The sequence below is a fragment of the Triticum aestivum genome, chromosome 7D, assembly GCF_018294505.1.
Source record: "Triticum aestivum cultivar Chinese Spring chromosome 7D, IWGSC CS RefSeq v2.1, whole genome shotgun sequence".
In the NCBI taxonomy this organism is placed as follows: Eukaryota; Viridiplantae; Streptophyta; class Magnoliopsida; order Poales; family Poaceae; genus Triticum; species Triticum aestivum.
Window position 1 is genome coordinate 185,343,295 of NC_057814.1, and position 144,179 is coordinate 185,487,473.

General features: G+C 45.8%; 1 long non-coding RNA gene across 1 annotated transcript; it reads left to right on the forward strand.

Moving 5' to 3' along the window:
* Nucleotides 1–132,168: 132,168 nt before the first annotated feature.
* Nucleotides 132,169–135,266, forward strand: LOC123169380 (uncharacterized). The gene is made up of 3 exons (XR_006484779.1): nucleotides 132,169–132,371; nucleotides 133,238–134,645; nucleotides 134,977–135,266. It is a non-coding gene; the product is annotated as an uncharacterized lncRNA (long non-coding RNA).
* The last annotated feature ends 8,913 nt before the right edge of the window (nucleotides 135,267–144,179 follow it).

The following is a 144,179-nucleotide window of genomic DNA, read 5'->3' on the forward strand; positions in this document are numbered from 1 at the left end:
AATCGAAGGGGGGGGGGCTTGGAATCTTAAACCTTGGTTTGCAAAATGAAGCCCTCCTTCTGAAACATCTGAATAAATTTTATAATAAGATGGATGTGCCTTGGGTTCAGTTAGTCTTGGATTCTTACTATTTCCAAAGGATTCCACATGATACTATTCTTTGTGGCTCTTTTTGGTGGAGAGATGTCTGCAAGTTGATGGATAATTTCAGAGCAGTCACTTCGGTTGATGTTCATAGTGGAGATACTGTGCTATTCTGGTCTGATCATTGGCAAATTGGAAACAGTTATGTCCCTCTTCAAGATCGATTTCCTAGGCTCTATTCCTTTTGTCTCCACAAAAACCTCTCATTCAGGGAAGTTTTTCAGGCTAGTTGTTTCCAAGACCTTTTTTACTTGCTCTTTCTGAACAAGCCTTTCAGGATTTACAGCAGCTCTCATCCTTAATGGGGTCTTTCCATATAGACAGTAGCTGTCATGACTCTTGGGGGTGGAGGCATGCCAAGATGTCTGATTATACTACAAAAAAGTTTTATGACTTTGTCTATCAGCCAATGGTAGCAAACCCCATCCTGGGGTGGATCTGGAGGAGTTGCTGTACAATGTCGATCAAGATGTTTGCTTGGCTTGTTATAATGGACAGGGTTAACACTAAGGACATGATCCAGAGGAGGCACTAGAGGATTAATGATGGGCCTGAATGTGTACTTTGTCCAACTGGGATACTGGAGGACAGAAACCACCTCTTTTTCCAGTGCAATTTCAGTGTTCGGGTGTGGATTTATCTGCAAATTATATGAAAAGACAGTGATGACATGGTGGAGATTGCATGCCATGCTAGAAAGGATTTCAACAAACCTTTCTTTGGGGAGGTGGTTTTCACTGCCTGGTGGAATATTTGGAAGGTCAGGAATGACAGAGCTTTCAGGAACATCAAACCATCTTTCAGGGCGTGGAGAAATGGCTTCATTCATGATCTCACTCTGCTCTCTCATAGAATCAAACGAAGTATAGAGAGGCCTTACTTAAGTGGATTGATTCCTACCTCCTTGAGGAGAGTTGGTTAAGTGTAGCATTGTAATTATTAGGTATAGTACATCCCTCCCTTGTATAGCCTTCTTTAGGTTCTTGTTTTATTCTTCTTTTTATTTTTCCACAACTTGAGGAAGCACTGTATTGTTCCAGCTCTTATCATTAATAAAATGCTGTGGGGTCTAAGCCCTGCAGTCTTCAAGGTCAAAAAAACTGGGACAATTGCATTTTTACCCCTAGTTGGTTCCTACCCACGGGTTTTGCCCTTACTTTTCGAGCTTGCTCAGTTTTGCCCTTACTTTTTCCATCAAGGTCCCTCGAATGCCCTTTGACCGTTTGACCAAAACTTTGAAAATTCATAACTAATTAATATGAACTTGGAAAAATGCAAATAAGATATCAAAATGTTCAGATAAACATTACCCTTATGTGCATATCATTTGCATTCAGGACAAAAGCACCCTTTAAACTACCTGAGGTAACTAATATTATTAACATTATTAAAAATAAAAAGGTATAAACAATATTTTTTTCATGAATAAAAATCACATGGAAATGTAGGTGATGTTTTCTGAACATCCTGATATCTTATTTGCATTTTCTGAGTTCGTATCAACTTGTTATGAAGTTTCCAAATAATGGTCAAAGTCGTTAGAACATTCTTAACAAGATGATACGAACTCAGAAAAATGCAAATAAGATATCTGGATGTTCAGAAAACATCACCTACATTTGCATGTAATTTTTATTCATGAAAAACATATTGTTTATACCTTTTTATTTTTAATAATGTTAATAACATTAATTACTTCAGGTAGTTTAAAGGGTGGTTTTGTCTTGAATGCAAATGATATGCACATAAAGGTAATTTTTATCCGAACATTTTGATATCTTATTTTCATTTTTCTGAATTCATATGAATTAGTTATGAATTTTTAAAGTTTTGGTCAAACGGTCAAAGGGCATTCGAGGGACCACGACGGAAAAAGTAAGGGCAAAACTGAGCAAGCTCGAAAAGTAAGGGCAAAACCCGTGGGTAGGAACCAACTAGGGGTACAAATGCAATTGTCCCAAAAAACTAGGCTCGTCATTCGTTACTCTGCTCAAATCCGTGAGCGCGACGCGACGCCCTCGAGGAAAATGGAGTCGGCTGACCCCAGCGCCAAGAAGATGAGGCTCCCGCCAGCGGCGACGACTGTTGTAGATCCCGCACCCGGCAGCGCGGGGAGAAGCAGCGACCCCGCCCCCACTGGATCCGAGGAACCCGTAGAATCTCGGGTGGACCGCATCAGCGATCTCCCGGACGCCGTCCTTGGGGAGATCATCTCGCTTCTCCCCACCAAGGATTCCTGCTGCACCCAAGTCCTCTCAATTCGGTGGCGCCCTCTATGGCGCGCCGTGCCCCTTAATCTCGACTGTCGTCAGCTATCTCTCTTCAATGATTTTGAAATCCCCAGAGCCATCATCTCCTCCCACCAGGGCTCCGTTCAAAGCCTCTGCATCCCGTCATGCTACCTGAGCAAGCATACCATGCCTTGCACGGTGGATGCCTGGCTGAAATCCCCTGAATTCACAGAACTACAGCCGATTGAGTTCTACTATTCCCCTGGAAATCACCTACCAGATATCGAACGCCATCTACCTGTGCCCTCAGCACCGATGTCCATCTCGCGGTTTTCCTCCTCTCTCCACACCGCTACCTTTGCGTTGTGCGACCTACCAGACAATCTGGTACTAAACCTTCGACTCCCATTTCTGAAGAAACTTTCACTTGTGCAGGTTCGTATATCGGAGGCCTCATTGCACAGCATCATCCACTCCAGTTGCCCTGCCCTGGAGTGCTTGGTGCTTGTTTTCACAGTTAGAATCAGTTGTCTCCAAATAAAGTCGCCTAACCTTGTAAGAATTGGAATTTGTTTTGACGGAAGGCAGCTCATCATCCAAGATGCCCCTTCACTTCAAAGGTTGATCATTGATTCTAGTTATTCACCGTTGCAAATAACCGTCCTCTCTGCGCCTAAACTGGAGACCTTGGGTGTAATACATGATCTCTGTGCTCATTTCAATATGGTGTTTGGCTCCACAGTTCTTCAGGTACTTTACATTATCATCTACACTTGTAACCATAAGCTGCATTTTAAATTTCTGCGCATAAGTTATATGTCATCTTGGAGTACACATTTTGTACTAATATTATGTTCTATGCTCAATGAAGAGTTTCTCCATGGATGGCCTATCAATGGTGCTGGATTCTGTCAAGATCTTATATATCCAAATGAATAGTTTTGATCTGAACAAGATTATTGGCTTGCTGCAATGCTTTCCATGTCTTGAGAAGTTGTATATAAAGGTGATAATTTCACGCACATTGGAAGCCCGCATACAGTGTACTAGAATTAACCGTTCAGCTGTTGCTCTTTCGAAACTCTTTTTTTAGACCTTAACTGTTTTCAATCTTCATGTCTATTTAGGCAACAGGACGGGGTAAGAAAGTTATAACCAATCAGTGGATTCGTAAGCATCGGGATTTTCTCACTTCTCATGAGATTCGATTGAAGACAATAACGCTAGAACGATATGTAGCCAACCGTGCAAACACTAGATTTGTCACATTCTTCCTGCTGAATGCGAGGTTACTATTGTCCATCAGGCTTAAGTTTATCAGCAGCATGGTTTTGACGGATGGGTATGTGGAAGAGAAAAAAAGGAGTTTCAGGTGGGCAAAAGAGCTTCTGAACGTGCCGGGCTTCTATTTACAACATATTGTGGTCATAATCTAGTAAATTTTATGACCCAGGATGTTCATTCTATGGACCTGACCGATCCATTTGTCCGTGACTGCCAAAAACAGTGTTGGAGTTAGATGTTGTTGCCGTTTTCAACCTGGTTTTTTTGTAAACCTGATGAACAATTAACCCTCGTGCTTTTGTACAGTTTGTAAGCTAAAGTTAGATGTTCTTGCCCTTTTCAACTCGGCTGTGACTGTCATATTTTCTTTGAAGCAAGGCAAATGGCTTGCCAGTCGTTTAATTTAGAGTGAAATATTGTAACAACTAACGAATCCCAACAAGTTATTTATACTAGTTTTAGCGACGGATCAGGGTAACAACGGGGTTGTGCTGGGGCTGTGGCCCGTCTAGCGAGGGTTTTATTTATGTTTACCACATCATGAGCCCAGTTGTGTTTTTTTCTTGCTGAAAATGGCTAGCCCAGTTCTATTTTTTTTAAGAAATACCCAAACGACGCCTACTTGCTTTATCAGCCCTGCTGGGCTGCAAATCTTTCAAGATGAGGAGAGTTTCATTCGGTTTGCCCAGAAATGGGCTGTACATTTTTAAAACACATCAAACCGGGAATTAGTTTCAATTTTTTTCACTACAAGATTTTAAATTCCATTGATTTTTATGCGTGGACAATTATTTGGATTTTATATTTATATAAATTATTTTTCAAAATAGTTTGAATGTGAACCGATATTTCGGGATTAAAAACTGTTGACCGCACAAATATGCAAAAAATTCGTATACGTTTTAATCGTGGCCACAATATGGGGTGTAATGCTAACAAAAAGAAGATGGGCTCCAAAAAAATTCTTAAGAATTAGCAAATGGGCTGTACATTATTAGAAATAATGCACACGAGAGGAGTGACTACTGGATGTCCATCCAACGGCTGTCGTGCTTCTTCAATCTCTGCTTTTCCTGCTCCAGCCGCTCAAACAAGCGCCGGCGGGACTGCCTGCTCCCTCCTCCCGCGGCCGGCTATGCTGCCGCGCAGGCCTCACCGCCCCACCGTACTCCCATCGCTGGCCTAGCCATCCCTCTACTCACCCACACCTGTTGTTATTCTTCGGGGATGGCAGACGAGTCTTCCCTGGCTCCGTGTCGTTCCCTTCCTAGGCCTCGCCGTCGTCCACCGCCTGGTGCTCTCGGCGCGACCTGGTCAACGTGGTCAATGAACGACATCAATCGGAAGTGGACTGTACGTGGAGAGGCTGACAGCTGGGTCCACGGCCGCACACAAGGAAATGCCTCCTTATTACGTGCAAAATAATGATTCCTCCACCTGACAGCTTGGACCCACGGGAAGGGCTTCTGTATTTTGCGAAAAAACGTTCCCCCGCTGACAGGTCGGACCCACCAGCTATATCTTCGCACGCAAGGAAGTGCCTCCTTATGACGCAAAAAAAAAATGAGTACCCCCTGCTAGCTGGGACCCACCATGGTGGGTGGCTGACTTCTGGGCCTACTAAGTTGACGGGGATAGAGGGCTTTGTCAACTTAGTCAATATGAATGATTCTAGCTCCAGTGACCGTACGATGTCCATCCAACGGCCATAGTGCTTCTTCAACCTCTGGTCTTCTTGCTCCAGCCACCCAAAGCAGCGCCGGTCGTGCCGCCTGCTCCTGCCTCTCGTGGCCGGCTGTGCTGCCGCGGAGGCCTCACCGCCCCCATACTACTCCCACCGCTGGCCAGGCCATCCCTCCACTCACGCACAGCCCTTGTTATTCTGCGGCGACGACAGCCTCACACCGCAGCCGAACCAGTGAACCCTCGTACTCCTCTTCGCGTGGGCATCCACTGCCGCGTATTCCCCGGCTCCGCGTCGTCCCCTTCCTAGGCCTCACCGTCGTCCACCGCCTTGGTGCTCTCGGCGCGGCGTGGTCAATGTGGTCAACGACCGACTTCCATCGGAAGAGTACTATACGTGGAGAGGCTAACAGCTGGGTCCATGGCCACAACCCAGTTTTTTTGTGATTTGCCAAGTAAGTCGCTTTGTCAGGCCTGTTGGGCTGCAAATCTTTCAAGACGAGGAGAGCTTCATTCGGCTGGCCGAAAAAATGGCCTATCAGTAATGAGAAATGGACCGTACATTTTTAAAACGCATCAACGCGGCAATTAGTTTCAAATTTCTTTTTTTCATTTCGAGATTTTAAAATGCATTGATTTTTATGCGTGGACAATTTGTTGGATTTTATACTGATATACATTTATTTTTAAAATCAGTTTGAATGTGACTCGAAATTTCAGGATTAAAAACAGTTCGGACCGCACCGAAATATGCAAAATTTCGTATAATTTTTTAACCGTGGCCACAATATGGGCTGTAATGCTAACAAAAAGAATATGGGCTCCAAAAAAACCCTTAAGAATTAGCAAATGGGCTGTAAATTATTAGAAATAATGGCAGATGGGCTGTATGATGTTTTCCACAGATTTGAGGCTTTCCTAAAAAAAAGGTTGACGCACAAGCAGTGGCTGTTGGATGTCCATCCAACGGCCGTCGTGCTTCTTCAATCTCTGCTCTTCCTGCTCCAGCCGCTCAAACAAGCGCCGGCGGGACTTCCTGCTCCCTCCTCCCTGCGGCCGGCTATGCTGCCGCGGAGGCGTCACGGCCCCATCATACTCCCATCGCTGGCCTAGCCATCCCTCTACTCACCCACACCTCCTGTTATTCTCCGGCGACGGCAGACGAATCAGTAAACCCTCGTACAGTCATACTCCGCTCCGCGTGGGAAACAACTGCCGAGTCTTCCCTGGCTTCGTGTCGTTCCCTTCCTAGGCCTCGCCGTCGTCCACCCCCTGGTGCTCTCGGCGCGGCCTGGTCAACGTGGTCAATGACCGACATGCATCTGAAGTGGACTGTACGTGGAGAGGCTAATAGCTGGGTCCACGGCCGCACGCAAGGAAATGCCTCCTTATTACGCGCAAAATAATGATTCCTCCACCTGACATCTGGGACCACCGAAAGGGCCTCCGTATTTCGCGAAAAAACGTTACCGCCGCTGACAGCTTGGACCCACCAGCTATATCTTCGCACGCAAGGAAGTGCCTCCTTATTACGCACAAAAAATGAATACTCCCCCTGCTAGCTGGCTCCCAGTACAGTGGCAGGCTGACTTGTGGGCCTACAAAGTTGACGGGGACGGAGGGCTTTGTCAACTTAGTCAATATGCACGATTCTAGCTCCAGTGACCGTACGATGTCCATCCAATGGCCGTAGTGGTTCTTCAACCTCTGGTCTTCTTGCTCCAGCCGCCCAAAGCAGCGCCGGTCGTGCCTCGTGCTCCTGCCTCCCGTGGCCGGCTGCGATGCGGCGGAGGCCTCACCGCCCCCTACTACTCCCACCGCTGGCCAGGCCATCCCTCTACTCCCCACACCCCCTGTTATTCTACGGCGATGGCAGCCTCACACCGCAGCGAACCAGTGAACCCTCATACTCCTCTACGCGTGGGCATCCACTCCCGCGTCTTCCCCGGCTCCGCGTCGTCCCCTTCCTAGGCCTCGCCGTCGTCCACCGCCCTGGTGCTCTCGGCGCAGCGTGGTCAATGTGGTCAAGGAACGGCTTCCATCAGACGTGGACTGCACGTGGAGAGGCTGAGAGCTGGGTCCACGGCCGTAGCAAGGAAGTGCCTCCTTATTACGCGCAAAATAATTATTCCTCCACCTGACAGCGGGGACCCACCGGACGGGCCACCGTATTTCACAAAAAAAAACGTTTCCCCCTAACTGCTGGGACCCACCAGCTACATCTTTGCACGCAAGGAAGTGCCTGACAGTCGGGACCCACCTGGTCGAAGCGTACGTAGCGTTGTCATTCTGGTCGCGAACGTGTACGTACATACTGGTTGATGTAGAGGCGCGCACGTGTCATAGTAGAGGTGCGCACGTAGCATGTACACGTACGTACAGCGGCCAGGGTGCAAGAAAGTAAATACGGCCACGTACGTACATACGGGCGGGGTCTCGAACGCCTACTCGCGCGTACGTACGGCCAGGGCTCATGTACATGGCTGGGTTGGAACCGAGAAACAGCGTCGTTGTCGTGTTCATGGGGAGCCAATGGAATGCGTCGTGTTCATTGGGAGGAAATGGAACGCATGGGAGCCAACTGGCTTGGATGGAACAGCCGATGGAAACGAGGCCTGGCGTACCGCAGAACGGAGGAAACGGCCTTGTGTTCGACCGGCCACGTTCGAAACGGGATCCTGTTCATTGGGAGGGGTCTGGCGTACCGCAAAACAGAGGAAACGGACCTCCTACGGTCGAAACGGGGGTCCTGTTGATCGGGAGGGGTGTGGCGTACCGCAAAACGGAGGAAACAGACTTGTGTTGGGGTGCTACGGTCGAAACGGGGGTCCTGTTCATCGGGAGGGGTGTGGTGTACCGCAAAACGGGACTCCACGGGATACTGTTCATCTCCACCGTCGACCCCCTCCAGCCTGCACGGCGTACTGTTCATCCACCGTCGACCTCCTCCAGCCTCCACCTGCGACTGTTCATCCACGGGCTCCTATTCATCCAGCCTCCACCGCGTGCTACTCCACCGGCTACTGTTCAACCAGCCCTCTCCACGGGCTCCTGTTCAACCACCCCTCCACGGGCTACTGTTCATCCTGCCCTCCACCGTCTACTGTTCATCCTGCCCTCCACGGGGTGGTCCTGTTCATCCTGCCCTCCACGGGGTCCTGTTCATCCAGCCCCAACCGGCTCGAACGATCGGGGTACTGTTCATCCAGAGGCAACAACACGGGGTCCTGTTCATCCACCCCCACCGGGAACTATTCATCCAAACCCCCCTGCAACGCTCACTGTTCATCCAGAGGCAGCATCGATCGGCTTCAGTTAGCAGCAGTAGCGAAGGAATCGCTCGATCGGGTTCAGTTAACAGCCATCGATCGATCGCTCGGGTTCAGTAACGCGTAGCCTGCAGTGCAATCGCTCGGGTTCAGTTAGAGCCCAACGCCTCGCTCGGGTTCAGTTAGAGCCCAACCCCTCGCACACACGCGCGTACGTACGAGAGAAACGCGCATCACTCGGCCGCCGACCACCCACCGTGACCAGGGACTCCCCGATATTTTCCGCGCCCTCGCTTCTACTACGGTTTTTTCAGTCATGGATGGCCCAAAGAATGTCATGCAGCTGCGTCTCCGGCCTGCCCAGGACGAAAAGCCCATTTTCTGTCATGATTTTTTGTCATAGAAGTAGGACCCCACCACATCTATGATGATACCGGGTTTTGTCACAATTATTGTCATAGAAGTGTCATAAGTATGACAGAAAAGATTTTCGTTCAGCCCAAAATGTCACGGATGTGTCTTTTTTTTGTAGTGCATGTCATCGTTCTTATTGCATTACTCCGTTTCTTCATGAACTTAACACACTAGATGCATGCTGGATAGTGGTCGATGTGTGGGGTAATAGTAGTAGATGCAGGCAGGGCTCGGTCTACTAATCTTGGACGTGATGCCTATATACATGATCATCGCCTTGGATATCATCATAATTATTTGCTTTTCTATCAATTGCCCAACAATAATTTGTTTACCCACCGTATGCTATTTTCTCGAGAGAAGCCTCTAGTGAAATCTACACCCCCGGGTCTATTTCCTATCATAATGTTTCAGATCTATTAATCCAAAAATCAAAAAATACCTTGCTGCACTTTTTCTTTCTTTATTTTATTTTGTGTTTTTGTTAGATCTATTTATCCAATCTCATACAATTTAATCTATCTCAATACCGAGGAGGGATTGACAACCCCTCTTACGCGTTGGTTGCAAGTTTTTGTTATTTGTGTGAAGGTACTGCTTTCATAGTTTGGTGGATCCTCCTACCGGATTGATACATTGGTTTCATAACTGAGGGAAATACTTACCATTGCTGTGCTGCATCATCCTCTCCTCTGTAGGGAAATACCAACACAGATACAAGTAATCAGGCACGTGCAGCTCGGCGAGAGAGAGAGAGAGATAGAGAGAGAGAAATGGGGGAAAGAGGGGCCCGACATGCTAGCGTGTTGCAGACACCGAGGTGGCCTCGGGGGACATGATCCCGTCGCCCTAGGTCATCAGATGCCTCAGAATGGGCAAGCTATAGTGCTAGAGTGCACTGTGGCATGCTCTAGAGCACGCGCTTGGCATGCCGTGGCATTTTTTAAGCGTTGCGGGGCGACCACTTGTGTCTATGGGGTCCGGGGGGATGTAAACAATGCATGTGTGGCCTTGGATGCTCCAGAGAGCTCCTGGAGCAAAGCAGGGGTTGAGAGAGAGAGAGAGAAGGGTTGTCCAGAGAAGGAAATGGAGGGTTTCACCCACCAATTACTGAGCCATGGTATTGCAAAAGTTACTGGAGGTAGAGGGTGACTAGGGAGAGCTATGCTTAAAATTTGAGCTCAAGGAGAATCCATTTGGGGCTCCAATTATTGATCACAAAATTGTGGCAAAAAGTGTTTGATGATGGCCCTGGGTAGCTAGAGGTATTAATTGGCTTTGAAACTTAACACGAATTGGTTTGGGGTCAACATAAGCAAGCACAGTAAATTGCAATACATTTGATGAAACTTAGCAGCGTAAAGTTATTCAAACTTGGAAATGAACAAAAAGGCTTTTGAGATGCTTTGATGGATCTACCTTGCTTTGCTTCACATGAAACTTGGCTAGATCATCAAATAGGGCAATATTGACATGATAGGATTTTCTTGGAATTTATGGAGCAAATTTCCTTTGTAAATATTTCAAAACCTTGAAATATCCACGAAAGGTTTTTGGGGATTTTGTATAATATTTTGAACATGACCATGTGTTGAAACTCTTATATATGGACAATATATGTCCATTGAGTCTCCCTAAATTTTCTCAAATTTTTTGAAACATTGAAAAAATTAACCTATTAAAGACCTTCCGGCCTTAAGAAAAAACCTTTAAATAAAATAGCAAAATAACTATTAAAATAATATTTTTTGTGATTTTAGGGAGTCCTATGGCTAATAGGATTCAAATATAATTTTTGAAAGATTTTTCATAGCCCAACTTAGGTACTTGTGGTTCAAGCCTGAAGTCAGGGGTTTTTGGAAAACCTAATTTAGAAAATACTTTTTGGCCAAATAATTTTTGTAAGAAAATACTTTTCGGTCCTATACTTATGGCATGATCATTGGGCAAAGTCTTAGAGCAAGGAGAAGATGTATAAGAGTTGGAGGATTTATTTGATTTACAAGAGCACTTGAAAACAGTAAACATAAATCCAAATCAAAGCAAAGCCAAATCAACACATAAGTTTTTGTTGGATCAAATTTTCATGCTTTATTAACTTAAATGATGTGGTAAAAAATAGGGTGTGACATGATCATTCTTGCCATCCCACACAGTTTTCTGTATAGCCTCGTCTGTGATAGGTGTAACGATCACAGACGCTCTGCCTCTGTTAACCGTTTGCGTTATTCAAGTATATCACGCACGATTCGATGAAGAAAAGTGTATGACATTGGGCTATCCATCGCACATGCTTTTACTGCTAGAAATGTTTATAAAGTTCCATGACCCATTTAGCAGGTTTATTAGTTTACTATTAATAATTCCCGTATTAAGCAAATTCACATTTCATATCGAACAACTATTTGCCTCTTTCATATCAGGCACACAAATATATTTTAACATCATAGTATGATAGCTATGTGAAAAAAACTGTCGGTGGGAACGACACCTACGGAATCACTGGGATCCCTTCTACGGTTGGCGGGCGCGAGGTTGTGCAAAGAGCAGGTCTGGCGGTCAACACAAGTATCGTTTACCCACGTTCGGGCCGCAAGGATGCGTAATACCCTAGTCCTGCTTTGGTGTATATATCTGAGTGTTCTTAAGCTCTCAAACTATCTACGGTGTGTGCGTAGTCCAAAAGACCCGACTCCCCCTCCTGTACGCCTTGGGCCTCCTTTTATAGACAAAAGGGGTCGCCACAGTGGCACACAGGAGGTGGAAAGGTATACAGTGTACAAGCTTATCGCCTGTCTTTACAGGACAAGGCGCATTAAATGCGCTCCTTAGGTGTCCTGTTACTTTATCGGGGGAGGTAACGAGGCCCGTCCCGTCCGTCGCCGCTCCATCTTACTTCGACCGCGTCCGGGTCAACGAGGCATGCAGCGCTATGTAGGCTGGCAGGCTGCTGAGATGGCATGGTGGTAGGGTCTTCACGAAGATCTGCATGCCACCACGCAGGTGCTTGCTGAGTTGGCCTGGAAGCCGCACGTCACCACGCAGGTGCCTGCTCGGTTGGTTGGGCTGGCAGCTGTATGGGAATGGCGGTGGAGGCTTGGTAGACGTGGGTCTGGCTGTGGCCTCACAGGCGTCCCCGACAAGGGTCTTGCTGGGGCCCCGGCAAGGGTCTTGCCGCGGCATCGCAATCGTCCCCGGCAAGGATCTTGCCGGGGGTCTTGTGGATTTCCTCGGCAAGGATCTTGCCGAGGATCATCATCTTCTGGTCCTCATCTGATCTTGTGTGTTTATGATCTTCACAAAGATCTGCATGCCACCATGGAGGTGCCTCCCGAGCCTTGGTTCCAACGTGGTTGATGGTGTTGGGAACCTTGGGCTCAAGGGTGGTGCGCTCCGCTGGTGTTGGGCAAGTTGCCCCGGCAAGGGTCTTGCCGAGGGAGTCCACCTTGCCCTCTTTTTTCTTTGTGTCTCTGGTCTTGGCGTTGCTTTGTCCGTCTTGTGCCTTTGGCTTCTCTCCTCTTCCCTTCTTAGTGTGGCCGTGAGCGCAGCTCTGACTGCCCGTGCGCAAGTAAAGGGGTAAAAAAGGAGAGCCCCTACTTTTGTACACCGACAGGAGCCCCCGGGCCTGGGCCACACATAAACGCGACGCATTGTTGGGCCGGGCCCAGAACGGTGCGCGGGCAGGCGGGGCGGATTTTTACCGCAATAACTCCCTCGCCCGCTTGCGCTTCCCCACGACCCGTGTTGAATGCACGACGTGGAGGGCCATGCGTGGGGTGGCTGCTGCCTCATGCGTCACATCATGGTAAAGAGGTGGCTCGTGCCTTCCCCATAAAGATAGGAAAACGCAGGGGCGCGACCCATTTACTGAGTGGACTCGGGTCATGGCCTTCGAGGCGCCCGTGCCCTACGATCACGGGGTGGAAAACGGTCGCTTCACTTGTCCCCTCGATTTCTATTTGCTCGCCACTTGTCCCCCATTCCTTGAATATGGTAGGCGGTGGGTGCGGGCCTTGAATGACAAGGTGGGAAACCGGGCCGCTGCTGATTGGAGCAGCAGGACAGCCTTGATTCCCTGCGCTCCTGATGGCCAGATTGGTTGAGTGGGGCGGCAGAACCCCGACCCCGCCCCTTTATAAGAAGGGGAAGGGGGGGAGGATGGCACCCCTCAATCTTTCACCATCCGCCTCCTTCCACCTTGGCCTCTTTCTCTCTTCTGCTATGGCGAGAGGGAGCGCTGGTGCTTCGACGGTGGCGATGAGGGTCTCCGCTCAACAGCGTGCCCCTCCTTCCCAGGATCTCATGGCGGCGGAGCCAGCCGCGAGGGGAAGGGGAAGGGGAGAGGCCGAGGTCACCGTGGCGCTCGGGGAAGAGGAGGACGGGGCGGCGTGTCAGCCTCGCCTCCGCCGGCGGTCCCTCCCTCAATGGAGGGCCATGTCGGGGACCAGCCTCGCGAGTTCTTCATCAGGCTACACCGGCCAACGTGCCATCGTCTTCGTCTCCCTACTCCATTCGCTCGGGAGATGGAGCTCGACCCACCGTAGACTCTGAGACTGCATATGAGGGGCTGCGGGAATGGCGGCACGCAGGTTGATGTCGATTTTCCCGCCCCTCACGTCATGTATCTTCGTCACGGATGGAAGACCTTCGATCGTATCCATAGCCTAACGGCGGGGCTCATTCTCTATTTCAAATTAATGGAGAACGGCCTGCTCTCCATCAAGGTCTTTGGAGACTTTGGAACTTGCCTAAAGTGCTACGTGGAGAGCTCCTCCGATGACGAAGATTCTTCCTCAAGCGGGAGTGATGAGGAGGACAGCGATAGCGATGACGAGGGTAGCGGGCGGGAGGATGATGGGTCCGACTATGCGTCGGGCACACCGTTCCTGGGCGACGCCGGCAGCACCACCACCTGCATCGCCAGCTCCTTGAACTTCTTGGGGTCGTCGCCTTGGGTGGCTGGCGTTGGAGGGACGGGGAAGACAAACAAGGCGGGTGGCGGGCCGTCAAATCGGAGTACGTGGGCGCCGATGCCTTCGTCACGTATTGCCGGCCCGCTGCCTCACCTTTCGGCTCTTCTCCCGGCACCATCATCACCAGCCCTCTTCTGGACAGCCGCCGGGATGTTCTTTTGGTGTATTCTGCTGCTCGTACCTCGCCTAGGCGCTCCTTTTGCCCTTCTGCCATCTTGTTCTGTTCTCTGAGGAGAGGGACAAGAAAGGGATTACGGGCATCTTATCTCTTTTTAGTTTTTATGCCTACGGGCCTCTGTAAGATTTAAATCTCGTAACCCCCTTGCTCGTGTATGCATTCATACGAATTGTACTTGTTTGCAACGTATTAATGAAAAGAAGAGTGTTTGCTGGGTTTATTTTGTGCGTGGGTGGGGGCCACACCAAGGAATGAGTCCTCGTTATCTTAAGATAAACATTGTAACCCGGCAACAGTCCTTGCCGTCCTCCTGCCCTATAGCCCGGCTACACTCGCGCCCTTGGCGGAGGTAGGGCCTGAGCAGGATTAGGCCCTTCGCCCGTCCCCTTCCCATCACATTACAACCAAGTCCCGGCTCAAAGTAAGATTTTCGGACACGGGACAGAGGGAGCAAGATGGTATGAGAGCGAGCAAAGTCTCGTACGTCCAAGTTTCATACAGAGGCACAGAGTGGGGGAGTAAGACTTATCTGATGTCGCAGCCCCCGGCAACCTTGGCTTGCTGTGGTCGGATCCTTAGACCTGCAGCCCCCGACAACCTTGGTTTGTCGGGGTCCGGGCGTCGGCCTATTCTCTTCCTTCCAAAGTAGCCCAGCAGATATGTCCACGCCCCCTGTGAGCCAAAAGGGACGGGAAGGAACAGAGAGATGCATACTCGACCTCTATGCTAAGGGTTAGTCGCCGCCAAGCACTATCAACCCTAACACGGAGAAAGACTCAACCTAGCTTGCATGCTAAAACTTAGGGCGCTCACGCTTCATTTATTTATGCTCAGGGTCTGTGCCTGGCTTTGTACGAAGGGTTACATGCCTTGCCGGCAAGGCTTGTACAAAAGGTGGTCTGCCGGGGGGCCCGACAACCGCGCCTTATGGGTAAAACTTGCAAAGATGCTCGATGTTCTAGGAGTTGTTCACCGGAATAGCATCTTCGGTCTCCAGGCGGACTGCGCCGGGCCTGGTGACTCGTATTACCCGATAAGGGCCTTCCCACTTTGGCGTCAACTTGTTGGAATTCTTGGCCGATTGAACGCGCCGAAGAACAAGGTCTCCTTCCTCAAAGCTTCGGGCATGAACCTTGCGGCTATGGTAGCGGCGCAAGGCTTGCTGGTAGCGCGCTGCTCGCATAGCCGCCCGAAGACGATCTTCCTCGAGGAGCGTTGCGTCATCTTGCCGCAATTGCTCTTACTCAAGCTCGTCATAAGCGAGCACTCGAGGTGACCTGTATGTGAGTTCCGTGGGGAGAATTGCTTCTGCCCCGTATACCAGGGCAAAGGGTGTCTGGCCGGTGGCTCAATTCGGCGTTGTTCTGATCGACCAAAGAACCGCCGGCAACTCATCAATCCAGCGGCTTCCACTCTTGTGCAGCCTGTCAAAAGTCTTTGTCCTCAGTCCTTGCAGTACTTTAGCATTTGCCCTCTCCGCCTGGCCGTTGCTCCGTGTGTGTGCCACGGAAGCAAAACAGACCTTGCTGCCAAGGTCTTGGATGTATTACATGAAGGTGCGGCTTGTGAACTGCGTTTCGTTGTCGGTGATGACTCTGTTCGGCACACCGAAACGGTAGACTAGCCCCTTGAAGAACTTGACGCCGACTGTGCTCTCACCTTCCTCACCGCTTCCACCTCCAGCCACTTTGTGAACTTGTCGATTGCAACGTACAAGTACTCAAAGCCCCCGACAGCGCGGGGGAAGGGGCCCATTATGTCAAGCCCCCAGACCGAAAATGACCAGGAGAGAGCGATGGTTTGAAGGGCTTTAGCCGGTTGATGAAGCTTCTTCGAATGGAACTGACACGCTTCACACTTGATTACTAGTGCCGTTGCATCCTGGAGGGCTGTGGGCCAAAAGGAACCTTGCCGGAATGCCTTGCCAGCAAGGGCCCTCGACCCTATGTGGGAGCCACATATGCCTCCGTGTATCTCTGCCAACAGCTCCAGTCCTTCCTCCTGGGGAATGCACTCCAATTTCACACTGCTCGGCCTTTTTCTGTACAGAACGTTGTCGATGAACTGATACAGGGCAGACTGATGGGCTACTTTCTCCGCTTCTTCCTGCTCCTCAGGGAGTTCCCCTGTTTGGAGGAATCGGACGATATGATGTGCCCATGCCGGAGCATGGGGCTCGACGGCAAGGGCCAAAGGCATTTCCTCTGCCATGGGGGCGGCTGTCTCTACGGCCAGGGCTTGACGCCCTGCCGGAGTCTGTTGCCCCATGGCAGGCATAGTGTCCATGGCAACATCCTTGCCAGCGGCTCCCGGGAGCTTGGCGGGAAAGTACTTGCCGGGGCCTGATTTCCTCCGCTTGTTCTGCCCTGTCGATGGTTCAACGGATGGTTGAGTTAACCGAAGCACAAAAGTACCTGGTTCCACAGGCAATTTGAAGGCAGCGCGTTTCGACAGTTAGTCGGCGATGCCGTTCTCCAGTCGGGGAACATGCTCCGCTTGTATACCGTCAAAACGCTCTTCCAGCTTTCTCACTTAATCTACGCATGCCTCCATCAATGGGCTTTGATAATCTTTGTTAACTTGGTTGACGACAAGCTGTGAATCACCCCTGACGATGATCATCTTGATTCCGAGGTCTGCCGCGATCCTGAGACCGGCAAGCAACCCCTCGTATTCAGTAGTGTTGTCCGTCGACATCTCCCTGGGAAAGTGTATCTGGACTACATACTTGTGGTGCTCTCCGGTGGGTGCGACGAGCAGGACGCCAGCACCGGCGCCTTGCAGCGAGAAAGCCTCGTCAAAGTACATAATCCAGTCGCGACTTGTTTCCTTGCCGGGGAGAGTGGTCTCCTGAATCTCTTCGTCGGGCGTTGAGGTCCATTCCGCAATGAACTCCGCCAAGACTCTACTCTGAATTGTCAAAGTGCTTCGAAACTTTAAACCAAAGCTTGACAGTTCCAAAGCCCATTCCACAATCCTCCCGGTTGCGTCTGGGTTATGCAATATCCGCAGCAACGGGAGGCGGGTGATGACGGTGATTTCGTGCGCTTGGAAGTAATGACGCAACTTCCTCGAGGCCATAAGGAGGCCGAAGAGCAATTTCTGCACACCGGAGTACTTTGACCTAGCCCCCTGCAAGAGGGAGCTGACAAAGTAAACCGGGTGCTGCATCATCCTCTTCTTCTGCACTTCATTTGGTTGTGTCGCTTCTGCTTCGCCAGCGCCGGACTCCGCCGGGGGCCTTGCCTTATCGGCACCAGGCCCTGCCGGGGGGAGTTCTAGTTCGCCATCCGCCAGCCCTGCCATTGCCACTGCCTCTTCATCAACCTCCCTCTACGCCACTAGCGCGGCGCTGACCACTTGGTTCGTTGCCGCTAGATATAGCAGCAACGGTTCTTGTGGTTTAGGCGCAACTAGTATTGGCGTAGAGGAGAGGTACTTCTTCAAATCCTGCAGGCTCGGCCTCTGGGGTCCATTCCATTGGGCCCGTCTTCTTCAAGATTTTGAAAAAGGGAAGGGCACGCTCGGCAGACTTGGAGATGAACCTGCTCATGGCGGCAACGCAGCCAGTGAGGCGACGCACATCCTTGATCCGCCTAGGCGCCTCAATTTGCTCAATGGCCTTGCTCTTATCTGGGTTCGCCTCAATCCCACGCTGTGACACAAAGAATCCGAGAAGTTTGCCGGACGAAACATCGAAGACACACTTCTCAGGGTTCAGCTTGAGGTTGATCTTGCGCAAATTTGCAAATGTCTCTTCTAAATCTTGTACGAGTGTTGCCCTGTCCTTGGTTTTGACCACTATGTCATCCATATAAGCTTCCAGATTTCTATGCAGCTGAGGCTCAAAACCAATTTGGACTGCTCTTGCAAACGTTGAGCCAGCACTCTTCAACCCGAAAGGCATCCGTAAGAAACAATACGTACCACATGGGGTAATGAATGCTGTCTTCTCTTCATCTTCTTTCGTCATGAAAATCTGGTGGTATCCCGAGTAAGCGTCGAGGAATGATAACAAGTCAGACCCGGCCGTGGAGTCAACAATCTGGTCGATATGCGGTAACAGGAAAGGGTCCTTTGGACAAGCCTTATTGATGTCTGTGTAATCAATACACAGTCTCCACTTCCCATTTTCCTTGCGCACCACCACCGGATTGGCCAACCACGTCGGATGGAGTACCCCTCTTACCAAGCCTGCTGCTTCCAACTTCCTGATTTCCTCTGTGATGAACTCTTGCCGTTCTAGAGCTTGCTTCCTGACTTTCTGCTTGACGGGTCGCAAGATGGTGCTCAATCACCTCCCTGGGAATGCCGGGGATGTCGGATGCTTGCCACGCAAACACATCGACATTTGCCCGCAGGAAAGTGACGAGCGCGCCTTCCTATTTACTTTCGAGGGTGGAGCTTATGGTGAAAGCCCCTCCCGTGCCATCCTCCTTGATGGACACCTTCTTGGTCTCTGGTGGTGCAGCTCTGGATTTCTTGCTCTTGTCGGTGGAGCTCTCTAGCACGTCCTCAATGGGAGCACTACACTCCGAAGAGGTGCGCTTGCCGGAGTGGGTGCGAGAGGTCTTGCCGGTCTTCTTTCCCCTGGGGCTTCAGCGGCAGGAGCAAGTGCCTTGGCGGCAGTTGCTGCGACTGCCTCCCGGTAGAGTTGGTCAGCGCAGATCAGCGCATCCTTCTTGTCAGAGGGGACGGTGATGATTGTCATCGGCCCAGGCATCTTCAGCGTGTTGTAGGCGTAATGTGAGGCCGCCATGAACTTGGCTAGTGCTGGGCGGCCGAGGATCCCATTGTAGGGTAAGGGGATCTCGGCTAAATAAAAAACAAACCTCTCCGTCCTATAGTTCAACTCGCCTCCAAACGTCACGGGCAGTGTGACTTTTCCCTTCGGCTGGCTCCTTTCCGGGTTGACCCCTTGAAACGTGCCCGTCTCTTTGAGGTCCCCATCAGGAATCTGCAGCCTTTTGATCACAACAGGCGAGATCAAGTTCAGACCGGCCCCGCCATCAACTAGCATTTTTGTCACCTTGAGGTTGTGTATCGTTGGTGAAACCAACAATGGCAAACACCCGACCGCGGTTGTGTGATCAGGGTGGTCCTCGGTGTAAAAATGATAGGCGTGCTGGACCACTTCAGTGGCCTTTGAGCATCGAACGATGGCTCCGCTGCTGTGATCTCACGCGCCCACTGCTTGAGCTAGCGGTGAGAGGTGTTCAGCGAGGCGCCACCGTCGATGCACATGGCCTCCGTAGCTTTCTGGAACTCATGCTCGCCGGACTCGTCGTCCTCGTCATGATCGTCTTCTTGCTTCTTGTCGTGGCCCTGAGCGGGCCTCTCTTATTGGTTATCCTTGCCGCGGCGGCCTCCTTGGCCGCCACGCTTCTTACCAGATCCCTCGGCACCATCCTGACCCTTCTCCTTGTCCCGCCTCTCATACTCACCTTTTGGTTCTCAGCAAGCAGCTCAACTTGCCGGCAATTCTGGATGTCGTGGCCCTTTGTGCGGTGGATCTTGCAGTATTGCTTGTCGGAGCCTCCTGGCTTGTCGGTAGCCGCCAAGGCCCGGCAAGCGGCGCACCCGGCAATTTCCTTGCCGGGGTCGTCTGCCTTGGACTTCTTGGCGGCGCCGGTGTTCTCGGATTCCTCGACGGCAAGAACGGTCTTGCCCTTGCGCTTCCTGTTGTGGCGCTGGCCCTTCTTCATCGGGGCGGCTGTGTCTTCGTTTATGGAGTCGGTTTCTGCGCCGGCGTCCTCGCTGGGATACTTCCTCCCCTCTTCAGCTCGTGCGCACCTATCGGCCAGAACATAAAGTTCAACCACATCTTTGACCTTGTTCATCGCCAGCTCTTCGCGCATCTTGCGGTTGCGCACATTCTGATGGAATGCGTTGATCACGGCGGCATGATGAACATCTGGGATGTTATACTGCACCCGACTGAACCTCTGTATGTACTTGCATAGGTTTTCACCTTCCTTCTAGGGATGATATGCAAGTCGCTTGCCTGACCATGAGCTTGGTGGCCTCCAGTGAAGGCGCCAACGAACTCATGACACAAATCTGACCAAGAAGAAATGGAATCCACCGGCAAGTGCATCAACCATGACATGACATTGGGTTTAAGTGCCAATGGGAAGTAATTGGCAAGCACCTTGTCGTCGCGAGCGCCAGCAGCCTACATCGCGATAGTGTAGATGCTGAGGAACTCCGACGGGTGGGTCTTGCCATTGTACTTCTCGCCAACGTCGGGCTTGAACGTGCGGTGGGAGGGCCACTAGAACTGCCGCAGCTCACGGATAAAGGCTGGGCAACCCACCTCGTAAGGTAAGCCGCCAGAGCCTCCCGGTGTTGGGTAGTCCATAGTGGGCCCCGCCCGCCTATCTGACTGGTGGCGTGCGTCGCGCCGGCGCTCGATGGTGGTTCGAGCGTCTCCATGGGCTCGCTCTCGAAGAACTTGACGCTGATCGCGGTGGGTCCGTGGGTCGGACGACGCTATGGAAATGTTATCACAAGCGTCATCACAATGGACCGACACCCGCGGTGGCTGGCGTGGGGGAGGAGAGTGCACCATGGCCGCAGCACCTCCGGTCCTTCCACCACTGGCATGCGGTGGCTCGACGGAGCGCCGGTCTGAGGGCCCCGCTGGCCGCGGCTCATCTTTGTTGGCAACGCCAACGAGGCTCCAGATGGTGGCTCTCCACTCGTCGAGCTTTTCCGCAGTAGGAGGAAAGTCGAGGAGCAACTGCGCGCGCCAAAGCTTCTGCTGGCGTGGGTGGTGGCGAAAGCTGCGTGGACCGCGACGCGCTCCGACTTCTAACCACACTAGAAGGAGCTCTATCACGGCCTTGCGGCTGCACGCCATTTTTGCCAGCGCCTCGGCGTGCATGCTGGCCTTCTACGTCCCGCGAATGAGGCGCGGGACTCTTCCCACGGTGGCGCCCGGGGTCACCAGCGTGGTGACGCTGCTCGTCGCGCACAACCTGGGAAGAGTGCTTCATGGGCGCCGGCTTAGGCGTCTTGGAAGTCTCCGTGCCACCCATTGGTGGCACGACGTCGCCCCTGGAGGGCCCCGCGCCACCCGCGGGGGCCCCAGCCCGTCTTTGGATCTGGCGGCTTGCGGCCCGTAGTCTCGTTCATGAACGACGCCGCTCGCCAGGCTTTGACTGCCAGAGCGATGTGGGTGTTTGCGGGCCGCGCCTCGGCTTCTGTCGTGGAATTGTCACGGCAGATGTCCTTGAGCTAGGACTTAGTCGTGGAGCCATCGCAACTAGGAAGCTTGAAGGGGTTATGCGGGACAAGGAACACGAGGGTTATACTGGTTCAGCCCCTTACGGTGAAGGTAAAAGCTTATGTCCAGTTCGAGGTGGTATTGATTAGGGTTACGATCGCCAGGGAGCTAAACAGCTATGCCCGGTTCTCGATGAGGTTGTCCTCCCTAAGCCGCTGCCGGGTCCTCCCTTTATATAGGGAGGCTGACGCCCAGCAGCCCTTAGAGTCCCGGCCGGCTCATAAGAGCGTCCGGCTCGGACTCTAAACAATACTTGCCTTACACTACAAGTCTACTATAACAATGATGATAACTACGGGCTTTAAGCCATATCCGGGTCTCAGCCCATCTCTGGCCCATTATCTTGAAACTTGGCTCCGGGCTTCTGGCAACGACCCTACGAGTAACCCGGCCCCTCCTGGCGGGTGACTCTAAGGTCTATATCCTCAACATTAGGCCCCAGATTGATTTGAGCCGGCTCGTGTCAATCTTCAGCTCTGCAGACAGAAAAAATCTCCGGCTTACTATTCATGTGAAGGCCATAACCCGGAGTGACGTCATCCTCTGGACTCCGGATAATCCGCCGTGACGTCATCCTCCATTAAGTCCGTTTTTTACTCCGCCAGATCCGCAACGGATCTTCGCTTTTACTGTCGTTCCGAAAATCGAGGCGCCGTGAGGGGGAGATAACCACGCCGTGGCCTCCTTGAATCCTGCGCCCACTTATGACTCTACCTTATAAATAGGCCGGCCCAGCACTTTCTTCTCACACTCTCCCTCTTCCTCCTCGCGCCGTCGCTCCTCTGCTCGAGCTCTGCCACTGCCGCCGCCGTCGCGCCCCTGGTCTTCATCAACCCGGCCGCTGCATCACCCTGATTCGGACCAGACTCACGGCGGCGACCTCCGCTCCTTCCAACTCCGGTGAGTCTCCTCTGCCTTGCTAGAACAGATCTGTGGTAGGGTTCTTTCAGTTCTTCGTGTTCATCACCATTGCCCACAGACCCGGTAGTTCTCGTTGCCACTGTAGTTAGTTGATCTTTAACCTTGCGTAGAACCACTGCGGTAGACGTTTGGAACCCATTTCATCTGCAAGAAATCCTCTTTTTACTGCATAAGAACTGTGTTCAACCTCAAGAACTTCTCCTGCCTCCGCTTTTTTGGTCTAGAAATTTTTCTCTGCTTCAACTATTTTGATCCAAAAAAGTTACGATAGTCTGTGAAACCTGTTTTACCACACTTAGTAAAAACTGCAAGCATTGAATCTCGGCGGCTTACATGTCCGGCTTAAAGAAAACATGCGCCGTAGAACTTTCCGATTTAAGGAGAACCATGCTCCGTAGACTCTTCCGGCTTAACTGTAGTAACCCATAGATGACTAACTTATTCTGAACGCTCCTATGGCGTAGAGAACCCACCATATCTGAATACATATCATTAGTCCCCTTCATAAGCCGCCATCTTAGTTTGAACAATAGACCCCCGGCTTATAATTGACTCGGATACTTTTCTCTTTATTATAGACCACCAACCTTCACCATGCCTCCCAAGGCTCCTATCACTTGCAACTGGATGAGATCCAACGTCACTGACGAGACCCTGGCCAACTTTGTTATGTCCGGATATCTGCCCAAGAAGGAAATGATGTCCTACCGTGCCCCTAACCCGTCAGAAGAAAGACCGCAGCCGAGGGACGGGGAGGTAGTGATCTTTGCGGACCATATGAGCCGGGGCTTCGCACCGCCCGGCTCAAAATTCTTCCGGGACGTGCTCAACTTCTTTGACCTCCGGCCTCAGGATATAGGACCCAATTCCATATCCAACATCTGCAACTTCCAAGTTTTTTGTGAAGTATATCTTGGAGAAGAGCCGAGTCTGCTGCTCTTCAGAGAGCTGTTTTATTTGAACCGCCAAAATGAGTGCGCCAACAGGCCAAGTCTAGAGTTAGGCGGCATCTCCATCCAGCGACGTAGGGACTGTCTGTTCCCTTACGCAGAGCCGCCAAGTCACCCCAAGGACTGGAATATGACTTGGTTCTACTGCCAAGACACATCCCCGGCTGACGAGAGCCCGCTGCCCGGCTTTCGCCCAACCCGCCTAGAGCCGACTCATCCGTTATCCGACAAGCTGACTGCCGCAGAACGCCAGCCTCTGCTTCCAACGATCAACAAGATCAAAGCTCTGCTAGGCAACGGTCTGAATGGAATAGACCTGGTCCGGGTCTGGATCACATGGCGGGTGATCCCATTGAGCCGCCGCCCCGGCTTAATGTGTGAGTACACCGGACGAAAGGATGACCCGCAGAGGCACAGCCGCAATGATCTTCCAGAAGACATTGCTGAAGAAGAGACCAAGGCTCTATTAAACGAGAGCTTGGCCGACTATGGAAGGACCGGGCTAGCCCCGTTCTGCAAGACCAATCCAGCCCCTGCGGTAAGCCGCTGACTTTAACCTTTCCACTTCTTTTACATGTCACCTTGCTCTGAACCGTTTTAAGAATTTATTACTGTACTTCTCAGGCTGATGACAAGTTCTGGCGGGTCAAGTATGACCATGAGGCGGCCAAGAAGGCGAGGAAGGCGAAGAAAGCCGCCAAGAAAGCCGCCCCTCGTAAAAAGGGAAGCAGACCCACTGCTTCAGAGCTGCTGCAATTAAGCGACAGCTCCGAGTCTGAGGTAACCCTTAAACCTTTAAACTCTTGCCATACTTGTTGTTTATTGCTGTCCGCCTTATCAACATTTTGCTTATTGACAGGATGACACCGGCGCCAGTAACCCGGTGATTGAAGAGGTAACATCATTTTCCTCCGACTCGGAGCCTTTACCACAGCTGAAAGTCCGAAAAGTAACCCGGAAAGTAAGCTTTTCTCATCCATTAGCTCATCAAGACCCTCAATTTCTTCTGAAGCAGCAGGTTCATGAAAGCCGGCGTCACACCCGGGCCCGCAAAGACACCGATCTCTCCGCCGGGTTACCCGACGCAACAAGGAAGCGTCGCACTGAGGTTTTTTCTCATCTGTACCCTTTTCATCCGTTGGCGGGTGTCATCCGTCAGCCACTCAACTCTTCTGACTCCAATTATCAGGAGACCTCCCCCTCTTCGGGTGACTCCATGCAGTCAAGTCTGCCGGCCTTCAAAACTGCACCCGGGTAATAATAATCTCCTTACGTTATTTGTCCGCACGTACTCTTTGTATACCTAACACTTCTGCCTTTTCAGTGCCCAGGCAAAGCTCACCAAAAGAGCAAAGAAGACCAGGTCAGCCGGAGTGCCAGACTTGCCTGAGCCGGAGACGACAGCTCAAGAGCCGCCAGCCGCCTCCGCCGTCGAATCCACCATTCCCATGGACACGGCGCCTGAAGCCCCTGCCCCGACCACCAAGACAACGATCGAAGCATCAACTAACCCGGAGGCCTCCGGCTCAGCCCCACCAACTAACGACCCGGACGTGGTAATTACCCGGACGGAGTATGTTGAGCCGGGGAGGCCAACCGCGCTGGCCAAATGCTCCGCGAAGGGGGAGTTGCTGCAACCCCACTGGGTGAACCTGGATCTCTCCAGCTACACCGAGTTAAGCATTGGGGAGCTCGTCTCAGGCTACATCAGCCAAGTTCACAAGAGCCGGGACGCCGAGATCGCCATGGTCAACCAGATCCAACAAAAATCTGAGGTAACCTTCTGCTGTCTTCTTACTTTCTGCATAGTGATCCTTGTCATGCTAGCCCCCAAGTCTAGAACTTATACTTGAATATGTTGTAGACTTAGATTCCGGCTTACTTAACTGAACCGGCAGTACATAGATAGAGACGTTCAATATGCATTAGCCCCCAAGTGCCAAGTGTCTTTGCTTGGAAAGTGCTTGGGACTTATATAATGACTGTTAATAACCCGGAAATATATGCAGGCTGCTGGCAAGAAATTTGAGTCGGACCTGGCGGACCTCAAGAGCCGGCTAAAGACACAAGAGATGGAGAGCCGGAAGGCGAACGCCAAGTTTGTCTCCAGCATCGCCGCTCAGGAGAAACTGAAGACTGAATTCGATGCTGAGCGGAAAGCCTGGGCTGAGGAAAAAACCGCACTGGTGACCCGGGCAGAACAGGCGGAGAAGGCCCTCACTGAGAAGACCGCTGAGCTCTCCGGCCTAAAGCGCCAGGTTTCCCAAATGGTGGCTGCTATCTTTGGTAAGTCGCCTCACCGGCTTTCATCAAGTCTGTGCATGTTATGATTCATCCTTGTCACCGGCTTGTCTGACCTTTATGAAACAGGTCCCAGGAGTGCCAACCTCAACCAGAGCGTGGTCACCAAGCTAAAGGCCGTGTACACCCTGGTGGAACAACTCTACACCGGGTCACAGCGCGCCTTAGCTGTGGTGGCCCTCTCCAACGAGGTGCCAACCCATCTGGCTGAAGTCCTGCGCCGGCTCGCAGTTCTGCCACAGCGGATCCAGGAGCTACGCCGGGCCTCCGCAAGATCCGGAGCAATTGCCGCACTGAGCCGGGCGAAAGCATTCCTGCCGGAGCTAGACCCGGCAGACATCGCCCTGGGTTACCCCAGCCTGAAGGAAGACGGCTCCGCCTTCGACCAGAAGGACTTCGCGGCATGTGTGAAGGCTGTACGCCCGGTGGCCACCATCATCGGGAACGACACCGACTTAACCAAGTATCAGCCGGGGTACAACAAGGAGAATCAGAGGATTCCAACCCCTCGCTACGAAGCCCTTAGTCTGATTCCTCCGGCTCGCCAACACACCTTCGCCCCCGAGATTGACCCGGCCGGGTTAATTGACAAAGAAGCCCAGGTCGAAGCTCTCAGCGGCATCAACTGGAAGTCGTCAACCTTCGAGGTCTTGGGATCAGCCGGAGCAGAAGACGAGCCGGGGACTTCGACTCAGCAGGCGTCATAAAGCGGCTGGCGGCTCACCGAGCAACGCTCCACCCTTGAAACTTTGAAGAATTTTTGTAATAGAATAAGTACAACAATTTATCTCTGCCGTGCCATCGTGCACGTAATGAATGCTGAAACCCCGTGAAGTTATTCTTTTAATGCTCCTCCGGGTCATGATTATCCCTTTGTCCTGCTCATCCTTAAAAAGTACCTTCAAGTATCTGCATAGAAAGGCAAATCACAAGTCTCAAGGCGGCTTACCGCCCTGAAAAGCAGGTGTTTGAAATGGATAACCCGGAATACGAACCGAAAAGACTGGTCGTTAACTATACTCTGAACATAGCTGCGATAACACACTTAACAGCCTGTAAGCATACTCCCGGTTTAAATAACCCGGGTAGCTCGGTCGGTACCTTAGCTCAACTTTACCTGTCTTGATAACCTCCATGATGTTCAACTAACAAGACAAACCAAAATCAAGCCGGCACGTGAGACCCGGCAGTACATACCTTGACATGATCAGAGCAGACCTGTGATAAAAACTTGGGGCTTCCGGTTCGAATACGACCAGAAACCCGGTCCAAAGGGGTTAAGCTAAGATTCGGATGCGATCATATAGCCCCCAGTGGGTGTGGCGATGCCAATCAAAAGGGTATCGACAGCTATGCTCTCTTTGGTTCGAATACGACCCATGTTTGAACAGGAAGCCCCCAAGTGATTCTGAAAATTGTTTAAAGACGCTGATTCGAATACGATCCACATCGGTTCTCAGAGGGGTTATACTATGATTCAAATATGACCAAAGGCAACCTCCCAATGAGCTCGGCACTTTGCCAATCAAAATGGGTATCGATAGCTATGTTCTCTTTGGTTCGAATACGACCCATGTTTGAACAGGAAGCCCCCAAGTGACTTTATTGCTTACGGCTAGACTCGAATACGATCATAAGCCGGATCCTCCTTTCAAATTAGTATGTAAAAAATGACACACATATTTGGAGGAGAAAAAAGGACAGAGGTCCCGCTTTATTGCTTATCATAATATATACATGTCTGCGATAAATATGTACACCACGAGAGCCGGTAGCTCAAGTGTAGTAAGGCCGAAGCTGAGCTATGTTCCACGGCCGACGGGTCTCCTCCTCAGACTTACGCGAATCTTTATGTTCCCGAATATCAATGAGGTAATATGACCCGTTGTGCAAGTTCTTACTGACCACAAAGGGCCCTTCCCAGGGTGGGGATAACTTGTGTGCATCTGTTTGATCCTGGATGAGCCGGAGCACAAGGTCGCCTTCCTGGAAGACCCGGGACTTGACCCGGCGGCTGTGATAACGGCGCAGGTCTTGTTGGTAAATTGCTGAATGGGCTGCTGCCACATCACGCTTTTCGTCCAACAAGTCCAGAGCATCTTGACGCGCCTGTTCATTATCCGTCTCAACATAAGCCGCCACACGAGGCGAATCGTGACGGATGTCGCTGGGGAGGACTGCTTCTGCGCCATAAACCATGAAGAAAGGCGTGAAGCCAGTAGACCTGTTAGGAGTAGTGTTGATGCTCCATAAGACGGAAGGCAACTCCTCCACCCAACAACCCGGTGTCCGTTGCAAAGGGACCAAAAGCCGGGGTTTGATGCCCCTCAGAATCTCCTGGTTAGCTCTCTCAGCTTGACCATTGGATTGGGGGTGAGCCACTGAGGAAACATCAAGTCGGATATGCTCCCGTTGACAAAATTCTTCCATAGTGCCCTTGGATAAATTGGTGCCATTGTCAGTTATGATACTGTGCGGAAAGCCGAAGCGGAAAATCACCTTTTTCATAAATTGAACCATCGTGGCTGCATCGCACTTGCTAACTGGCTCAGCCTCCACCCACTTTGTGAATTTGTCAACTGCCACCAAGAGGTGGGTCTTCTTATCCTTGGACCGTTTGAAAGGCCCAACCATATCAAGCCCCCAGACTACAAAGGGCCAAGTGATTGGGATCATCCTCAACTCCTGAGCCGGCACATGAGCCCGTCGTGAGAACCTTTGGCAACCATCACATTTACTGACCAAGTCCTCTGCATCAGCGTGAGCCGTCAGCCAATAAAAACCATGACGGAAAGCCTTGGCTACAAGAGATTTTGAACCGGCATGATGGCCACAATCCCCTTCATGGATCTCGCGCAAGATCTCTTGACCTTCCTCAGGGGAGATACAACGCTGAAACGCCCCTGAAACACTGCGATGATGCAACTCGCCATCAATGACAACCATTGACTTAGCCCGCCGGGTCACTTGCCTGTCCAGAGTTTCATCCTCAGGCAACTCTCCCCGGGTTATATAAGCCAGATATGGCATTGTCCAGTCTGGTATGACATGAACAGCCGCCACCAGTCGTGCCTCCGGGTCAGGGATAGCCAAGTCCTCTTCTGTAGGCAACTTGACCGAAGGGTTATACAGGACATCCAGGAAAGTGTTAGGCGGCACCGGCTTTCGCTGAGAGCCTAGCCGGCTTAACGCATCAGCCGCCTCGTTCCTCCTGCGATCAATATGCTCCACTTGGTATCCCTGGAAGTGCCCAGCAATGGCATCAACCTCGCAGCGATAAGCCGCCATTAGAGGATCCTTAGAATCCCAGGTGCCCGACACTTGTTGAGCCACCAAATCTGAGTCCCCAAAGCATCTTACCCGGCTTAAGCTCATCTCCTTAGCCACCCGAAGACCGTGGAGCAAAGCTTCGTATTCAGCCGCATTGTTAGTGCAAGGAAACATCAACCGTAGCACATAATGGAACTTGTCACCTTTTGGGGAAGCCAATACAACACCAGCCCCCGAGCCCTCCAACTGTCTGGACCCGTCGAAGTGGATAGTCCAATAAGTGTTATCCGGCTTTTGTTCAGGCACTTGAGACTCCGTCCAATCATTGATGAAATCCACCAAAGCCTGAGATTTAACAGCAGTGCGTGGCACATATTTGAGGCCATGAGGTCCAAGTTCTATAGCCCACTTAGCAATTCTTCCTGTAGCCTCTCTGTTCTGGATAATATCGCCAAGGGGGCAGAACTGACCACAGTGATGGGATGACCCTAAAAATAATGTTTGAGTTTCCGGCTTGCCATGAACACACCGTATACGAGCTTCTGCCAATGCGGGTACCGCTGCTTGGACTCAATGAGCACCTCGCTGACATAATAAACCGGCCGCTGAACCGGATGCTCCTTACCCGCCTCCTTGCGCTCCACAACAATAGCCACGCTGACAGCTCGTGCATTTGCCGCTACATATAGTAGCAAGGGCTCCTTATCAATCGGAGCAGCAAGGATGGGGGGCTCTGCCAGTTGCTTTTTCAAATCCTCAAAATCAGTATTAGCTGCATCATTCCAGACAAAGTTGTCAGTTTTCTTCATCAACTGATATAAGGGCATAGCCTTCTCACCCAAACGGCTTATAAACCGGCTTAAAGCAGCGATGCGACCCGCCAAACGCTGAACATCATTTACACACGCCGGCTTAGCCAGGGAAGTGATGGCCTTGATCTTCTCCGGGTTAGCCTCAATGCCTCTGTCAGAAACCAAGAAGCCCAATAGTTTGCCTTCAGGAACACCAAAGACACACTTGGCCGGATTAAGCATCATTTTATAGACCCGGAGATTATCGAATGTTTCCCTTAAGTCATCTATCAGGGTTTCCTCCTTGATGGATTTAACCACAATATCATCCACGTAGGCGTGAACATTGCGCCCGATCTGTTTGTGAAGACAATTCTGCACACAACGCTGGTAAGTCGCCTGTGCACACTTGAGTCCAAAAGGCATAGACACATAGCAGAAGGCTCCAAAGGGAGTGATGAACGCCGTCTTCTCCTGGTCCTTAACTGCCATCTTAATCTGATGATACCCGGAATAGGCATCCAAAAAACTTAAGCGTGCACAACCTGCCGTAGCATCAATGATTTGATCAATACGGGGGAGAGCAAAAGGATCAGCCGGACACGCCTTGTTCAAGTCCGTGTAGTCCACACACATCCGCCAGGTGCCGTTCTTCTTGAGTACGAGCACCGGGTTAGCCAACCACTCCGGGTGAAAAACCTCAACAATGAACCCGGCCGCCAAGAGCCGGGCCACTTCTTCACCGATAGCTTTCCGCCTCTCTTCGTTAAACCGTCGAAGGAACTGTCTGACCGGCTTAAATTTTGGATCAATATTGAGAGTGTGCTCAGCGAGTTCTCTAGGTACACCTGGCATGTCAGAAGGTTTCCACGCGAAGATGTCCCTATTCTCACGGATGAACTCGATGAGCGCGCTTTCCTATTTCGGGTCCAGATTTGCACTGATGCTAAACTGCTGAGACGAGTCACCTGGAACAAAATCAACAAGCTTAGTCTCATCAGCTGATTTAAATTTCATTGCTGGTTCATTCTCTGTGGTTGGCTTTTTCAGAGAGGTCATATCTGTTGGGTCAACATTGTCTTTATAAAATTTCAACTCTTCTGTGGCACAAACAGACTCTGCATAAGCCGCGTCACCTTCCTCACACTCCAGAGCCACTTTCCGGCTACCGTGAACCGTAATGGTCCCATTGTGACCCGGCATCTTGAGCTGTAAGTACACATAACACGGCCGTGCCATGAACTTGGCGTAAGCCGGCCGTCCAAATATAGCGTGATATGGACTTCTTATCTTGACCACCTCAAAGGTCAACTTCTCCACCCTGTAGTTGTTCTCATCCCCGAAAGCCACTTCCAGCTCAATCTTGCCAACTGGATAAGCCGATTTACCAGGTACCACACCATGGAAGATAGTATTTGACTGGCTGAGGTTCTTATCGACTAGCCCCATACGACGGAAAGTCTCATAATAGAGGATGTTGATGCTGCTGCCTCCATCCATGAGTACTTTTGTGAACTTATAACCTCCCACCTGAGGAGCCACCACTAAGGCCAGGTGGCCCGGGTTATCCACCCGGGGGGGTGATCCTCCCTACTCCACACTATGGGCTGCTCAGACCACCGTAAGTAGCGTGGAACCGCCGGCTCCACAGCATTAACAGCCCTCTTGTGAAGCTTCTCGTCTCGTTTGCACAAACTAGTTGTGAACACGTGATACTGTCCACCGCTAAGCTGCTTCGGGTTGGTCTGATAACCCCCCTGCTGCTGTTGATGACCCTGACCAGACTGTTGATTAAAGCCCCCTTGACCGTTCTGAGGACCAGAATTTGAACCGCCGCCCGGGCCATGAAAGCCGCCGGCGCCTGAGCCGCCACCCGGCCCACTGTAGTTTTTGAAGGCCTTCATGATAGCACAATCCTTCCACAGATGAGTCGCTGGCTTCTCTCTAGAGCCGTGTCTCGGACAGGGTTCGTTCAACAGCTGCTCCAAAGAAGGTCCTGACCCGCCGCCTCGGGGAGGGGGCCTCCCCTTGCGTCGCTGGTTATTACCTTGAGAGTTGGTGTTGGCTACAAACTCTAGGCTGCCGTCGGCCTTACGCTTGCCTCCTCCTTGGTTCCCCGGGTTAAACTGGGGACCCTTGCCGTTGCCATTCTTCTTTCCCTTCCCTGCCCTTTCATCGTCTGAAGGGGGATCCTTGGTACCATCGGAATCGGCGTACTTGACAAGAGCCGCCATTAGGGTACCCATGTCGGTGCAGTCGCGCTTGAGCCGCCCAAGCTTCATCTTGAGAGGCACAAAGCGACAGTTTTGTTCCAACATTAAGACTGCAGAGCCGGCATCCATCTTATCTGATGAATGTATGATCTCCTTGACCCGGCGAACCCAATGGGTCGTGGACTCACCCTCCTGCTGCTTACAGTTAGTCAAATCCACAATTGACATAGACTGCCTGCAGGTATCTTTGAAGTTTTGAATGAACCGGGCTTTCAGCTCGGCCCAAGACCCAATGGAGTTCGGTGGTAACCCTTTCAACCACGTGCGGGCAGTTCCGTCTAACATCATGGTAAAATATTTGGCCATGGCCGCCTCACTGACCTCCAGCAATTCCATGGCCATCTCATAACTCTCAATCCAGGCTGCCGGCTGTAAGTCCGCTGTATAGTTAGGCACCTTCCTAGGGCCCTTGAAGTCCTTAGGCAGACGTTCATTACGGATGGCTGGTACCAAACAAGGGACACCCCCGGTCCTAGTAGAAATTCCCACATCAACGAACGTCGTTGGATATGCCGGGGGGGGGGGGTCTGGTAGGCCGTTAATTGAGGCGCCTGCTCCGCCTCTCGGCGCGCTTGGTCTGTTGCGTAGAAGGCTCCATTATGAGCCGGGCCATGGCCAGGGGGCGGGTCATGGCGTCGGACGTTACTTGAGCCGGTCGCTGAGACCATGTGCCGGTTGTAACTCGGGCTCTGGCCTGGTCGAGGGGTTGAGTGGATCCTGTCCCGGCTGTAGGAGTATGCCTCTTGCTGCGCTAGTGCTGTCTGAAGCAGCTCCCTGACCCGGCGGGTTTCAATAGCCGTTGGGGAGTCGCCGTCAACTGGGAGAGCCGCCAGCCGTGCTGCCGCAACGACCATGTTCTCCAGCGGGTTATTATAATGACCCGGGGGTATTGGCACATACTGAGGCGGGGCAGGAGGCACCTGGGGAGGCCCCATCACTCGTGACTGAATAAGGGGTCCAACCCCGGGTGCTGTGACCCCTGGCGGGTTACTGGATCCTGCACCCGGTGTGTTGAAGAGATTGCGTGGATCGTAGACCGGCGGGAGTCGAGACTGGGCCTTCTGATGCCTCCTTCTCATGACCTCATTGGCCGCGTTCTGATCCATCGTGAGTTGGAAGGACTGCGCCTGAATCAGCTGAGTCCGGGCGTCGAGAGCCGCCCGCTCCACAGCCAGCCTGATCCCTTCCGCTGCAAGATCCTCTTTAGCTTTTATAAGATCCAATTTCAACTGTGCCACCTCCGCATCATGCTGGGCTTGAGCCGCCGGGTCAACCGTGGCGGTTAACAGGGCCGTCATCTTGTCCGTGAGATCCATCAGCACCTGAGCCGGGGAAGGCACCGGGTTTCCTGCTCCAGCAGCAGGGTTCTGAACAGGCTGCGCACCAGCCATAAAAACTCCAACCTGACTTGGCGGCTCGAATAGGTCCGGAATACTGTCACCGTCGGAATAACCTATGAGCCTGCCATCTTGAAGTTGGTACAATGAGTTTGACTCATCAGTGGCCGATTCGCCGTCAGAGCCGGCGGCCGCCTCATCATCGGACCCGGATGGATCAGCGGGCCCTTCATGGATGCATCCCACAAAGGCACGCCTTAAGGCAGGCCGGGCCCGGGCGGGTCGTGCGCGCTGAGCCGTTTCGATGAGATCGGCGCAGAGATCCGGCTCGGGGCCCGGCTCACCGATCTTGCCAATGAAGACATGAATTCCGCCAAAGGGGACCCGGTACCCGTACTCAATTGAGCCGGCGCCGGGGCCGCAGTCCTTGTCGTCGATGTAGAGCTTGCCGCGACGACTCTCGGTCATCCGGCCTACGGCGTATCCCTTGAGCCCTTCGAAGCTGCCCTTCAAGAACTCAAATCCACCGTGCGGAAGCCCCACGGTGGGCGCCAACTGTCGTGGAATTGTCACGGCATATGTCCTTGAGCTAGGACTTAGTCGTGGAGCCATCGCAACTAGGAAGCTTGAAGGGGTTATGCGGGACAAGGAACACGAGGGTTATACTGGTTCAGCCCCTTACGGTGAAGGTAAAAGCTTACGTCCAGTTCGAGGTGGTATTGATTAGGGTTACGATCGCCAGGGAGCTAAACAGCTATGCCCGATTCTCGATGAGGTTGTCCTCCCTAAGCCGCTGCCGGGTCCTCCCTTTATATAGGGAGGCTGACGCCCAGCAGCCCTTAGAGTCCCGGCCGGCTCATAAGAGCGTCCGGCTCGGACTCTAAACAATACTTGCCTTACACTACAAGTCTACTATAACAATGATGATAACTACGGGCTTTAAGCCATATCCGGGTCTCAGCCCATCTCTGGCCCATTATCTTGAAACTTGGCTCCGGGCTTCTGGCAACGACCCTACGAGTAACCGGGCCCCTCCTGGCGGGTGACTCTAAGGTCTATATCCTCAACAGCTTCCGTCCGCGACCGCCCGACCACTCGCCCGCACTGGTACGGGCCGTTCGGCTCCCGATGAACCGATCGCTGTGATCGTCTTCTTCTTGGGGTCATGGCAATGAAGAACTGCTAAACTAACTGCTAGACCAGATTCTCACAACTGCCACTGATACGTCTCCATCGTATCTACTTTTCCAAACACTTTTGCCCTTGTTTTGGACTCTAACTTGCATGATTTCAATGGAACTAACCCGGACTGACGCTGTTTTCTACAGAATTGCCATGGTGTTATTTATGTGCAGAAACAAAAGTTCTTGGAATGACCTGAAACTCCACGGAGATTATTTTTGGAAATAATAAAAAATACTGGCGAAAGAATCAAGGCCAGGGGGCCCACACCCTTGCCACGAGGGTGGGGGGCGCGCCCCCTGCCTCGTGGCCCCCCTGGAGCTCCACCGACCTCAACACCAACTCCATATATTCGTGTTCGGGGAGAAAAAATTTAGAGAGAAAGATTCATCACGTTTTACGATACGGAGCCGCCGCCAAGCCCTAAACTCTCTCGGGAGGGCTGATCTGGAGTCCGTTCGGGGCTCCGGAGAGGGGAATCCGTCGCCGTCGTCATCATCAACCATCCTCCATCACCAATTTCATGATGCTCACCGCCGTGCGTGAGTAATTCCATCGTAGGCTTGCTGGACGGTGATGGGTTGGATGAGATTTATCATGTAATCGAGTTAGTTTTGTTAGGGTTTGATCCCTAGTATCCGCTATGTTCTGAGATTGATGTCGCTATGACTTTGCTATGCTTAATGCTTGTCACTAGGGCCCGAGTGCCATGATTTCAGATCTTAACCTATTATGTTTTCATGAATATATGTGAGTTCTTGATCCTATCTTGCAAGTCTATAGTCACCTACTATGTGTTATGATCCGGCAACCCCGAAGTGACAATAATCGGGACCACTCCCGGTGATGACCATAGTTTGAGGAGTTCATGTATTCACTATGTGTTAATGCTTTGGTCCGATACTCTATTAAAAGGAGGCCTTAATATCCCTTAGTTTCTGCTAGGACCCCGCTGCCACGGGAGGGTAGGACAAAAGATGTCATGCAAGTTCTTTTCCATAAGCACGTATGACTATATTCGGAATACATGCCTACATTACATTGATGAATTGGAGTTAGTTCTGTGTCACCCTATGTTATGATTGTTACATGATGAACCGCATCCGGCATAATTCTCCATCACCGATCCAATGCCTACGAGCTTTTCACATATTGTTCTTCGCTTATTTACTTTTCCGTTGCTACTGTTACAATCACTACAAAACCCCAAAATATTACTTTTGCTACCGTTACCGTTACTTTCATACTACTTTGCTACTAAATACTTTGCTGCAGATACTAAGTTATCCAGGTGTGGTTGAATTGACAACTCAACTGCTAATACTTGAGAATATTCTTTGGCTCCACTTGTGTCGAATCAATAAATTTGGGTTGAATACTCTACCCTCGAAAACTATTGCGATCCCCTATACTTGTGGGTTATCAAGACTATTTTCTGGCGCCGTTGCCAGGGAGCATAGCTCTATTCGTTGAGTCACTTGGGATTGATATCTGCTGGTCACTATGAGGAACTTGAAAGACGAGAAAACAAAAATTTATCCCTCAACTACGAGGGGAGGTAAGGAACTGCCATCTAGCTCTGCACTTGATTCACCTTCTGTTTTGAGTAAGCTTGCGACACCTAAACCTGCTTCTGCTATTAATTCTGATATGTCGCATGTTATTGATGATGCCACTTCCGCTATGCATGATACTTATGATGAAACTACTTCTATGCTTGATACTACTGTGCCACTTGGTGAATTTCTTGATGAACAACTTGCCAGGGCTAGAGAGAATGAAATTACTGAAACTGATAATATTGATGAAAGTGATGATGAAGACTCTTCCAATAAATATGAATTACCTGTTGTGCCCGAGGGCTATGTTATGGATGAAGAAACTGCTAGAGACTTTCTTGCTTGCAATGATAGAAGTGATCTTGAGAAATTATTAGCTAAGCTGAAACAAAAAACTTTGAATGCTAGAATGAAATATGATCCTGCTTATGCTACTTCACCTATCTTTGTTACTGATAAGGATTATGAATTCTCTGTTGATCCTGATATAATTACTTTGGTTGAGTCTGATCCCTTCTATGCCTATGAATCTGAAACTGTTGTGGCACATCTTACTAAATTAAATGATATAGCCACCCTGTTCACTAATGATGAGAAAACTCGCTACTATTATATCCTTAAAATATTTCCGTTCTCATTAAAGGGTGATGCTAAGATATGGTTTAATTCTCTTGATCCTGGTTGTGTGCGTAGTCCCAGGATATGATTTATTACTTCTCTGCTAAATATTTCCCTGCTCATAAGAAACAAGCTGCTTTAAGGGATATATATAATTTTGTGCAAATTGAAGAAGAGAGTCTCCCACAAGCTTGGGGGAGGCTTCTCCAATTACTTAATGCTTTGCCTGATCATCCTGTTAAGAAAAATGAAATACTTGATATCTTTTATAATGGACTAACCGATGCTTCCAGAGACCAACTGGATAGTTGTGCTGGTTCTGTTTTCAGGGAAACAACACCAGATGAAGCTGAAATTCTATTGAATAAGATGTTAACCAATGAAAATAATCTGACACTTCCTGAACTAACTCCTAAGCCAACTCTGAAGAAAAGGGGTGTTCTATTTCTCAGTCCTGAAGATATGCAAGAGGCAAAGAAATCTATGAAAGAAAAGGGTATTAACGCTGAAGATGTTAAGAATTTACGTCCTATTGAAGAAATACATGGTCTTAATTTACTGCCTGTTGAAGAAATACATGGTTTTAATCCATCACCTATTGAAGAAACACATGGTCTTGATAACCCGACACAGGTAGTAAAGGTAAATTCTCTCTATAGATTTGATGAAGGTGATATTCCTCGTTATAAGTCTACTAGCCAATGCTTAGATGAGTTCGATAATTTTATTGTCAAACAAGAAAACTTCAATGCTTATGTTGGTAGACAATTAAAACAAAATGCTTATATGATTGAACACTTGGGTGATTATATGTCTAGAGTTAAAGGTGAACTTAAACTCATTAGTAAACATGCTTCCATGGTTACCACTCAAGTAGAACAAGTACTTAAGGCTCAAAATGATTTGCTCAATGAATTGCAGAGTAAGAATAATGACTATGCTGTTAGAGTGGCTACTAGAACTGGTAAAATGACTCAGGAACCTTTGTATCCTGAAGGCCATGAGCAGGACTCTCAGAGAAATAATGTAGATGCACCTAGTCCTTCTAAAAAGAAGAAAAAGAAAAATGATAGGACTTTGCATGCTTCTAGTCAACCTATTGCTGAAACACATGAGAATCCCAATGATATTTCTATCTCTGATGCTGAAACACAATCTGGTAATGAACATGAACCTAGTGATAATGGTAATGATGATGTTCATATTGATGCTCAACCTAGCAATGATAATGATGTAGAAATTGAACCTGTTGTTGATCTTGAAAACCCACAATCAAAGAATCAACATTATGATAAGAGAGACTTTGTTGCTAGGAAACATGGTAAAGAAAGAGAACCATGGGTTTAGAAACCCATGCCTTTTCCTCCCAAACCATCCAAGAAAAAGGATGATGAGGATTTTGAGCGCTTTGCTGAAATGATTAGACCTATCGTTTTGCGTATGCGATTAACTGATATGCTCAAAATAAATCCTTATGCTAAGTACATGAAATAAATTGTTACAAATAAAAGAAAGATACCGGAAGCTGAAATTTCCACCATGCTTGCTAATTATACTTTTAAGGGTGGAATACCAAAGAAACTTGGAGATCCAGGAGTACCTACTATACCATGCTCCATTAAAAGAAATTATGTTAGAACTGCTTTATGTGATCTTGGAGCCGGTGTTAGTGTTATGCCTCTCTCTTTATATCATAGACTTGATTTGAATAAGTTGACACCTACTGAAATATCTTTGCAAATGGCTGATAAATCAACTGCTATACCTGTCGGTATTTGTGAGGATGTGCCTGTTGTGGTTGCAAATGTTACCATTTTAACGGACTTTGTTATTCTTGATATTCCCGAGGACGATAGTATGTCTATTGTTCTTGGAAGACCTTTTTTGAATACTGCAGGGGCTGTTATTGATTGCAACAAAGGCAATGTCACTTTTCATGTTAATGGTAATGAGCATACGGTACACTTTCCGAGGAAACAACCTCAAGTCCACAATATCAATTCTATTGGAAAAATTCCATCGATTATTTTTGGAGGTTTTGAATTTCCTCTACCTACTGTCAAGAAGAAATATGATATTCTTATTATTGGGGATGTGCATATCCCCATTGAGGTAACATAGTGTTATTCGAAATTTCTCCGGTTCCATGTTAGTCGGAATGAGTTTGTAAGACTTGATCAACCTTGTTAGTGGATTCCTTTTGATGAGCATGAGATGGATGAAGTTAGAAAGCACAACCTTCTGTACCCTTCTTTTACTTTCTGTTATTTAGTTGAAATAAAGTAAAATTAGTATTTTTTGTCTGTTTTTTTGATTTATCCGTGCAATATAAAAATACCCCGAAAATAAAAGTTCTCCAAATGCCCTGCCAATTTAATATGATTTTTATGGAATATTTGAGAATATCTGGCACTGAGAACACATCAGGGGGAGCAAGCACCTGGGCACGAGGGTCCAGGGCGCGCCCACCCCCTGGGCGCGCCCCCTGCCTTGTGGGTCCGCGGTGGCTCCCCTCCACTTATTCCTGCACCCACACACTTCTTCCTCCCAAAAAATCACCATTCAGCTCAAGCACGAGTTCTAGCTCATTTTGCTACGATTTTCGATCTCCTTTCTCAAAGCACCTCTCACAAAACTGCTTTGGGGGATTGTTCCTTGGTATGTGACTCCTCCATTGGTCCAATTAGGTTTTGTTCTAGTGCTTCATTCATTGCAAATTTGTGCTGCCTAGGTGACCATGTTCTTGAGCTTGCATGTCAAATTTATTTGGTTCCAAGTAGTTCTAATGCATGATATAGGCTCTGGGCACTTGTAGGAGTAGTTGCTATCAATTTTGTTGAGTTTGGTTTACTTTTATTTGAAGTTACTAAAAATTTCAGAAATTTTGCAGAAGAAATATGTTTTGGAAAATGTACCAAGGTGGTCCTTCAAGGAAGCAAGGATCCAGGCTTGCACTGCGTGATGCTGATGATGAACCACCAAGGGACGCTCCCGTGCGGCCTTGTGAATGGCCTTCAGAGGACTTCATGGATCAAGCAGGAATTAAGGAAGAATTTAACGCATATTTGCCTAACGCTGATCTTGTGAGCTTCGAGACAGATAAGTGCCACCAGTACCACTATCTCACTAGTTCCTTTGTGAGGAGGTTTGAATTTTCATTTTCACGCAATTCTCAAACTGTCCCGTTTGATCTTTATGAAAATTCTTATACTATGGACTTAGAGGATTTTACCACTCCTTGCAAACTTCCACAATGGGGTAGTACTTGTGAACCTCGCAAATCTAAATTTAGAGATTTTCTTACTAGTATAACTATGGGGGAATCTAGAGACATGGCAGAAGCTACCATAGGGAGCATTCATTTTCCTGCTATACACTATTTTGCTCTCTTCATAGGTAGGTGCATAAATGGTAAGGATGAAGCATGTCACATGTGTGTCCCTGACCTCAGTGTTCTTAGGAGTGCTGTGCTAGGAGATAAACATTATAATTTGGGAGCCATTGTTGCACGTAGGTTGCATCATAATAGATTTAATGGAGATTTCTTTGGTGGAATTTATGCAACCCGTATACCTAATTTTCTTGGTGTAACCATACGTGAGGATGATATTGAGTTGCCTCCTGCTTATTTGGATTATGAGGCTATGGTTCGTCATCATTTTGTTGAGAGGAACGATCAGTTCCTCCAGTACCGACTAATCTTTGACAGATGATGCACCTATCAAGTCGCTCTCCCTGCTTCTACTTTCTTTGACTTTCAGGCAAAAGGGAGATATTTTATAACCAGAGAGGAGGCGGAAGAGTATAAGAGGAGGGCTGAGATAGCCCGCCTCCAAGCTGCAGCCCACGATGCAATGACTGTTGCATCTCAGTACGACCCGAACTATAACTTTGTATATCCGCCAGGCCATCCGTGGCAATAGACCAACTTAGGCCAAAAGCCTAAGCTTGGGGGAGTACGTATTTCCCACCGACATTACATTTATGATTACACACTCATTGCTAGTTGTCGGTGCTCATACTTTTTCACTGTACTATCCATGCTAGTTTATTTCCCTTTTCTTGCTTTCTTCTTGTGTGTTTGAAAAACATTAAGAAAACCAAAAAAATAGTATTAGCTTTTAGCTAGTTTACTTTCTTGCTGTTGTAGTAATAATTAAAAAAGAAAGCCCAAAACGATTTCTCGTTCTTCTTTTGCTTGTTGGGAGCTTTCCCGTGTAAATAGTTTTATTTCTTTTCTTTTCTTTGGGTGTCGATAGGAGAAGACCATGATTAAATTGTTGAAGTGGCTCTTATATGCATTATTGTTGATTTAACCAAGAGCCCATATTACCTTGTCTTCTCCTGTTTATTGAATGCTCGCAGATTCCAGCTTAGTCCAATGCACGTGCACTATTATTATTATTCACATCGTTCGGCCGTGCAAGTGAAAGGCAATTATGACGATATATGATGGACTGGTTGAGATGAGAGAAGCTGGTATGAACTCGACCTCTCTTGTTTTTGTAAATATGATTAGTTCATCATTCCTGATTCAGCCTATTATGAATAAACATGTTTGCAATGACAGTTAGAGATTATAGTTACTTATGCCATGCTTAATTAGCTAGGAGCTTATAATGGTTTACCTTGCGTGCCAACATGCTATTAAAATGGTTGTGATGTGGTATGATGGGGTGGTATCCTCCTTTGAATGATTCAAGTGACTTGACTTGGCACATGTTCACGCATGTAGTTGAAACAAAATCAACATAGCCTTCATGATATTTATGTTCATGGTGGATTATATCCTACTCATGGTTGCACTCAATGTTTATTAATTTTAATGCATGTTCATGAGTCTGTAGTCGCTCTCTAGTTGGTCGCTTCCCAGTCTTTTGCTAGCCTTCACTTGTACTAAGCGGGAATACTGCTTGTGCATCCAATCCCTTAAACCCCAAAGTTATGCCATACGAGTCCACTATACCTTCCTATATGCGGTATCTACCTGCCGTTCCAAGTAAATTTGTATGTGGCAAACTCTAAACCTTCAAATGAAATTCTGTTTTGTATGCTCGAATAGCTCATGTACAACTAGGGCTGTCCGTATCTTCCATGTTAGGCGGGTTATTCTCAAGAGGAGTGGACTCCGCTCCTCACTCACGAGAAAATGGCTGGTCACCAGGATGCCCAGTCCCATGCTTTATGCAAATCAAATTAAAATAATTGCAAACAAAACTCCCCCGGGACTGTTGTTAGTTGGGGGCACTCGTTGTTTCGAGCAAGCCATGGATTGATGCTTGTTGGTGGAGGGGGAGTATAAACTTTACCATTCTGTTTGGGAACCGCCTATAATGTGTGTAGCATGGAAGATATCACCATCTCTTGGTTGTTGTGTTGACAATGAAAGTATGCCGCTCAAAATATTATTTATCTCTATTTTAAAAAAACGAGCTCGGGCACCTCTACAAATCCCTGCTTCCCTCTGTGAAGGGCATATCTATTTACTTTTATGTTGAGTCATCACCCTCTTATTAAAAAGCACCAGCTGGAGAGCACCGCTGTCATTTGCATCCACTACTATTAATTTATATTGGGTATGACTATGACTGGATCTCTTTTACCATGAATTACAATGTCTAGTCAGTCCTTGATCTTTAAAGGTGCTCTGCATTTATGTTTTGCGGTCTCAGAAAGGGCTAGCGAGATACCATCTTGTTATATCATATCATGATTGTTTTGACAAAGTGTTGTCATCCGAGATTTATTATTATTGGTCGCTAGTTGATTATGCCATTGACATGAGTAAACATGAGACCTAAGAGTTATTGTGAATGTGGTTAGTCATAATCTTTGCTGAAAACTTGAATGCTGGCTTTACATATTTACAACAACAAGATCAAAAAGAGTTTGTAAAAGTTTTTCTTTATCACTTTCAGTTTATCAACTGAATAGCTTGAGGACAAGCAAAGGTTTAAGCTTGGGGGAGTTGATATGTCTCCGTCGTATCTACTTTTCCAAACAATTTTGCCCTTGTTTTGGACTCTAACTTGCAGGATTTGAATGGAACTAACCCGGACTGACGCTCTTTTCAGCAGAATTGCCATGGTGTTATATATGTGCAGAAACAAAATTTCTCGGAATGACCTGAAACTCCACGGAGATTATTTTTGGAAATAATAAAAAAATACTGGCGAAAGAATCAAGGCCAGGGGGCCCACACCCTTGCCACGAGGGTGGGGGCGCGCCCGGGAGCTCCACCAACCTCAACTCCAACTCCATATATTTGTGTTCGGGGAGAAAAAAATCAGAGAGAAAGATTCATCGCGTTTTACGATACGGAGCCGCCGCCAAGCCCTAAACTCTCTCGGGAGGGCTTATCTGGAGTCCGTTCGAGGCTCCGGAGAGGGGAATCCGTCGCCGTCGTCATCATCAACCATCCTCCACCACCAATTTCATGATGCTCACCGCCGTGTGTGAGTAATTCCATCGTAGGCTTGCTGGACGGTGATGGGTTGGATGAGATTTATCATGTAATCGAGTTAGTTTTGTTAGGGTTTGATCCCTAGTATCCACTATGTTCTGAGATTGATGTTGCTATGACTTTGCTATGCTTAATGCTTGTCACTAGGGCCCAAGTGCCATGATTTCAGAGCTAAACCTATTATGTTTTCATGAATATATGTGAGTTCTTGATCCTATCTTGCAAGTCTATAGTCACCTACTATGTGTTATGATCCGGCAACCCCGAAGTGACAATAATCGGGACCACTCCCGGTGATGACCATAGTTTGAGGAGTTCATGTATTCACTATGTGTTAATGCTTTGGTCCGGTACTCTATTAAAAGGAGGCCTTAATATCCCTTAGTTTCCGCTAGGACCCCGCTGCCACGGGAGGGTAGGACAAAAGATGTCATGCAAGTTCTTTTCCATAAGCACGTATGACTATATTTGGAATACATGCCTACATTACATTGATGACTTGGAGCTAGTTCTGTGTCACCCTATGTTATGATTGTTACATGATGAACCGCATCTGGCATAATTCTCCATCACCGATCCAATGCCTACGAGCTTTTCACATATTGTTCTTCGCTTATTTACTTTTCCGTTGCTACTGTTACAATCACTACAAAACCCAAAAATATTACTTTTGCTACCGTTACTATTACTTCCATACTACTTTGCTACTAAATACTTTGCTGCAGATACTAAGTTATCAAGGTGTGGTTGAATTGACAACTCAACTGCTAATACTTGAGAATATTCTTTGGCTCCCCTTGTGTCGAATCAATAAATTTGGGTTGAATACTCTACGCTCGAAAATTGTTGCGACCCCCTATACTTGTGGGTTATCAGCCACCCCTACCTGGCGCGCCAAAGATGTCGGTGGGAACGACACCTATGGAATCACTGGGATCCCTTCTACGGTTGGCGGGCGCGAGGTTGTGCAAAGAGCAGGTCTAGCGGTCAGCACAAGGATCGTTTACCCAGGTTCGGGCCGCAAGGATGCGTAATACCCTAGTCCTGCTATGGTGTATATATCTGAGTGTTCTTGAGCTCTCGAACTAACTAAGGTGCGTGCATAGTCCAAAAGATCCGACTCCCCCTCCTATACGCCTCGGGCCTCCTTTTATAGACAAAAGGGGTCGCCACAGTGGCACACAGGAGGTGGAAAGGCATACAGTGTACAAGCTTATCGCCCGTCATTACGGGACAAGGCGCATTAAATGCGCTCCTTAGGTGTCCTGTTACTTTATCGGGGGTGGTAACGAGGCCCGTCCCGTCCGTCGCCGCTCCATCTTGCTTCGACACGCGTCCGGGCCAACGAGGCATGCAGCGCCATGTAGGCTGGCAGGCTGCTGAGATGGCGTAGTGGTAGGGTCTTCACGAAGATCTGCATGCCACCACGCAGGTGCTTGCTGAGTTGGCCTGGAAGCCGCACGTCGCCACGCAGGTGCCTGCACAGTTGGTTGGGCTGGCAACTGTATGGGAACGGCCGTGGAGGCTTGGCAGATGTGGGCCTGGCTGTGGCCTCGCAAGCGTCCCCGGCAAGGGTCTTTCCGCGGCATCGCGATCGTCCCCGGCAGGGATCTTGCCGGGGGTATCGTGGATTTCCTCGGCAAGGATCTTGCCGAGGATCGTCGTCTTCTGGTCCTCATCTGATCTTGTGTGTTTATGATCTTCACAAAGATCTACATGTGTAACATCCCAAATTTTCAATTTGGAATGTTATACACAGGTCATTCATGCATATCATATTTTATTGCATTTCGTTTTGCGATCCTCGAAATCCTAAGCAACTCAAGGACCCTCGGAGAGAGTTGGGGATTTCACCGTTTTCATGTTTGAATTTTATCAAATATCGAAACGAGGGTCATTTGTTTTATTATTTTTCTCTCCAAAAACATTTCAAATTAAAATATATGAGAGGAGATAATATGACTTCTCAAAATAATTGAAATATTGGAGGAAAAATATTAAAAACAAATAAATATATTTCTTTGGATTTTATTGCTATTTTATTTGCATAGGAAAAATACGCGTTTTTCAAAATTGCATTTTAGGCCCAAATAAATGTTCACCTTGTCCGGCATATTTCTAGAGGACGGGGAACATTTATTTCGGGATTTTTGGATTCCGTTTAGTATTCTTTTTCTGCGCGTTAGAATTATTAAAAAAATCAAACCGACCTAGCCGGGCCGTACCCGACTAGGACTCGCCCGGCCTGGGGCTTCAAAGCCCGTGCGCCCGAGCCCCGCAGCCCACTAGCACCGCCCCGCCGAAACCCTAGCAGAGCTGCGCCGCCGCCGCCTCGTAGCTGCCGCCGCCGTGCCGAGCCGTTGCCCAGAGAGTGTGATTGCTACTCTGTTATAAATCCTTCGAGTACTGTGTGTGTCAGCATTACCGATCCAGGGATGACACTGAAGCACAAAGACTTGACCGTTTGAGGTCGGGTCGCTACAAGATGGTATCAGAGCACACGCTAAATGTAGGACATGACCACTAAGAAAAGCCATAGGTCAGTCTTCTCTACTCATGTCTGACTCCTCTCCATTTTCTACTCTTTAGGATGGCGGATTCGAGGAACAAGTTTGCACAACCGGATGAAGACACCCCCTTTGGACGACACTTGAAGGAAGTCACTAGATACCTAAACAATGGAATACCGAGCTTCACTGGGACCTACAATGCCACTTTACCAGAAGAGGAGCGCTGGATGATTCAAGTTCAAGTTCCAGGAAGGACAATCACGCCAGTCACGGAGCCCATAGAGTTTTCCTTTGATGCCCCAACCTGGAGTCTGGGAAAGAGCATGGCAACCCACATTGCCATGGGACGCATTGGCGAAGTTTACCACAAGGATCTCAAGGATACTATCTACTAGATTTGTGGGCGCCGAGATGAGCAATGGGAGATAGTTAGCACCAGGAAGGACAGGTCCATTGCAGCATTCATCCAGGAGTTAAACCAGCACATTCTGTCGGCGTTCTGGGAACGGGGGTGCCCAGACTTGCCTACCTGCGGCCCACGGCGTGGCTAAGCAAGCAGGCCGTACGGCCCATCTTCATCAACAAGGCATCCAAGACCCTCGCGAGGGTCCAAGCCTCGCGAGGCGGACGACACAAGACCTCCTCCGGAGTGGCCTAGCCAGGCAGGCTCACGAGGAGCGGAGATATCAAGGCGGGGCAAAACCTCACGAGGCTCTCGTGACGTGAGCCGTGACGCACGGCACCAGGCGGGCGCTATTGCGCGCAGCGTCCTTATTTCCTCTTTGGTGCTAAGGAGGCCAGCGCAGGCGAGGAGTACTGAGGCATCAGGCAAAGGTTGCTATATTGGTGCAACAAGACCAAGACCGGGAGGACGGCAAGACAAAGGTCATCGTGGAGCCCAGGACGGCGTCACTACCAGAGCTTTTCGCAGGCGAAGACCGCTTTTGTCAGGATAGCTTGTACTAGTTGTCCCCCTTCAAATTCGCCCGCCGTTGTTGGCTCCCTTCCCGATCAATATTTGGGAAGAGGACCAGGGCCTATATAAGTAGAGCTAGCCACCACAGTAGAGGCTTCCCTTCCATTAGTTCGTCGCTCCATCACTCCGTCGTCTCCATGGCGGACGCTCGCCGTGCTCGAGGTGAGCGTCGGGCTGCCCTCACCGCCCGCGTCGCTCAGACGCTCCCGTTGGCGGGCCACCTCGTGGCTCTCCGTCTCCCGCCACCAACGCTGCCACCGGCCCGGCGGGGAACGAGCAGCAGGCGTCCTCGGCGCATCCTTCGGTGCGGCAGGACGGCCGCACTGCTACTCCATCACTGACCCCTGCCGCCTCTTCGTCTCATGCGCACCGCGCTCCCATGGAGGCACGGGCCGCGCTCCTCGCGGCAAACGAGCTCCTGCGCTACCGCCCCGTCGACGACCTCTATGAGCAGTGGCTCGACCGCGTCGCCGAGCTCGTCCGCGCCGCAGGGGGCTCTCCGGCGCCGTCCCACTCTCTGCCTCCCCCTCAACCAGCCACAGGCGACGGGGCTCATGGCATGCCTCCACCACCTCAGCCCCAAGACGGCACCTTGGCACCAAGGCGCGCGGCGTGATCCGCCGTGCCCGGCACCCGCGTGCAAAGAGAGAAGCTGCCAAGAAATCCCGCGGCCGCAAGAAGCTGCACCTGCGCTCCCTGTGCCACCTCGTCAAGACCGCGCGCCACCCGCAGCGGCGCAGCGCGGACCCTGCCAAGACCAAGCTCCACCTCCGAAGCGGGCCCCGGCAACCACAGCCGGCTGCCGCGCCTTCACCCCCGAGCTGCGTAGCGTCGCCTGGCCAGGCAAGTTCAAGCCGGACCTGCCTCCTCGCTACGATGGCACTGCCGACCCCGCGGAGTTCCTGCAGCTCTATGAGCTGAGCATCGAGGCGGCCAACGGCGACGAAAAAGTCATGGCGAACTGGTTTCCCATGGCTCTCAAGGATGGAGCCCGCTCCTGGCTCCTGAACCTGCAGCACGGCTCGATCTCCTCCTGGGACGAGATGCGCGACTGCTTCGTCGCCAACTTCCAGGGCACTCGCGACCGACCGTCGGCCGCGGGTGATCTATGCCGCATCAAGCCGCAACCAGGAGAGACCCTCCAAAAGTACATCCAGCGCTTCAACAACACTCGCCTCAAGATCCCAAGGTCACGGACGAGGCCATCATCTCCGCATTCTTTGACAGTGTCCGCGACGTCAAGATGAAGGAAGAGCTCGCCATCCACAAGGAGCTCTGCACATCTCAGGAGCTGTTCAACCTGGCGACCAAGTGCGCAAGACCTGAGGAGGGGCGCCTTTCTCTCCTCGAGCTGCCAGCCGCAGGAGCGGAGGAGAAGAAGGCCAAGGCCAAGGACGTGAAGCGCAAGGAGGCAGCTGTGCTCGCAGCGGAGCCCGACACCAAGCGGGGCAGAGATCAGCCCGAGTCATCCAAGAATGGTCGACCATTCTGCGCCATCCACGACCTGAACACCCACAACACCAGCGACTGCCAAGAGCTCGGAGCCATACGGGAAGGACGCTACGGTCGACGCCCCGAGCGCAATGACCGTGGCTACGGCCGCGGAGGAGGACGTGGAGGCGGACGCTGGGACGACCGTGGCCCGCGCCAGCAGTGGCGCGACCGACCTCGTGAGGACCGCTGGCAGGACCAACCTCGCGAGGGAGCCTGGAGGGACCCGCCTCGTGAGGATCGCCCCCAAGGCAACACCGGTCTTCCCCCGCTGCCGCCACCAAGAAGGAACGACGATCACCACCAGGACGAGGGGGCTAGGGGCTTCCAGGAGCTGCGTGCAATCGCCTGCATCTTGGGCGGCGCACAGGCCCCAGCCTCTCAACACATCTTCAAATAGTTCGCTCACGAGGTGAACGCGGTGCTCCCCAAGCTCGAGGTCGCGCGCCCGCTCAGGTGGTCCCAATGTGCCATCACTTTCAACTCGGCGGATCAGCTCAAGTGCGCAGCCACCGCTGGCACCCACCCAATGCTGTGTTCCCCAGTCATCTGTAATGTGCAGGTCACCAAGACCCTCATCGACGGTGGAGCAGGTCTCAATGTCCTGTCCGTCGACATGTTCGACAACCTCCAAGTGCCATATGAACAGCTCCTGCCCACCAAACCTTTCTCAGGAGTGACCGGCGGTTCCACCACACCGATAGGGCAGGTCCGCCTGCCTGTCACCTTCGGAGAGCGCAAGAACTACCGCACCGAGCTCATCGACTTCGACGTCGCGCACATCCGCCTGCTGTACAATGCCATCCTTGGGTATCCAGCCCTGGCGAAATTCATGGCAGTCACTCAGCACGGCTACAACGTTCTCAAGATGCCAGGAAGCGGAGGAATCATCACGGTCCCATGTGAAGAGAGAGATGCGGTGTGCTCCCTTGAGCGCGCCTTCCAAGCTGCAGCAATCGACGACCCCGACAGCAGAAATGAAGGCCCTCCGGAGACCATCCCCAAGAAGATGCAACCGCGCCTTGCAGGACCTCAGGAGGATGGCATCGCGGCAGGAGCCTCGTCAGGATCAGCGCCCGCTCCAGGGGCGCCTCCCTCCATCGCATAGGAAGGCGCGCCCGGCGCCCTCCTCGGGTAGGGCTCGGGGGCTCTCTTCTGGAGGACCTCAGACCTTGCCAACCTCACGAGGGAGGCGCTTGGGCACCACTTGGAAGCGTGCTCCGCGGCACGCGACCCTCAGGAGAGCATAGGCCAAGGAGTGCCCACCACTCAGGAGTTCATCACCAGGACCACTCAGGAACTGCAAGAAGCAAGAGCCATGCGCGGCGACAGCCGCTCACGAGGCGCAGCTCCCCATCCAGGCGAGGATGCTGAGCTGCACGTCTGCATCGACGTCCCCAGACTCAACAAGGCCGCATCTCAGGAGCGCTTCTGGCCATCGCGTGTGGGCCGCTACGAGGGCCCACCACACAGCTACGTTCGCATGCCCTTCGGCTTGCCGAGCGTGGCGTCAGCCCATCAACGCGATCTCCGGCGTATCCTGGCGGCTCAGGAGGCCAGGTACCACGCCGTCTTGGAGGAGATGGAGACGGTCTTCAGGGAACCTCCCGAGCCCCCAGAGCCTCCCGAGGCTTAGGGCTCCGGTGGCTCATGAGGAGTCATTTCTTCAACGCATGCCTTCAGCTGCACCAAGTCTACTTCGTCTACAGAACCAGGTGACATCTTCCAAGCTCATTTAAGCTGGGAGCGCCCCTCGGGCTGCATTATTCCCAGGCCACGTGGGTCCGTCCCTGTGGCATGTATCCCTTTTGCTTATGTCTTTAGCTTACCTTGTTGGGGGCGCCCCTCGGGCTGCATCATCCCCAAGCCGCTCGGGCCGGACCCGGTGGCATGTATCTTCCTGCATTTACCTAAGCTGATCCGCTCTCCATGCTTAACCTGCCCGATCATCGCCTCCCCCGGGGCCTCCACACAGGCACGGCGCTGGTGCATGGGTCCGTCCCTATCACGTCGACAAACCTGAGCGGTCGAGCTCTGGCTCGCGGCACGCCCCGCGCACGTCACCTCACCAGGCCCTCAGTGCCTTCATCCCATCCAGAACGCCTGGAACAGCCAGCACCTCCGGAAGTTCTACCCATGAAGCAAGGCCCAGAGCCTCAGAAGGAAGGCCCAGAGCCTGAGAAGAAAGGCCCAGAGCCTGTGAAGAAGGCCCGGTGCCTGTGAAGAATCGCCGCCCGTGACACTCTCACGTAATAATGAGTGGGGCTCTACACGCCCCGGAGTCTCTGGAGCGCCGGCCTCAGGCCCTGGGGCTCCCTCCCACGCCTAGTGGACAACACTTAGCTCTGCACTGGTGAGAAGACTTGAAGACTAGATTAGGTGCCGGACGCGGCTTTTCATTTGCTTTCCGTAGTTGGCTCGCTTTTCCTTAATCAAAGTTTGCCTTTGGCGTTCCTTGCTGATTTGGTTCCTTCGCCTCTTACTGCATTTTTTCCGGCTCGAATTTGCTTGTGTTCTCTCTCTCGCATGCCTCACGAGGGGGCTAGGCAGGTGCCCTCGCGAGCATTTTTTCTCCTTTCTACCTTCTCGCGAGCCACCCTCGTTCGAGCCCAAAAGCTGGCGCACCTCTCCTAGTCCGTGCCCCTCCGGTACCGCGACACAAAGCGCCGGGTCAGGGCTAGGATGAACGGCAAATCTTTTAACACACTTGCTAACGAGTTTTTCGCAGTTCCTGGGTGGATGCAGGACACCAAGGCAAGGTGGATGCGAGGAAATAAATGCCTCGCGAGGAAGAGGGCGTCCTGAGTATACCAGGTTAAGTTATCTTTGCGCAAAATAACGACACAACACGGGAACAACACACATAGTGTTATAACCGAGGAACCATAGTTCGATACACGCCCCCTGGGCCCATACTGGCTTTGTTCTTGATGCAGGAAAAGAGTAAAACAAAAGTAGCGTGCAGCGATCCGCGAAGACAGGCCCCTAGCACTACCCCGAGCCTAGCCGGATCCCTCCTCATGCTTCACGGAGGTGCGGTGAAGAGACGACCCACTGCCGCCTTCAAAACGGGCGCGGCGGCTAGTCGTAGCGGCCACTGCTGGAGCTGTCACCGGAGGAAGAGCCGTCGTAGCTGGACGAGACACGGTCACCGCCGAGGGCGAGCTCACCCTCGCCCTCGTCGTGACCGTCCCCAAGGCCGAGCACCTCCTCACCGTCGTTCGCCTCGGGGCAGCACCCGGCCCGGCGACCATCTTCCCCAAACACCCTCACGTAGAGGGTCGATCCACCATCGTACCTTAAGTGGAGGGTACACCACCTGTCCAGGCAGCGCGCGCGGGCGAATGTCTGCCAGCCGCGGGCCAGGGCTATGTCTGGACCGCAACCCAGGAGGCCTTGCTGCAGCAGCCATCCGCCTGCAGCCAGATTCCGCCTGGACCAAAGGCTGGCAGTTCACCGGCAAAGAAGCGCAGAAGTTGGAGCCAGTTGCCGGCCGGGTTCTCCGACCAGACGACAAACTCCGGCGACACCTTCGCTGTGTGGAAGTGCGGACGAGGAGGCCGCGCCACCATAGCACGCCTCCCCTCATCTACTGGACCGCCATGGCTGGGATGACCCACTCCGCGTGCCGTGGTGCCGTCTCGACGATGGGCCACGGCGGGGGTCGCGGCATGCTTGCGCGGGCGGCCACGGCCGCGCTTGGGCGCCGGGGAGCCGGGTCCCTCGCGAGGGGCCTTCCCCTTCTCGGCAGCGGAGAACTTCCTTCGTGGTGCCATGGGTGTCGCTGCAAGCGATGGAGCGAGGAGGAAGGAACAAGCAAGGAAGAGATGGGCAACCGGGGCTCCGCCCCACTCCCCATTTATAGCAAGAGAAGGCCAACCGGCGTCTCCCACGATCGCAGATAATGATGGTTTTCCTTGCATGTCGCAGGGACTTTTCAAGTCGTGTAGTTGCCGAGGCAGCGTGGGGAAGCGGAGACGCCCACGTCCAATCAACTGCCACGCGTCAACCAAGGCCGCAGGCTTTTAGGGCCCGCGGTGCTCCGAACTTGACCCTTGGCTTCGCCGCGAAGCCAAGCCCGAGCGCACCTTGGGCCCGGGGGCTACTGTCGGTGTTCTGGGAACGGGGGTCCCCAGACTTGCCTGCCTGCGGCCCACGGCGTGGCTAAGCAAGCAGGCCGTATGGCCCATCTTCATCAACAAGGCATCCAAGACCCTCGCGAGGGACCAAGCCTCGCGAGGCGGACGACACAAGACCTCCTCCGGAGTGGCCTAATCAGGCAGGCTCACGAGGAGCAGAGATATCAAGGCGGGGCAAAACCTCATGAGGCTCTCGTGACGTGAGCCGTGACGCACGGCACCAGGCGGGCGCCAGCGCGCGCAGCGTCCTTATTTCCTCTTTGGTGCTAAGGAGGCCAGCGCAGGCAAGGAGTACCGAGGCATCAGGAAAAGGTTGGTATATTGGTGCAACAAGACCAAGACCAGAAGGACGGCAAGACAAAGGTCATCGTGGAGCCCAGGACGGCGTCACCACCAGAGCTTTTCGCAGGCGAAGACCGCTTTTGTCAGGATAGCTTGTACTAGCTGTCCCCCTTCAAATTCGCCCGCCGTTGTTGGCTGCCTTCCCGCTCAATATTTGGGAAGAGGACCAGGGCCTATATAAGTAGAGCAAGCCATCACAGTAGGGGCATCGAGCAATTCACCAGCTCTCACCCACACAAGTTAGCCAGCACAAGAACACCTCAACCTCAGTAGGCTGTTCTTCCCTTGTACTGTTCATCATCAGCCCAAGAGGCAATCCACCACCACCACACTGGAGTAGGGTATTACACCACAACGGTGGCCCGAACCAGTATAAACCTCGTGTCTTTCTGTGTTGCGAGTTCGTCGAGTTCGTCTGCGAGATCTTAGAGAGCTAGGGCATAGATCGGTAGGAGGGAAAGACTTCGCGCGCACCCCAGTGTTCGAACCTTAAGGGTTTGCCGGAACCCCACATCCGACACATTCGACGCCAGCAGAACCAGATGTGCGCAGGCATGATAGATTTGAAGAAGGCAATGACAAGGATCACCGAGTTAGAGGAGGAACTTAAGTCTACATGCGATGGATATGAGGAGGAAATCACGACCCTATTGGAGAAGAACGACGACCTGATAATGAAGATCGGAGTATTCATGGGAGACCCCGCGCCAGGAGGAGAAGATGACGATTCCACTTGCCCGGAGAACTACATCATCATCGACGACACCGACTCCGACCCCGACGATAGTGATGATGAATTTGAAGACGAAGCTGGAGCAGACATCATGGAGTCTTCCATCGATAAAAATTTCTAGTAGACCACCATATGATTAATAGTATTCCCCCATGTATATAGTAGTAGTCCGAGCACTTTAACGATAGTTCTAGACCGTTTGTATGCCTTGCTTGATTGGTTGAGTGATTTGATTGTGTTTGTCTCATGTGCATATGGGTAGTGTTTTCTCACTAGACCTCTTTTCTATTCTAATCTCTTCCCTCTAAACCCATCAGATGCCTCCGAGACGTGACACCGGATTTGTTTTCCCACGGGAGATTACCCAGTTGATCCAGCAACAGAATGCCCAGATGCAGATACTAGTCCAGAACCAAGGCAACAACAAGAACAACAAGAACAACAACAACAACCCTCCTCTAGTTGACAACTTAGCCCGTTTTCTGAGGTTACAGCCGCCGGTGTTTTCAAGTAGCACTAAGCCAATTGTTGCGGATGACTAGCTGCGCAGAATTGGAAGGGAGTTGACCACCGCTGGTTGCATAGATGCAGAGAAGATGCGTTTTGCCGCACACCAATTGGACAGACCAGTAACGTCATGGTGGGAGAATTACACAGCCACTTTTCCCATAGCCAATGTCACTTGGGATCAGTTTCAGCAAGCATTCCGCACAACCCATGTCTCAACTGGAGCTATGAGCATGAAGAAGCGTGAGTTTCGCAACTTACGCCAGGGAAATCGTACTGTGGCTCAGTACGTAGATGAGTTTAGTAAGCTATCTCGTTATGCCCCTGATGATGTGGCCACAGATGCCGCGAAGCAGGAGAAGTTTATGGAAGGGCTAGATGATGAGATGAGCATGCAGTTGATGGTGGCAACATTCAACAACTACCAGGAGTTGGTAGACAAGGCCCTTATGATTGAAGGGAAGCAGCAGCAGATTGAGAGCCGCAAGAGGAAGTATGGACAAGGAAAGTACAATTCTGGAGCTCAGCAGCAGCCTCGTTTCACCCCGAACTTGGGAGGACTTGTCCATAACCATGGAGGCCACAACCACAATGGAGGGAGTTCCCACAACCACAATGGCCCCAAGAATGGAAACTGGAATGGAGCAGGCAGCAATCAGAACCGCTCTAACCCAGCCACACCCGCTAAGAAGGACCTAAGTCACATTACTTGTTTCAAGTGCGGGAAGACTGGACACTATGCCACTGAGTGCCCTGAAGCAAAGAATAGCAATGGCAATGGAAGCGCTGGGAAGAAGCCCAACCCTTTCAATAGGGGACAAGTGAACCACGTGAACGTGGAGGAAGTTGAGGAGCAGCCTGATGCGGTTATTGGTAAGTTTTTGGTTAAGTCTTCTACTACAATTGTTCTTTTCGATACTGGTGCATCACATTCATACATATCAAGGGGATTCATGGATAAGTATAAGTTGCCCACTAAGGTACTTAGGACACCAATGTTAGTAAGTTCGCCAGGAGCTGAATATATGGCAAGTCAAGGATGCTTTCAGATGCCATTGACTATTGGAAGCCATGTTTTCCCTTCAGACCTGATAATTTTGGAGTCACAAGGTTTGGATGTGATACTAGGAATGGATTGGCTATCGATGTACGGAGGAAACATCGATTGCGTGAGTAAGTCAATTTTGCTCACTACCCCGGAGGGAAAAAGGATCAAGTATGTATCCAGGCATGCGCCAAGGAGGACCCAAGTAAATTCTCTCACGGAAGAATTACCCGGATGTATTTCCGGAGGAGTTACCAGGCATGCCACTAGATCGAGATATCGAGTTTTTGATAGAGTTGTTGTGAGGCACCGGGCCTATATCGAAGAGACCATACCGGATGCCCGCAAACGATCAGGAGGATATTAAGAAACATATCAAGGAGTTATTGGCGAAAGGTTACATTCAAAGAAGTTCATCACCATGGGGAGCCCCAGTGCTCTTGGTTGAGAAGAAGGATGGATCATTAAGGATGGTTGTTGATTATCGTGCTTTGAATGAAGTAACAATTAAGAATAAGTATCCACTACCGCTGATCAATGATTTGTTTGACCAGTTGCAAGGAGCTAATGTGTTTTTGAATATTGATCTGCGATCAGGATATCACCAACTGAAGATCCGGGAGAAGGATATACCTAAAACAGCTTTCACCACAAGGTATGGGCTGTATGAGTATACGGTTATGTCATTTGGATTGATTAACGCCCCTGCCTATTTCATGAGTATGATGAACAAAGTGTTCATGGAGTTCGTGGATAAGTTTGTTGTGGTGTTCATTGATGATATCTTGGTATACTCAAAGAATGAAGAGGAACATAAGGAGCATTTGCGTTTGGTTCTCGAGAAGCTCAGGGAACACCAGTTGTATGCCAAGTTCAGCAAATGTGAGTTTTGGTTGAAGGAAGTTGGATTTCTTGGACATGTTATATTTGGAGAAGGTATAGCAGTGGATCCCAGCAAGGTTCAGTTAGTCACTGAGTGGTTGGCACCCACCTCAGTCGGAGAGATCCGCAGTTTTCTTGGACTCGCGGGATATTATCGGAGATTTATTGAGAATTTTTCGAAGATTGCGAAGCCTATGATGGCATTGTTGAAGAAGGACACTAAGTTCCATTGGACTCATGAATGTGAAGCAAGTTTCCAGGAGTTGAAGAAACGTTTGACTACAGCCCCAGTGCTGATTCTGCCGGATATATGCAAGGATTTCCAAGTGTAATGCGATGCCTCTCGCTTAGGACTTGGAGGAGTACTTATGCAAGATGGGAGAGTTGTTTCGTATGCCTCACGACAACTGAAACCGCACAAGTTGAATTATGCCACGCATGATTTGGAGTTAGCAGCTGTGGTGCATGCGCTCAAGACCCGGAGACACTTTCTTATTGGAAACCGTTGCGATGTGTACACGGATCACAAGAGTTTGAAGTACATCTTCACACAGAAGGAGCTGAACCTTAGGCAGAGGAGATGGTTTGAGCTCATAAAGGATTACGACATGAAGCTGCACTATCATCCCGGCAAGGCCAATGTCGTAGCAGACGCTTTGAGCCGTAAGAGTTATGTTAACACCCTCGTAAGCGGAGGGATGACAAAGGAGTTACCCGAGGATCTCAGGGAGCTACGTTTGGAGATTGTTCCTGGAGGTTATGTTGCAGCAATGGAAGTTCAGTTTACATTGTTGGGAAAAATTCGAGAATTTCAGAAGGATGACAAGGAGATTAACGAGATAAAGGAGAAGATGGGCGAAGGAAAAGCCAAAGGTTTTTGTCAGGATGAGCACGACACCTTATGGTTTGAGGACCATATATATGTGCCCAATAACGCAGAGATCAGGAAGTTGATACTACAGGAAGCTCATGATTCGCCATACTCGATACACCCTGGAAACACCAAGATGTATTTGGATTTGAAGGAGCGTTTCTGGTGGACTGGTATGAAGAAGGATATTGCCGAGTATGTAGCCGTATGTGATGTATGTCATAGAGTGAAGGCAGAACATCAGAAGCCAGCAGGATTACTGCAGCCTATGCCGATACCCGAATGGAAGTGGGATAAGCTTGGCATGGATTTCATCACTGGATTGCCCAGGACCCGATCGGGATATGATTCTATCTGGGTAGTAGTGGATCGCTTGACCAAAGTAGCCCACTTTATCCCAGTGAAAACCACCTATACAAGTGTGAAGTTAGCCAAGATATACATGACCAGGATCGTATGTCTGCATGGAGTCCCGAGGACCATCGTATCAGATAGAGGAACATAGTTTACTTCAAAGTTTTGGCACCAATTGCACCAGACTTTGGGAACTAGGCTAGAGTTCTGTACAACTTTTCACCCGCAGACAGATGGACAGACCGAGAGAGTCAATCAGATTTTGGAGGACATGTTGAGAGCTTGTGCGCTAGATTACAGATCTAGTTGGGATGACAACTTGCCCTACGCAGAGTTCTCGTACAACAACAGCTACCAGGCCAGTTTGAAGATGGCACCTTTCGAAGCCCTGTATGGAAGAAGATGCCGAACACCGTTGATGTGGGATGAAGTTGGAGACCGCCAGTTGTTTGGACCAGATTTGATTAAGGAATCTGAAGAGAAGGTTAAGCTGATTCGGGATAGACTGAAGGTAGCTCAGTCCCGACAGAAGAGTTATGCAGATTCGAAATGCAAGGAGGTAGTCTATGAAATCGGAGACAGAGCATATCTGCGAGGGTCACCTCTTCGAGGAGTTAAGCGTTTTGGAGTTAAGGGAAAGTTAGCCCCGAGATTTGTGGGACCGTGCCGTGTTTTGGAACGTATGGGAGAGGTTGCCTACAAGTTGGAGTTACCCGAAGGACTGTTGGGAGTACATGATGTGTTTCACGTTTCCCAGTTGAAGAAGTGCCATGCAGAGATGGCCGATATCCCGCTGAGAGATACAGTGCCTCTGGAAGCAATTCAGTTGGACAGTGATTTGACATATGAGGAGAAGCCTGCCAAGATTCTAGAGTTTGCCAGCCGAGTTACTCGTAGCAGGGTTATCAAGTTTTGCAAAGTTTAGTGGAGCCACCATACGGAAGATGAAGCCACCTGGGAACGAGAGGATGATCTATGCAAAGACCACCCGCACCTATTTTCTAGCCAACCCGAATCTCGAGGGCGAGATTCATCTTAAGAGGGGTGGTTTGTAACATCCCAAATTTTCAATTTGGAATGTTATACATAGGTCATTCATGCATATCATATTTTATTGCATTTCGTTTCGTGATCCTCGAAATCCTAAGCAACTCAAGGACCCTCGGAGAGAGTTGGGGATTTCACCGTTTTCATGTTTGAATTTTATCAAATATCGAAACGAGGATCATTTGTTTTATTATTTTTCTCTCCGAAAATATTTCAAATTAAAATATATGAGAGGAGATAATATGACTTCTCCAAAATAAATGAAATATTGGAGGAAAAATATTAAAAACAAATAAATATATTTTTTGGGATTTTATTGCTATTTTATTTGCATAGGAAAAATACGCATTTTTCAAAATTGAATTTTAGGCCCAAATAAATGTTCACCTTGTCCGGCATAATTTTAGAGGACGGGGAAAATTTATTTCCGGATTTTTGGAGTCCGATTAGTATTCTTTTTCTGCGCGTCAGAATTATTTTAAAAAAATCAAACCGACCTAGCCGGGCCGTACCCGACTAGGACTCGCCCGGCCTGGGGATTTAAAGCCCGCGTGCCCGAGCCCCGCAGCCCACCAGCGCCGCCCCGCCGAAACCCTAGCAGAGCCGTGCCGCCGCCACCTCGTAGCCGCCGCCGCCGCTCGCCGTTGCTCGCCGCTGTCGCCGCCGCCTCGCCTCGCCGCCCCGCCACAAGCTGCGCCGCCGCTGGAGTCGCCGGACCCTACCGGACCTGAGGTAGCCGCTGCCGGTTTTTCGTTAGAAACCGATCAGTTTTTTTATAAAACCCTAGTTTCGGTTTTTTTATTTTGATCGATTTAGATTGGTTTTTTTCGGTTCGGTTAAATAGCGGACGTTCGTCCGTACGTTCGTTTTAACGAACGGCTTTCGCTTGTTAGTCACAGACAGCGAATGTTCGTTCGTTAGCCTGTTCATCAGTTTATATTTTTTCTCGGGTTTTTCGCGATTATTTTCGATCGCGATTTCTGATCCGATTTTCGTTTTAGTTTATCTTCTCGCTCGTTTATCGGAATCAGGCGATTCAAGCGCCTAGATCTTCGTCTCGAAGCCCTCTTTCTGTTTACCCAACTTGAACAAGATTTTGATACTGTAAAATTTGACTTTAGTCCAGATTAGTAATCGGATCTTGTTTCTTTCGCCGTTTGAGTTTCGTTGCTCCGTTTGATTTGATTCTTTTTGCAAACCGGAGTTCTTAAGTTGAACTTTCTGGTTAGATCTTCTTGTTTGATTTTTACCCGTTCACCTTTGCTTGATTGCTTATGTATGTTATTGTTTGTTTGCGATAGAATTCCTGGAGTGCCAAGCGTGCTACTACGAGTCACTAGGTTTTGCGGATCGTCAGCAAGGCAAGTAACACATTGATCATACCCCTTATTACCCAGTTTTTATGCATTAGTTACAACTCTCACACATTGCATGATTAGGATCTCTTAACTTGTGGGTTTGGGAAGTAGATGATGAGGTAGAACCTATTACCTGTTTTTTGTTATCAAACCCTTGGGAGTTACTTCTACGTTATGCTTATATTGCTATGCTATGCTCGTAGACGTGGATTGGGTTGAGTGTATCCATGACAGTTGTGAGATTGTTAATTAATGGTTCAACTTAACATGGAAACTTTAATACACATCTGGGTGGATTGCTTGTTTGGGCACCTGGAGAATCCAGTGTTGTCCTAGGATATCCCGGAGTACCCATGTGATCATCCTACGGTCCGCCACCCAGGCTCAAAGGGATCATAAGATTTTTCATGCTAGAAACTTCCGTGTGCAGCCACAAGCCATTATGGGCTCTGGCATAGTTGAGTATGTTGTATGACCTCTTTCAGTGGTGGGCTAGCAGATGTAGAGGGAAAGTAGGTGTAACTGTCCACCCAGAGTAAAGAGTTAATGCTTCTGAAAGACTGTGTCTCGGTCATCCGTTTCTCAAACACCATGTAGTGCGAGAAATACGATGGAGGTGATCGAGTCTTGTGGGGAAAAGTGCGCAAACCTCTGCAGAGTGTACAAACTAATCATGGTTAGCCGTGTCCCCGGTTATGGACGTCTTGAGTATCTAGTACTTCGATTATCCTATTGTATCTCATCACTATAATTTAATTTTTTGGGTTGATAATTACCTTTAATTGGGATTGAGTTGGAGGACCTTCTCAATGATGTTTCAACTACCATGATAGTTAAATAAAAATTTATTCCTTTGTTGTAGGAAAAAAATTGGCTTTTCGCAAAAACCATATAACCTTAGAGCCTCCACCAGCCATATATGCATATAGTGATAGCATTATCTATTCATTGCTCTACTGTGTTATATTGCCAGCATATTCCATGTGCTGACCCATTTTCGGCTGCAACGTATTATGTTGCAGACTTTTCAGACGACGAGTAAAGGTGTGATAGGTCATTGTCATGCACTCAGCTATGCCGTTGGAGTTGATGGACTCACTTTATCTTCCAAGCCTTCCGCTGTTATCGTGTTAGATGGCCTTAAGCCATATTTATTGTAATAAGTTCTCTTTTGGGACATTGGATGTAATAAGTGTGGGATTGCTACTCTGTTATAAATCTTTCGAGTACTGTGTGTGTCAACATTACCGATCCAGGGATGACACTGAAGCACAGAGACTTAACCGTTTGAGGTCGGGTCGCTACAGCATGCCACCATGGAGGTGCCTCCCAAGCCTTGGTTCCAACGTGGTTGATTGTGTTGGGAACCTTGGGATCAAGGGTGGTGCGCTCCGCTGGTGTTGGGCAAGTTGCCCCGGCAAGGCTCTTGCCGGGGCTGCAGAGGCCGCCCCGGCAAGGCTCTTGCCGGGGGAATCCGCCTCACCCTCTTCTTTCTTTGTGTCTATGGTCTTGGCGTTGCTTTTCCATCTTGTGCCTTTGGCTTCTCTCCTCTTCCCTTCTTAGTGTGGCTGTGAGCGCGGGTCTGACTACCCATGCACAAGTAAAGGGGTAAAAAAGGAGAGCCCCTACTTTTCTACATCGACAACAACACAGTACAACATATAGCTAGTTCACCTTCATAAGCACAAAGTATGTTTAGCACAATATTAGAACAATATATTCATTTCCCTAATCAACTGATGCATGATCAGCCAAATTCGTCTTCTCCACCTCTGCTTTCAGTTCAGTAAGAACCTGTTTTGCACTAACCAACTGGGAACGTGCATCCTCCTTCGCAAACACCATCTTAGCAGAGTCTAATTTGAAATATTCTTCAGCGTTGACAACATTTCTCTAAGCCTATCTTTGTTATCTTCCTCATAGATGCTCCAGAGCTTTGCTAGGCACATCTTCAAAGACTGTGGCCACTCTTAATCAAACCACTCCAGGTAAGAACACTTCTGTTCATCCTATAATATTTAAAACTAGCTCAGTTACAATTGTAGGGAAATTGGGTTTCTAGCAACATACAAAATCACCACATACATACTTTGAAAAACTGAAGAAACATGTTAATTATGACATATCTTCTCAAAAATATCACTTTGCAAGTAAATTCATTGCTATTGAGACAACAACCAAATTCAGGAACATCACAAGTTATAATTAACTGCAACAATGCTACAAGTTCTTAGTCATGTACAATAAATAACAAATTGAACATTTTATGAGAAAGCTAAATATAACTGCAATAGCACATCAACGAATAGCACTAAGGCCCTCCACTATGTAGGCCAAAACCGGTGTCAAAACAACAGTTGCTACATTTTGCACCGGTGCCCTGCACTGTCGAGCTGATGCTGGAGGAAAAATTCAGGGAGTCGGACTCCGGAGCACCTAGTTGCTGTGATGCCCAGCTCCTTGGTGCCACAAAGTATTAGTATTTTACTACTTGGCTGCTCGAATGTGTGGAGCAAAGTTGGCTGCACAAACTGCTGAAGCGGCGCCAAATAATTTTCTCAGGGCACCGTTGATGAGATGGCAACATTTTTATATAATAGGTAGAAAATGTGACAGTGTCTTAATCACATCCAGAATAACATAGCACAGTAACAGTGTGTGAATCACATCTAACAAATGATTTGTAACAACGAAAGTGAGCTAACCTTCTCTACACATGCAAGAAAGTTCCTCCCACTGTCCACAGATTCAAAAGCAACTAACTTCACGCATGGAGATTGATAGTGACAACAAGCAGGCAGATCTTCAGCCACCCCGCTCCATTGCTTGCAAGTGATGTTCCTAGAGACGCACCTCCTGTTGTTTATCGGGAGGCCTGATCTGAAGTCCATTCGGGGCTCCAGAGAGGGGGATCCATCGCCATCATCATCACCAACCCTTCTTCATCACCAATTTCATGATGCTCACCATCGGAAGTGAGTAATTCCTTCGTAGGCTTGCTCGACGGTGATGGGGTTGGATGAGATTTGTCATGTAATCAAGTCAATTTGTTAGGGCTTGGTCCCTAGTATCCATTATGTTCTAAGATTGATGTAGCTATGACTTTGCTATGCTTAATGCTTGTCAGCACTACAAAAAAGATAAATCCGTGACATTGGCCCGAGCGAATTTTTTGTCATGCTTATGACACTTTGATGACGATAATTGTGATAAAAACGTATCATGATAGATGTGGTGGGCTCCTACTTCTATGACAAAAAATCATGACAAAAATTGGGCTTTTCTTCCTGGGTGGGCTAGAGACGCACCTGCATGACATTCTTTGGGCCGTCCATGACAGAAAAAATCATGGTAGAAGCAAGGGCGAGGAAAATATCAGGGAGTTCTCGGTTACGATGGGTGGTCGAGGCCGAGTGATGCACTGTGGTTTGCGTGTTTTTCTCGTACGCGCGTGTGTGCGAGGCGTTGGCTCACTAAACCCGAGCGAGGCATTCGCTTACTGAACCCGAGCGATTGTGCTAGCTACGTTACTGAACCCGAGTGATCGATCCCTTGGCTGTTAACTGAACCCGAGCGATTCCTTCGCTGCAAAGTGAACCACCCGAGTGATTCCTTGGCAGCTGCTGCTAACTGAACCCGAGCGATCAATCGCTAGCTGCTACTACGTACTGAAGCCGATTGAACCCCCGTGCGAGACGTAGCCAACCGATGTTGGGTTGCCTCTCGATGAACAGTGACTGTTGCTACCGTGTGCGTGATACATAGAATGATTCGAGACATGGTGAGTCGAGCCAGTTACTTGGATGTGGATGAATAGTTCTTGGTGGGTGTTGGATGAACAGGACCCATGGTTGTAGGCCGTTGCCGCTGGATGAACAGGACCCCGAGGAGGCCGCCACACCCCTGCCGATTGGGGGTGGATGAACAGGACCCCGTGGAGGCTGGATGAACAGTAGCAGGTGGAGGCTGAAGGAAGTCGACGGTGGATGAACAGTAGTTTGTGGAGGCTGGAGTGAGGCCGTAGACGGTGGATGAGCAGTAGCCCATGGAGTCCCATTTTGCGGTATGCCACACCTCTCCCAATGAACGAGACCCTAGTTCGACCGTAGGCGCTCGAACAGAAGTCCGTTTCCTTCGTTTTGCGGTACGCCAGACCTCTCCCGATGAACAAGACCTTGTTTTGACCATAAGTGCTCGAACAGAAGTCTATTTCCTTCGTTTTGCGGTACGCCAGACCCCTTTCGATGAACATGACCCTGTTTCGACCATACGCGGTCAAACAAAAGGTCGTTTCATCCGTTTTGCGGTATGCCAGACCCCATTTTGGTTGTTTCGTCAAAATAGGGCGCGTTCCGACCGAGTCGCTTGGCTCCCGGTGAACACAACACTGTTTCCTCTGTCCCGACCCAGCCGATTGGCTGCTGATGAATAGGAGGCCATTGTTGCCGTCCATTGCCTATCCATGTACATGAGCCCTGGACGTACGTATGTGCAAGTAGCGTTGGAGACCCCGGCGGTATGTACGTACGTGCCTGTAGTCTTTGTAGTGTGGATGTACATACATTTACTCCATTTAGATGGGACTGTGTCGACTATTACGTAGGGGCTGGACTATACTATGAACATGCCGCTGCTTGCTCGGCCATGGTCTATCCTTGCAGAGACACCGATCGACCAGTATGTACATACACTTTTGCGACCAGACAGACAACGCTATGTACACTTTGACCGGGTGGGTCCCAACTGTCATGAAGGATAAGGAGGCACTTCTTTGCGTGCGAAGATATAGCTGGTGGGTCCCAGCTGCCAGGGGGAGGAATCATTTTTTTGCGCGTAATATGGAGGCACTTCCTTGCGTTCGAAGATGTAGCTAGTGGGTCCAGTTGTCAGCGTCACTGCGTATAGTTGTCTTCTGATGGCTGTCATTCATTGACCACGTTGACCTCGCCACACCGAGAGCACCAAGGTGGTGGGCAACGGCGAGGCTAGGAAGGGAACTACGCAGAGCCGGGGAAGACGAGGCAGTGGATGCCCACGCGGAGGGGAGTAGGAGGGTTGACTAGTTCGGCTGTTGTGTGAGGCTGCCGTCACCAAAGAATAAGAGGAGGTGTGGGTGAGTAGAGGGGTGGCATGGCCAGCGGTGGCAGCACAACCGGCAATGGGAGGCAGGAGCAGGTGGTCCCGCCGGTGCTGGTTTGGGTGGCTGGAGCAACAAGATTAGAGGTTGAAGAAGCAGTGTAGCCGTTGGATGTTAATCCAACCATCATTGCTGCTAGAAGCATTTGTTGCCTAAGTTGACAAAGCCCTGCGTACATGTCAACTTAGTAGGCCCACAAGTCATCCACCAAATCTGGTGGGTCCCAGCTAGCAGTGAGAGGAATCATTTTTCTTGCGCGTAATAAGGAGGCACTTCCTTGCGTGCGAAGATGTAGCTAGTGGGTCTCAGCTGTCAGGTGGAGGAAACATTTCCCCGTGTAATAAGGATGCACTTCCTTACATGTGAAAATGTAGTTGGTGGGTCCCAGCTATCAGGAGGTGCAATCATTTTTGTTCGCGTAATAAGGAGGCACATGTTTGCGTGCGACCATGGACCATGTGGGCCCCTACAGTCAGCCTCTCCACTTACACCCCTGTTCCCATACTTTATAATACTTAAGCGCCCATTTGCTAGTTCTTAAGGATTTTTTTGAGCCCATATTCTTTTTGTAGCATTACAGCCCATATTCTGGCCATGGTTAAAAAATACAACGAAATTTTGCATATTTTGGTGCAGTCCGAACTGTTTTTAATTCTGAAATTTCGAGTCACCACTACTGCAGGATGCTGCTAACGCGACACTACGATCAGAGAGTCTTCGACGAAACTGTGTGTGATGCAATAATCGCAAATGGTGGTGTAAAATAACCGTAAAAAAGGTGCAAACCTTTTGCGATGGAGGATGCATCAAACACAGTTCAGATTTTAGTTACGTGTGCGATGCAGGGTATACGGTTGATCCATAAACTATTTGCGATTAGACAGAACAACAGAAACGGGCAGCCATATCAATGTGTGTGCGATATACATCATATAGTTCGCTCGATGAACTGTTTGCGATGATCGAGGTGAACACAAACGATTCGGCGTAACAAGATGTGTGTGATACTCGGCACACAGGTCGGTAATCAGAATTGTGTGCGATCATTATAGACAGCCCATACGGACTTTTTTTGTGAATTGTGTGCTCATCAAGGCACACAGTTCAACAAACCAACCTGTGGGCGATAATGTAGAAGATCTCTATCGAATACTAATTACTAACCGTTTGCAATGAGATTGACAGGATAAATAGAGATAACAAATTAATATGAGCGAACGGAAACAGAGATATGTACAGTCTACTTAATTTAGTCCTTCTTCTTCTTGTTGTTGTTATTGGATGGCCCTGCGACATTGTCTTGGCGAGGACGCTTCTTGCCGCTGTCGGTTGGCTTTTCATCGCTGTCGCTGTCGTCATCGTCATTGCTGTCGTTGTCGTCCTCCTCCTTGTTCAACCATTCCTCCTCATCACTATAAAAAATACACATCTGTGATGATACATGTTTGTCACAGTAGGTCATGTTTTCTGTCATGCATGTACATCCATGACGATTTTATGACCGAATCAAGATAGTCATACATGTCCTGTCATAGAAGTGTTCCATGACATTACCAAAATTATCATCACGGAAGTGTCCACTTCCATGACGATAAATCGCGCGTCATAGAAGTGCTTTCGTCAAGGGTGACCGACACGTGGCATCCACCATAATAGGTCGCCGTTAAGCTATCGGGTCCGGTTTTGGATCTGATAACCCGCTAACAGCCACGACCAATGCCGATTTTCCACGTGTAAAATTCTCATTGGCTGATGGAACCACGTGTCAGCTCCGCGTTGGCACAGGTGTCACTCATCCAATGGGCGAGATGCGCCTATGATATGTTGACACGTGGACCGGCCCAAAAGTGGCCCATAAAGATTAAATAGGCTGGCCCAACTAAAGGCTCGCAAGATTTAGCGGACCATAATGGGCCGGCCCAGCTAAAGGCCCACAAGATTTTGCAGACAATAATGGGTCATCCCACCTAAAGGCCCAACATTCTCAGTTAAGGCCCGTATGGCTAATGTCAAATCGGCCCGTCGTAAACTTGTCATCAACGCAGCCCATAGTCACTTCTGGCCCGTTAATAGTCCGCTAAGCATTTGGGCCGAATTATGGCCTGGTGTGTTTCCGGCCTGTTAAAGGTCCTGCTTCATTTGGGCCCATTTATAGGCAATTGAAAATTTCGGCCCATAAACGACCATGAAGGATATGGGTCATTTTCGGCCATGTCTGACATTCGGCCTGTTAGAGGCCCACTATAGATTTGGGCCACTTTCAGCCTGTCGTGACTTTCGGCCTGTTAACGTCCGATGAAATCCATGGGCCATATGTGGCCCAACGCCACATCGGGCCTACTAACAGCCCATATAAAAATGACACTAATCAAGCCCGACCGAACTTCTAGCCTATTAAAGGCCCGTGTAGTAGGTCGGCACATTTACGGCCCGTCTGAATTTCGGCTTGTGGACGATCCGCATTGTAAATGGGCCACCATTTTGGCCTGCTATGACCAGTGGGTTATTTGGCACAATCAGGGCCCAATCTTACTTTCGGCCTATTAAAGGCCCATGTTTTTTATGGGCTCGAGATATTTGCACCTGTAAATGGCCTATTATTACTGAGGGCCCAAATTGTGTTTAGGCCTGTTAAAGGACCACTATGGGCACAGGCCTAACAGAAAAATATGAAAGCTTATGCTGGTTTAGGCCCGGATATTTTTAGTGGGCTACATGCAAATTTTGCCCCAGAATCGTTTTTAGCCCAATTGGAATGGGCCCGATGAATGTTGGCACGTTGGGCTCCTACGAGGCTTTCGGCCGAATACATTACTAAGATAAACCTACACTACACAAAAATAGCATCGTAATTACTGCAGCCTTTGGCAGCATCATAAATGTTGTATCACAACAAAATAAATTCCAACCATACAACAAAAGGCCTATTGGCATAAAGTTTACAGTCCTTGCAGATAAGAGCACCATCAGATGTATAGAAGCACAGATCATTTGACCTGAGTGCTAATGTTTCAGGCTGTAGAATCTGATGAAGCAGCAGGGTCTTCCCCTTTTTTCCGCCATTTCTCTTGAACAACGAAGCAAATGTCTGATAGTCTGGTTTCAAAACCATTCATATCTTCACAACATTTGTCAACCACTATTCTTGTTTTCGACACAACTTCCATTAGGGATTGGACTGTTGTCTGGAGCACAGATATATCACTCTGTCTAGCCGGAAGATTTTGTTCAGTAGGCGATTTGGACGAGGTTACCTTGACAACCAACCCAGAATTACGCAGGAAGGTGCTTTTTGCACTGTTAGTGGAGAGATACTGACGCACTGCAGCAAGAGGTGACATTGTGCCTGTGGTAGCCTCGTCACCTTCAGGTGGTTGTGGCTGTTCAATCATTTGTTCCATAGCTTGCTGAAAGTTTGAACTTGTAGATTAGTGTACCAGATAAGTTACTAATGAGACAAAAACAAACAAAGTAGGTTTCACGTTTATACATAACTTATTTTGGTGAACTACTGTAATACATTAGCATGTATTGTAGTGCCAACTACATAATAAAATCACTTTCGAAACATATGTCCATGTAGCATGCCTACTGTATTGTCTATTTCCTCACATTCGTTGACATCTAAGGATAAAGAGACATGGTTTAAAGTAGGATGAACTTAGTATGACATCATTCATATTATGGGCAAACAGATATAAAACAAATAGGCTATATATTGTATCATTGTGTGCGCACGTGAACATCACAACTAGATTACAGATCAAGACCAAAATCCTTCATCTCTTTTAAACCATGTAAGGTGAAATGATACGTTAAGACAACTGTGTATAAAAGTGAACAGAGTACTTGACATTGGCTGCAAACGAAGTAGTTAAATGAACACATAACAGTACCAATCAGTTCAAAGGCAGGAGGAGTAAGGACTTACAACAGCGGCCTGAACTAGTGTGCTCATGCCCTTCATCTTGCTGGTGTGGCAATCCTTGAAGATTTGCACTGCATTAGGTTCAGGTTCTTTTTGGTCCGCATGGGTTTTCCTCTGTATTTGGAACAAGTCAATATAGATACGATAATATGGCACAGAAAAAGAAGGAACTAGCAGCTATTTACAAGAGCCTCGCCGTGTGCAATATAGCTACGAGATCCTGTTGTCTATTGGAATTTCATTTTAGAACGGTTGGTCTTGTTCTTCAAACAGTTAGCCTAGAAGAAGATACACTTGTAAGGCACATACATAAATACAAGTTCAATATGTGGTCTGATCAAATACATATACCCTACCTGATACTTTGGATCAGACCAGTGTTTAACAAGGGCTGTCCAGTCTTCATCTGTAATATATTCCACTTGAGATGTTTGGGCGATTTCATTGTTAGCCTTGCCTTCAAAGTGAGATTTTCTAAGGTGGTACCGATACTGTCGCAGAGCAGACTAAAAAACATGAGTGCATGCTTGTTTAGTTGCATCATCTTTCAGATCCAACTTGAACCTTGTCTGTTGAAAAAAGAATGTGAGTCTTATTAGGAGGAAGCTAGAAAGTATGGCACTGATAACCCACAAGTATAGGGGATCGCAACCGTTTTCGAGAGTAGAGTATTCAACCCAAATTTATAGATTTGACACAAGGGGAGCCAAAGTATATTTGAAGGTATTCGCAGCTGAGTTGTCAAGTCAACCACACCTGGAGATTAATTATCTGCAGCAAAGTGAACAGTAGCAAAGTAGTTTGATAGTTTTGATAGTAGTGACAACAGCAATAGTAACAGTAATAGTGATAGCAGTAATTTTGTAGCAAGTGTAACAGTGATGATAGCAGTAGTAACTTAGCAGAAACAATATGGAAATGTTCGTAGGCATTGGATCGGTGACTTGTTGGATGATATTCACCATGTGACAGATATAACCTAGGGCGATACGGCACTAGCTCCAGTTCATCGATAAAATGTAGGCATGTATTCCGTAAATAGTCATACATGCTTTATTAAAAGAACTTGCATGACATCTTTTGTCCTACCCTCCTGTGGCAGCGGGGTCCATATTGGAAACTAAGGATATTAAGGCCTCCTTTTAATAGAGAACCGGAGAAAAAGCGTTAACACATAGTGAATACATGAACTCCTCAAACTACAGTCATCACCGAGAGTGGGCCCGGTTGTTGTCACTCCGGGGTTGTCAGATCATAACACGTAGTAGGTGACTATAACTTGCAATATCAGATCTATAACATGGATATAATGATGAATTCATAAACGGTTCAGATCTAAGTTCATGGCACCCAGGCCCAAAGTGACAAGCATTAAGCATAGCAAAGTCATAGCAACATCAATCTAAGAACATAGTGGATACTAGGGATCAGGCCCTAACAAAACTAACTCGATTACATGATGAATCTCATCCAACTCCTCACCGACCAGCGAGCCTACGAAGGAATTACTCACTCCCGGTGGGGAGCATCATGGAATTGGCGATGGAGAAGGGTTGGTGATGACGAAGAACGAAGATCTCCCTCTCTGGAGCCCCAAACGGACTCCAGATCTGCCCTCCCGAGGAAGAACAGGGCTTGGCGGCGGCTCCGTCTCGTGGATCGCGATAATTCTTTCTCCCTGAATTTTTTCTTTGAAACTAGGAATTTATAGTGTCAGGGTTGAGGTCTGTGGGGCCACCAGGTGGGTACAACCCACCTGGGCGCGCCCTGGTGGGTTGTACCCACCCAGGGGCCCCTCTCCAGTAGGTCTTCGCTCCGGAAATTCTCATTTATTATATAAAAATTCCTCGTGAAGTTTCGTTCCATTCCGAGAACTTTTATTTCTGCACAAAAATAACACCATGGTAGTTCTGCTGAAAACAACGTTAGTCCGGGGTTAGTTTCATTCAAATCATGCAAATTAGAGTCCAAAACAAGAGGAAAAGCATGAGAAAAAGTAGATACGTTGGAGACGTATCAACTTCCCCAAGCCTAAACCTTTGCTTGTCCTCAAGCAATTTAGTTGATAAACTGAAAGTGAGAAAGAAAAACTTTTACGAACACTTTTGCTCTCGTTTGCATAAATAAGCTTAAACAACACCCAGGTTATCAGCCAGCATTATAACTAACCATGTCGACAATAACTCTTAAAGATTTTAATGACTCATATCAATGACATAATCAGTTAGCAAGCAATAATAAGATATCTAAAACGACAACACGTTGTCAAAACAATCATGATATAATATGACAATAGTGGTATCTCGCTAGCCCTTTCTGAGACCACAAAACATAAATGCAGAGCACCTCCAAAGTTCAAGCACGACTAAACATTGTAATTCATGGTAGAAAAGATCCAGTCATGATGCACCCAACATTAGCTACACACAATGCATAAATCATGACAGCTGTGCTCTGCTCAGTTTCTGGCGCTTGTTTTTAGAAGGTGGCGACACAACATAAAAGTAAATAGATAGTCCCTTCGCAGAGGGAAGCACTGATTTGGAGAGGTGCTAGAGCTCGATTTTTAAAACAGAGATAAATGATTATTTTGGGACATGCACCCTTCTTATTCACTTCACGACCATGAGTTATCAACATCTTCCATGCTAAGCACGCTAGTGGCGGTTCCCAAGCAATAAAAGTAAAGGTTTTGACTCCATTGGGAGTTTTTGTTTTATTAATACAGAGATGAACTCTTTTTCATGTTTGCAGTTTGGGACTGGGCATCCCTATTACCGCCATTTTCTCGTGCGATGGCGAGTGAATAAACACTCAACCTGAGAATAACCCACTTAGCATGGAAGATACCGACCACCTCCTGTCGTTCCATGAACAATCCATGCACACAAAACGGATAATATTTTTAGAAGTTTTTAGAGGTGGCACATGCAAATTTACCTAGGACGGCAGGGTAGTACCGCATATAGGTAGGTATGGTGGACTCATTTGGAATAACTTGGGTTCAAGGTTTTTGATGTACAAGCAGAATTCCCACTTAGTACAGGCGAAGGCTAGCAATTTAGATTGAGAAGCGGACAACTAGAGAGCAACAACGATCATAACCATGCATTATGCATAAGTAAAATTGGACACTAGAATGAGTAGGATATGAACACCATGAACATAAATATCATAGAGGCTATGTTGGTTTTGATTCAACTACATGTATGAACATGTGCCAAGTCAAGCCACTCGAACATTCAGAGGAGGATACCATATCATCATACTACATCACAATCATCTTAACTCAATGTTCATATTCAAGATAAATCATTATTAACTCCCAGCTAGTTATGCATGGCATGAGAAATTATAATCTCTAACTGTCATTGCAAACATGTTTAATCATAATGGGCTGAAGCATGGATACTAGGTTAAACATATTTACACAGACAGAATAAGTCGAGTTCATACCAGTTTCTCTCTGCCACGACCAGTTCATCGAATATCGTCATTATTGCCTTTCACTTGCACGACCGAACGATATAAAAATAATAATAGTGGAAGAGTGCCGTGGACTAAGCTGGAATCTGCAAGACATTTTATTCAACAGGAGAAGACAAGGTAAAATGGGCTCTTTATTAGTTCAACAGTTATTCATATGAGAGCTACTTAACATTTTCATCGTGGTCTTCTCCTTGGTACAACTCGAATAAAAAGGAAAGAAATTCAGAGAAACACATTGAAATATTTTTGGAGTTTTTGGTTTTCTTGAACAAGCAATTAAAAGAGAACAGCAAAAATGAGAAAAACTATTTACATGGGAAAGCTCCCAACAAGCAAAGAAGAACAAGGAAATCTTTTTGGATTTTCTTTTTAGTACTATTACTAAGCATGCATAGAAAGTAAATTAACTACAACTAATTTTTTTGTTTTTCTAAAGTTCTTCAAAACACACACACGAAGAAAGCAAGAAAATAAATCTAAGCATCGATGATACAATGAAAAAGTGTGGACACCGACAAATGGAATAAGTGTACATGGATGTAAAGTCGGTGAGAAACACGTACTCCCCCAAGCTTAGGCTTTTTGCCTAAGTTGGTGATCGGTCAGTAACCTGGAGGGTAGTAGTCGGCATGGTAGCTCACAGAGGCTGTCGGTGCGGATGCCTCAGCACACCGTGCCGCCACCACTGCCGCGTTATGAGCTTGGGCCTCGCTCTCAAGAACAAAATATCTTCCCTTGCTGTTATAGTCAAAAAGAGCAGACACATGCAAATATGTGTCCACAACAGATGTTTGGTTAAACAAAAGATTATAAGTGAAGTTATCAACCTTTCCCTTGAGATTATTATGCTCTTTTAAGGTGTCAAAATCTAAATACTGCGTGGGTAGAATAGGATCAAAGGGCAAAGGTGAAACGCCGAGCCCTCGTGCTAAACGCGTGGCGTAAATTCCACCATAGAACCAGCCACTGTTACCATTATGCCGAAGTCTACATGCAACAATCGCTCCAAGGTTATAATTCCTTTCACCAGTGAGAGCTGTGTGAATGAGGCTCAAGTCTGTCGCACAAAGTATGCTACAGTCTTGCTTGCCTACTATGCATTTCCCGTTAAATAATGCAAAGTACTGAATTGTGGGAAAGTGAATGCTCTTTATTCTTCCTTGTCTCACTCCCCTATTTTCACCGTAACAAAGGCTAGTCAAGAAAGACTCAAACTCAGCGGTTGATGGCTCATCAAGCGAACCCCAAAATGGAAGTTTGCAATGGTAAGAAAAATTCTCTAGTGGAATAGTAAATGGATTATCATAAAGCATAAACGACACCCTAGACTCACGTGGAAAATATTTAAATCCTTCAACAAATGATTCAGTGAGAAGTTGGCGTTGTTCACACATATCTGAAAGGTAGGGACCGAGACCGGCATTGTGAACATATTGCTCAAATTCCTCCTTAATGCCCACATGCACCATATACTCATCGCAAGGCCATAAGCATGTTTTGGTGGCGGCATCTCATGTGGAACTTTCACTTGGTTCAACATAAGAACGATGAGCAGAAGTGTCACTAAAAGAGGCCCCAAAGGATCATCTCCTCGAAGAACTCCTTCCAAATAGGTTCATCATGTCCACGTACAATTTTCTGAAAATAAAAATTTTGGGGTGACAAATTTTTTTCAACAAAACTTTATAAAATTGATAGCAACTACTCATAGGGATGCATAGAAGCCATAGCAAGCATTCAAACTACTTAGAACACTAAGAATCCAACATGCAAGCACATCTACAGCAGCACCAAGAGTAACTAAGTATTCAAAATATAAATCACTAAAACAAAAACCAATTGGACAAATGGTGGAGTCACATACCAAGCAACAATCGCCCGAAACAGTTTCGGAAACGGAGCATCGAGCAAAGAGATCAAAATCCGTGGGTTTGAGCTCAAGAACACGGGAGAGAGAGCAATGGGGATTTTTTTCTGGAGGTAAGTGATGATGTGGGATGAAGAGGTAAGTGAGGGGGCCCACGTGGGGACGACAACCCACCACGGCGTGCCTGGGGGTCCTGGCGCGCCCAGGTGGGTTGTGCCCACCTGGTGCACCTCCCTCTGGTATTATTTGCATTTGAAATTCGGAAATATTCAGAAAAAATCGTGTAAAATTTTCAGGACATTCTAAGAACTTTTATTTTTGGGTCATTTTTTTATTGCACTGGAAATTCAGAAAACAGACAAAACATGGCATTTTATTTTATTTAACTAATAAAAATAGATAACAAAAGGTAGGGACAGAAGGTAGTGCTTACTAAGTTCATCAACTTCATACCGTTCAAAAATGATCCATTAATAAGGTTGATCATGTCTTATTAATAACCACTTTTGATTAGCATGAAACCGAAGAAGTTTCGTAAATCACTAAGTTACCTCAATGGGGATATGCATTTCCCCAGCTATAAGTATTTCATATTTCTTTTTGACAGTAGGTAGAGGTATTTGAAAACTTCCAATAGTGATTGTCGGAGATTTCTCAATAACATTAATACCATTCACTTGGAATTGTTTCTTCGAAAAGTGCACCGTATGCTCATTGCCATTAATATGAAAAGTGACCTTGCTTTTACTGCAATCAATAACAGCCCGTGCAGTATTCAAGAAGGGTCTACGAAGGATAATCAACATGTTGTCATCCTCGGGCATCTCAAGTATAACAAAGTCAGTCAAAATAGTAACATTAGCAACAACAACGGGCACATCCTCACAGATACCGATAGGTATGGCAGTTGATTTGTCAGCCATTTGGAAAGATATCTCAGTAGGTGTGAGTTTATTCAAGTCAAGTCTTTTATATAAAGAGAAAGGCATAACACTAACACCAGCTCCTAAATCACACAAAGCAGTTTTCACATAATTCTTTTTGATAGAGCAAGGTATAGTTGGTATTCCCGGATCTCCAAGTTTTTTAGGTACTCCATCTTTAAAAGTGTAATTAGCAAGCATAGTGGAGATTTCAGCTTCCGGTATTTTTCTCTTATTTGTGATGATGTCTTTCATATACTTTGCATAAGGAGGCATTTTAAGGATATCAGTCAAGTGAGTACGCAAAAAGACTCGCCTCAGCATTTCAGCAAAGCGTTCAAATTCTTCATCATCTTTCTTTTTAGTTGACTTGGGTGGAAAGGCCTAGGTTTTTGAACCCACGGTTCTCTTTCTTTACCGTGTTTTCTAGAAACAAAGTCTCTTTTGTCATATCTTTTATTTTTAGGTTGTGGGTTATCAAGATCAACAGGTGGTTCTATCTCAACATCATTGTCTGGTTCTTTTTCATTGTTTGGTTGAGAGTCTTCATGAACCTCATCATTATCTTTTTCATTATCAGTAGGTGAGTGTTCATTACCAGACTGAGTTTCAGCATCTGAGATAGAAGTTTCATTATCATTATCAGGAGGTTTTTCTATTTCAGGTTCACTAGAAGTATGCAAAGTCCTATCATTTTTCTTCTTATTATTATTTTTAGAAGGACTAGGTGCATCAGTGTTATTCTTTGTGAATCTTGTTCAATTATTTTAGGGTGTCCCTCAGGATAAAGTGGTTCCTGAGTCATTTTACCTCCTCTAGTTGCTACTCTAACAGCAAAGTCATGCATATTATGATTCATTTCATCAAGAAATTCTCTTTGTGATTTAGCAACTTGTTCTAACTGAGTTTGATCCATATAAGCATGTTCTCCAACACCTCTAACATCATTTGAAATTCTAAATAACAAGTCACTCAAGCGAGCAATCATATCAGAATTATATTTCAATTGTTTCATAACATTTGCATTGAAGCGATCTTGTTTTCTAATGTAGTTTTCAAACTCATAAAGGCATTGACTAGGATGCATATTGTGAGGATTATCATTATCATTGAACTTCATAAGAGAATTTACCTCTACCACCTTAGGCAATGGTGGTGTATTAAGCCCTTGTATTTCTTCTATAGGAGGTAAATTTTTAATATCCTCAGCTTCAATACCTTTTTTCTTAATAGATTTCTTTGCCTCTTGCATATCCTCAGGACTGAGATATAACATACCCCTCTTCTTCGGAGTGGGTTTAGGCGGTGGTTCAATAATAGTCCAATCATCATAATTTTTCAATATGTTATTCAATAATTCTTCAGCTTGTCCAACAGTCCGTTCCCTGAAAACACAACCAGCACAACTATCTAGGAAGTCCCTAGAAGCATCGGTTAGTCCATTATAGAAGATATCAAGTATTTCATTTTTCTTAAGAGGATGATCAGGCAAAGCATTAAGTAACTGGCAAAGCCTCCCCCATGCTTGTGGGAGACTCTCTTCTTTAGTTTGAACAAAGTTAAATATTTCCTGTAAGGCAGCTTGTTTCTTATGAGCAGGAAAATATTTTTTAGAGAAGTAATAAATCATATCCTGGGGACTACGCACACAACCAGGAGCAAGAGTATTGTATCAAGCTTTAGCATCACCCTTTAATGAGAAAGGAAATAATTTGAGAATAAAGTAGTAGCGAGTTTTCTCGTCATGAGTAAAAAGGGTGGCTATATCATTCAACTTAGTAAGATGTGGCACAACAGTTTCAGTTTCATAACCATGGAAATGATCAGATTCAACCAAAGTTATCAACTCTGCGCCGACAGAGAATTCATAATTCTTATCATCAATAAAGATAGGTGAAGTAGCAAACTTAGGATCACATTTTATTCTAGCATTCAGAGATTTTTCTTTATACTTGTGTAGTAATTTCTCTAGATCATCTCTATCATTGCAAGCAAGAATATCTCTAGTTGTTTCTTCACTCATAACATAACCTTCCGGTACCTTAGGAAATTCATATCTAGGAAGGCTAGTTCTAGCAGGTGTTTCAGGAGTTTTAGTTTCAAGCTCATCATCAGATTCAACAACATCATGTTGTATTACTCTAGCAATTTGTTCATCAAGAAATTCACCAAGTGGCACATCATCATTATCAAGCAAGGCACTAGCATCATCATAAGGATCATTCATAGTAGAAGTAGCATCATCAATAACTTGCGACATATCACAATTGATAGCATGTGGTGGTGTTGCAAGTTTACTCATAACAGAAGGTGAATCTAAAGTAGAACTGGATGGCTGTTTCTTACCTCCCCTCGTACTTGAGGGAAATATCTTAGTCTTAGGATCCTTTAGATTCTTCATAGTGATAATATGACAATAATCCCAAGTGACTAAACAAATATAGCTATGCTCCCCGGCAACGGCGCCAGAAAAAGGTCTTGATAACCCACAAGTATAGGGGATCGCAACCATTTTCGAGGGTAAAGTCTTCAACCCAAATTTATAGATTCGACACAAGGGGAGCCAAAGAATATTTGAAGGTATTAGCAGTTGAGTTGTCAATTCAATGACACCTGGAGATTAATTATCTGCAGCAAAGTGATCAGTAGCAAAGTAGTTTGATATTTTATATAATAGTGATGGCAGCAATAGTAACAGTAACAGTGATAGCAGTAATTTTGTAGCAAGTGTAACAGTGATGATAGCAGTAGTAACTTAGCAGAAACAATATGGAAATGTTCGTAGGCATTGGATCGGTGACTTGTTGGATGATATTCACCATGTGACAGATATAACCTAGGGCGATACGGCACTAGCTCCAGTTCATCGATAAAATGTAGGCATGTATTCCGTAAATAGTCATACATGCTTTATTAAAAGAACTTGCATGACATCTTTTGTCCTACCCTCCTGTGGCAGCGGGGTCCATATTGGAAACTAAGGATATTAAGGCCTCCTTTTAATAGAGAACCGGAGAAAAAGCGTTAACACATAGTGAATACATGAACTCCTCAAACTACAGTCATCACCGAGAGTGGGCCCGGTTGTTGTCACTCCGGGGTTGTCAGATCATAACACGTAGTAGGTGACTATAACTTGCAATATCAGATCTATAACATGGATATAATGATGAATTCATAAACGGTTCAGATCTAAGTTCATGGCACTCGGGCCCAAAGTGACAAGCATTAAGCATAGCAAAGTCATAGCAACATCAATCTAAGAACATAGTGGATACTAGGGATCAGGCCCTAACAAAACTAACTTGATTACATGAGGAATCTCATCCAACTCCTCACCGACCAGCGAGCCTATGAAGGAATTACTCACTCCCGGTGGGGAGCATCATGGAATTGGTGATGGAGAAGGGTTGGTGATGACGAAGAACGAAGATCCCCCTCTCCGGAGCCCCAAACGGACTCCAGATCTGCCCTCCCGAGGAAGAACAGGGCTTGGCGGCGGCTCTGTCTCATGGATCGCGATAATTCTTTCTCCCAGATTTTTCTCTCTGAAAATAGGAATTTATAGTGTCAGGGTTGAGGTCTGTGGGGCCACCAGGTGGTACCCACCTGGGCGCGCCAGGAGAGGGGGGCGCGCCCTGGTAGGTTGTGCCCACCTAGGGGCCCCTCTCCGATAGGTCTTGGCTCCAAAAATCTCATTTATTATATAAAAATTCCTAGTGACGTTTCGTTCCATTCCAAGAACTTTTATTTCTGCACAAAAACAACACCATGGTAGTTCTGCTGAAAACAGCGTAAGTCCGGGGTTAGTTTCATTCAAATCATTTAAATTAGACTCCAAAACAGAGGAAAAGTGTGACAAAAAGTAGATACGTTGGAGACGTATCAGGCAAAGAGCAAGACAATATTACAAATTGCGATGAATAACATTACTTACGGATGAATGGTCAAGGAAGGTGTTAAACTGGGTATTGTCTTTCTCATTCCTGTATTGGATCCATGTTGGGAGGATACATGCATGACACCTAACGGCAATGGCTGCCTCTGATACTAACTTGGCTGACTCTGTAGCATCACGTGGCCTTTTTAAACCTGGCTCAAAATGGATCTCCATTCTTCCTCCTTTAGATTTTGTTAATCTATCAAGCGTTATCCCTGATGTCTGTTTCCGCTTGCGCCATGGTGCTAGTTCAACAACGAATATGGAAAGTGTTAGTGCACATCAAACTGTGAGAGTACATATAAAGGAGCATGCAACTTCAACTTGACTCGGTCAGGTACCATCTTGGTCTTGATGCTCATGAGGTTCATCTGATCTTGCCAAGTCAGGTTATGCCAGCAGTGCTTCAGAAGTAGTGTTAGGTGTGAAGGAAGCTTGGGAACTGGCCAGTTTCGGAGCAAACGAACGAGTAACTCGTTGAGATGCTGGTACAGTTGAAGCGGATGATGCAACTGGTGGATCAGGTGATACTGTGTTTGTAGATTTAGCCGGTGGACTTGGACCTTCTACTATACTATAAGTACCAGCAGAATCTCGAGGGTAAATCCTTTTCCATTTCACCTGACGAGTAACACCATTCCCTACTATATTCTTTTCCTTGCTCTTTTTTGACTTTGCCATGTCAAGCCGTACCCACAACAGAAAAGAATAAAATCGCTCTTCAGAACTCATCAATGCATGATACAGACAAGCAATACTTTGATGTAAGACAACCGTATGAGGATGGAATATGTAAGAAAAATAGGACGGCGTGACATATTCATAGCTACGATGTGTAAACTAAGCAGAAGGATTTTCAAGAAAATAGAAGTAATGCAAGCTAGACACCATATGAAAGATGCAACCGATATCACTCTGCCTAGTTAAAAGTGTCTTGTCATAAGTGGCATTTCAAAAAATTAGAAACAGTACAACATAGAAAACAATGCAAGATGCAACCACTATCAAACTGCCATGTTAAAAGCGTCCTATCATGAGTGACTGATGCGGGATACACAACAACAGTACTTTGATGTAAGAACATGGTATGATTGATAGATGCAGTGTATTCTAGACACAGAAAGGCATGTAATATGCACATGTTGTTGGGAATTGTAGCATAATTTAAAATTTTCCTACGCTCACCAAGATGCATCTATGGAGTCTACTAGCAACGAGGGGAAAGGAGTGCATCTACATACCCTTGTAGATCGCGAGCGGAAGCGTTCCAATGAACGTGGATGACGGAGTCGTACTCGCCGTGATCCAAATCACCGATGACCGAGTGCCGAACGGACGGCACCTCCGCGTTCAACACACGTACGGTGCAGCGACGTCTCCTCCTTCTTCATCCAGCAAGGGGGAAGGAGAGGTTGATGGAGATCCAGCAGCACGACGGCGTGGTGGTGGATGTAGCGAGTCTCCGGCGGAGGTGTTGCAGGGGAGGAGGGAGGCGCCCAAGGCTGTAGGTTTCTGCCCTCCCTCCCCCCTTTATATAGGCCCCCTGGGGGGGCGGCGGCCAAAGGGGGGGAAGGGGTTGCCTTGCCCCCCAAGGCAAGGGGGAAGTCCCCCCACCCTAGGGTTCCCAACACTAGGCGCATGGGGGGAGGCCCATGGGGGGGCGCCCAGCCCACTAGGGGCTGGTTCCCTTCCACTTTCAGCCCATGGGGCCCTCCGGGATAGGTGGCCCCACCCGGTGGACCCCCGGGACCCTTCTGGTGGTCCCGGTACAATACCGGTAACCCCCGAAACTTTCCCGGTGGCCGAAACTTGACTTCCTATATATAATTCTTCACCTCCGGACCATTCCGGAACCTCTCATGACGTCCGGGATCTCATTCGGGACTCCGAACAACTTTTGGGTTTCCGCATACACATATCTCTACAACCCTAGCGTCACCGAACCTTAAGTGTGTAGACCCTACGGGTTCGGGAGACATGCAGACATGACCGAGACGCCTCTCCGGTCAATAACCAACAGCGGGATCTGGATACCCATGTTGGCTCCCACATGTTCCATGATGATCTCATCGGATGAACCACAGTGTCGAGGATTCAATCAATCCCTTATACAATTCCCTTTGTCAATTGTATGTTACTTGCCCGAGATTGGATCGTCGGTATCCCAATACCTTGTTCAATCTCATTACCGGCAAGTCTCTTTACTCATACCGTAATGCATGATCCCGTGACTAACGCCTTAGTCACATAGAGCTCATTATGATGATGCATTACCGAGTGGGCCTAGAGATACCTCTCCGTCACACGGAGTGACAAATCCCAGTCTCGATCCGTGCCAACCCAACAGACACTTTCGGAGATACCCGTAGTGCACCTTTATAGTCACCCAGTTACATTGTGACGTTTGGCACACCCAAAGCACTCCTACGGTATCCGGGAGTTGCACGATCTCATGGTCTAAGGAAAAGATACTTGACATTGGAAAAGCTCTAGCAAACGAAACTACACGATCTTTTATGCTATGCTTAGGATTGGGTCTCGTCCATCACATCATTCTCCTAATGATGTGATCCCGTTATCAATGACATCCAATGTCCATAGTCAGGAAACCATGACTATCTGTTGATCAACGAGCTAGTCAACTAGAGGCTTACTAGGGACACGTTGTAGTCTATGTATTCACACATGTGATTTCCGGACAATACAATTATAGCATGAACAATAGACGATTATCATGAACAAAGAAATATAATAATAACCATTTATTATTGCCTCTAGGGCATATTTCCAACAGTCTCCCACTTGCACTAGAGTCAATAATCTAGTTACATTGTGATGAATCGAACACCCATTGCGTCCTGGTGTTGATCATGTTTTGCCCTAGGGAGAGGTTTAGTCAACGGATCTGCTACATTCAGGTCCGTATGTACTTTACAAATATCTATGTCTCCATTTTGAACACTTTCACGAATGGAGTTGAAGCGACGCTTGATATGCCTGGTCTTCCTGTGAAACCTGGGCTCCTTCGCAAGGGCAATGGCTCCAGTGTTGTCACAGAAGAGAGTCATCGGGCCCGACGCATTGGGAATCACCCCTAGGTCGGTAATGAACTCCTTCATCCAGACTGCTTCCTGTGCTGCCTCCGAGGTTGCCATGTACTCCGCTTCACATGTAGATCCTGCCACGACGCTTTGCTTGCAACTGCACCAGCTTACTGCTTCTCCATTCAAAATATACACGTATCCGTTTTGTGACTTCGAGTCATCCAGATCTGTGTCGAAGCTAGCGTCGACGTAACCCTTTACGACGAGCTCTTCGTCACCTCCATAAACGAGAAACATATCCTTAGTCCTTTTCAGGTACTTCAGGATATTCTTGACCGCTGTCCAGTGTTCCATGCCGGGATTACTTTGGTATCTTCCTACCAAACTTACGGCAAGGTTTACATCAGGTCTGGTACACAGCATGGCATACATAATAGACCCTATGGCCGAGGCATAGGGGATGACACTCATCTTTTCTATATCTTCTGCCGTGGTCGGGCATTGAGCCGTGCTCAATTGCACACCTTGCAATACAGGCAAGAACCCCTTCTTGGACTGATCCATATTGAACTTCTTCAATATCTTGTCAAGGTATGTACTCTGTGAAAGACCAATGAGGCGTCTTGATCTATCTCTATAGATCTTGATGCCTAATATATAAGCAGCTTCTCCAAGGTCCTTCATTGAAAAACACTTATTCAAATAGGCCTTTATACTTTCCAAGAATTCTATATCATTTCCCATCAATAGTATGTCATCCACATATAATATGAGAAATGCTACAGAGCTCCCACTCACTTTCTTCTAAACACAGGCTTCTCCATAAGTCTGTGTAAACCCAAACGCTTTGATCATCTCATCAAAGCGAATGTTCCAACTCCGAGATGCTTGCACCAGCCCATAGATTGAGCGCTGGAGCTTGCATACTTTGTTAGCATTCTTAGGATCGACAAAACCTTCCGGCTGCATCATATACAACTCTTCCTTAAGGAAGCCATTAAGGAATGCCGTTTTGACGTCCATCTGCCATATCTCATAATCATAGTATGCGGCAATTGCTAACATGATTCGGACGGACTTCAGCTTCGCTACGGGTGAGAAAGTCTCATCGTAGTCAACCCCTTGAACTTGTCGATAACCCTTAGCGACAAGTTGAGCTTTGTAGATGGTCACATTACCATCTGCGTCCGTCTTCTTCTTAAAGATCCATTTGTTTTCTATGGCTCGCCGCTCATCGGGCAAGTCAGTCAAAGTCCATACTTTGTTTTCATACATGGATTCTATCTCGGATTTCATGGCTTCTAGCCATTTGTCGGAATCCGGGCCCGCCATCGCTTCTTCATAGTTCGAAGGTTCACCGTTGTCTATCAACATGATTTCCAGGACAGGGTTGCCGTACCACTCTGGTGTGGAACGTGTCCTTGTGGACCTACGAAGTTCAGTAACTTGATCCGAAGCTTCATGATCATCATCATTAACTTCCTCCCCAATCGGTGTAGGCACCACAGGAACATTTTCCCGCGCTGCGCTACTTTCCGGTTCGGAAGGGGTGACTATCACCTCATCAAGTTCCACTTTCCTCCCACTCAATTCTTTCGAGAGAAACTCCTTCTCCAGAAAGGACCCGTTCTTGGCAACGAAGATCTTGCCTTCGGATCTGAGGTAGAAGGTATACCCAATAGTTTCCTTAGGGTATCCTATGAAGACGCATTTTCCGATTTGGGTTCGAGCTTTTCAGGTTGAAGTTTCTTGACATAAGCATCGCATCCCCAAACTTTTAGAAACGACAGCTTAGGTTTCTTCCCAAACCATAATTCATACGGTGTCGTCTCAACGGATTTAGACGGAGCCCTATTTAAAGTGAATGCGGCAGTCTCTAAAGCATAGCCCCAAAATGAGAGCGGTAAATCGGTAAGAGACATCATAGATCGCACCATATCCAATAGAGTGCGATTACGACGTTCGGACACACCATTTCTCTGAGGTGTTCCAGGCGGCGTGAGTTGTGAAACTATTCCACATTTCCTTAAGTGTGTACCAAATTCGTGACTCAAATATTCTCCACCACGATCTGATCGTAAGAATTTTATTTTCCTGTCACGTTGATTCTCAACTTCACTCTGAAATTCCTTGAACTTTTCAAAGGTTTCAGACTTGTGTTTCATTAGGTAGACATACCCATATCTACTTAAATCATCAGTGAGAGTGAGAACATAACGATATCCTCCGCGAGCCTCAACACTCATTGGACCACACACATTGGTATGTATGATTTCCAATAAGTTGGTTGCTCGCTCCATTGTTCCGGAGAACGGAGTCTTGGTCATCTTACCCATGAGGCATGGTTCGCACGTGTCAAATGATTCGTAATCAAGAGACTCCAAAAGTCCATCTGTATGGAGCTTCTTCATGCGCTTGACACCGATGTGACCAAGGCGGCAGTGCCACAAGTATGTGGGACTATCGTTATCAACTTTACATCTTTTGGTATTCACACTATGAACATGTGTAACATCACGTTCGAGTTTCATCAAAAATAAACCATTGACCAGCGGGGCATGACCATAAAACATATCTCTCAAATAAATAGAACAACCATTATTCTCGGATTTAAATGAGTAGCCATCTCGAATTAAACGAGATCCAGATACAATGTTCATGCTCAAAGCTGGCACTAAATAACAATTATTGAGGTTTAAAACTAATCCCGTGGGTAGATGCAGAGGTAGCATGCCGACGGCGATCACATCGACCTTGGAACCATTCCCGACGCACATCGTCACCTCGTCCTTCGCCAGTCTCCGTTTATTCCGTAGTTCCTGTTTTGAGTTACAAATATGAGCAACCGCACCGGTATCAAATACCCAGGAGCTACTACGAGTACTGGTAAGGTACACATCAATTACATGTATATCACATATACCTTTGGTGTTGCCGGCCTTCTTCTTTTCCGCTAAGTATTTGGGGCAGTTCCGCTTCCAGTGACCACTTCCCTTGCAATAAAAGCACTCAGTCTCGGGCTTGGGTCCATTTCTTGGCTTCTTCCCGGTAACTGGTTTACCGGGCGCGGCAACTCCCTTGCCGTCCTTCTTGAAGTTCTTCTTACCCTTGCCCTTCTTGAACTTAGTGGTTTTATTCACCATCAACACTTGATGTTCTTTTCTGATCTCCCCTTCCGCTGATTTCAGCATTGAATATACCTCAGGAATGGTCTTTTCCATCCCCTGCATATTGTAGTTCATCACAAAGCTCTTGTAGCTTGGTGGAAGCGACTGGAGGATTCTGTCAATGACCGCGTCATCCGGGAGATTAACTCCCAGCTGAGTCAAGCGGTTGTGCAACCCAGACATTCTAAGTATGTGCTCACTAACAGAACTGTTCTCCTCCATTTTACAGCTGAAGAACTTGTCGGAGACATCATATCTCTCGACCCGGGCATGAGCTTGGAAAACCAATTTCAGCTCCTCGAACATCTCATATGCTCCATGTTTCTCAAAACGCTTTTGGAGACCCGGTTCTAAGCTGTAAAGCATGCCGCACTGAACGAGGGAGTAATCATCAGCACGCTGCTGCCAAGCGTTCATAACGTCTTGGTTTTCTGGGATTGGTGCATCACCTAGCAGTGCTTCTAAGACATAATTTTTCTTGGCTACTATGAGGATGATCCTCAGGTTCCGGACCCAGTCCGTATAGTTGCTGCCATCATCTTTCAGCTTGGTTTTCTCTAGGAACGCGTTGAAATTGAGGACAACGTTGGCCATTTGATCTACAAGACATAGTGTAAAGATTTTAGACTAAGTTCATGATAATTAAGTTCATCTAATCAAATTATTTAATGAACTCCCAATCAGATAGACATCCCTCTCGTCATCTAAGTGAAACATGATCCGAGTTTAACTAGGCCGTGTCCGATCATCACGTGAGACGGACTAGTCAAGATCGGTGAACATCTCCATGTTGATCGTATCTTCTATACGACTCATGCTCGACCTTTCGGTCCTCCGTGTTCCGAGGCCATGTCTGTACATGCTAGGCTCGTCAAGTCAACCTAAGTGTATTGCGTGTGTTCCGAGGCCATGTCTGTACATCCTAGGCTCGTCAACACCCGTTGTATTCGAACGTTAGAATCTATCACACCCGATCATCACGTGGTGCTTCGAAACAACGAACCTTCGCAACGGTGCACAGTTAGGGTGAACACTTTCTTGAAATTATTATAAGGGATCATCTTACTTACTACCGTCGTTCTAAGCAAATAAGATGCAAAAACATGATAAACATCACATGCAATCAAATAGTGACATGATATGGCCAATATCATTATGCTCCTTTGATCTCCATCTTCGGGGCACCATGATCATCTTCGTCACCGGCATGACACCATGATCTCCATCATTGTGTCTTCATGAAGTCGTCACGCCAACGATTACTTCTACTTCTATGGCTAACGCGTTTAGCAACAAAGTAAAGTAATTTACATGGCGTTATTCAATGACACGCAGGTCATGCAAAATAATAAAGACAACTCCTATGGCTCCTGTCGGTTGTCATACTCATCGACATGCAAGTCGTGATTCCTATTACAAGAATATGATCAATCTCATACATCCCATATATCATTCATCACATCTTCTGGCCATATCATATCACATATATCACTTGCTGCAAAAACAAGTTAGACGTCCTCTAATTGTTGTTGCAAGTTTTTTTACGTGGTTTGTAGGTTTCTAGCAAGAATGTTTCTTACCTACGTATGACCACAACGTGATTTGCCAATTTCTTTTTACCCTTCATAAGGACCCTTTTCATCGAATCCGTTCCGACTAAAGTAGGAGAGACAGACACCCGCTAGCCACCTTATGCAACTAGTGCATGTCAGTCGGTGGAACCTGTCTCACCTAAGCGTACGTGTAAGGTCGGTCCGGGCCGCTTCATCCTACAATGCCGCCGAAACAAGAAAAGACTAGTAGCGGCAAGAAGAATTGGCAAACTCAACGCCCACAACTTCTTTGTGTTCTACTCATGCATAGTAACTACGCATAGGCCTGGCTCATGATGCCACTGTTGGGAATCGTAGCATAATTTAAAATTTTCCTACGCTCACCAAGATGCATCTATGGAGTCTACTAGCAACGAGGGGAAAGGAGTGCATCTACATACCCTTGTAGATCGCGAGCGGAAGCGTTCCAATGAATGTGGATGACAGAGTCGTACTCGCCGTGATCCAAATCACCGATGACCGAGTGCCGAACGGACGGCACCTCCGCGTTCAACACACGTACGGTGCAGCGACGTCTCCTCCTTCTTGATCCAGCAAGGGGGAAGGAGAGGTTGATGGAGATCCAGCAGCACGACGGCGTGGTGGTGGATGTAGCGGGTCTCCGGCAGGGCTTCGCCGAGCTTCTGCGAGAGAGAGAGAGAGGTGTTGCAGGGGAGGAGGGAGGCGCCCAAGGCTGTAGGTTGCTGCCCTCCCTCCCCCCCTTTATATAGGCCCCCTGGGGGGCGCCGGCCCTAGAGATGGGATCTCAAGGGGGGGCGGCGGCCAAAGGGGGGGAAGGGGTTGCCTTGCCCCCCAAGGCAAGGGGGAAGTCCCCCCACCCTAGGGTTCCCAACCCTAGGCGCATGGGGGGAGGCCCATGGGGGGGAGCCCAGCCCACTAGGGGCTGGTTCCCTTCCACTTTCAGCCCATGGGGCCCTCCGGGATAGGTGGCCCCACCCGGTGGACCCCCGGGACCCTTCCGGTGGTCCCGGTACAATACCAGTAACCCCCGAAACTTTCCCGGTGGCCGAAACTTGACTTCCTATATATAATTCTTCACCTACGGACCATTCCGGAACCTCTCGTGATGTCCGGGATCTCATCCGGGACTCCGAACAACTTTCGGGTTACCGCATACACATATCTCTACAACCCTAGCGTCACTGAACCTTAAGTGTGTAGACCCTACGGGTTCGGGAGACATGCAGACATGACCGAGACGCCTCTCCGGTCAATAACCAACAGCGGGATCTGGATACCCATGTTGGCTCCCACATGTTCCACGATGATCTCATCGGATGAACCACGGTGTCGAGGATTCAATCAATCCCGTATACAATTCCCTTTGTCAATCGGTATGTTACTTGCCCGAGATTCGATCGTCGGTATCCCAATACCTTGTTCAATCTCATTACCGGCAAGTCTCGTTACTCGTACCGTAATGCATGATCCCGTGACTAACGCCTTAGTCACATAGAGCTCATTATGATGATGCATTACCGAGTGGGCCCAGAGATACCTCTCCGTCACACGGAGTGACAAATCCCAGTCTCGATCCGTGCCAACCCAACAGACACTTTCGGAGATACCCGTAGTGCACCTTTATAGTCACCCAGTTACGTTGTGACGTTTGGCACACCCAAAGCACTCCTACGGTATCCGGGAGTTGCACGATCTCATGGTCTAAGGAAAAGATACTTGACATTGGAAAAGCTCTAGCAAACGAAACTACACGATCTTTTATGCTATGCTTAGGATTGGGTCTCGTCCATCACATCATTCTCCTAATGATGTGATCCCGTTATCAATGACATCCAATGTCCATAGTCATGAAACCATGACTATCTGTTGATCAACGAGCTAGTCAACTAGAGGCTTACTAGGGACACGTTGTAGTCTATGTATTCACACATGTATTACGATTTCCGGACAATACAATTATAGCATGAACAATAGACGATTATCATGAACAAAGAAATATAATAATAACCATTTATTATTGCCTCTAGGGCATATTTCCAACACATGTATAACGTATAAACTCAGCAGGTGCAATTAATCAAAATAGAAGAAATACAAGCTAGACAACATATGCAACATGAAACTAATTATCACACTGTCAACTTAGAGCAAGCACCTGCGATGGTGGAGTACGGGAGATGAACTCATCATGTAGACTTGGGACTTCAACTTCATTAGCAGTAGGAGTGGCAAATCTGGAGAGTCTCTGTTTGCGTCAGTCCGAAGGACCACCAACATCCCCTAACTTACTCTTTTCCTTCCTATTTTCTGATATTGCCTTATGAAGTCAAAACCAAAAGAAGATGAATCAAATTATCTCTGCATAACTGGTTGATGCGTGATACAGACGAACACTACTTTGATGTAAGGCAAGCACAGGATAGGAGGATGAAATATATACAAAAAAAAGACATCATTGCATATTTAGACGTACGATAGGAGGATGTAGTATGTATGAAAAATAGTAAGCAGAAGGCATTTCAGCCAAATTAGAAGAAATGAAAGCTAGGCACCATATGAACATGTAACCAATATCACTCTATCAGGTAAAAAGTGTCTCATCGTAAGTGCCATTTCAAGAAATTAGAAGCAGTACAAGCTAGAAGACAATGCAAGATGCAACCTACATCACACTCCCAAGTTAAATGTGTCTTATGGGTAAGTGATCATTGCAGGTATAAGTTGTAAGCTACGCAGATGCAATTCAACAAAATCAGAAGCAATACAAACTAGACATCATACGAAACACACAACCACATATAACAGTTCTGAGTTAGAGCAAGCACCTGTCATGGTGGAGTAGGGGAGATGTGCTCGTCATCTACACATATGTTCTAGAAACAGGAACAGGTGTCATATTCACAGGCATTATGTGTAAAGTAAGCATATGCAATTTAACAAAGTTAGAAGCAATACAAGCTAGACATCATACACAACATGCAACCACATATAATAGTGTCAAGTTAGAGAAAGCACCTGTGATGGTGGAATAGGGGAGATGTGCTCATCATCTACACAACTACGTTGACTGTCCAGCCTTGTGTTGTCTTGCGAATCTTGTTGGTAGGATGGCAGAGTAGAATCTGTAGAGACCCTCTGTTTGAGTTGCTCCGAAGGACCACCATCATCCACTGCCAGACTAGTTTCCTTCAGCTGTATTGATTTTGCATTGTGAAGTCAAACCGATAAGAAAAAGGAATAAAATTCGCTCTTCAGAACTCATTCATGCATGATACTGACGAACACTACTCGGATGAAAGGCAAACACTTGATACGAGGATGGAATATGTATGAAAAACAGGACGACGTGACATATTCACACCTATGATGTGGTAACTAAGCAGAAGGAATTTCAAAAAATTAGAAGCACTGCAAGCTAGACACCATATGAAAGGTGCAACCAATATCACTCTGCCAAGTTCAAACTGTCTGGCGTTTCGACAAATTAGAAGCAATACATGCTAGAAATCATATGCAAGACACAACCAATACCACAGTGGAGACTTAAAGGTGCCTTATCATAAGTGACTGATGCGGGATATGCAAGAACAGTAGTCTGATGTAAGAACATGGTGTGATCAGATATAGTATGTTCTAGAAATAGGAACATGTGTCATATTCACAAGCATTATATGTAAAGTAAGCAGATGCAATTAAACAAAGTTAGAAACAATACAAGCTAGACATCATACGCAACATGCAACCACATATAATAGTGCCAAGTTAGGGCAAGCACCTATGATGGTGGAGTAGGGGAGATGTGCTCATCATCTACACAGCTACGTTGACTTTCTAGCCTTGCGTTGTCTTGCGAATCTTGTTGGGAGGATGGCGGAGTAGAATCTGTAGAGACCCTCCGTTTTAGTTGCTCGGAAGGACCACCATCATCAAATGCCTTACCAATTTCCTTCCGCTTTATTGATTTTGCATTGTGAGGTCAAACCGACAAGAAAAAGGAATAAAATTCGCTCTTCAGAACTCATTCATGCATGATACTGACGAACACTACTCTGATGAAAGGCAAAGTCATGATACGAGGATGTAATATGTACGAAAAATTGGACGGCTTGACATATCCACACCTATGATGTGGTAACTAAGCAGAAGGCACTTCAACAAATTAGAAGCACTGCAAGCTAGACACCATATGGAAGGTGCAATCAATATCACTCTGCCAAGTTAAAACTGTCTCGTCATAGGCGGCGTTCATCAAACTAGAAGCACTACATGCTAGAAATCATATTCAAGACGCAAACCAATATCACACTGCCAACTTAATGGTGTCCCATCATATGTGACTAATGCAGGATACACAAGAAGAGTAGTTTCATGTAAGAACATGGTGTGATAGACAGATATAGTATGTACCAAAAATAGGAAAGCGTGTCATATTCATGCGTATCATGTGTAAGCTAAGCAGATGCAGTTTACACTAATTAGGAGCAATACAAGCTAGACACCATATGCAACATGCAACCAGATATCACGCTGCCAAGTTAGATCAAGCACCTTGGATGGTGGAGTAGGGGAGCGAAGACTTGGAACTTGTAGTGCACTAGCAGTACAAGGAGAATCCATACGGATGCTCCATTTACGTTGCGGCAGAGGACCACTATCATCGCCTTCCTTACTCTTTTCCTTCCTCTTTTTCAATTTTGCCTTGTCAAGTCAAACCCACAAGAAAAAGGAATAAAATTTGCTCTTCAGAACTCATTGATGGAATATGTATGAAAAACAGGACGACATGACATATTGACATGTATGATGTATAAAGTGTAAACTAAGCACAAGGTGTTTGAACTAGTTAGAAGCAATGCAAGCTAGAAACCATATGAAAGATGAAACCAATATCACTCTGCCAAATTAAAAGGGTGGCCTAACAAATGTATTTGACCAAATTAGAAGCAATACATAGCAACAGGCTATAAATAATATGCAATATGCAACGAATAAAGGTGTCTCATCGTAAGTGATTGACGCAGGATACAGAAGAGAGGTAGTTTCATGTAAGAACATGCTTAACACATAGATGTAGTGTGTACCAAAAATAGGAAGGCGTGTCATATTCACAGGTATAATGTGTAAACTAAGCGGATGCAATTTACCCTAATTAGAAGCATTGCAAGCTAGACATCATATGCAACATGCAACCACATATCACACTGCGAAGTTAGAGCAAGCACATGCGATGGTGGTGTAGGGGAAGTGCGGTCTTCAAGTACAAAGCTACGTTCAATATCTTCATTTAGGCTTGCTGTTTCTTGAGAATCATGTGGAGAAGATGAAACTGCACTCTTTATAAGAGTAGCGCGTCTCATACTAACCCACAAGCGTGACTGTCTCATCATAAGCGATAGATGCAGGATACACAAGAACAATAGTTTGATGTAAGAACATGGTGTGATAGGCAGATGTAGTATGTACCAAAAACAGGAAGGCGTGTCATATTCACATGTATAATGTGTAAGCTAAGGAGATGCAATAAAACAAATTAGGAGCAATACAAGCTAGGCACCATATGCAACATGCAACCAGATATCACACTGCCATGTTAGAGCAAGCACCTGGGGTTGTGGAGTAGGGGAGATGAGATTTGGAACTTGCACTGCAGTAGGAGTAGTAGGAGAATCTGCGGAGATCATCTGTTTTGGTTGCTCCAGAGGACCACCATCATTCCGTGCCTTCGTCCTTTTAGATTTTTCCTTGACAAGTAAACACACAAGAAAAAGGAATGAAATTCACACTTCCAAATTCGTTGATGCATGATACTGACGAACACAACTTGTATGTATGGCAACCACATTGTAGGAGGATGGAATATGACAAAAAACGCTAAGCAGAAGGCATTTCAACAAATTGGAAGCAATGCAATCTAGAACCATATGAAAGATCCAACCAAAATCACTCTACCAAGTTAGATGTGTCTCATTATAAGTGGCACTTCAACAGATTAGAGGCAATACATGTTTGAAATGATATGCAAGATGCGACCAATATTACACTGTCAACTTGAAGGTGTCTCGTCAGAAGTGATTGATGAGGGATACACAAGAAAAGTAGTTTGATGTAAGAACATGGTTAATAGAAAGACGTAATATGTACCAAAAACAGGAGGCATGTCATATTCACAGGTATAATGTGTTAACTAAGCAGATGCAGTTTACCCTAATTAGAAGCATTACAGGGTAGACACCATATGCAACATGCAACCACATATGACACTGCCAAGTAAGAGCAAGCACCTGCGATGGTGGTGTGGGGGAATTGCGGTCATCAACTAGAGAGCTACATTGACTATGTTCATTTAGCCTTGTTGTTTCTTGAGAATCATGTGGGGAGGATGACACTGCACTCTTTAAACGAGTAGCGCGTCTCATAGTAACTCACTAGGGTGACTGTCTGATCATAACTTATTGATGAGGGATACAAAAGAGCATTAGTTTGATGTACGAACATGGTTAATAGACATATGTAGTCTGTATCAAAAAAAGGAAGACATGTCATTATCAAACGTATAATGTGTAAAGTAAGCTAATGCAATTTAACCAAATTGGAAGCAATACAAGCTAGACACTGATGACCCACAAGTATAGGGGATCTATCGTAGTCCTTTCGATAAATAAGAGTGTCGAACCCAACAAGGAGCAGAAGGAAATGACAAGCGGTTTTCAGTAAGGTACTCTCTGCAAGCAGTGAAATTATCGGTAACAGATAGTTTTGTGATAAGGTAATTTGTAACGGGTAACAAGTAATAAAAGTAAATAAGGTGCAGCAAGGTGGCTCAATCCTTTTTGTAGCAAAGGACAAGCCTGGACAAACTCTTATATGAAGGAAAGCGCTCCCGAGGACACATGGGAATTATCGTCAAGCTAGTTTTCATCACGCTCATATGATTCGCGTTCGTTACTTTGATAATTTGATATGTGGGTGGACCGGTGCTTGGGTACTGCCCTTCCTTGGACAAGCATCCCACTTATGATTAACCCCTATTGCAAGCATCCGCAACTACAAAAGAAGTATTAAGGTAAACCTAACCATAGCATGAAACATATGGATCCAAATCAGCCCCTTACGAAGCAACGCATAAACTAGGGTTTAAGCTTCTGTCACTCTAGCAACCCATCATCTACTTATTACTTCCCAATGCCTTCCTCTAGGCCCAAACAATGGTGAAGTTTCGTGTAGTCGACGTTCACATAACACCACTAGAGGAGAGGCAACATACATCTCATCAAAATATTGAACGAATACCAAATTCACATGACTACTTATAGCAAGACTTCTCCCATGTCCCCAGGAACAAATGTAACTACTCACAAATCATATTCATGTTCATAATCAGAGGGGTATTAATATGCATAAAGGATCCGAACATATGATCTTCCACCAAATAAACCAACTAGCATCAACTACAAGGAGTAATCAACACTACTAGCAACCCACAGGTACCAATCTGAGGTTTTGAGACAAAGATTGGATACAAGAGATGAACTGGGGTTTGAGAGGAGATGGTGCTAGTGAAGATGTTGATGGAGATTGACCCCTCCCGATGAGAGGATCGATGGTGATGACGATGGTGATGATTTCCCCCTCCCAGAGGGATATTTCCCCGGCAAAACAGCTCCGCCGGAGTCCTAGATTGGTTTCGCCAGGTTCCGCCTCGTGGCGGCGGTGTTTTGTCCTGAAAGCTTCCTTATCATTTTTTCCAGGGCGAAAGACTTCATATAGCAGAAGATGGGCACCGGAGGCCTGCCAGGGGGCCCACGAGACAGGGGGCGCGCCTAGGGGGGTAGGGCGCGCCCCCACCCTCATGGCCAGGGTGCGGGCCCCCTCTGGTTGATTCTTTCGCCAGTATTTTTTATATATTCCAAAACGTGCCTCCGTGAAGTTTCAGGACTTTTGGATTTGTGCAGAATAGGTCTCTAATATTTGCTTCTTTTCTAGCCCAGAATTCCTGCTGCCTGCATTCTCCCTCTTCATGTAAACCTTGTAAAATAAGAGAGAATAGGCATAAGTATTGTGACATAATGTGTAATAACAGCCCATAATGTAATAAATATCGATATAAAAGCATGATGCAAAATGGACGTATCAACTCCCCCAAGCTTAGACCTCGCTTGTCCTTAAGCGGAAGCCGATAACGAAAAATATATGCACATGTTTAGAGATAGAGGTGTCAATAAAATAAAATACGGACATGAGGGCATCATGATCATTCTTATAACAGCAACATATATTGTCATATGATTTCTTATGCTAAAGTAACAATCTATTCACAATGTCAAGTATGAATCAGAAAGTTCATTGAAAGCTAACAAACTATGATCTCGGTCATTGAAGCAATTGCAATTTATCATAACATCGAAAAGAGTCAATATAAGAGCTTTTCAGCTAGTCCACATACCCAACTATCATTTAGTCTTTCACAATTGCTAACACTCACGCAATACTTATGGTTATGGAGTTTTAATCGGACACATAGAAAGATAGGGGCTTATAGTTTTGCCTCCCAACCTTTTTACCTCAAGGGTAATGTCAACAATAATTGTTCATGATAACTTACATCCAATTGGATATATATATCAGGATCTTTCCAACACAATGTGCTTGCCAAAGGATAAAATGTAAAAAGGAAAGGTGAAGATCACCATGACTCTTGTATAAGGTAGAAGACAAGAATAAAAGATAGGCCCTTCGTAGAGGGAAGCAGAGGTTGTCATGTGTTTTTATGGTTGGATGCACAAAATCTTAATGCAAAAGAACGCCACTTTATATTGCTACTTGTGATATGGACCTTTATTATGCAGTCCGTCGCTTTTATTGCTTCCATATCACAAGATCGTATAAAGCTTATTTTCTCCACACTAATAAATCATACATATTTAGAGAGCAATTTTTATTGCATGCAACAATGACAAATTACTTGAAGGATCTTACTCAATCAGTAGGTAGGTATGGTGGAATCTCATGGAAAAACTGGGTTTAAGGATATATGGAAGCACAAGTAGTATCTCTACTTGGTGCAAAGGATTTGGCTAGCATGAGGGGGAAAGGCAAGCTCAACATGTTGGATGATCCATGACAATATACTTTATTTCGGATATAAGAAAACATAACCCATCGTTGTGTTCCTTGTCCAACATCAACTTTTTAGCATATCATATTTTAATGAGTGCCCACAATCATAAAAGATGTCCAAGATAGTATATTTATATGTGAAAACCTCTCTTTCTTTATTACTTCCTATTAATTGCAACGATGACCAAAACTATGTTTGCCAACTCTCAACAACTTTTATTCATCGTACTCTTTTATATGTGAAGTCATTACTCTCCATAAGACCAATATGATCTCTTTAATTCTTTTATTCTTTCTTTTATTCCCTCAATATCATAGCAAGATAACCAAACCCTCGACTCAAAACTAATCTTTATTATATATATAGCTCACGGACTCGATTACATAGAAGGATCATAAAGCAAAACTCAAAACTAGATCATACTAAAACTTTATTCTATTAGATAAAGATATTACCAAAAGGATCGAACTAAGAAAAACGGTAAAGATAGGAGTGTGATGGTGATACGATACCGGGGCACCTCCCCCAAGCTTGGCAATTGCCAAGGGGAGTGCCCATACCCATGTAATTATGTCTCCTTCTTCGGAGGTGGTGATGATGGAGTTGTTGACGATGACAATTGTGCCTTCAGCTTCTTCATATTGTAATTGAGAAGAGAAATTTCCTCATTTAAATCATCGACCTCCGATTCCAGCTTCAAGATCTTGTCACATAAATCTCCTTTGCTTTTCTGCCGAAAACGAGAAGGAATAGATCGGTTATTAGACAATTTAGCCCTCTTAGGAAGACTAGACTTCTTGAACTTCACGTGCATATCCCCAGGTTGAGGTAGAGGGACATCTTCCTCCTCTGAACTTGAATCATTGATCCTCATCAAATGAGCATCCTCCTCATCATCCGTAGTTCGACCACAAGGAGATAGATCCCCATAGGTCTTTAGGTCAACAATGAGATGTGAGACATAGCTCTCTCCGTCGGAATCCTGAGATGGCATCTTGCTCCAAACCTGCTACAGAAACAACTCAAAACAAACATAGAGGATATTTGCGTGGTACGGTGGTCAAAACCTTCGGGAGATTATATAATGAATTTTTACCGACCAAAAGAAGTATCATGCAAGAAAACGGAGTCCGGAGGGAACACGAGGTGCCCACGAGGCAGGGGATGCGCCCAGGGGGTAGGGCGCGCCCTCCACGCTCGTGGATGCCTCGTGTCCTCTTCGGACTACTTCTTATTTTCCTATTTTATTAAACATTCCAAAACGGAGAAAAATTGCTATTAGAACTGTTTTGGAGTCGGTTTACTTACCGTACCAGATACATATTCCTTTTCGGAGTCTGAAACATTCTGGAAAGTGTCCCTTATGTATTCCTCCGAGGTTACGGTTTCAATAACATTAGTTTCAACATTTATTGGGTTACCTGAGATATAATGCTTGATTCTTTGACCGTTCACCACCTTTGGATTTGTGCCTTCAAAGTTGTTGATTTTTATGGCACCGGAACGATAGACCTCCTCAATAACGTAAGGACCTTCCCATTTAGAGAGAAGTTTTCCTGCAAAAAACCTTAAACGAGAGTTGTATAGCAAAACATAGTCACCCACATTAAACTCACGCTTTTGTATCCTTTTGTCATGCCATCTTTTAACTTTTTCTGTGAATAGTTTGGCATTCTCATAGGCCTGGGCTCTCCATTTGTCAAATGAGCTAATGTCAAATACCCTCTTCTCACCGGCAAGTTTGAAATCATAATTGAGCTCTTTAATGGCCCAATATGCCTTATGTTCTAGTTCGAGAGGTAAGTGACATGCTTTTCCATGAACCATTTTATACGGAGACATACCCTTAGTGTCGTGGATTTGTCACAGCAGATGTCCTTAGTGTCAGGACTTAGTCGTGAGGCCAGCGCATCTATGTAGTAGCTTGAGACGGGTTGAGCGGAATCGAGAGATGCAACACAAGACGAGGATTTAGACAGCTTCGGGCCCCGGGAAACATCATCCGGTAATAACCCTACATGCTGTTTGAGGCTAGATCTCATTACGCTCATGAGGGAGTCGCCGTAAACCGGCTCTCCTCTAATTGTGTCTAGCCCTAGAGATTATTGATTGTTGCCCGTCCCTCTTTGGGGAGCCCTGCCCCTCCTTATATATGTTGAAGGGGCGGGTTACATGTGGACTCCTATTAGGATTAGGACTAGTCTATCTCTAATACAAACCGGATACAAGTCCAGGTCTTAACTCCTTGTAAGGTAAATATTCCTTATGCCTTTCCTTGTAAACCGGACCACCATAGTATGAACCGGCCTTCATGAACCGCCCGTTGGGCCACCGGGTCTTATCGCTCCTCTGACCAGCCTGCCGGATTACCAATGAATCGTAAACCGCTAGTTCCAAACGGGTCGCCAGTGAACCGTCAAGTCTCAGCCGGGTCTCAAGCAAACCGCTAAGTCCGGCCGGGTTATACCTCCGGCCGGTTTACACCGCGGGATATATCCCCGACATTAGCCCCAGTTTAATTTGGATTTATCCATGTTAAACTGATCTTGCAACATAAACACAAGAACGAATTTGACAGGTTGCACTCCGGGTTAAATATTCTTGTAAACCGGCATCCGATCATCCTTAAGAATCCATTTGACTCCGCCTTCAATACGCCGACTTGACAAAAATATTGGTCTTAAAATATTCAACTGATATCCGCCGGTTTGAAAATGTAGAACTTGCCGGTTTATGATTACCGGTATTGCCGGGTTATAAAAACTGATAATTCCGGGTCATGATTGTTGCCAACGCCGGTTCATGATTATTGACGATGCCGGGTTGCAGACACAGGGTCATAATGATTGGTGACGCCGGGTCAATCTGGTTTTCTCAAAATAGATAATTTGAAAATATTTCTCTGATAATAATATAATACCTGTAGCCCCCAAGTCTTGAGCAGAACAAAGTGATGACTTAAGACTTGCTTCAATATAAATATTACCACTTTGAAGAAATCCATGTTGTTCATCTGAATCACTAGTCAGAACTGAGTATTCCACATATGTAGCCCCCAAGTGCCGGGTTGTCCTGCTTGCAGCAACATGGGACTTGAAATTGCTTGATACTCAAAAAACTTCAACCAGCGTAGCCCCCAAGGGCCGGGTCATTATGCAATAATGAGCAGGGACTTTATAAATATGATCATGTAGATTTGAACAGCAACGTGTAGCCCCCAAGGGCCGGCTCAGTAAGATAATATTGAGCTGGGACTTTATATATACTTCATTGAAAATAACATCATATGATGTAACCCCCATCATGGGGCTTGAACCCACGTCCACAAGGTTAAGAGCTTTGTGCTTTACCAACTGAGTAGTGGCCCCTTCAATATAATGGATTAAGACTTGTGTACCTTGAATTGTTGACAGGAGCAATTGGTAGCCCCCAAGGGCCGGCTCATTATGATATGATGAGTCGGGTCTTCAATAAGACTAGTAAAAATGACTTTGCATTAGCCCCCAAGTGCCATGGTGCATGCTAGCAGTGACATGGGACTTGCATATTTGATGAATCTCAATTTGAATAATGTAGCCCCCAAGCGCCGGGTCGTGAACCTACAGCGACTCGGGACTATTCCCTCCATTGTAAAAATAAATCATGTCCATTAATAAAATAATAACCATTGCGCTGAAGCGACTTTGAAGACCTCCATCATGATATTGGCTATTGATAACCATAATAAAAATCCAGCCATGTTGGCTATTAAAGATTTGAATAATATAATCCAATGATTTATAAGCGCATGGTTCCAATGGCGCAATCCAAATATATACTAGCGACTTATAGTCGAAAGCCAGGCCGGGTTAATAAACACCGGATTATAACTGATCATGTACTGACAACTTGTAGTTGAAAGTCAAGCCGGTTTAATGAACACCGATTTATCAAAACATTATAAATGTCACCAAAAGAGAAAAAACTTGGCAAACAAAAGCATATGAAAAACTTGTAGTCGAGGCTTTTCACGGGCTGCCAAGCCGCTGAGTTAAACCGTTTTACAAAGCCTTTTAAGATGGTCCTCCGTCTTTAACCAATCGCCGGTCTATCATTGACAAGTTCAGGGTCATATGCGATTGACTTGTCAAGTTGGCGGGTCATACCAGGCTTACCTGGGCGGAGTGACTTACTTAATGAAGGCAGGTTAACCCGGGGTGCCTATGTTTGAGTTGTTCTTGACAACACTCTTTGGCCCCCATGTAATGGAATTGCGCCAGCCAAAAGGTGTAGCTATGGTTTGTACACAACCAAGCCCCCCAGTGACTTACTGTCGTGGCTTTTGAGCCAGCCAAGTGGTGTAGCTATGGTTTGAATACAACCAAGCCCCCAAGTGACTTTTCTTTCATGGCCTTGAGCCAGCCAAGAGGTGTAGCGATGGTTCAAACATGACCAAGCCCCCAAGTGACTTTCTTTCGTGGCCTTGAGCCAGCCAAGAGGTGTAGCTATGGTTCAAACATGACCAAGCCCCCAAGTGACTTTCTTTCGTGGCCTTGAGCCAGCCAAGAGGTGTAGCTATGGTTCAAACATGACCAAGCCCCCAAGTGATCAATAATATGATAAGCCAATAAGGCGGAATACCCATGTTTGAACCGCGTATCATGGCAACATGCCCTCTTCCGCAACCTTGAACTTTTTGCAAGAGATAAATTCTTCTTGAACCGGGATTTTTAAACCGGATATTGAGAGCTTCAAAGCTTTGTGGGAGACATCTTTCACTTGAACCGAATTTTAAACCGGAATCTTTATTTTCAGCCGGAAATTTTCTGACGGCATTTAAACTCGAACTTGCGAGAGATTAATTCTTTCTGAACCAGAAATTCTTAAACCGGATTTGAGAGCTTCAGAGCCTTGTGGGAGAACAGATTTTCCTTGCACCGGATTGTAAACCGGATATTCGAGAGCTTCAGTGAGACTGACTTCCCTTGAGCCGGATTTTAAACCGGAATCCTTTCTGATGACCCGGACCTTCTTCATTAAGCTGGGTTTTTGTAACTGTCATATATTTTCTAAACCGGAAATTTTCTGACGGCCTTTAAATTTTCATCCATATGGTAGTAGCCTCCGGGACCGGGTTATCTTTCCCTCCAACGTCCTGGGGTTCTTGACTTCACTGAAAACCGGCAACATTTGCTGAGTCATATCATTGTAGCCCCCGAGTCTCAAAGGTGACTCGAGGACTTGTTGAGACTCTCCATATTTTGACCGTGATATAAACCGGCATAACTTGTATATCATTGGTGTTGATAGCACGATGTGAATCCATAGAAGGTTGAGGTGACTGCGGTGGGTTATAAATGATCTCGTATGAGCCGTGTCAGCAACTCGGCCAATGGTTCCTTCCAACTGGCGATTTGAAGTTAACCAAACTGTAGTGGCGGCGACTTGTGCGCCTGCCCATTGAGCCACCTAGTGCAGACGACGGTTGATAGTATATGATAATTTGCCTCCATTTTGTTGAAAGAAAAACCGGCCTACCCAAGCTGTGACTTGCTCATACTCAATAAACAGCTCATGCAGACAGGTGCGGCCTAGAGTGTTGATGTAGACCAGGCCACGAGAGACGGACGGAAAATACGACCGCAGCATCAGAGGCGGCACAGACAGATGAGTCGGCCGTGGAGTTGGAAACCGGTGCGTACGGGCGATTTAACCACATCATGTTGATGTAAATTGGTCTGCAGAATGGCGGCTTGCAGATATATTCACCGAGCTCGATGGTGTGGTCAGATGCTAGCGTATTATGATGGCGGCGCGAGCTATACATCCATGACACGGCCATAGCCTTTGTGATGAATAATTGCTCCTGCATAAATAATATCGCGAGTCGGAGTAATTCGTTCCTTTAAAGAATAAAATATATCAATAAAAATTGATTGGACAGATTTCACCTTGATATGTTAGGCCAGAAATTATCCACCACGGAGTTGATGATCTCCACGGGCGAGTCGGCCGCGGGAGCAGACGAATGAACCGGTCGCGGTGTTGTAAGCCGATGCGGACGGGCGAGTCAATTGCAGGCGCAGCAAGCTGCGCGGATGGGTGAGTTGATGTAGACCGGATTATGGGGATAGCGGTCTGTGCGTGCCGTCTGGGCAGCGTGGCACGGACGAACGCTAGTGCAGGATCATGCTGGCGCGCTCCGTATCTGATGCATTTAGACGACAGATGATCTTTGAGCAGTGTCTGTCGGAACGCCTGACTGTGACTTTTGACCCAGGAACTGATGCCTTTAGCAGATGGGTGATTCTCCATTCATTATTTGTCCCAAAAGTGCATACGTTTGTGCTGATCCCCTTTGGTCCACACATAATTGACGTGGATGGAAAAAGTTCCTATATGCTACTTCCCTTTTCTCTGAAATAACCTGCAGCTCTTCTTCTACCCCATCTTTCTCAGGCGGGAGGGCCAGCTCAAGGCAGCGGCTGAGGCAGACGAAACGCCGGGCGGCCGGGTCACACGCGGTGTAAGCCGGAGGGGACCGCAATAGAAGCGGTGGCACGAGGCCGCGGAGGAGGATGCGGGGTGCGGCAGAACCAACGCAGGCGTGTCACGCGCCGCCGGCAGGCGAACGGCAGCTTGAATCCGGGCACGGCCCGATGCAGTGATCGAGGTCGGCCGACGGGGGCAGCTTGTAGGCAAGGTCATGGAGATGGCGGTTCAACAGCAGACCACGTGCAGCTTGGCGAGTTGATGCGGAGCCGGCACGGGGTGGTGCAGGAGGCCAGGCGCTGCGCAAGCAGCGATAGCAGAGTCCAAGTCGTAGTGGATTTGACTGATCCACATCAGGTCGCTACTGTGTTCCTTCCCCTGATGATGATCTGGTAGCAGCACTTGATCTCTTCCGACTCGGATGGATGCAGTAATCAAGGGAAAAAAGACATCTGATCTGGTAGTAGTATTCAAGTAGTACTGGCCCTTTTCCCGAAAAGAACAGTTGATGATAGATTTCACGTGGCATAGTACTAGTTTAAGTAGTACTAGTCTAGTACCTTTGATTTGGTCTTGATTGGACCGTGAGTAGATGATTGCACGTACGTGCACTGGCTCCCCCGTATAAAACGGCAATCGAACAACGAAGCACTTTGAACCGGTCTCGGTTTCGCCGAATTGTACAGCCGTTCTGGTGGAAATCAACTTCACTTGGACCGGCGGATAAGTAGGTCACGTGCGATGGCGCACGCGGAACCCTAGCTTCTTTCGATCTCAAACCATGTACTACCGGCTCCAAAGTTTAATCATGTTCCTGGTCACAAAATAACAAGCTTGCCGGTTCTTTCTCATCTGACAAAATCGTGAGCTCGTCGATCCCTAGATGAGATCCCTTCAAGAACTCAACACCACCGTGCGCGAGCCCCACGGTGGGCGCCAACTGTCGTGGATTTGTCACGGCAGATGTCCTTAGTGTCAGGACTTAGTCGCGAGGCCAGCGCATCTATGTAGTAGCTTGAGAGGGGTTGAGCGGAATCGAGAGATGCAACACAAGATGAGGATTTAGACAGCTTCGGGCCCCAGTAAACATCATCCGGTAATAACCCTACATGCTGTTTGAGGCTAGATCTCATTACGCTCATGAGGGAGTCGCTGTAAACCAGCTCTCCTCTAATTGTGTCTAGCCCTAGAGATTATTGATTGTTTCCCATCCCTCTTTGGGGAGCCCTGCCCCTCCTTATATATGTTGAAGGGGCGGGTTACATGTGGACTCCTATTAGGATTAGGACTAGTCTATCTCTAATACAAACCGGATACAAGTCCAGGTCTTAACTCCTTGTAAGGTAAATATTCCTTATGCCTTTCCTTGTAAACCGGACCACCATAGTATGAACCGGCCTTCATGAACCGCCCGTTGGGCCACCGGGTCTTGTCGCTCCTCTGACCAGCCTGCCGGATTACCAATGAATCGTAAACCGCTAGTTCCAAACGGGTCGCCAGTGAACCGTCAAGTCTCAGCCGGGTCTCAAGCAAACCGTTAAGTCCGGCTGGTTTACACCGCGGGATATATCCCCGACACTTACGGTTTTTATATGCAGTTCTATAGGAGCATAATGCATCATCAAGTTTCTTGGACCAATTCTTTCTAGATCTATTAACAGTCTTTTGCAAAATTAATTTGAGCTCTCTATTACTAAGTTCTGCTTGACCACTAGACTGCGGGTGATATGGAGATGCAATTCTATGGTTGACATCATCCTTAGCAAGCATTTTATGAAAAGCACCATGAATAAAGTGTTAACCACCATCAGTCATTAAATATCTAGGGACTCCAAACCTCGGAAAAATAACTTCCTTAAGCATCTTAATAGAGGTGTTATGATCATCACTACTAGTTGGAATAGCTTCTACCCACTTGGTAACATAATCAACAACAACTAAAATATGTGTATACCCATTAGAGGAAGGAAACGGTCCCATATAATCAAAGCCCCAAACATCAAATGGTTCAATAACAAGGAAATGGTTCATAGGAATTTCTTGACGTCTACTAATATTACCAATTCTTTGACATTCATCACAAGACAAGACAAACTTACGGGCATCTTTGAAGAGAGTAGGCCAATAAAAACCGGATTGCAATACCTTATGTGCAGTTCTATCTCCAGCGTGGTGTCCTCCATAAGCCTCGGAGTGACACTTGCGCCTGTTCCTGTCATGCTCAGGTACACAAAGTCTAATAACACCATCTACTCCTTGTTTATAAAGGTGTGGGTCATCCCAGAAGTAATGTCTTAAAGCATAGAAGAACTTTTTCTTTTGCTGGTATGTGAAACTCGGTGGTATAAATTTAGCAACAATGTAATTGGCACAATCAGCATACCATGGAGCAGTACGAGAAGTATTTATGACAGCTAATTGTTCATCAGGAAAGCTATCATCAATAGGTAGTGGGTCATCAAGAACATTCTCTAACCTAGACAAGTTGTCTGCAACGGGGTTCTCAGGTCCCTTTCTACCAATAATATGCAAATCAAATTCTTGTAGTAGGAGAACCCATCTAATAAATCTAGGTTTAGCATCTTTCTTTTCCATAAGATATTTAATAGAAGCATGATCAGTGTGAACTGTTACTTTAGAATCAACAATATAAGGTCTGAACTTATCACAAGCAAATACAACTGCTAAAAAAATCTTTTTTTAGTAGTAGCATAATTTCTCTGGGCACTGTCTAGAGTTTTACTAGCATATTGGATAACATTTAATTTCTTATCAACTCTTTGTCCTAGAACAGCACCTACAGCATAATCACTAGCATCACACATAATTTCAAAGGGTAAATTCCAATCAGGAGGCTGAATAATAGGTGCAGAAATCAAGGCTTTCTTAAGTATTTCAAATGCTTCTACACAATCATCATCAAAGACAAAAGGAACATCTTTTTGTAAGAGATTAGTCAGAGGCCTAGAAATTTTAGAGAAGTCTTTAATGAACCTCCTATAAAAACCGGCATGACCAAGGAAACTTCTTATACCTTTAATGTCCTTAGGACACGACATCTTTTCAATAGCATCAACTTTAGCTTTATCAACTTCAATACCTCTTTCAGAAATTTTATGCCCCAGGACAATACCTTCATTAACCTTCAAGTGGCACTTCTCCCAATTCAAGACAAGATTAGTATCTTCACATCTCTGCAAAACTCGGTTAAGGTTGCTTAAGCAATCATCAAAGGAAGTTCCATAAACGGAGAAATCATCCATGAAAACCTCCACAATCTTTTCACAAAAGTCAGAGAATATAGCAGTCATACATCTTTGAAAGGCAGCAGGTGCATTGCATAAACCAAAAGGCATACGTCTATAAGCAAAGGTACCAAAAGGGCAAGTAAAAGTGGCCTTTTCTTGATCCTCTTTTGACACAGGTATTTGAGAGAAACCAGAATAACCATCTAGAAAGCAAAAATGTGTATGTTTAGATAATCTTTCTAGCATTTGATCAATAAAAGGTAAAGGGTAATGATCCTTTTTAGTAGCTTTATTTAATTTGTGAAAATCAATTACCATTCTATAACCTGTAACAATTCTTTGTGGGATCAATTCATCTTTATCATTAGGAACAACAGTAATGCCTCCCTTCTTAGGGACACAATGGACAGGACTTACCCACTGAGTATTAGCAACGGGATAAATTATACCTGCCTCCAGAAGCTTTAGTATTTCTTTTCTTACCACTTCTTTCATCTTAGGATTTAACTGTCATTGGTGATCAACAACCGGTTTAGCGTCTTTCTCCAATTTTATTTTGTGTTGGCATAGAGTGGGACTAATGCCCTTAAGATCATCAAGAGTATATCCAATAGCAGCACGGTGCTTCTTCAGAGTTTTCAATAATTTCTCTTCTTCCTGCTCTGAAAGGTTAGCACTAATAATAACAGGATATATCTTCTTTTCATCAAGATAAGCATATTTAAGAGTATCAGGTAATGGTTTAAGTTCAAACACAGGATCACCCTTGGGTGGAGGAGGATTCCCTAGAATTTCAACAGGCAAGTTGTGTTTCAAGATAGGTCCTTGTTTAAAGAATACTTCATCTATTTCCCTTTTTTCATTCATAAACATATCATTTTCATGGTCTAGCAAATATTGCTCTAAAGGATCATTAGGAGGCACGACAATAGAAGCAAGACAGATAATTTCATCTTTACTAGGCAATTCTTTATCATGGGGTTGTCTACAAAATTTAGCAAAATTAAACTCATGAGACATATCCCCTAAACCAACAGTAACAATATACTTTTTGCAATCTATCTTAGCATTAACAATATTCAAGAAGGGTCTACCAAATATAATGGGACAAAAATCATCTTGTGGGGAACAAAGAACAAGAAAATCAGTAGGATATTTAACCTTCCCACACAAGACTTCAACATCTCTAACAATCCCAACTGGTGAAATAGTATCTCTATTGGCAAGCTTAATTGTAACATCAATCTCTTCTATCTCAGCAGGTGCAATATCATGCATAATTTCTTTGTATAAGGATTGAGGTATTGCACTTGCACTAGCACCCATATCACATAAGCCATGATAGCAATGATCTCCTATTTGAACAGAAATAACACGCATGCCAACAACAGGTCTATGTTTACCCTTAGTATCGGGTCTAGCAATTCTAGCAGCTTCATTACAGAAATAAATAACATGCCCATCAATATTATTGGCTAAGAGATCTTTAACCATAGCAATACTAGGTTCAACTTTAATCTGCTCAGGGGGTGTAGGTTTTCTAGTATTACTCTTACGGACCACAGTTGAAGCTTTAGCATGATCCTTTATTGTAACAGGGAAAGGTGGTTTCTCAATATAAGCGGTAGGAACAATAGGATCAACATTATAAGTGATAGTCTTTTCTTCAACTTTAATAGGTTCAACTACTTTTACTTCAATGGGAGGTTGATATTTAAACCACTTCTCCTTAGGGAGATCAACATGAGTAGCAAAGGATTCACAGAAAGAAGCTACTATCTCAGAGTCAAGTCCATATTTAGTGCTAAATTCACGGAAAACATCGGTATCCATTAAAGATTTAACACAATCAAACTTAGGCGTTATACCTGACTCCTTACCTTCGTCGAGATCCAAATCTTCAGAGGTGCGTTTAATTCTTTCCAATAAATCCCATTTGAATTCAATAGTCTTCATCATAAAAGAACCAGTACAAGAGTATCGAGCATGGAGCGATTATTGAGAGAAAGCCGAGCATAAAATTTTTGAATAATAATTTCTCTTGAGAGCTCATGATTGGGGCATGAATATAACATTGACTTAAGCCTCCCCCAAGCTTGAGCGATGCTTTCTCCTTCGCGAGGCAAAAAATTATATATGTAATTACGATCACGATGAACAAGATGCATAGGATAAAACTTCTGATGAAATTCCAGTTTCAATCAGTTGTAGTTCCATGATCCCATATCATCACATAGAATAAACCATGTCAATGCCTTTCCCTTCAAAGATAAAGGGAAGACCTTCTTCTTGATAACATCCTTGGGCATACCAGCAAGCTTAAATAATCCACAAACTTCATCCACATAGATTAGGTGCAAATCGTGATGCAATGTTCCATCTCCTGTAAAAGGATTAGCTAGCAGTTTCTCTATCATACCCGAAGGAATTTCAAGGTAAAAATTTTCAGTAGGTTGAGGAGCAACTCTTCGCTCTACTGGTCGGGGTGAAGATACCCCGAACAAGCCCCTCAAAGGATTATGTTCCATAGTAACAAGTGACAGTAAATTTCAGCACACTATATAAATTTTTCCTTACCAAATTCCACCTACCAAAGGCGCTTCACTCCCCGGCAACGACGCCAGAAAAGAGTCTTGATGAACCACAAGTATAGGTGTAGCGATCCAACCTCAAACGGTCAAATCTCTGTGCATAAGTGTCATCCTTGGATCGGTAATGCTGACACACACAGTACTTGAAGGATTTATAACAGAGTGCAATCACACACTTATTACATCGAATGTCTCAAAAGAAAATTAGTTACAATAATATGGCTTAAGGCCATCTAAATACGATAACAGCGGAAGGCTTGGAAGATAAACTGAGTCCATCAACTCCAACGGCATAGCTGAGTGCACGACAACGACCTAGCGCACCTTACTCTTCGTCTGAAAAGTCTGCAACATGATATGTTGCAACCCGAAACGGGTCAGCACATGGAATATGCTGACAATATAACACAGTAGACCAATGAACAGAATAAATGCCATCACTACATGCATATATGGCTGGTGGAGGCTCTATGTTTATAATGTTTTTGCGAAAAGCTAATTTTTTCCTACATCAAAGGAATATATTTTATTTAACTAAGATGGTGGTTGATAAACATTGGGAATGGTACCCCCATCTCAATCCCAATTAAACTATAATTAATAACCCAAAAAATTAGTTTAGAGTGATGAGATCAACATGATAATCCAAGAACCAGATACTCAAGATGTCCATAACCGGGGACACGGCTAACCATGATTAGTTTGTACACTCTGCAGAGGTTTGCGCACTTTTCCCCACAAGACCCGATCTCCTCCGTTGGATTTCTCGCACTACTTGGTGTTTGAGAAACGGATGACCGAGACACAGTCTTTCAGAAGCATTAACTCTTTACTCTGGGTAGACAGTTACACCTACTTTCCCCTACATCTGCTAGCCTACCACTGAAAGAGGTCATGCAACATACTCAACTATGCTAGAGCCCATAATAGCTTGTGGCTGCACACGGAAGTTTCTAGCATGAATAATCTTATGATCCCTTTGAGCCTGGGTGGCGAACCAAAGGACAACACTGGTATATCCCCAGGTGCCCGCAACCAATCCACCCAGATGTGTATTTAAGTAGCCACCTTAAGTTAACCATTAATTAACAATCTCACATCTGTCATGGATCACTCAAACCAAACCACGTCTACGAGCATGGCAAAGCAATATAAGCATAACGTAGAAGTAACTCCCAAGGGTTTGATAATAAAAAGGCAATAGGTTCCACCTCATCATCTACTTCCCAATTCCCACATGTTAATCACATCCTAATCATGCAGTGTTTGAGGATTGTAACTAATGCATAAAAACTGGGTATGAAAAGAGTATGATCAATGTGTTACTTGCCTTGCTGACGATCCGCAAAACCTAGAGACTCGTAGTAGCACGCTTCGCACTCCAGGAATTCTATCGCAACAATCAATATCATACATAAGCACTCAAGCATAGATGCAAAGGTAAAACTCAAATAAGAAGATCCAAATCTGAAAGTCTAACTGAAGAACTTCGATTTTCAAAAAGAATCAATCAAATCGGTGCTACGGAACTGAAACTACGGTCAAAACAACTTCGAATTCAAATCTACTTGAAACCAAATTTTAAAATGTCAAAACCATGTTCAAGTTGATTAACCATAAAGAGGGGCTCGAGATGAAGATTTTGGCGTTGGTTTCACTGGATTTGGACGAACGGTTAAAAATTTGCGAGGGTTTGAAGATTAGGTCTGATCTGCCTTAAAAATAATCGCTGATAGGTCCCTGGCTGAAAAAATAAAAAATAAAAAACTACGGCGCGAACGTTCGCTAACAGAGGCAAACGGGCGAATTTGGTCGTTAAAATGAACTAACGAACAAACGTTCGTTAATTAACCTAACTGAAGAAAACCGAGAAAACCGAACCGATCTAAATTAAAAAAACCAATCTAGGGTTAATAAAAACAGGGCGGTTTTATACCGGTTCACCGGAAAAACCGGCGGGTCGGCGGGGTCAACGGCGGCGGACGGCGGGGCGGCTCCGGCGGGGCTCCGCGGCTGCGGCGGCGCGGTAGCGGTGGTGGTGGTGCAGCGCGAGCGGCGGGCGGCGCGGGCAGGCGGCGGCGAGCGGCACGACGCGGGCTACGGCGGCGCTGGGTGGTGGTGGTGGTGGTGGTGCGGTGTGGGACGGGGGAGGAGGCGGCGGGGGCAGCGGTATTTAAGGAGGAGGGGGCGAGGCCGGCTTGTGGGAGGGGCGACGCGGACGGCGTGGCGCGGCCGGACTCCGGCGAGTCCGCCTCGGCCACGATTCAGGAAGGCGGCGGCGCAGCAGGCCGGCTGGGCCTTCGGCCCAGTTCGGTCCAGGAACTTTTGTTAAATAAATTTGGCCAAAAGGAAAAATCCTAAATAAATATAAAAAATTCTAAAAATGCCAAAAACAATTTTCACCGTCTAAATAAAAAATTTAGAACATAGTGAACATTTTTCTGGGCTAAAAATGCAATTTTTGAAAAATGCATATTTTTCTAATTTGAATAAAATAGCAATAAAAATCCAAATAAATTATTTATTTGATTTTAGTATTTTTCCTCCAATATTTCTTTTATTTTGGAGAAGTCATTTTATCAGCGCTCTTTTATTTTTATATTGAAATATTTCAGAGAGAAAATTTATTAAAACCAAAATGATCCTCTTTTCAATATTTGAGAAGAATTCAAATATGAAAATGAATGAAATCCCCAACTCTCTCTGGGGGTCCTTGAGTTGCTTAGAATTTCTAGGATCAAAACCAAAATGCAAATAAAATATGATATGCATATGATGACCTATGTATAACATTCCAACTTGAAAATTTGGGATGTTAAAAACCTACCCCCCCCCCCCTTAAGATGAATCTCGCCCTCGAGATTCGGGTTGGCGAGAAAATAGGTGTGGTTGGTCTTTCCGTAGGCCTTCCTCTCGTTCCCAGGTGGCTTCATCCTCGGTATGGTGGCTCCACTGAACTTTGCAAAACTTGATAACCTTGCTGCGTGTGACTCGGCTGGCAAACTCGAGAATCCTGACAGGTTTCTCCTCGTAGGTTAGATCACTATCCAACTGAATTGTTTCTAGGGGCACTGTATCTCTCGGAGGAATATCGGCCATCTCAGCATGGCACTTCTTCAACTGGGAAACGTGAAACACATCATGAACTCCTGTCAATCCTTCGAGTAACTCCAACTTGTAGGCCACTTCTCCCATACGTTCTGAAACTTGGTATGGCCCTACAAATCTCGGGGCTAACTTTCTCTTAACTCCAAAGTGTTTAACTCCTCGCAGAGGTGACACTCGAAGATATGCTCTGTCTCCGATTTCATAAACTACCTCCTTGCATTTTGAGTCTGCATAACTCTTCTGCCTGGACTGAGCTACCGTCAGTCTATCGTGAATCAACTTGACCTTCTCTTCGGACTCCTTGATCAAATCTGGTCTGAACAACTGTCGGTCTCCAACTTCATCCCACATTAACGGTGTCTTGCACCTCCTTCCATACAAAGCTTCGAAAGGTGCCATCTTCAAACTGGCCTACTAGCTCCATAATCTAGCGCACAAGCTCTCAACATGTCCTCCAGAATCTGATTGACTCTCTCGGTCTGTCTATCTGTCTGCGGATGAAAGGCTGTACTGAACTCTAGCCTGGTACCCAAAGTCTAATGCAGCTGATTCCAAAACTTCGAAGTAAACTTGGTCCCTCTATCTGATATGATGGTCCTTGGAACTCCATGCAGACACACGATCCTGGTCATATATATCTTGGCCAACTTCGCACTCGTATAGGTGGTTTTCACTGGGATAAAGTGAGCTACTTTGGTCAAATGATCCACTACTACCCAGATAGAATTGTATCTCGATCGGGTCCTGGGTAATCCGGTGATAAAATCCATGCCAAGCTTATCCCACTTCCATTCGGGTATCAGCATAGGCTGCAGTAATCCTGCTGGCTTCTGATGTTCTGCCTTCACTCTCTGACATACATCACATACGGCTACATACTCGGCAATATCCTTCTTCTTTCCTGTCCACCAGAAACGCTCCTTCAAATCCAAATACATCTTGGTGTTTCCGGGGTGTATCGAGTATGGCGAGTCATGAGCTTCCTGAAGTATTAACTTCCTGATCTCTGCATTATTGGGCACATAAACACGGTCCTCAAACCACAAGGTGTCGTGCTCATTCTCACGAATACCTTTGGCTTTTCCTTTGCTCATCTTCTCCTTTATCTCAGCAATCTCCTTATCATCCTTCTGAGCTTCTCGAATCTTTCCCAATAATGTTGACTGAACCTCCATCGCTGCAACAAAACCTCTAGGAACTATCTCCAAACGTAGCTCCCTGAGATCTTCGGCTAACTCCTTTGGTAATCCCCCGCTTACGAGGGTATTGGCATAACTCTTCCGGCTCAAAGCGTCTGCTACGACATTGGCCTTGCCTGGATGATAATGCAACTTCATGTCATAATCCTTTATAAGCTCCAACCATCTCCTTTGCCTGAGATTCAGCTCCTTCTGAGTGAAAATGTACTTCAAACTCTTGTGATCCGTGTACAAATCACAACGGTTTCCAATAAGAAAATGTCTCCAGGTCTTGAGCGCATGAACTACGACTGCTAACTCCAAATCATGTGTGGCATAATTCAACTCATGCGGTCGAAGTTGACGTGAGGCATATGAAACCACTCTTCCATCTTGCATAAGTACACCTCCAAGTCCTAAGCGAGAAGCATCACAATACACTTGGAAATCCTTGCGTATATCCGGCAGAATCAGCACTGGGGCTGTAACCAAACGTTTCTTCGGCTCCTGAAAACTTGCCTCACATTCATCTGTCCACTTAAACTTAGTGTCTTTCTTCAACAACTCCGTCATGGGCTTCGCAATCTTAGAAAAATTCTAAATGAATCTCCGATAATATCCCGCGAGTCCAAGAAAACTGCGGATCTCTCCAACTGAGGTGGGTGCCAACCACTCAGTGGCAGACTGAACCTTGGTAGGATCCACTGCTATACCTTCTCCTGATATAACATGGCCAAGAAATCCAACTTCCTTCAACCAAAACCCACACTTGCTAAACTTGGCATACAACTGGTGTTCCCTGAGCTTCTCAAGAACTAAACGCAAATGCTCCTTGTGCTCCTCTTCATTCTTCGAGTACACCAAGATATCATCAATGAACACCACAACAAACATATCCAAGAACTCCATGAACACCTTATTCAGCATACTCATGAAATAGGCAGGGGCGTTAGTCAATCCAAATGACATAACCGTATACTCATATAGCCCATACCTCGTGGTGAATGTTGTCTTAGGTATATCCTGTTCTCGGATCTTTAGCTGGTGGTATCCTGATCGCAGATTGATCTTGGAGAATACTTTAGCTCCTTGCAGTGGTCAAACAAATCATTGATCATCGGCAGTGGGTACTTGTTCTTGATCGTCAATTCATTCAATGCACGATAATCAACAACCATTCTCAAAGATCCATCCGTCTTCTCAACTAAGAGCACTGGGGCTCCCCACGGTGACGAGCTTCGTCGAATGTAACCTTTCTCCAATAACTCTTTAATCTGCTTCTTTATCTCCTCCAGATCATTTGCGGGCATCCGGTATGGTCTCTTCGATATCGGTCCGATGCCTGGCAACAGCTCTATCAAAAACTCAATGTCTCGGTCCGGCGGCATGCCTGGTAATTCCTCTGGAAATACATCCGGGTAATCCTTCACTACAGGCACTTCCTCCTGAACAACTCCCGTGAGATAATTTACTTGGGTCCTCCTCGGCGCATGCCTGGATACATACTTGATCCTTTTTCCCTCCGGGGTGGTGAGCAAAATTGACTTACTGGCGCAATCGATGTTTCCTCCATACATCGATAGCCAATCCATTCCTAGTATCACATTCAATCCTTGCGACTCCAGAAGTGTAACGCCCACGATGCGGCTATATCTCCCACGTGTCGAGGCACGACTTAGAGGCATATCCGCATCGTGGGCGTTACAAGTTGGTATCAGAGCCATCCCCGACTTAGGAGCCCCCCTGCTTGATCGAATCGCTGGCGTTGTTGAGTCTAGAACAAAAATGTTTTGAGTCTTAGGATTATATATATCGGAGAGTAGGATTCTTTTTACTCCTCAGTCCCTTCGTCGCTCTAGTGAGGTCTCCTGACGTAGAAGTTTTGACTATTCTCTCCTCAAATTTCACTAAAAAAAATTAGGATCACGCGGGTATCTTGGAATCGTTCCGATGGTTTTGTGACGAGAACATTGTTCTTGGTGCCTCCTGTCATTTAGGGGTTGTGGCAGTGTCCCGGGGAGTTGAGCTCCGAGGTGTTGTCGTCACAATTTTATCGTTGCAGTTCTGGAATACCTAAGTTTCGCCGACATCGAAATCTCTTTTATGCAGTTGTTGGTGAGATCACCTCGACGCCACCCAGTACTGGGGCGGGAGTTCGGGAGTATTGCTATAACTTGTATAACGGATGTTTTTCGAAGGTTGAGGTAAACAATTTCCGGAGTTTTCTTGGTTATGTGTTGACGGATGGATACAGCTGGATCTAGGTATTGTTAGTTTGGGTGATATATTTTGTATCCCCTGTATCCCCAACACCAGATTTCATAACCAGAAAGCTTCGGGAGTTTATAAGTATTCAGGGATCTAGCAGTTGGGTTGTCTTCTTTTCTTTTGGTTCCGTAGTCGGACCTATGTGTGTATCTTGAATGATGTATGTTTTTTATTCATGTATTGTGTGAAGTGGCGATTGTAAGCCAACTCTTTATCCCATTCTTGTTCATTACATGGGATTGTGTGAAGATGACCCTTCTTGCGACAAAACCACAATGCGGTTATGCCTCTAAGTCGTTCCTCGACACGTGGGAGATATAGCCGCATCGTGGGCGTTACAAGAAGTATTAATTCTGAGGGGAAAACATGCCTACCTATGGTCACTAGCATCTGAAAACATCCTTGGCTTGCCATATACTCCGCTCCTGGCGAGCTTACTAACATGGGTGTCCTAAGAACTTTGGTGGGCAACTTACACTTATCCATAAATCCCCTTGAAATGTATGAATGCGATGCACCAGTATCAAAAAGAACGATTGCAGTAAATGACTTAACCAAAAACTTACCTATAACTGCATCTGGCCGCTCTTCAACCTCCTCCACGTTAACGTGGTTCACTTGTCCCCTATTGAAAGGGTTGGGCTTCTTCCCAGAGCTTCCATTTCCATTTCCATTCTTTGCTTCAGGACACTCATTGGCATAGTGTCCAGTCTTCCCGCACTTGAAACAAGTAATGTGACTTTGGTCCTTCTTGGCGGGTGTGGCTGGGTTAGAGCGGTTCTAGTTGCTGCCTGCTCCATTCCCATTTCCATTCTTGGGGCCACTGTGGTTATGCGAACTTCCTCCATTGTGCATATGGCCTCCATGGTTATGGGTATATCCTCCCGACTTCGGGGTAAAATGAGGCTTCTGTTGAGCTCCTGAATTGTACTTCCCTTGTCCATACTTCCTTTTGTGGCTCTCAATCTGATGCTGCTTCCCTTCAATCATAAGAGCCTTGTCTACCAACTCCTGGCAGTTGTTAAATGTTGCCACCATTAACTGCATACTCATCTCATCATTCAACCCTTCCATAAACTTCTCTTGCTTTGCGGCATCTGTGGCCACATCATCTGGGGCATAGCAGGCTAACTTGCTGAACTAATCCACGTACTGCCCAACAGTACGGTTTCCCTGGCGTCAGTTGCGAAACTCACGCTTCTTCATGCTCATAGCTCCAGTTGAGACATGTGCTGTGTGGAATGCTTGCTGGAACTGCTCCCAAGTGACATCGGCTATGGAGGTTGTGTAGTTCTCCCACCATGAGGCTGCGGGTCCATCCAATTGATGTGCGGCAAAACGCACCTTCTCAGCATCTGTGCAACCTGCGGTGGTCAACTCCCTTCCAATCCTACGTAGCCAATCATCAGCAACTATTGGCTCGGTGCTACTGGAAAACACCGGCGGCTGCAACCTCAGAAAATGGGCTAAGTTGTCAACTGGAGGTGGTGGCAGTGGGTTGTTGTTGTTGTTGTTGTTGCCTTGGTTCTGGACTAGTAACTGCATCAAGGCATTCTGCTGTTGGATCAACTGAGTGAGCTCCGGTGGGAAGACAAATCCAGGGTCACGTCTCGGAGGCATCTGATGGGTTTAGAGGGGAGAGATTAGAATAGAATGAGGTCTAGTGAGAAAGCACTACCCACATGCACATGAGACAGACACATTCATATCACACCAAATCAATTCAAACAAGGGCATAAAATTGATCTAAGTATCGTTATAGTGCTCGGGCTACTACTATATACATGGGGGAATACTACTGATAATATGGTGGTCGACTAGAAATTTTGATCGGTGGAACCATGGTATCCGCTCCAGCTTCGTCTTCATAATCATCATCACTACTGTTAGGGTCGGAGTCGGTGTCGTCGATGATGATGTAGTCTTCAGAACGAATGTCCTCGGGAGGGTCGTCATCTCCTCCTGGCGTGGGGTCTCCCATGAACACTCCTAGCTTCCTTGTCAGGTCGTCATTCTTCTCCACTAGTATTGCGATTTCCTCCTCATATCTGTCGCGTGTAGACTTGAGTTCCTCTTCAAGCTCCATGTTCCTGGTCATCACCTTCTTCAGGTCTATCATGCTTGCGCACATTTGGTTCTCCTGGCGATGAATGTGCTGGTTTAACTCCTGGATGAAAGCTGCAATGGACCTGTCCCTCCTGGTGCTGATCATCTCCCATTGCTCATCTCGGCGCCCACATATCTGGTAGATGGTGTCCTTAAGATCCTTGTGATAAACTTCGTCGATGCGTCCCATGGCGATGTGGGCTGCCATGCTCTTTCCTAGACTCCAGGTTGGTGCATCAAAGGAAGACTCTATGGGTTCAGTAACTGGCGTGAATGTCCTTCCTAGAACTTGAACTCGAATCATCCAACACTCCTCTTCTGGTAAACTCGCAGTGTAGGTCCTGGTGAAGCTTGGTATTCCTATGTTCAGGTACCTAGTGACTTCCTTCAAGTGTCGTCCAAAAGGTGTGTCTTCATCCGGTTGTGCAAACTTGTTCCTTGAGTCTGCCATCCTATAGAGTGGAAAATGGAGAGGAGTCAGAAATGAGTAGAGAAGAGTGACCTATGGCTCATCTTAGTGGTCGTGTACTACAATCAGCGTGTGCTCTGATACCATCTTGTAGCGATCCGACCTCAAACGGTCAAATCTCTGTGCATAAGTGTCATCCCTGGATCGGTAATGCTGACACACACAGTACTTAAAGGATTTATAACATAGTGCAATCACACACTTATTACATCGAATGTCTCAAAAGAGAACTGATTACAATAATATGGCTTAAGGCCATCTAAATAGGATAACAGCGGAACGCTTGGAAGATAAAGTGAGTCCATCAACTCCAACGGCATAGCTGAGTGCACGACAACGACCTAACGCACCTTACTCTTCGTCTGAAAAGTCTGCAACATGATATGTTGCAGCCCGAAACAGGTCAGCACATGGAATATGCTGGCAATATAACACAGTAGACCAATGAACAGAATAAATGCTATCACTACATGCATATATGGCTGGTGGAGGTTCTATGGTTATAATGTTTTTGCGAAAAGCCAATTTTTTCCTACATCAAAGGAATATATTTTATTTAACTAAGATGGTGGTTGATAAACATTGAGAATGGTACCCCCATCTCAATCCCAATTAAACAGTAATTAATAACCCAAAAAATTAGTTTAGAATTAGATCAACATGATAATCCAAGAACCAGATACTCAAGATGTCAATAACCGGGGACACGGCTAACCATGATTAGTTTGTACACTCTGCAGAGGTTTGCGCACTTTTCCCCACAAGACTCGATCTCCTCCGTTGGATTTCTCGCACTACTTGGTGTTTGAGAAATGGATGACCGAGACACAGTCATTCAGAAGCATTAACACTTTACTTTGGGTAGACAGTTACACCTACTTTCCCCTACATCTGCTAGCCTACCACTGAAAGAGGTCATGCAACATACTCAACTATGCTAGAGCCCATAATAGCTTCTGGCTGCACACGGAATTTTCTAGCATGAATAATCTTATGATCCCTTTGAGCCTGGGTGGCGAACCAAAGGACAACACTGGTATATCCCCAGGTGCCCGCAACCAATCCACCCAGATGTGTATTTAAGTAGCCACCTTAAGTTAACCATTAATTAACAATCTCACATCTGTCATGGATCACTCAAACCAAACCACTTCTACGAGCATAGCATAGCAATATAAGCATAACGTAGAAGTAACTCCCAATGGTTTGATAATAAAAAGGCAATAGGTTCTACCTCATCATCTACTTCCCAATTCCCACATGTCAATCACATCCTAATCATGCAGTGTTTGAGGATTGTAACTAATGCATAAAAACTGGGTATGAAAAGAGTATCATCAATGTGTTACTTGCCTTGCTGACGATCCGCAAAACCTAGAGACTCGTAGTAGCATGCTTCGCACTCCAGGAATTCTATTGCAACAATCAATAGCATACATAAGCACACAAGCATAGATGCAAAGGTAAAACTCAAATAAGAAGATCCAAATCTGAAAGTACAACTGGAGAACTTCGATTTGCAAAAAGAATCAATCGAATCGGAGCTACGGAACTGAAACTACGGTCAAAAGAACTTCGAATTAAAATCTGCTTGAAACCAAATTTTAAATTGTCAAAACCATGTTCAAGTTGATTAACCAGAAAGAGGGGCTCGACATGAAGATTTTGGCGTTGGTCTCACTGGATTTGGGCGAACGGTTAAAAAGTTGCGAGAGTTTGAAGATCGGGTCTAATCTGCGATAAAATTAATCATGGATAGGTCCCTGGCCGAAAAAAAGAAAAAACTACGGCGCGAACGTTCGCTAACAGAGGCAAACGGGCGAATTTGTTCGTTAAAATGAACTAACGAACGAACGTTCGTTAATTAACCTAAACCGAGAAAACCGAACCGATCTAAATAAAAAACAATCTAGGGTTAATAAAAACCGGGCGGTTTTATATCGGTTCACCGGAAAAACCGGCGGGTCGGCGGGGTCAACAGCGGCGGAAGGCAGGGCGGCTCCGACGGGGCTCCGCTGCTGCGGCGGCACGGTAGCGGTGGTGGTGGTGCGGCACGGGCAGGCGGCGGCGAACGGCATGGGCGATGGAGCTGCAGCGGCGGGCGGCGCAGGCAGGCGGCGGCGAGCGGCGCGGCGCGGGCTGCGGCGGCGCTGGGTGGCGGTGGTGGTGGTGCGGTGCCTAACGGGGGAGGAGGCGGCGGGGGCGGCGATATTTAAGGAGGAGGGGGCGAGGCCGGCTTGCGGGAGGGGCGACGCGGACGGCGTGGCGCGGCCGGACTCCAGCGAGTCCGCCTCGGCCACGATTCGGGAAGGCGGCGGTGCAGCGGGCCGGCTGGGCCTTCGGCCAGTTCTGTCCGGGAACTTTTTAAAAAAAATAAATTTCACCGAAAGGAAAAATCCTAAATAATTATAAAAAAATTCTAAAAAATGCCAAAAACAATTTTCGCCATCTTAATAAAATATTTAGAACATAGTGAACATTTTTTGGCCTAAAAATGCAATTTTTGAAAAATGCATATTTTTCATATTTGAATAAAATAGAAATAAAAATCCAAATAAACTATTTATTTGATTTTAATATTTTTCCTCCAATATTTCTTTGATTTTGGAGAAGTCATTTTATCTCCGCTCTTTTATTTTTATATTGAAATATTTCAGAGAGAAAAATTATTAAAACCAAAATGATCCTCTTTTCAATATGCAAGAAGAATTCAAATATGAAAATGAATGAAATCCCCAACTCTCTCCGCGGGTCCTTGAGTTGCTTAGAATTTCTAGGATCGAAACCAAAATGCAAATAAAATATGATATGCATATGATGACCTATGTATAACATTACAAATTGAAAATTTGGGATGTTACAATAGGGGATCTATCGTAGTCCTTTCGATAAGTAAGAGTGTCGAACCCAACAAGGAGCAGAAGGAAATGACAAGCGGTTTTCAGTAAGGTACTCTCTGCAAGCACTGAAATTATCAGTAACAGATAGTTTTGTGATAAGGTAATTTGTAACGGGTAACAAGTAATAAAGGTAAATAAGGTGCAGCAAGGTGGCCCAATCCTTTTTGTAGCAAAGTACAAGCCTGGACAAACTATTATATGAAGGAAAGTGCTCCCGAGGACACATGGGAATTATCGTCAAGCTACTTTTCATCACGCTCATATGATTCGCATTCGTTACTTTGATAATTTGATATGTGGGTGGACCGGTGCTTGGGTATGATACGTCTCCAACGTATCTATAATTTTTAATTGTTCCATGCTATTATATTATCTGTTTGGGATGTTTAATGGGCTTTATTATACACTTTTATATTATTTTTGGGACTAACCTACTAACCGAAGACCCAGTGCAAATTGCTGTTTTTTTGCCTATTTCAGTGTTTCGTAGAAAAGGAATATCAAACAGAATCCAAATGGAATGAAACCTTCGGGAGAGTTATCTTTGGAACAAACGTGATCCAGGGGACTTGGAGTGGACGTCAACAAAGAAGTGAGGAGGCCACAAGGCAGGGAGGCGCGCCTGCCCTCCCTGGGCACGCCCCCATCCTCGTGGGCCCCTCGCAGCTCCACCGACCTACTTCTTCCTCCTATATATACCCATATACCCCGAAAACATCCAGGAGCACCACAAAACCCTATTTCCACTGCCGCAACCTTCTGTACCCGTGAGATCCCATCTTGGGGCCTTTTTCGGCGCTCCGTCGGAGGGGGAATCGATCACGGAGGGCTTCTACATCAACACCATAGCCTCTCCGATGATGTGTGAGTAGTTTACCACAGACCTTCGGGTCCATAGTTATTAGCTAGATGGCTTCTTCTCTCTCTCTTTGGATATCAATACAAAGTTCTCCTCCATCTTCTTGGAGATCTATTCGATGTAATTCTTTTTGCGGTGTGTTTGTCGAGATCCGATGAATTGTGGGTTTATGATCAAGATTATCTATGAACAATATTTGAATCTTCTCTGAATTCTTTTATGTATGATTGGCTACCTTTGCCTAATGACAGCAGGGGCAACAAGGCACGTATTGTATTGTTGCCATCGAGGATAAAAAGATGGGGTTTATATCCTATTGCTTGAGTTTAGCCCTCTACATCATGTCATCTTGCCTAATGCGTTACTCAGTTCTTATGAAATTAATACTCTAGATGCATGCTGGATAGTGGTCGATGTGTGGAGTAATAGTAGTAGATGCAGAATAATTTTGGTCTACTTGTCGCGGACGTGATGCCTATTTACATGATCATGCCTAGAAATTCTCATAATTATGCACTTTTCTATCAATTGCTCGACAGTAATTTGTTCACCCACCATAATACTTATGCTATCTTGAGAGAAGCCACTAGTGAAACCTATGGCCCACTGGTCTATCTTCCATCATATAAGTTTCCGGTCTATTTTACTTTGCAATTTTTACTTTCAATCTATATCATAAAAATACCAAAAATATTTATCTTATTATCTCTATCAGATCTCATTTTTGCAAGTGGTCGTGAAGGGATTGACAACCCCTTTATCACGTTGGTTGTAAGGTTCTTATTTGGTTGTGTAGGTACGAGGCGACTTGTGTGTCGTCTCCTACTGGATCGATACCTTGGTTCTCAAAAACTGAGGGAAATACTTACGCGAATTTGTTGCATCACCCTTTCCTCTTCAAGGGAAAAACCAGCGCAAGCTCAAGAGGTAGCAAGAAGGATTTCTGGCGCCGTTGCCGGGGAGGCTCACGCCAAGTCAAGTCAAGATTTGATCTCCCACCAACGTGCGATTTCTGGCGCCGTTGCCGGGGTGATCTACGTCAAGTCAAGACATATCAAGTACCCATCACAACTCTTATCCCTCGCATTACATTATTTGCCATTTGCCTCTCGTTTTCCTCTCCCCCACTTCACCCTTGCTGATTTATTCGCCCTTTTTCCGTTCGTCTATTTTTGCTTGCTTCTTGTGTATCAGTGTGTTAGATCGTTTGCTTTGCTGTCATGGCTAGCCCTTCTATCATTGTTAGTACTCCCGATCATGAAGTTATTAATTTTAAACAAAGGGAGGGAGAAAACTTAAAAGATGTTTGGTATAGGATGATGGAATGTTATCGTAATTGCACCTTAGAGGTGAGTTTTAGAATTTTACTTCGCAATTTTTATGTTGGACTAAATATGTCCCATAGACAACTCTTGGATTGCATTGCCAAAGGAAATTTTATCGAAATTGATCCCAGTATTGCGCATGAAATCATAGAGGGAATACTAGGAACACTACCTAAACAAAAGGGGACACATCATACCCAAGAAGAGACGCAAGTTTTTGAGAAGATTTGCGAAGTAAAGAAAATTTTACAAAAGTCTCTTGAACCTCTTAAGACTGTTAGAGGAAATCTTCACCGCATGAATATGTTGATTACCCTTTGCAATAAGCAGTTGCATTATTTAGATCTAAAAATTTCCGAATATGAAGGGAAACGTAAAGAACCTCCCGGATTCGAGCATGACTCCGCTAAAGAATTAAAAACCAAAGATGGTAATACCTAGATCTATTCTTGCCTTTATGCCTAGCTAGGGGCGTTAAACGATAGCGCTTGTTGGGAGGCAACCCAATTTTATTTTTGTTTATTGCTTTTTGGTTCTGTTTAGTAATAAATAATTCATCTAGCATCTGTTTAGACGTGTTTTCATGTTTTAATTAGTGTTTGTGCCAAGTAGAACCAATAGGACCTTCTTGGGTGATAGTTGTTTCATCTTGCTGAAAAAGACAGAAACTTTGCGCTCACGAAAATAATTGTTAAAATTCACCAGAAGGTGATAAAATACCAATTCTTTTTGCATTAGATCAATATACAAATTTTCCAGATTTTCCTAAGTTTTCAGGATTTTTGGAGTTCCATAAGTATTCGAACAAATCTGATTTATACAAACTGTTCTGTTTTTGACAGATTCTGTTTTTCGTGTGTTGTTTGCTTATTTTTGATGAATCTATGGCTAGTATCGTATGGTATAAACCATAGAGAAGTTGGAATACAGTAGGTTTAACACCAATATAAATAAAGAATGAGTTCATTACAGTACCTTATGGTGGTGATTTGTTTTCTTATACTAACGGAGCTCATAAGATTTTCTGTTGAGATTTGTGTTGTGAAGTTTTCAAGTTTTGGGTAAAGATTTGATGGATTATGGAATAAGGAGTGGAAAGAGCCTAATCTTGGGGATGCCCAAGGCACCCCAAGGTAAAATTCAAGGACAACCAAAAGCCTAAGCTTGGGGATGCCCCGGAAGGCATCCCCTCTTTCGTCTTCGTCCATCGGTAACTTTACTTGAGGCTATATTTTTATTCATCACATGATATGTGTTTTGCTTGGAGCGTCTTGTATGATTTGAGTCTTTGCTTTTTAGTTTACCACAATCATCCTTGCTGTACACACCTTTTGGGAGAGACACACATGAATCACAATTTATTAGAATACTCTATGTGCTTCACTTATATCTTTTGAGCTAAATAATTTTGCTCTAGTGCTTCGCTTATATCTTTTAGAGCACGGTGGTGGTTTTATTTTATAGAAATTATTGATCTCTCATGCTTCACTTATATCAATTTGAGAGTTCTTTAGAACAGCATGGTAATTTGCTTTGGCTATAAAATTATTCCTAATATGATATGCATCCAAGATGGGTATAATAAAAACTATCATAAAAAGTGCATTGAATACTATGAGAAGTTTGATACTTGATGATTGTTTTAAGATATGAAGATGGTAATATTAGAGTTGTGATAGTTGAGTAGTTGTGAATTTTAGAAATACTTGTGTTGAAGTTTGCAAATCCCGTAGCATGCACGTATGGTAACCGTTGTGTAACAAATTTGAAACATGAGGTGTTCTTTGCGATTATCATCCTTATGAGTGGCGGTCGGGGACGAGCGATGGTCTTTTCCTACCAATTTATCCCCCTAGGAGCATGCACGTAATGCTTGGTTTTTGATGACTTGTAGATTTTTGCAATAAGTATGTGAGTTCTTTATGACTAATGTTGAGTCCATGGATTATATGCACTCTCACCTTTCCATCATTGCTAGCCTCTTCGGTACCGTGCATTGCCCTTTCTCACCTTGAGAGTTGGTGCAAACTTCGCCGGTGCATCCAAACCCCGTGATATGATATGCTCTATCAGACATAAACCTCCTTATATCTTCCTCAAAACAGCCACCATACCTACCTATGATGGCATTTCCATAGCCATTCCAAGATATATTGCCATGCAACTTTCCACTGTTTCATTTATTATGACACAATTCATCATTTTCATATTGCCTTGCATGATCATGTAGTTGACATCGTATTTGTGGCAAAGCCACCATGCATAATTTTTCATACATGTCACTCTTGATTCATTGCCCATCCCGGTACACCGCCGGAGGCATTCATATAGAGTCATATTTTGTTCTAGTATCGAGTTGTAATCATTGCGTTGTAAATAAATAGAAGTGTGATGATCATCATTAATAGAGCATTGTCCCAAAAAAAGAGAAAGGCCAAAAAAAGGAAAGGCCCAAAAAAGAGAAAAGAAATAAAAAGGGACAATGCTACTATCCTTTTTTTCCACACTTGTGCTTCAAAGTAGCACCATGATCTTTATGATAGAAAGTCTCTTGTTTTGTCACTTTCATATACTAGTGGGTATTTTTCATTATAGAACTTGGCTTGTATATTCCAACAATGGGCTTCCTCAAATTACCTAGGTCTTCGTGAGCAAGCAAGTTGGATGCACACCCACTTAGTTTCTTTTGTTGAGCTTTCATACATTTATAGCTCTAGTGCATCTGTTGCATGGCAATCCCTACTCCTTGCATTGACATCAACTGATGGGCATCTCCCTAGCCCATTGATTAGCCGCGTCAATGTGAGACTTTCTCCTTTTTTGGCTTCTCCACATAACCCCCATCATTATACTCTATTCCACCCATAGTGCTATGTCCATGGCACACGCTCATGTATTGCGTGAAAGTTGAAAAAAGTTTGAGATTACTAAAGTATGAAACAATTGCTTGGCTTGTCATCGGGGTTGTGCATGATGAGAGCATTCTTGTGTGACAAAAATAGAGCATGACCAAACTATATGATTTTGTAGGGATGAACTTTCTTTGGCCATGATATTTTGAGAAGACATAATTGCTTAGTTAGTATGCTTGAAGTGTTATTATTTTTATGTCAATATAAACTTTTATCTTGAATCTTTCGGATCTGAACATTCATGCCACAATAAAGAGAATTACTTAGAAATATGCTAGGTAGCGTTCCACATCAAAAATTCTGTTTTTACCATTTACCTACTCGAGGACGAGCAGGAATTAAGCTTGGGGATGCTTGATACGTCTCCAACGTATCTATAAATTTTGATTGTTTCATGCTATTATATTATCTGTTTTGGATGTTTAATGGGCTTTATTATACACTTATATATTATTTTTGGGACTAACCTACTAACCGAAGGCCCAGTGCAAATAGCTGTTTTTTTGCCTATTTCAGTGTTTCGCAGAAAAGGAATATCAAACGGAATCCAAACGGAATGAAACCTTTGGGAGAGTTATTTTTGGAACAAACGTGATCCAGGGGACTTGGAGTGGATGTCAAGAAATAATCGAGGAGGCCACGAGGTAGGGAGGCGCGCCCCACCCTCGTGGGCCCCTCGCAGCTCCACCGACCTACTTCTTCCTCCTATATATACCCATATACCCCGAAAACATCCAGGAGTACCACGAAACCCTATTTCCACCGCCGCAACCTTTTGTACCCGTGAGATCCGATCTTGGGGCCTTTTCCGGTGCTTCGCCGGAGGGGTAATCGATCACGGAGGGCTTCTACATCAACACCATAGCCTCTCCGATGATGTGTGAATAGTTTACCACAGACCTTCGGGTCCATAGTTATTAGCTAGATGTCTTCTTCTTTCTCTTTGGATCTCAATACAAAGTTCTCCTCGATCTTCTTGGAGATCTATTCGATGTAATTGTTTTTGCGGTGTGTTTGTCGAGATCCGATGAATTGTGGGTTTATGATCAAGATTATCTATGAACAATATTTGAATCTTCTCTGAATTCTTTTATGTATGATTGGTTATCTTTGCAAGTCTCTTTGAATTATCAGTTTGGTTTGGCCTACTAGATTGATCTTTCTTGCAATGGGAGAAGTGCTTAGCTTTGGGTTCAATCTTGCGGTGTCCTTTCCCAGTGATAGCAGGGGCAGCAAGGCACGTATTGTATTGTTGCCATCGAGGATTAAAAGATGGGGTTTATATCATATTGCTTGAGTTTACCCCACTACATCATGTCATCTTGCCTAATGTGTTACTCTGTTCTTATGAACTTAATACTCTAGATGCATGCTGGATAGCGGTCGATGTGTGGAGTAATAGTAGTAGATGCAGAATCGTTTCGGTCTACTTGTTGCGGACATGATGCCTATATACATGATCATGCCTAGATATTCTCATAATTGTGCACTTTTCTATCAATTGCTCGACAGTAATTTGTTCACCCACCGTAATACTTATGCTATCTCGAGAGAAGCCACTAGTGAAACCTATGGCCCCCGGGTCTATCTTCCATCATATAAGTTTCCAATCTATTTTACTTTGCAATCGTTACTTTCAATCAATATCATAAAAATACCAAAAATATTTATCTTATTATCTCTATCAGATCTCACTTTTGTAAGTGGCCGTGAAGGGATTGACAACCCCTTTATCGCGTTGGTTGCAAGGTTCTTATTTGTTTGTGTAGGTACGAGGCGACTTGTGTGTAGTCTCCTACGGGACTGATACCTTGGTTCTCAAGAACTGAGGGAAATACTTAGGCTACTTTGCTGCATCACCCTTTCCTCTTGAAGGGAAAAACCAGTGCAAGCTCAAGAGGTAGCAGGGTACTGCCCTTCCTTGGACAAGCATCCCACTTATGATTAACCCCTATTGCAAGCATCCGCAACTAAAAAAGAAGTATTAAGGTAAACCTAACCATAACATGAAACATATGGATCCAAATCAGCCCCTTACGAAGCAACGCATAAACTAGGGTTTAAGCTTATGTCACTCTAGCAACCCATCATCTACTTATTACTTCCCAATGCCTTCCTCTAGGCCCAAACAATGGTGAAGTGTCATGCAGTCGACGTTCACATAACACCACTAGAGGAGAGACAACATACATCTCATCAAAATATCGAACGAATACCAAATTCACATGATTACTTATAGCAAGACTTCTCCCATGTCCTCGGGAACAAACGTAACTACTCACAAATCATATTCATGTTCATAATCAGAGGGGTATTAATATGCATAAAGGATCTGAACATATGATCTTCCACCAAATAAACCAACTAGCATCGACTACAAGGAGTAATGAACACTACTAGCAACCCACAGGTACCAATCTGAGGTTTTGAGACAAAGATTGGATACAAGAGATGAACTAGGGTTTGAGAGGAGATGGTGCTGGTGAAGATGTTGATGGAGATTGACCCCCTCCCGATGAGAGGGTCGATGGTGATGATTTCCCCCTCCTAGAGGGATGTTTCCTCGGCAGAACAGCTCCGTCGGAGCCCTAGATTGGTTTCGCCAGGTTCCGTCTCGTGGCGGCGGTGTTTCGTCCCGAAAGCTTCCTTATCATTTTTTCCAGGGCGAAAGACTTCATATAGCAGAAGATGGGCACCGGAGGCCTGCCAGGGGGCCCACGAGACAGGGGGCGCGCCTGGGGGGGTAGGGCGCGCCCCCACCCTCGTGGCCAGGGTGCGGGCCCCCTCTGGTCGTAATCATAATGTAATAAATATCAATATAAAAGCATGATGCAAAATGGACGTATCAGACACCATATGCAACATGCAACCAAATTTGACAGCGCGAAGTTAAAGGAAGCACCTGGGATGGTTGTGTGTGGCAATTGAGATCATCAACTGCAGAGCTACGTTTACTGTCTCCATCTGTTGTCACTGCACCCTTTAGAGCACTGAGACGCTTACACTACAAGAAATATGTCAACTAGTGACCATCTCTTAGTGACCCCAGCTGAATTGGTCGTAAATCCACGACCATTTTGCTTGGAAGGGCCCAAACCCTGAAATTGCCTTACACCAAATGGTCATAAAGCAGAAAAGAGTGGTCTATGACCTTATTTGTACCTGATTACGACCAATATAAATGGTCATGAGGTTGTGAACGTGGATGCATTGGTACTTATTGCTATGACTAGGCGCCACCTCATCAGTTTTGCCTATGTGTCATGTCCATGTGTCAATTTTTGCCCTAGGTTGTGAAGCAACCTATATTTCTGTTATTCCTAAAATTCCCAAAAAATTCTCATAAATTCTTTGGATCATATATTCGTCAAATATTTAAAAAACCTTCCTCTCCTAGTTCAAATATAATTCAACAATATTCATTTTCCTATTCTGTTCAGAACAGCAGTTTGTGAAGGAAGTGCTATTTATATATATTTGATTGACCTCAAACTTTTTGGGCACTCTTTCCTATCCAAATCATTGCCTCATGACAAAATTCAGCTCCATTTGCCTAGTAAATGTTCCTCGGCAAATTTCCAAAGTTTTTGTTCAGCTAGAAGCTTTGTGAAGGAAGTACCACTTTGGCATGTCCAAATGGATCAATTTTCTACAGTGCTTTCCTATGCCCAAATAACCACCCTCCACCAAATTTCAGCTCAATCCATTCATTAGTTTGAGCCCAGCTTCAACATCCATATTTCTACCCGATGTGGTACTTTGCAAAGCAAGTGCCATCCAAACTCCTCCATTTGAGCTGCAAATTTTCCAAGACAGTCTCCCTAGTAGATGATCATCCTCAACCAATACTCAGGCCCATTGACCATGTGCATTTCCCGTACCACTAATCAAACACTTGGCTGCTAATTCATGTTTGAGCATTGTTCGGTCTCCTCGTGAGATTCTTCTATTGTTATTTTCTTTCTAGCATCTACCTCGGGAGTGTCCAACCTACTAGACATGCCTAGGCTGCCCATAACGCATGGCAACGCCACAGTCACGCGGTGACCATGCGGCGGGCATGCGAGTCTACGCGCTCTAGAGTTGGGGCCCTGGGCCACCGTCCAAACCTCAACGTATCACCACCAAACCATGTATTTATGCTTAAATATATACTTATGTACCTAGAAATGATTTTTGGAAAAAATAAAGAGCAAACTATAAGGCAGCTGCAGTTCAAATTTGACCCGCTTCCTACTGAATCGCCGAAAATTTGTCTTTTTCACCAGAGGTGGACAAAAAAATTTACACCCTTTGTCAATTGTGCATTAAACATGGCCTATTATTTCATAAAATTTATTTGGTCCATTTTTGCAACAATTATTTGGTAGTTCCTTCACAAAAAAAACCTCATTTCGGGCACTCGGAAAATGGAAAATGAATTTTCCATGCAAAGAAAATGAAAACTCCCTTAGGCAACATTGTTTGGAATTCCAATATGCACCCTTGTGCACAATATGAGATCGTTTGAACAAACTATGCCATGAATGTGGCCATAAGATTGATCATTTGGCATAAAAGCCATGAATCTTCACGCATGATAACTCATTTCTGAGAACACTTTTTTAAAATAATTGTCGTATTACAAGTTTATTATTTTTCCTGGAAACTTGGTCACATATGATGACACACTGCGAAGGTTTTCCAATTTTTAAATTTTTTTTGAATTTTTTATGCCCGTTTCAAAATGCGGTCAAAACGGCGGGCTTGACCGTTCCTAGCTACTTGTTGAATCTTGGAAACCTTTTGATGTTTCTCTGATTAAATAGATATTTATGTACCTAGAAATGATTTTTGAAAAAAATAAAGAGCAAACTATGAGGCAGCTACAGTTCAAATTTGACCCGCTTCCTGCTGAATCGCCGGAAATTTGTCTTTTTCACCAGAGGTGGATCAAGGCTTTTGACACCCAACCATTGTGTCAATTGTGCATTAAACATGGCCTAGTATTTTATAAAATTGATTTGGTCCATTTTTACAAAATTTATTTGGTAGTCCCTTCACAAAAACCCTCATTTTGGGGCACTCGAAAAATGGAAAATGAATTTTCTGTGCAAAGAAAATGAAAACTCCCTTAGGAAACATTGTTTGTAATTCCAAGATGCACCCTTGTGCACAATATGAGATCATTTGAACAAACTATGCCATGAATGTGGCCATAAGATTGATCATTTGGCTTGAAAGCCATGAATCTTCATGCATGATAGCTCATTTCTGAGAACACTTTTTTTGAAATAATTGCCGTATTACAAGTTTATTATTTTTCCTGGAAACTTGGTCACATATAATGACACAATGCGAAGGTTTTCCAATTTTTAGATTTTTTTTTGAATTTTTTATGCCCGTTTCAAAATGCGGTCAAAACGGCGAGCTTGACCGTTCCTAGGTAGTGGTTGAATCTTGGAATTTTTTTGATGTTTCTCTGATTAAATAGATACCTATGTACCTAGAAATGATTTTTGAAAAAAATAAAGAGCAAACTATGAGGCAGCCGCAGTTCAAATTTGACCCGCTTCCTACTGAATCGGCGGGAATTTGTCTTTTTCACCAGAGGTGGATCAAGGCTTTTGACACCCAACCATTTGGTCAATTGTGAATTAAATATGGCCGAGTATTTTATAAAATTTATTTGGTCCAATTTTGCAACAAATATATGGTAGGTCCGTCACAAAAAAAACTCATTTCGGGCACTCGAAAAATGGAAAATGAATTTTCCGTGCAAAGAAAATGAAAACTCCCTTAGGCAACATTGTTTGGAATTCCAAGATGCACCCTTGTGCACAATATGAGATCATTTGAACAAACTATGCCATGAATGTGGCCATAAGATTGATCATTTGGCTTGAAAGCCATGAATCTTCACGCATGATAGCTCATTTCTGAGAACACTTTTTTGAAATAATTGTCGTATTACAAGTTTATTATTTTTTCTGGAAACTTGGTCACATATAATGACACAATGCGTAGGTTTTCCAAATTTTTGATTTTTTTTGAATTTTTTATGCCCGTTTCAAAATGCGGTCAAAACGGCGGGCATGACGATTCATAGCTAGTGGTTGAATTTTGGAAACCTTTTGGTGTTTCTCTGATTAAATAGATACTTTTGTACCTAAAAATGATTTTTGGGAAAAATAAATAGCAAACTATGCGGCAGCCGCAGTTCAAATTTGACCCGCTTCCACCTGAATCGGCAGAAATTTGTCTTTTTCACGAGAGGTGGTAAAAGCTTTTGACACCCAACCATTTGGTCAATTGTGAATTAAATATGGCCTAGTATTTTAAAAAATTGATTTAGTCCAATTTTGCAACAATTATTTGGTAGGTTCTTCACAAAAAAACCGCATTTTGGGCATTCGAAAAAGGAAAATGATTTTTTCATGCAAAGAAAATGAAAAATTCCTTAGTCAGCATTGTTTGTCATTCAAGATACAAACTTGTGCACAATGTGAGACCATTTTTTTATTTTTCATGTGTAAAAGTAGAAGCAAAACAAAAGAAAAAACACAAATCACATATACTCTATTCCCATTGGTGGAGTTGGTTTGACACGGATTGATGACATGGCGCCCATCCATCCATCCATCATCCCACATCCATCCATCCATTTATCTATAGGGAACAAAAAAGAAAAAAGAAAATGAAAAGGGGAAACCCCACAGACCCACCCACCCCGATCCCATCCCTCCCACACCCCCTCTCGTCTCCCACCCACCCCCGATCCCATCCCTCCCACACCGCCGCCGCCTCGTCCCTCCCAAACCCTAACCCGCACCCGCACTCCTCCTCCACGGCGACGACGGCGGCCTCGTCGTTCCCGGAGGCCGCGGTCGGTCGTCTTCCTATCCGCCTCTCTCCCTAACGCCAGACCAGAGAGATCTGCCTCCCTCCCGAACGACCGCGGTCGGTTCCTCGCCGCCGCCGCCGGCCCGCTGCCCCTCCCCGCGGCGCGCCCAGTAGGCCGAGGCCTCCGCCCCCCCCCCCCCCCCGCCGCTCGCACCGGAGCCCAGCAGTGAGATGTCCTTCTTCCACGCGGCATCGCGGCCGCGTTCCTCGCAGCAGGACCTCGTGCGCTCCATCAAGGACTCCCTCCTCGCGCTCGACACCATGACCGGCACCAAGGTGCTGCTCCCCTCTCTCTCGTCTTTACCCTCTGACCATCAAGAGCTCAGCCACGACACCTTCCCATGGCTAGGGTTTCGAGGGTGGTGTCCCCTCCAACTCCAGCGCGGCGCCGGCGATTCTTCTCCGCCCTGATGAACAACGCGGTGCTCTTCGACCAGGCCACCTACACAGATCATGCCCGCCGTCCTCTCCGAGCGCCTCAGGGTAACGCACTCGCTCCCTCCCTCCGCCAGATCTATTCTTCTTGCTTGCTTGCTTCCTTCCCGTGAGAACCGAGATCTCGGGATGGTAGGTCATGTCTGTGATGCATCATGGCTCCTGGTGAAGTGTTTTACTGTGATGGTGCTCTGTTTTGGGGTCAGTCAGTAGTACTCTGTACAGGTGCAAGAACACACTCGTGCGCTCTAAGCCTCTCTAGATAGGGCGTATATGATTGTGTTCTGAATTGATTGGATGCTGGATTCGGCTGCTGCATCTTGTTGATAGTTTCTGCGCAGATTTTTCTTGGTGTGCCTGATAGTTATAACTAGGCTGCAGTTGATTTGATATGACCATGCGTTGATCATTTGTCTGTTGTCACAGATATTTCATAGTCTAATTTGGACATTTATTGTACGTGATTCAACATCACCATTGATTTGTATTGTTTCACAGAGTTAATGTGGCTTGACGATGCTGCTGAACACTAAATTAACCTGTCCCTGCATCTTACTGTCAACAATTTGTGCATGACTTGCCTTGGTGATGTAGTTTTACTTGTTGTGTATGCTTGCTTAGTTGTTCACCGGGCCGCTCTCTTGTACCGTTTGAGTGCGCCAATTAGTTCAGCCAGCCTCTATGATTTATTCTGATAGCTTCTGGTTGTTATAGGTTTTGGTCATACATGCACATTTGGGTCTTAATTCCTGCCTATTTTCTCTGAAAAAACTAAGACATGTTTGAGCTGACAACTTCCAGCGGATGTTTATTATACTATTGAGTTGAATTCATGTACTGCTAGCTGCAAGATGCTATAGTCTGGATACATGATGCAAAGTATGTTGTATTTACACACTTACATCCAACTGCAGTAGCAGCATGGGCGAGTTGAGGTGGGGGACAGAGAGGTTGTGTCGTGCGGGTTCTGATCATGGTATAGCAGCACACTTTCCAGCGTCGATCTGAGCAAACGATGATGCAAGGCTGCTCCTCCTTGTACTGCATGTCTTCATTGACTCGATTCTTTGACAGGGAGATATTTAAAGCATTCACTTGTTCATTGTGTCATCTGCTGATTACTTTTTCTATTATTTTCTTGCAAAGCATGTAATGGTTTGGAGTAGTTGATCATGGCCTGATGGAACATTCATGTTGTTAGCATGTATATATCTACACTATTACAGCAGCTTGTTGATCAAGCGCTTCTTTCTATCTAAATGTGTGCACAGAAGTTCAGTTACCTTCTAAAAAATTATTGGTGCACTATCTATCTATATATATACACTATCTATATATATATACACTATTACAGCAGCTTGTTGATCAAGCGCTTCTTTCTATCTATATATATACACTATCTAAATTGTTTGCAACGGCATTATGCACATGAGGCAGGACTATACAAGTGAAATGTCACAGTAAGGTCCTTCCATGGATTTCATGTGGCTCCTTGAGTTGTAAGATGCAGCTCCAACATTGAATATATTTTGAATGTTTCCAAAGATACTCTCTGTTACGTTTACTTCAATATATACATGCATGTTACTGATAGAAGCTGGCTGCAGGAATCCGTACACATATATACTCTCTTGTACAGTACATTGCTAGATCACTCACTAGGCATTATGTAATACTACTAGGAGAAATGGGTGAGGGACTAAAAGGATGATACGCTTCCATGAATATATTTGTAAGAAGTTTTTCTTGGTTGTGTACAAATCAGCCCAAATGAATTTATGTTCTTTTTACTTCTAGAGTTATAGTGCACTCATACTGTCATCACATTGCGTGTTCTTGCAGCATATACCTCTCTATTAGCTTAGGCAGACAAACTACTTATGTAATATGCAAACAACATCAACATAGCTAGTGATGCTAATTCTACCTCTTGTTACAGAATCAGAATTCCTCTTGTTGCACGGGACAACTCAGTTTCCTCTTGTTACAGAATCAGAATTCCTCTGCTTCTTATGCTACTCTACTAGAACTCTGCTTTTCTACTTGTCATATTGAATATACATGTTCTAAACATTATACAGTACTTTCGTTGTTAACTCCAAACAACTTGGGATCTTCTCTTCTGCATGCAGCAACTGGCTTACCAGTACGCCGCCAAGGGGGCATGCCTTGCCCTGGTAGCAAGGAGGGAGTGGAGCCTGTGGCAGGTCGCCGACCGCGCCTTCGAGCTCGGCGTGCCGGACGTGATCATTCTCCCCGGGGACGTCGCGCCCGACGACTACAACAGATTTGTTCAGGCCACAATCGACCACTACGGCCAATGTAAGGCAGCCCCTCTCCGTTACAACTAACCTGGTTTAACATATTTCTTCCACAAGCAGTCATTCATTTGGGTGTAAGATAGTTGACATATACACTTGTATATGTTTATCAGAATATTGATACTTTGCATGCTATGAGTAAAATGCTCTATTTTCTTTCGTCACCTTTCTTGTATGAATGATTATCTCATTTTAACTTGCTGGAGAATGAAAGCATTGTACTAGCTGAATTTGTCTTATCATTCTAAAGAACTTGTTTGTTTTTTGATTGGTTTGTTCATAATATATTGGCCCCAAATTTTTTGATTCTTCTCTTCTGGTTCATGTAACAGGGCGACCGTGGAAGGCATGATGATAGTTCATATTGTCATTCTGTTAGTCAGTGTAATGAAGGTCATGGCCTAGTCAAGTATGGTCGCCCATTGAGTCGTGCATATGTTTCATATTATTGGAGCAGGGGCCCAGTTTGTGCCGATTGTCACTGCATATGTTTAACAGTGATTCTACTTGTATATGTGTTATTACACTAGTAGAATTTGTACATGTGCGATGACTGGAGCAGGATCCCAATATTTGTAGAGATTGTAACATTGATTGTCACTGTATACAGATTCATTCTGGTTGCTGTTACTTGAAGTATTTCTTATGTTTTATGTCTGTGTTGATTTAAATATTGATTATTATTTACTGTCAAATCAAAATCAGAAGAAAAAGGCATTGACAAAAGGGGCCCACTTACTAGAATTTGACCACTAGGACCCATCTAACTAGAGGATTTTTTTAAAAAAAGAAAAATAAAACTGTCTAGCCGAAAAGGCCATGGCCCAAAAATGAGAAGGCTCAATTGTTGGGCTTGGCCCATCTACCTGACCAAAATTAATATGAGAAAAAAACAAATAGGCTGAATTGTTGGGCTCGGCCCATGTAAAACAACGATTGGACCGGGCTGATTCTTGTGCCACATCAGCTTGCCACGCTGGATGCCTACGTGGTCTGGGGAGGTTGCTAGTTACCAAAAATTTGGTCGTGGAACCAACGACCTTTTACATATCACAAAGAAGGTCACTAATTTCAGTTTATGACCGGCAGCTTTTGACCTTCTGTTTTTGGTCACAAAAAGGTCGCAAATGAAAAACTATGACCTTTCAGCGGCCAATAGTGAGGGTCACAAGTTGACATATTTCTTGTAGTGTTAGTGCTTATCTTCGAATTACACTGGAGCGACTTCTGTCTTTTCTTTTTTGTATTCATCAACACTACGTCAGAGTCTGAAATACCCATGCATAAAAAACAATAGTGTGAGTATGGGTGAAGTGTGTGCACAAGTAGTACAGTGTAAAGGTAGCAGATAGCAGGTCGGTGAGAAATAAATGACGGGAGACACAGGATAGCTCTACAACATGCATGCATGGCACATGAAATTACTAGATTCTAGGATTTTTAAATATGAGCACAGGGATGGCTGGGAAATGCAGATGCTCCTCCAGCACACCACAAGGTGCGGTCTGATATGTCTCCAACGTATCTATAATTTTTTATCGTTCCATGCTATTATATTATCTGTTTTGGATGTTTGACGAGCTTTAATATGTTCTTTTATATTATTTTTGGGACTAACCTATTAACCGGAGGCCCAGTGCCAGTTGCTGTTTTTTTTTGCCTATTTCAGTGTTTCACAGAAAAGGATTATCAAACGGAATCCAAACGGAACGAAACCTTCGCGAGAATCTTTCTTGGAACGAACGCAATCCAAGAGACTTGGAGTGGATGTCAGAGACGCAATGAGGCGGCCATGAGGCAGGAGGGCGCGCCCAGGGGTGGTAGCCATGCCCCCACCCTCGTGGGCCCCTCGTAGCTCCACCGACCTACTTCTTTCACCTATATATACTCTTATACCCTGAAAACATCCAGGAGACCCACGAAACCACTTTTCCACCACCACAACCTTCTGTACCCGTGAGATCCCATCTTGGGGCCTTTTTCGGCGATCTACTGGAGGGGGATTCGATCACGGAGGGCTTCTACATCAACACCATAGCCTCTCCGATGATGTGTGAGTAGTTTACCACAGACCTTCGGGTCCATAGTTATTAGCTGGATGGCTTATTCTCTCTCTTTGGTTCTCAATACAGAGTTCTCCTCGATGTTCTTGGAGATCTATTCGATGTAATACTTTTTGCGGTGTGTTTGCCGAGATCCGATGAATTGTGGGTTTATCATCAAGATTATCTATGAACAATATTTGATTCTTCTCTGAATTCTTATATGCATGATTTGATATCTTTGCAAGTCTCTTTGAATTATCAGTATGGTTTGGCCTACTAGATTGATCTTTCTTGCAATGGGAGAAGTGCTTAGCTTTGGGTTCAATCTTGCGGTGCTCAATCCCAGTGACAGAAAGGGAACCGACACGTATTGTATTGTTGCAATCGAGGATAAAAATATGGGGTTTATATCATATTGCTTGAGTTTATCCCTCTACATCATGTCTTCTTGCTTAATTCGTTACTCTGTTCTGATGAACTTAATACTCTAGATGCCTGCTGGATAGCGGTCGATGTGGGGAGTAATAGTAGTAGATGCAGAATCGTTTCGGTCTACTTGACACGGACGTGATGCCTATGTTCATGATCATGCCTAGATATTCTCATAACTATGCGCTATTCTATCAATTGCTCGGCAGTAATTTGTTCACCCACCTTAATATATGCTATCATGTGAGAAGCCACTAGTGAAACCTATGGCCACCGGGTCTACTTTACATCATATAAGTTTCCAATCTATAATTCTAGTTTACTATTTATTTTGCAATCTTTATTTTCCAATCTATACAACAAAAATACCAAAAATATTAATCTTATTATCTTTATCAGATCTCACTTTTGCAAGTGGTCGTGAAGGGATTGACAACCCCTTTATCGTGTTGGTTGCAAGGTTCTTGATTGTTTGTGCAGGTACTAGGCAATTTTCGTGTAGTCTCCTACTGGATTGATACCTTGGTTCTCAAAAACTGAGGGGAAGTACTTAAGCTACTTTGCTGCATCACCCTTTCCTCTTCAAGGGAAAACCAACGCATGCTCAAGAGGTAGCAAGAAGGATTTCTGGTGCCGTTGCCGGGGAGATCTACGCTCAAGTCAAGACATACCAAGTACCCATCACAAACTCTTATCCCTCGCATTACATTATTTGCGATTTGCCTCTCGTTTTTCTCTCCCCCATCACCTTTGCCTTTTCTTCGCCCTTTACCATTTTCCTTCTTTTTGCTTGCATCTTCGCTTGCTAAAAGATCTATGGATCCTCATCCACTTGCTAATATTTTTAAGAGATCCAATTATGATGAACCAATTGCTAGTGAGTTTTGTACACTAGATTATATTTATGAAGTTTTACTTGAAATTCGTGAATCTGAAAATTGTGATGAAGAAATTTATGAAGTGATTCACGATACATCTTTGAATAAAAAGCATGATTGCCATGATGTTATTATAAATTCTATTGATGTCAATTGTGTTAATGATATGCAAAACCTCAAGCTTGGGGATGCTAGTTTTTCCATGACTACTATTTGTTGCAATGATCATGATTAGGGTGATTCTTCTTATGATCTTGAAAATTTATTTAAGCCCCATGATGAATATAAGATTGATAATGTTTGCAATAATACTGAAAGTGAGTTTGGAAGAGTGTCAACTTTAGATCCCACATATTTGGATAATGTTCAATCTTATGAAGTTTCTGATAAAAGTGGGTTTGGAGAGGTCATGACTTTAGTTAATGATATTCCCTCTATTTTGGAAGAGTGTCAACTTTGCATGCATGTGGATCATGTAGAGAAAATTTTATGTGAGAGCTATATTGTTGAATTTGAATATGATCCCACATGTAATTATTATGAGAGAGGAAAATATGGTTGTAGAAATTTTCATGTTACTAAATTACCTCTCGTTATGTTGAGATTGTTATTGTTTCTCACTTCTTTCTTGCATATGCTAGTTTTTGCTTGTCTTGATAATTTATTTGCCTATAAGATTCCTATGCATAAGAAGTATGTTAGACTTAGATGTGTTTTTCATATGCTTTATTATGCTCTCTTTGTGCTTCAATTCTTGTCTTTCATGTGAGGATCATCGAAATTATCAATGCCTAGCTAGGGGCGTTAAACGATAGCGCTTGTTGGGAGGCAACCCAATTTTCTTTTTGATTTTTGTTCCTGTTTAGTAATAAATAATTCATCTAGACTCTGTTTAGATGTGGTTTTATGTTTTAATTAGTGTTTTTGCCAAGTGGAACCTTTGGGAAGACTTGGGTGAAGTCTTTGCGATCTTGCTGTAAAAAAACAGAAACTTTAGCGCTCACGAGATTAGCTGCCATTTTTTTACTGGAGACTGCTTTTAGGTTGATTATTTTTGAAGATGATTAATAGATAGATTCCTCACGTCCACCAATTTATTTAATAATTTTTGTAGTTCCATAAGTATTTGTTTGATACAGATTACTACAGACTGTTCTGTTTTTTCGTGTGTTGTTTGCTTATTTTGATGAATCTATGGCTAGTATCGGGGGGTATGAACCATAGAGAAGTTGGAATTCAGTAGGTTTACCACCAATATAAATAAAGAATGAGTTCATTACAGTACCTTAAAGTGGTGGTTTGTTTTCTTACACTAACGGAGCTCATGATATTTTCTGTTTAAGTTTTGTGTTGTGAAGTTTTCAAGTTTTGGGTAAAGATTTGATGGATTTTGGAATAAGGAGTGTCAAGAGCCTAAGCTTGGGGATGCCCAAGGCACCCCAAGGTAAAATTCAAGGACAACCAAAAGCCTAAGCTTGGGGATGCCCCGGAAGGCATCCCCTCTTTCGTGTTCGTCTATCGGTAAATTTACTTGAGGCTATATTTTTATTCACCACATGATATGTGTTTTGCTTGGAGCGTCTTGTATGATTTGAGTCTTTGATTTTTAGTTTACCACAATCATCCTTGCTGTACACACCTTTTAGAGAGACACACATGAATCTGAATTTATTAGAATACTCTATGTGCTTCACTTATATCTTCTGAGCTAGATAATTTTGCTCTAGTGCTTCACTTATATCTTTTTAGAGCACGGTGGTGGTTTTATTTTATAGAAATTATTGATCTCTCATGCTTCACTTATATTATTTTGAGAGTCTTTTAAAACAGCATGGTAATTTGCTTTGGCTATAAAATTAGTCCTAATATGATGAGCATCCAAGATGGGTATAATAAAAACTATCATATAAAGTGCATTGAATATTATGAGAAGTTTGATTCCTTAGATTGTTTCGAGATATGAAGATGGTGATATTAGAGTCATGCTAGTTGAGTAGTTGTGAATTTGAGAGATACTTGTGTTAAAGTTTGTGATTCCGTAGCATGCACGTATGGTGAACCGTTATGTGATGAAGTCGGAGCATGATTTATTTATTGATTGTCTTCCTTATGAGTGGCGGTCGGGGACAAGCGATGGTCTTTTCCTACAAATCTATCCCCCTAGGAGCATGCGCGTAGTACTTCGTTTCGATAACTAATAGATTTTTTAATAAGTATGTGAGTTCTTTATGACTAATGTTGAGTCCATGGATTATACACACTCTCACCATTCCACAATTGCTAGCCTCTCTAATACCGCGCACCTTTCGCCGGTATCATACACCCACCATATACCTTCCTCAAAACAGCCACCATACCTACCTATTATGGCATTTCCATAGCCATTCCGAGATATATTGCCATGCAACTTTCCACTGTTCCGTTTATTATGACACGCTCCATTATTGTCATATTGCTTTGCATGATCATGTAGTTGACATCGTATTTGTGGCAAAGCCACCATTCATAATTCTTTCATACATGTCACTCTTGATTCATTGCATATCCCGGTACACCACCGGAGGCATTCACATAGAGTTATATTTGTTCTAAGTATCGAGTTGTAATTCTTGAGCTGTAAGTAAATAAAAGTGTGATGATCTTCATTATTAGAGCATTGTACCATGTGAGGAAAGGATGATGGAGACTATGATTCCCCCATAAGTCGGGATGAGACTCCGGACGAAAAAATAAAAGAGGCCAAAGAAGCCCACCAAAAAAATGATGAGAGAAAAAGAGGGAAGGGACAATGTTACTATCCTTTTTCCACACTTGTGCTTCAAAGTAGCACCGTGATCTTCATGATAGAGAGTCTCCTATGTTGTCACTTTCATATACTAGTGGGAATTTTCATTATAGAACTTGGCTTGTATATTCCAATGATGGGCTTCCTCAAAATGCCCCAGGTCTTCCTGAGCAAGCGAGTTGGATGCACACCCACTTAGTTTCTTTTGTTGAGCTTTCATACACTTATAGCTCTAGTGCATCCGTTGCATGGCAATCCCTACTCACTCACATTGATATCTATTGATGGGCATCTCCATAGCCCGTTGATACGCCTAGTTGATGTGAGACTATCTTCTCCTTTTTGTCTTCCCCACAACCACCATTCTATTCCACCTACAGTGTTATGTCCATGGCTCACGCTCATGTATTGCGTGAAGATTGAAAAGGTTTGAGAACATCAAAAGTATGAAACAATTGCTTGGCTTGCCATCGGGGTTGTGCATGATTTAAATATTTTGTGTGATGAAGATAGAGCATAGCCAGACTATATGATTTTGTAGGGATAACTTTCTTTGGCCATGTTATTTTGAGAAGACATGATTGCTTTATTAGTATGCTTGAAGTATTATTATTTTTATGTCAATATTAAACTTTTGTCTTGAATCTTTCGGATCTGAACATTCATGCCGCAATAAAGAAAATTACAATGAAAATTATGTTAGGTAGCATTCCACATCAAAAATTCTGTTTTTATCATTTACCTACTCAAGGACGAGCAGGAATTAAGCTTGGGGATGCTGATACGTCTCCAACGTATCTATAATTTTTGATTGTTTCATGCTATTATATTATCTGTTTTGGATGTTTAATGGGCTTTAATATGCTCTTTTATATTATTTTTGGGACTAACCTATTAACAGGAGGCCCACTGCCAGTTGCTGTTTTTTTGCCTATTTCAGTGTTTCGCAAAAAAGGAATATCAAACGGAATGAAACCTTCGCGAGGATCTTTCTTGGAACAAACGCAATCCAGGAGACTTGGAGTGGAGGTCAGAGACGCAATGAGGCGGCCACGAGGCAGGATGGCACGCCCAGGGGTGGTAGCCACGCCCCCACCCTCGTGGGCCCCTCGTAGCTCCACCGACCTACTTCTTTCGCCTATATATACTCTTATACCCTGAAAACATCCAGGAGAGCCACGAAACCACTTTTCCACCGCCGCAACCTTCTGTACCCGTGAGATCCCATCTTGGGGCCTTTTTCCGGCGATCTACTGGAGGGGGATTCGATCACGGAGGGCTTCTACATCAACACCATAGCCTCTCTGATGATGTGTGAGTAGTTTACCATAGACCTTCGGGTCCATAGTTATTAGCTAGATGGCTTATTCTTTCTCTTTGGTTCTCAATACAGAGTTCTCCTCGATGTTCTTGGAGATCTATTCGATGTAATACTTTTTGCGGTGTGTTTGCCGAGATCCGATGAATTGTGGGTTTATGATCAAGATTATCTATGAACAATATTTGATTCTTCTCTGAATTCTTATATGCATGATTTGATATATTTGCAAGTCTCTTTGAATTATCAGTTTGGTTTGGACTACTAGATTGATCTTTCTTGCAATGGGAGAAGTGCTTAGCTTTGGGTTCAATCTTGCGGTGCTCGATCCCAGTGACAGTAGGGATGGCAGTTTTGCCCATGGATATGGGTACCCGCGGGTACCCTACCCGAAAACAGTGGGCATGGGTGAGACTTTCTACCAGTTCATACCCATGGGTAATGGGTATCCATACCCGCAAAATGCATGGGTAGGGTATGGGTATGAAATTATACCCAGGGGTAACCCAATGGATACCCAGAAAAATTAATAAAAAATTAAACCATATAATATCTGGGTAAACCTATAGTAATTAGCATTGCAAGTTTACAAACATGATTTTTTTTTCAAAGTTAGTTTTTAATGGAGATTAAGACATTTGTGTGTCAATCGTCATTTTGAAATTTTGATGTAAGTGCAAACCAGATTGTGATGGCCGAGTACCTAACTTTAGTTTTAGGCCCTTTTCTTGTGTTACCTTTATCATGCCAATGTTATATATTGTACCCATCGGATACCCATTGGGTACAAGATACCCGATGGGTATGGGCATGGGTACCAATTTGTACCCATGGATACTGAAATGGGTGGGTATAGAAAAAAGTTTTGGGTATGGGTTTGGGCACAAAAAGTTCATACCCGCCCATACCCTACCCATTGCCATCCCTAAGTGACAGAAAGGGAACCGACACATATTGTATTGTTGCCATCGAGGATAAAAAGATGGGGTTTATATCATAGTGCTTGAGTTTATCCCTCTACATCATGTCATCTTACTTAATGCATTACTCTGTTCTTATGAACTTAATACTCTAGATGCATGCTGGATAGCGGTCGATGTGTGGAGTAATAGTAGTAGATGCAGAATTGTTTCGGTCTACTTGACACGGAAGTGATGCCTATGTTCATGATCATGCCTAGATATTCTCATAACTATGCGTTGTTCTATCAATTGCTCGGCGGTAATTTGTTCACCCACCGTAATATATGCTATCATGAGAGAAGCCACTAGTAAAACCTATGGCCCCCGGGTCTACTTCACATCATATAAGTTTCCGATCTATAATTCTAGTTTACTATTTATTTTGCAATCTTTATTTTCCAATCTATACAACAAAAATACCAAAAATATTTATCTTATTATCTTTATCAGATCTCGCTTTTGCAAGTGGCCGTGAAGGGATTGACAAACCCTCTATCGAGTTGGTTGCAAGCTTCTTGATTGTTTGTGCAGGTACTAGGAGATTTGCGTGTAGTCTCCTACTGGATTGATACCTTGGTTCTCAAAAACTGAGGGAAATACTTACGCTACTTTGCTGCATCACCCTTTCCTCTTCAAGGGAAAACCAACGCATGCTCAAGAGGTGGCACGGTCCTATGAAAATAATAGTCGACTGAAAACAAATAGGTCAGTCCATTTTTTCTGCACCGTCCGATGTACAAAGAACGGGCAGATCGCCTTCATCTACCTCCAACCAGTCAGTGTTACGATCTTCCTCGAAACGGCAGCGACCACCGGCCCAGTCCCCTGCCTCCGCCCTCCCCTCGACCTCACTGCACCGCCGTGCTTGGCACCGCCCCCGGCCATCCCTTCAAGCCCCACCGACCTCCAGATTGGGCGCAAGCAGCTCCTGCGCCCCACACCCCTATGATAGACACCGATGCGCCGCTTCCCCGGCGAACAGGCGGACTAGGTGCTCCGCGTGCCTAAGCGGGTGCTGCTTCTTTTAATTGCGATTCGACTGACCCTGAATTGAAATCCAGGCGGGCTACTGACCTCTAGCAAAGGTGAAATAGTAAATGGGAGGAAACCTTGTGCAT